We start from the raw sequence: 144,179 nt of genomic DNA on the forward strand, positions 1-144,179 counted from the left end.
GAGAAGAAAAGGGTGAAGGCATCAGTGCCGTCTGCAACCTCCTCTGTCAACCATGCAGAGAACCCTGCAAAGAGCCACATCATAAATGGAGTATCTTATTCTGCCCTAATCTAATTTCTCCATTCCTCTCGGCTTTACTGTAAAATGAAAAGATCATCTAACTCTGTATGTGTGTGTGTCTGTGTGTGTGTGTAGACGAGACACAGTGAAACAACAGAGACCGAGCCAAGGAGATCGTTAGCGGAGAACTGAGAGTGAGGAAGAGAGCGTGTGTTTTCCATGGAACAGATGTTAGAGGAGTGTCACTCACTCGTACGGGGACCCCTCTTGCTGTAGCACCCTCAGAGCCATAACACAACCTCCCATCGTCCTCTGACACACAAATCTCCACTCACACATGTCCACATGCTGGGATTTTGAGTGGCAGTTTCGCTGTTGCTCTCGCATGCCGGGGGGGGTCATCACCTTTTCCATCTGTTCCTGATTGGCCCCCCGATGTGGAAAGTAGTCGCCTTACAAAGTCCTGTCCCCTGAACACAAAAAAGGAAGAAAAAAAACCTGAGGTAGAAATCATTTTTTGAATTTTTTAACCTTTTGAGGCAATTTAAAGTCTCCGAACGAAAATGTAAAACATTATAATGCAGAAACTCTACTTTGACATGAGCCAGAAGAGCTTACCCAGTGCAGGGGGAAAGCCTGCCCGAGTGGACATCAGAAACAGTCTGAATTTGAAGAAATGGAAGGAGCAAGTAGAGATAATCTGTCACCTGTCCCTTGCACGAGTGTAGTTTGAATCTCACAAATGATAGCAAGTGTCTACAGAACAACAGAGCGAGTCCATCATCACTTTGACGAAACCAGAATTCTGTAATGCTAGATATTTTGCACATAGGTTAGAAGTTACGTGTTTCATTGTATGTGATCATCTATTTTGCACCACATTCTTGCAGCAGTTATAAAAAATCTAAAGGACATCAGGCTACAGTGCTATAAATCTATCAGGTATACAGCAACTCTTCTGAAACTAAATGTGAAGTTGTGGAAACAAGTTCTGTTTTCAGCTAAATAATAAAACCTATCTGATGGCATTACACTAAGAATATATATCACCCTAAAAATATCAAAAGGAATTTATTGCAATTGGAATATCAGTTGGATATGGAGGATGTCTACATTTTGTATTTACTTCCGAAGAAGTATCCCTTCAGGACAATGATGAACTTTTAATCTGATTCAGTGGCTTTTCATTTGGCTGATAAATATTAATGCCCAACTGTCTTGTTTATTGCCAGCTTCCCTTTGTAAGAAGAGCATTTAAAACTGTTAGAAGTGGTCTCGATTTCATATAATGCAGAAGTATTTATGATAGAATAATTGCTAGTACCAAAAAACTGTAATCTGAGAATTGTTAGGTGTTTGTTTTTCTTCAACAGACTCATGTTGCACACAGATTTAGAAATAACAAATTATTGCTTCTTATTAATTGATTAGGTAACATGTTGTTGTTTTGTATTCACTCAAATATAGCTGATGATTTTTATATATTGATTCATGGTTTTTAGATTTCTGCCCTCACGCAGAGACTGCTTTTCCTTCATTTTATGGATTTCGTTCTCGTTCTGATCTCACAAGTCAGACTTCGGGTCAATACTGCAACCCGATAGGACCACACAGTCTGGTCCCTAAACCCCAGTAGGCTCCTACCTCCACTGTCACAGCATTACTGACAAATTATTCACCTTCGCAGTACAGTCACAGGGAATGATGGGGGCGGAAGAAAAAAAAAAGAGCAGACACGTTGATGAGGTTAAATTAAGCATGGTAATGCCTCTTTCCCATATCAGATTTGCAGCTGGCGTATGTTTTAGAGATAAGAATTGTAGACTGCTGTCTGTGTTAAATGGCTGGGTAACCTTTAGTAGTTCCAAGAGCCATAACAAAACAATCTCAATGCAACAAGTGTTTTGTTAAAGGTCTAGCTTTTAGTTTGTTGGCATCTACCTGGAACTGTTGTTGAAGTGCAGTGTGCTCTAAGTTTCAGTTCCTAGATCTGTATTATTAGAAGCCACTGATTCTAGTTACTGTTAGTACCTTTAACACAGTTTCCTGGAAGACTGAAACAAGACTGTGGCCTGTCTATGTGTTTCTCTCTTAATATTTTGGAGGTTTAGTATTTCTCAAACAACCCCGATTCCCAACACCATCAAAAAAATGACTCGGTTCAGATACATATTTAACACACAGCGGCAGGAAATGTGGAAGAAAAGAAAAAACAGCTTAAAACAGTAAGAGTTCGTTTTATCTACAGTGAAAATCTCCCGCAGATGTGTCCGCATTTATCAAACTGACTGATCTCCTCTGCTCGCCTGTACATCCTGCTGCGCTGCCATTGTGTTTCTGCTCTAAGACTTGGGAAACAGACGCAGAGAGGCTTTTGGGAGGATTATTATGGGTTGAAGGAAAAACGGGCTGGTGGATGGAGAGAACTCACTAAAGTGGTGGGAGGTGAGTGGTTGGACGGAAGCTGAAATGGGCTTTGTGTTAATCCAAGCAGGATGGGAGGATGGAGAAGATGAGCCGAGGTCTGTCTGCTTCCCTCAATTTAAATGACTGTATATGTATGTGTGTATAATAAAGGATCATCGAAGGTCGCACCGTTATAACAGCGTTAAGATTCACACATATACAGAAATTTGGTGACGCCTTCCTTTTACTAAGCTTTCTTTTAAAACCTCCCGTATTAGGATTAGAATTTGGTTTAAATAAATAAAAATGAAAAAGAAAATATTGCAGAAAAAGAAAGGAGCAAAACAAAAGCTATCTGGTTTCACATTGCAGTGAAAGGAGAGCCACTGCTGAGGAAAATGACACCAGTCAATCTGAGAAGACTTATTTGTGAGCTATGATAAAAAGCAAGACTCGCATGCACAAATACATTTTCCTGAGGCATTTTGTGGCTCCTCCTTAGTAGTTTATTCCCAATCTGCTGTGCTAATAGAGTCAGAAAATGAATTTACTCCCAGTCACCAAAGCAGTTTTTAATAAAAGGCAAATTCCCTCTCTGCGAGAGTTATTGCCAGCAGTGTCCTTACCACCTCAGAGACCAGCAATTATACCCTAATGGCATTACGCCGTCTCGCTAACAGTTATTAGCATTAAAACTTCCCATACAATATATGCAAAGTTATTATTTGCAATTCTTGAAATAAACAAATACATTGATGTAATTTATGTATGTGTTATAGAGAAAATTCATATTATGCACAAGTTCTCCAAAGAAATAAAAGTTAAATATGAGGAAAGTGAGAACTCTACATGGTCAGAAACATGAAGCTGATTTATTTTAACCAATCTAATTTGCTTTAAATTAAACCCTTAACCCCTTGCCCATGTATTAACTGACTGTATAAATGGATTACAGTGTGTTAAAGCACCTACGCTGTGTTGGTCACTGCTGGAAACGGGCATTTTACTGTGTAAATAAATGATTTAATGCATTGAAACTTTTCCCTTAATTCACCCTGAGAAACTTCACAAAAAACTAAGGTTATGCAAAGGAAATTAGATGATTTCATTTTCCGTGCCTTGAGAGAAAAAAGCACCAGCTGTCGTATTTGTAGGAGTTAATAAATGTCATGGCCAGAAACTGAAGTTTATGCCCATGACCGGTGTACACACCCTGAGTGAAGCTGCTGTACGGCTGCAGAGAATATACTGTGCTTACTGTACTCTCAGGCCTTCCTGATGAACGTTATGCTCACTCTGAAAACTCTGTTGACTACTAAACAAGCTAGTTGCATTTTCACCTCTGTATTTTACGTAGAAAGATTTTGTGACTATTTAAAATACCTCATGCATTTGTATAATATATGTTTACTACACCTCTTATTACATGATGATCTAAAGCACCTCGATCCTAATGGTTTCATGTCTGAAAAAAATATTTTTCAAGCTTCTGTAATCATGTTGTGGGATATAAATAACATTTTTAAAAGTGGTAAATATTTAATTTGGCAAGTTCTTTATTATACTAGATACACATTACACTTTTCCAACTATTAATGAGCCATTTGAGAATTGCTTAAATAAATTAATTAATCTTGCGTGTATTAAATTCACCTACAGTGCATGATGTCATCCTTCCAATATTTAAATACAAAGTAAAAATGTATATGTCAGAACTACACACGCCTCACATATTTCAAACAAGGAAACACTCCAATCACTAATCTAATAAATACAACCTGCAATAAATCACTAATTATTTACAGAAGAGCCCTTTAACAGCTTTGGACTGTGCATCTCTCGGACCCACAGGTCCCCATTCTCCATACCCTCTGCGCTAATGCAGCACTAATGCAGTGAATGGGGGGCTTGTTTTTATTAGCCAGTGTCCCACTGTTTGGATAATCTCTCGATTTACCAAAGCCCCTCGTTGACAGCCCTCCTCGTTGAGTCCCGAGCCCCTGCAGGTGTCCAAACACCAGCTAATGGAGCCAGCACGCTCTTTAGGCAGAGAGATATATGGACTCCATTTTGTCAATGTAAGATTTTTCTCTGCTGGGCAGCATATGTGTCAAAGTCCCAGATTTATCATGGAGATAGCTTTGGCAACTCTCGTTCTGGCACAGACTCAGAAAGACACCATGTTAAATAAAATAATGTGCAAAAATAGGACACTCAAATGCTTCCGGCGAGTTCTTCTCCCACGCTAGCTGTCCAGCAATCAACACATGTCAAACATAATAGGCATCAGTTGTACTGTGTTTATAAATGCCATGTGACTACATATCTCAGCCAAAGAAGAAAACAAGAGCATCACTGCCACGTTACCTTTGATTCCACAGGAAATACACAACCTAAACCGCTGATGGTATTAAAGTGGGATTTGAACATTTGTTTATGGCGATTTCATCATGTCAGAAAAGCCCAAATAGAAATATTTAGCTGTAAATTTCTTTTTTTTTTGGTACTTTTTCCAATGACAGAGGAGTTGAAAGAGGTTTAAAGTCTTATAAACAGAAGGAAAAATGTTGCTTCAGGGAGTCTAAAAGATATGCAAGAGCTTTGTAGAATAATAACTTTTTTTTTTAGTTCATCTTTTTAGGAATGCGCACTAGGCTTCTATAATTTTTTTGCCACAGGTTGAACCTCCATCTATTAAATTCCACGAAGGCATTGAAAACGATCATTTTGATCTCGATTAATATTTCCTACTCTCGTATTTGCAGAGCAGCAGCAACAGGGAATGCAATAAGAGAGTTGTGTATATGATGGTTTTTCATGTCAACCCATCAGAATGGATGATGACTTCACACCAAGCCGGGTAGGGTGATGACGGGATAGACCCTAATGTAGACAGCCATAAACACAGCAAGCCATCTCTAATCCTGAGAGGCTCCTTTGTGTACCTCACACTGCACAAACTGTTTTGATGAATCTCCCGACCCCTGACCCTGCGATGACGGATGACGCTCTGAGGGGAAATGTAACCAGAAGGCAGCAGATCACCCCGGCCATCCTGTTTGGGAAATGAAATGCACTGTTGCTTCATCATCCAGAGTTTTTACTCTACACGCTGTGGAGAGAGACATGAATGCAGTATAGATTTAGTCTCGCTTGCATTAACGTGAATTACAATTGTTGTAATTTACAGGATAACTCACTTTTTTCCATTCTGTTTACATTTATATAAACTGTATCTTGAATATTTTACTCAAATTATTTACTTGACGTAACCGAACGGGCTGAAAAATGCACTTCAGAATAAAAACCGATCCGGTTCGGTATTGAAGTGGTTTAACATCTGGGGCCCAGACACAATCACTTGTCATGAAGTCTAAACTACATTTCTACCACATCATACAAAGGCTCCCACAGGATTAAACTGTGCATCAGTCATAGCTTTTTAAGCTCAGTATTATCGATGACATGTTGACAATAGCTAATAACAGCTTAATAAATGTCATTACATTGAAAGAGTATATGTTGAAATAGGTAACTTGTGTAATTTGTCCTGTTTGTGATTTGTCTTTCCAAATCAAATTATTATTAGTTTTAAATTACGAAATAATGCTTTGATGATTATTTGCGAGAGTAATATTTATGCGTTTTAGATGCAGATTAAACAGAATGAACTGTACTGTTCTTCGCGGACGTGAAAATCAACACAAGGGCACAGTTAACACACACACAGTGCACAAATCCACAAACACACACACAGGTCATGTCTCCTTGCACAGAGCCTGTTTGTAAGAGCAGCGCATTTGTGAACCTGACAGTGGAAAATCTGAGCTGCTCCTTCAGCCTCCGTTTGGTCTTGGCGTTTTGATTTGTTTGACAGGGAAGAAAATTATAACAGCAGGGGGAAAGAAATATGAAAATATGACTGGTAATACTTTCAAAACACAGATTTTTTCCCTGCTGTCTTCACAGAATCCATAGTGGGAGTCTGCATGTGTCTGTGTGCTTGGACCGTTTGGGCTTGTACTCTCCTCTTGTGTTTGTATGCTTGTTTACATATACCGTGCATGTGCGCACACATGTGCGCACTTCAGGATGCAACGCTACAACAATGAATCATCTTTACTGATGACATGGTACGCTAATCGTTTGTCTATATATTGCAGGTTTGTTTCCATATCTCAAGGGTTTCTTGCGGTCTCCTCAACATTTCTCTGACTCGATTCCATGATCTTCATTTCATTCATGTATTTATTTATCCAGTTTGCTTTATTGCTTTGATTCTCTGAGCCCGGGGTTATTTTGTTTTAATGAACGCGTTATACTTCTCCTTTGTTAGACTCAGTAACTGAACTTTTCAGAGTAAACTTTTCTCATTGTAGCTGATGGTTCAGTTGAGGAGAGCAAACAGACTGTTCTTTGATTATTCATAAATATGGCATATTCACCAAGAAAATGACCCAGGGAGTAAACTCTGAGAAAATTACACCACAAAGAGAAAAAAAGTCGACTTTGTCAGCGTAACATCTTTGCATCCTGATTTCAGACCATGTTCCTCCACTGTTTATATTGCTAAACATTATTACTTTTCACTTTGGGAAAACACCTCATGCTGCCAAAACAACACTTTACGCTACTGTTGACCTCTTGACCCTTCAGCCTTATCCTAACCACAGCCACGTTCCCACTCTCTAATAAACTCAGCAGCCACTTAAATACAGCCATGCCTGAAAAACTGCATAATAATATTTTCTATTGATTATTAATGTAACTCTACAACTTAGTGTGCCACAGTTGAAGCTGTTGATAAGACAGAAAGCTGAATATTGTTTTAGGGTAAAATGAGAAGAGCTACGGTTTAGCTGTGTTTGTGTTTAAATCCAGACTAATCACTCATCAGCTCCTGTGTATGTGCTACAGCTACTGTGCACATAACAACTCACCTCCCCAGAGAATGCAAAATACCGCCATCATCAAAAATCTGTCTAATTGGCTTCCACCATTAATACAATGGCCACTGTCACCAACCAGTAGCAGACGAAATGTAATTTTGCTATTTGCTGAGGTAAAACTGCTGCCCTGTTTCAAAGTACATCTTTTTTTGATACAAAAGTGTTCAGTATATATATATTTTTTCAAGTCGACCTGTTGTTTTTGCCCTTACGGTGTATTTCACACACTTACTGAGTGGACCTAATCCTTATTGGATGAGGCATGCAGCATAGCTAATATATCAGACAAGCTTGTGGTGCAGCAAGTCGCACAGATTAAATGACTTCAGTGTTTGGGTTGCGAGGGCTGAGTGTTGGTCATCGGTCCATGCCAGAAATGAACCTAAATCATTCAGAGGCAAAAAACAGACACAGAAAACACTGATGCTATTGTGCGGTGTGTGCAAACCTAGTAAAGCTGTTAGTGAAGTGGAGAAAGGCAGTAAGGAAAGAAGAGGAAGACAGATGAAGCAACTGAAAAAGCAGAGACTAAAAAGTGAAGAAGGAAAAAAGTGATAATTAAATGAAAACAAAGGAGGTGTGAACTTAATCCAAGAAAGACAAAGAAGGACATAAATGATAGAAGAAGAACAGGATAAAAAGAGAAACAGGGGGAAAGTGAGGGAGTTTTAGGAGAATCAATGCAGCGTCTCTCCACTGGGACCGAGCTAACAGCACAGCAGACCGTGGATCTCAGGTGTCCAGTCGATGGCTGATGCATTAGGCTGCTGATACCCGCCGCTTTGGGTTCAAACACACATTTTCTTAATACAACATGAGCCCATTTCCCCCCCTCATTAATCATGTAACCTGATTAGGGCTAGAGGTCTGGCCCGTACTGAACCCTTCTCCACTCGCCGCCTTTCATTTTGTCAGGCACACACGTGAGAATATACATGTGTGTTTATGCAGAGATATTAACCCATGGTTTCCCATATGTTTAAAGGAGGACGTGTCAGTGCAATCAAACTAAAGCTTATGCATATGTCTTTATATACTCACACAGTTCTATACATAAGGTTTAGTAAACTGGGACTGTTGCCTTTGTTGCTGTATTTACCGAAATGATCCTTTCAAATAGACATTTATTTAGCAATGATCCATCTGTATCAAAAATCAGTATTAAAAGTATAATAATTTCTTCTTAAAACAGCTGGAGAATATCATTTTTAGTAAAGTTTTATCAAACTTGAGCAAACTATTGGTTACATCAGTGAGGAGCAATTTTCAGAAAAGTTAATTATACTTTTCCTAATTCTTTTGTGCTATTTTGTAAAGTAGGACAAAGTATCATCACATAGATACACTAAACATTGAACTGGGGTGAGACAGCACTGGGAGGCTATAGGAGAGTGGGGAAAAATGTTCCATACTTTTATAAAAACAAGTAGACCTAAGAGTGTTATGATTATGACTAATTTAAACCGCGCATCAGGGTGAAGAGTGTGAAAGATAGGCTGACAGATAGAGTTAAACCTAATACCAATGAACTGAATGCCTCTCTGGTATTCATCAACATATGACCGGTCTAATCATTGATTGGCTCAGGTTCATTGCCATGCAGTAGAAGTGAACTGTGACAGATAACCCAACGCACTTTAATTCTAGAGAAGGGTCACATAATGGTGTTCTGTGATTTGGCCCACATAACCTAAAACCAAAGCTAATTTTTCCCCTTTTTTTCATTTTCTTATAAAGATCCATAAGACATGTATTTAGCGACAGTAAATATTCGCACGATTCTTATTCTTTCGCCTTGCTCACCTAATGTTTGTTGTGTCGTGTTCTTACCAAGTCAGATGCTCGCAAATACAGAGACTGTTTGGGGAAAAGCTACCAGACCTTCATTTTTATTTGATTCAAGTATGCACACAAGCAACAGTCACTGGGCTGTTCATGTAGATTCTTTTTTTCCCCACCTTGACTACTTCAGATGAAAAGATATGTCAGATGTTCCATAACTGCTTTTGATTGCTGTACAGTTTGTCCACTTAAACTTTCTTTGACTTCAGCTTGTTTATAGACACATCAAATTAACACACACACACACGCACTTACACATATATTTACCACTGTATATCGGGCAGGACTCAGTGTAGAGTTCATTTTCTTCTGCCTACTTACACTTCTTCTGCCAGAAGCTCCTGTTTGTATAAATTCTGATTAAACTGTGTATTTAAATATTTAAAGACAAAAACATTTTGATTTCATTTTTCTTCATTTATCCCATCCCAAAGTATTATCAAAGTATAGTGTTTTATTATGTGTGTGTACTTTCAAAAGTCCTTCACTCAGTTACCATTAACATTTAAAGATTTGTTTTACAACTCATGATTTTACATACATTATACATATGATTTGCATATATATCAGAAGCGTCAGAAGCTAAACAGTTTGGATAAGTGGATTAAGATTGCCTGTTCACCGCACCTAAATGAATGGCATTGCAAATCGTGTGTGCACATGTAGGTCTGTATAACCTCCTAGATTAATGACTTACGGCGCTAAGTTTAAGGTAAATAGACCGTTACTTATCTAGTTCCTTTCAGCTTTATTTGAGGACTCAAAGCACTTTCTTATTATAATCCTCATTCACCTATTCACACACACATTCATTTTTTTCTGCGTATAAGCACTTTTAACTCGCTTGTGAGCCACAGCCACATTATGGAGGCACTGAATGTATTAGCTGTCTCCAACACTGCTACTGTGTTTTTGGACTGTGTAAAGTTAATGTATTAACATCCACTCAGTTTATAGACAAAAAAGACTTTATCTATGAAACCTAAAATAGTTTATTAATTTATTAATATTTCATGTCCAAAATTACATTTTACAGCTGGAATATGAAAACCTGAGAATTATGATTTTTTTTAAAGGTATAAATAATTTAAGAGTAGAAAGAAGGTATAACTGTAATATAATTATTGCAAATATGTTTACCAACAAATAAGTACAATTACATTTATTTTAACACTCTCAAAAATCAAACAAGTATATTTTTTAGCACTCAATAATAAACATCACTTTTATGTGACTAAATTAACTTTCACGACAGTCGTTTTTGGATTTCTGGCTGTTACCAGATTCTCTATTGAAGGTACAAATTTTGTGATTGATGGTACTGTGATTAGTTTCTCACTTTAGATTAAATAAATATATATATATCTTAATGATAATAACAATAATCAGAAGCTGGGATTTAAATTGCAACTTCTCTTTAGTGTCTGATTCCATTCAGAAAAACACTTTCAGGAAAGGGCTTTTTGAGGCCTGGAAGGACTTTCTTAAGTTTGAGTTTCTTAAGGAAAGTAAGGATAACATCAAGTTTGTTCTAAGAGAGGAAACACCATAGACTCATTTGATGTTTTTACTTTGCTACCAGGGTGACATAGTTGCATCGATGACTACAGGAGTATCCATCTAACTAAAACACTCCAAATCAGAAATCACAAGATCTAGATCATAAGGTATTGTAATCTACCCACAAGTACTCAAAATTTGTCAAATAGGACCAATGAGATCGTGCAGTAAGCAAATATTTTTAGTTTTAATACAAGAAAATGCTAAAAAAAAAAATTAGTAACCCTTACAATCCACTGTACACTTAAAGACTGTGAATTAATTATACTTCTATAGCTAAATGTCTGTTTTTCTATTCCTCCATTTAGAGGTGCTTGAAAATGCCAATAAAATATAAATCTTTCTGATAACACTTCCCTGGTTAAAACCCTGATAAACGATCAGTGTCCGCTGCTTTTTTATCTTAATTATAATCACACCAGCATCATCTTGGTGAAGTAGCAGCGATCTACCAGTCTTAGTGTGAGTGCACAGGAAGCTTCATCAGTAACAGAAAAATAAAAGCATAACATGCTTTTATTTTTATGCTTTTTAACATGTCTCTCTGCAGGTGTATGTTTGTGTGCTGACAGAGCTGGAGGGTAATAGAAGACCAGGTCAGTCTGGGTTTACATCCCTGAAACACTGCCACAGATACCCCCACTGCGTCTGTCACTCAGCTTATGCACACATAAACCTGGACAGTAACATACAAACACACATGTGTACATGAAAACGTGAAGAATTTTAAGTGTGCAATGAGTATAGTCGGTAAAAACAAAATATTTATCAGAAAATTGTTTTGGACTATAAATTACTTTAAAAAACTTTAAATGAATTTAACCTTTTCTAACTTAACAGCTTTACTGAGTTTGCTGATTTTTATTAATAACTTGTGGTCTCTTTGAGAAGTTGATACACTTTGAAATCCCATGAAATTCATATCCATAGATATATGATCTGTGTAAAATAAACAATGTAGACAATGTTTATTTTAGAAGACGTATTATCATGTAAATTGCCTAACTTATTTGTTATTGTGAAGTATGTCTTTTTCTTAGCCAAAAAATTTATTTCACCAAAAATTGCTCGCACAACCTGTTTTATTACAAGAAATTACAGTCCACATTTTCATTCAAAAGAAGATTAAATTTAAAAAAAAAGTTTATTAACATGTTATTCTCAGATATATTCATGAAATCTTTTCAACAATGTTACAACTTTAAAACTAAAAGAGTAACCAGAATACCACAGTTTTGTTACTTAAGATTACCAACCTACATTTCTACAGTGCTATTATGAAGTTCTCTCTCTCCAAGCATTCCTAGAGAAACTCTATCACCATAACCCCTCCTCATGTCAAGTAGATCTTCCATTTTACTCTATAAGAGATCGATCAAACATTTAGCATTTTTGGTATTTTATCATATTCTCTTTAAGATAGATAAACAGAAGATGGATGGATGGATGGATGGATGGATGGATGGATCTTCAAAGATCACATCCCAATTCTCAAAGATTACATATGAACGATATACAGACAAGGCCACATTACACAGTATTTTTGGACAGTCTCTAAGTTATAGCTTTGGGACTGTTTTAGTGAGACTGACCAATGATTATTGCTAAGCATTATATTTTGCATGCAATGCAAGAGGTTCAATTATTATCTCTCAAACAAATATATGCAGGTAGCACTCCTAAAATTTACTGTCTCAGTGAAATAAAAAGTAATGCTCTGTCTTAAATTGCTCTTTTTCTGTATCTGCATGTTTTCACTGTGACCTTCGTAAACGCTTTCCTGATGTGTTTGAGTGGCAACAGGCTAAGCAGGTTATTCTAGTTATTCTACTGCTCAGAAACGCATTTAAGGTACTCCTGGGGGATCATGAAATGTTCCCAGCCCAGACAAGGTATATAATCTCTCCAGCAGGTTCTGGATCTACTTTCAGGTAAAGGGAAGCAACCAGGATGCATCCAAACCAGATGCACAACCTTTCCTTTAAACACGGAATAGCAGCAGCTCTACTTCTAGCTCCTCACTCGATCTCTAAGGCTGAGCCCAGCCACCCTAGAGAAGAAACTCAGGCACTTGTGTGAATTTTTTGGTTATTGCCCATATCTCATGAACATATGCAAGGGTAGGAAAATAGGTGAACCAGTAAAATGAAAGTTTGTTGCCGACACCATATAAATTTGCCAGTCAATACAACATTCACTCCATATAGAGAATTATATTGTGGTTGTTTGCCGATGAGTGTGCAGTTTCACGCTTGGGTCCACCCCTCGCTCATCACATCCATTTTCAAAATACCAAAATGGCGCTGGGCTTGTTATGGAGCTTCACAAAAATGTCTCGGTGGCTAAGTCCATCTTTTATACTATCTATAGTTACAAACGTTGGTGCGGTCTCATATATCATATGTTGACATCAAGTAACTTCCTCATGAAACAAGAACTGCTTTCATTGCTATGCTGATGACACACAACTAAATCCACCAGCAGTCTGATATGCTTAGAGCTATGTAACAGACACCAAATGTTGATTGCCTTGAAACTCATAAAGCTCACAGATGCATCACTAGATTTGTCAGAATTTAATCCTGAATTTGATAACCTGGTTCCTCCATTAAGTCTAATGGAGTAAAGACAGGGCAGAAAATTTAAATCTGCGATATGTGTATGCCGGAGAGTTATCATTCAGTTAACACAATGCCAGAGATTCAAGACACCCATCTGAACAAATGCATTGGATGCACTTATGGTAAACTCTTTATTATGTTCTACTTGTATGTGCAAACATACATGTAGCACTCTAGCGCAAAAAAGGATACATTTGGCTCCTTCCTTACTTTCCTACATTCCTAAATGGTTGTCACACCAGATGGATTTGCATGTTTTATTTGTCCTTCTGGACACAACCCTCCTATTAATTGACCTTAGGACTGGCACTAGTAGTACACCAGCATGAGGGAAAATCAGGTGATAAAGAAAGCAAAAAGCCATCAGCCATCAACCGTCCTGACCACATTTTGTCATGTGAGTTCAGGTTGCTGCTACCTTGCACCACAGTGTAGAACCAATAGATACTGAAAACCTTTCAGACAGGTTATTTTAGATTTAGATTATTTTTCTATGATTACTGATTTTAAAACACTTGATCTTGAATTTGATCTTGTTATTCTATTTATTTATTTAATTTTAATTTTAGTTTGTTTTTTTTTTACCTCATTGATCTGTGCCTCGACACACAACAGTGTTTGTGATTAGTGTTTGAAGACTTTAAGTTGTGCGAGTTTGTGAGGGGAACTGGCTTTGTGGCTTCTCCTGATCCAGGGATCTTTCAATGGAAGGTAAATGTGTTAATCAGGGCAGATACGCTAAAGATACTGAGTCTATAGTTTAAAATAAACAACAACAATTTATCACAGTACAATGTAAGTTGACAAAAAAGTGTTTCCTTGTTGCGGAAACTGGTTATTTCCTCACCAAAAAGAAATGCATATATATATAGATGTATATCATTAGTCCATCAGTAATGAAAGCACCACTACACACTGCATGCATACTGCGCTAACCCAGAGCCTTCATCTAATGAGGCCCCATGGTCTCCAGATCAATAAAGTGTTAAGAGGCCCTTTGAAAATAACACTGTAGTGTTAAGTTGGTCTGTCAAGCATACAATCCACAAGCTGGGCAGCAGCACTTCAACTTAAGAGCTGCCATCTTGTTAACATGGATTTACTCATCACTAGTTTCAAATGGACTATGGGCATTGCCCAACCTTCTACTCGCATAGCATAGTAAATAGTAATGTACACACGCAAATGGAGATAATTATGCACGAATCTTAATTACTGTCACGAACCTTTAGTTGTATAAATAACTATTTGGCAGAAACTACAGATCACTGAAAGTGAATAATGGTGCTTGTGATTTAAACCACATACCGACACAGAGGTGGCCCATAACAATGGTGTAATTTTACATACTATGGTATCTCTGGCCTAAAATAATACTTGCTTTGGACACAAATGTTTAAGACGGAACGGTTGACAGTACATTAAAATGTGTAATATAAATTTAAGAAAACAATAACACGCTGAAAAATGCAGAATGGAAATCACCCTCTTTTATTGACTGAACTGGACCTCCTTTCCCACCTTCACCATAGCCAACTCCATCTTTCCAAAGAGTCACTGTTAGCCTCACTGTGTCTCCCACCCACAGCCTAGCAACACACATACACACACAACGTAAGTTTGAGGGCGAGCTAGCGAATTCCTGAGGGCTATCCGGTTTCGGGTTGCCTTGGCAACCAAGCACGGAGGCAGATCCATTAATCATTGAGAGCAGTTCACTCCAGAGTGGAGGTCAGACTGATTGCTGTGGATTGGGTATCATCCCAAAACACACATACACGCATACACACACACACACACACACTTACACACATACACATGGACCTTGATTTAAATTAGAAAAGCTTGGTCTTCCAACCCTAAACCACACACATGAAAAAGACACACCTATATACAGTATTAGTATTAGAATGCAAACACAAACCTAATATACAGCTAAAACTGTCAGGGAAGCAATTCCATACTGTATCCTTGAATTTTTTTCTTCCTTGGCCCTCTTTCCTAAAAGACTCGACATACAAACTCACACGTACACGCACAAAACAATCACTCCCTCCAGTGTTGTCTAGGCATCAAGACGGTGGCGTCCATCGTGGTGTCATGTGACGTGGTTACATGGAGCCGAGTGGATTAAGAGATTGGAGCGCCACATTTATTTTTCAGGGACTCGGCTGAAACATTAGACCTGCACAGGTGTCTAGGAAAACTGAGAGAGCAAAGACAGAGAGAGAGAAAGAGAGAGAGAGAGAGAGAGAAGCATAGAGAGGAGTGGAAAGACACAAAAAGGAGCAGAGGAGAAAAAGCAACATAAAGACACTTTTTACCACTAAATATCATATTTATGTGTCCACATCTTCTATTCTGTTTTCATAAACCTATGTTTTCTAGTAGTATCTTGTAGTAAACTGTTTTTTATACATTATTATAAATCCACTGTATTGGGGATGCAACAAACAACGGAAGGGATAGCACGCATCAGTACTTCAGTATATTGCAAAAGCTCAGCTGTTTTTCTCATTAGCATTAAATAGTAGTTGAAACACTGGACAAAGGTATTGGTCCACCTACACATCACAATTACAGGACCTGGTCAGCGATAGAAATCCATGCCATGAAGCTGCTAGCAAGGAGATTTTGTGCTGACGTTAATGCCAGAGGAGGTTTGGAGTTCTGCAGTTACTGAGTCTGCAAAATGTTGGCAACTTTAACGCACTATGCGCTTCAGCACTCGGTGACCCCGCTCTGTAACTTTACATGATCTGCTCCTCGTGGCTGTGGTTCCCAAACACTTCAACTTTGCAATAATATCCCTTACAACCGATCATGGGATATGCAGGAGAGAAGACATTTGAATGGCTGCATTCCATGCTTGAATTCAGTGAGCTTTGCACAACAACCTATTTTTTCACTTTTATATACTTGTCCACATATGTCCTGTGAACACTTTAGTATGTAGGTAATGTCACAAAAATGTGGAAAATGCAAAATATATGTTTAAATAGTTTGCCTTTCCTTGCACTGTTGTTTTAACTCACTTTCTTGTAAAACAGAGATGCAAATGCCAAAGTAAAGAAATAAGAATGTAGACAGAGAAATGCATTTTCCAGTTTGTTCAGTCTAGGTTTCATTTATTCTCTTCACCAATTGAATGCATCTGCTACCAATCAATTTTACTGAGTAACCTCTATTAAAGGCCAACTATCACTATATTGCAAATACTACAGGCACAGATGGTCAGCGGTGTGCCCATGATCACACAATACATAGACCTCATGCTATTTTATTCACTCACTCACACACACTATCTCCAATGCAGTTTGTCCAGTGAGATTTATGGTGTCCTGGGAAACGTGATGTAGACGGCTACAAATCAGCATGACTATGAAATAGAGAGCCACATGAACACATACACACACACACATATTCAAGTGCACACACCAAATCTAAGCACATTTGTGTCACACACAGAAACGCAGGCACAGCCGTGACTCATGTGAGCACGCATACACTTTCAAACATACACATAGACACACACACATAGGCACGAGCACATGAACACATGAAATATAGGTACAGCCACTGCACCACTGAACCGACTCCCAAAGGTGCCCACTAAATTTACTGGCTCCTCTAGCCACTTCAAAAGCTCTCCATAACTTAGAGGCCAGACGATTTTATTGTTTCATGGAAGAAAGGACGGTGAAAAAAAAGAAGCAAAGGAGAGCGAAGGAGTGAAAGATAGATGTACTGGGAAAAAATTAAATCCTCCTTTGTTTCAGACAATTAAAATTCCTCTGGTTCTAAGTCATGTGGACCCACAAATACAGAACATACATGTTGCCACACCCTTACACATTTACGCCAAAGCAAAAATTTGTTAATTCCATCCTTAATGTCTTTAACTCTTCATCAGTAATGCACATATGCACACATGGAATGGCTGTAGCTCAGGCGGTAGTGCAGGTCACCTACTAATCAGACAGTTGGTGGTTCGTTCCCTATCTGCTCCAGTGCATGCCAAATATCCTTGAACAAGATGCTAACCCCAAATTGCTCTCTGATGGACGAATGTGTGTGAATGTTTGTTAGAAAGAGCTTAGAAGGAAAGTAAATGAGGCAAGTTGACTATGAGAACCAGTCCATTTAGCAATAGAAGACTGAGCATTTTTACATTTTAATTCTCCCCTTTTCCATCTGTACCTGTCTCCATCTTTTTTTCTGCACGTGAACCTCCCTGTGAGTTACGATCAGTGAAGCCAGTTAGACCTAATGATGTAGACACTCCAGGTTATGGGGCAAAGAGCTGGTAGCAGAACTTGTTAATGGCCATTTTAGTAGTAACACTTGCCTTGCGGCACTGCACTAATGATAAGCAAAGGTGATAAGTGGTTGAGTGATCCTGCCATAGGCCTCATTTAAGAATTCAAATCAGTTAATAACGTGGTCGCTATAAAGTGATTTAAGTTTGTTTTTTTTAATAGTTGAAGTTACAGCAACAATTAGGGTTTATAGCGGTATGGAAAAACATCTTACTGAAGTGATGACAGGGCTTGTGCATGGAAATTGCATGGTTTTGTGTCTGGTTTTGATTTGTGCTCAAATGTCAGCTCTACTGCTAAAAAGTCACAGCATGTGTCATTTGCACTTCATCTTCTTTACATAGTTCTTGTTCCATAACATTTATCAGTAATCAAACACTTTTGCTATTCAGCCATGTCAACTGTAAACCCTCGATGCACACACTCACAGTATTGGGTAAGATGAGACTTTGTATTTAGCAAACTGAGCTTCCTGGCAGGTGGTCCACCAAATGTTATCTTTTTAACCTGTGTGCTCGTACATGCACATGCAACACACAAGAGCCTATTTGCTAAATGAGCACAGGTGATCACAAAAGGATAAGGAGGCCTCTGACAGAAGGACAAGGATTTACTCACTAAATCAGCCCAAACAGAACAAAGACACGAAACAGGGAGATCATATTGAAGTTGCACTGAAATATACTAGAGCTCTTCGTGCATGCTCTTCCAATACTTGCTAATTGCATTGCTTCTAAGCAACTTTATATGCACGTGTTTATCTTTCCGTGTGTGCAACCCATGTCGAATAATAGACTAGTACCATCTGCTGCATGATGGCTGAGGCAAAATTCTCAGCATGCAGTTGGTGGTCCCAGCTTTAGCCACCCCACAGATTATCTATCAGTGTTTGCATCTCCATGTATATATGTGTGTATTTCTGTGTGTGTTTAGCTGCTTCACGTATGCATGTGTTCTTCTGTGCACACTGCAGCCCACCAAGTCAGAACACCCAGATGGAATGAGGGATCAAATTCTTGATTAAAAATGGCAGAGGGAGTTCTGAATTTTTCTGTGTGTGTCTGTGTGCCTCGTGTGCCGTGTGCATATGCTGTGTGACACATATACCCTCTCCCACATGTTTTGTACCTGCTCACACACTGAGTTAGGTAAAGTTGATAAATTCCAGATATCCTTGCCGCCCTCTCACAAACTCAGCTTTGCGTCGATGGAAATAGAAATGCGGACTTATTCTATGCAATTAACCTTTAATTAAGCAGGAAAGGCAGCAAAGAGCCACAGAGGAACAATACACTGTCTGTTCATTTATTGGAGTGTTACGGCCCCAGAGTCTCACCCAATACTCAATAGAGCATGTTCAAATTAGGAAATAATTCCTGCTTATGAGCTTTATGGAGGCTTGCCAAAAAAAATGATCAGCATTCGTCATGAAAGCTGTTAAATACAGTAAACACGACTTTGCTTAAAATATCTTTTTCATATGGCTTGATGAAACACATAGTAAATAAAACAGTTAGCCTTTTAAAAATAATATTTTTGTCCTTCTAGTATAGCTAATGGTGATATTATATCCAATAACTGACCAGCTGCCACATCAAAGACAAATTAAAAAAAGAGAGATACAGAAGAAATCCTAAATTGAAATTGATGTAAAATTCCACAGCAGCAAAGGTGGAAAGTAGTACAGCTTTCAGAGTATGTAATGTAATGATGAACTTGCCTGTGTAAACGCTCTGCCCATGTGTGATCTATTTTTGAGACAGAGCCTTACAAATCAAATTAAGTATGCCAGAGACACCTCATGCTTTCCCTTTTTCTGGATTTCTTCAAAATCAACTGGTCTCTGATCTGAAAGCTGATCTGAAGCATTGAAACTGGACTTTTTACAGCAGGTAGCAAGGAGAGATGATTTGCTCTTTTCCTGTCAGATATATCTTTGCCCTGTACTGCCCCGCAGATCACTGCACACACTCCTTTGACTATTTATGGCAGCAGTTAACTCTCAGTGCTCTGGTAAAGAGCTTCAGCAGCAGGTGAAGTCAAAGATATTGCAGAGAACCATATCCCGGGCCTGACACGATACTACAACGCATAAACTCACGCAGATGAAAAATTGCAGCGAGCAAACTCACCAGGGTTAAAGATTAAAATGTGTGTTTTTGTGTGTGTTTTAGAGCTAGTAGTGTGATACCAGATTGATTCCAGACTGGTGTTTCTGTGGTTTTTGGAAAGGTAATACCCTCTGCCCTCTTTTTGCTGTAGCGCTGCTGTTGCACAGCCTCTATCCATTCAGCTGATGGATGTCGCCCAAGAGACTCGCAAACGAAGTGCAACCTGCAACATCAGGAGAGAAGATGCCACAAAAGAAGAGGGAAGAAGGTAAAAGAGGACAAAGGAAGAACAGAAACGAGATCTCAAGTCAACAAAACATAGTGTTATTAAGACGGTGCAATCATCCACTTCTGTAGCGCTCTATTCTACTTTATTCTATTCTGTTCTTTTTGTGAGACACAGCTTAGTGTCCATTTTCTCTTCCTCATTCCAACAGAAGGATTGATCCCTCAGGCCAGAGACCGTTTCAAAATGGGCTTTATTATAGCACACTGTTTCTTTTGATTACAGGAAGGTCTCACTTTACCCCACCACTCCATAGCTGTGTGTATTGTATTACCCACTGTTCTGCCCATGCATGTGTGTCAATATACATGTGTATGCAGATATGTAGTGCTTTTTATTTGGGCTCCAGATTAAGGCCTCTTATTGCCTGGGTTCTGCTGCATGAGTCATTTATTTCAACGTAATATTTAGAGCAGTTTTTACCTCGCATGGTTAAAAAACATGTCCTGTTTGATGTCAAGCTTGCCCTTGTATTGATTTATTTCCAATTATTTCCAAGTAATCACACCTTTGCTCTGTTTTGACTCTCTGACCACGTGCTGGATTTGTGTTGGGCTTAAAAAAGCATTTCAGGCTGATTAATGATATATACAGTATTTAGAAATATCCTTTATTTTTAAATACACGACCACGCTGGTTTATCTAAAAAAGCAGTAAGCAAAGCACGTAAAGTAAGAGGTCCAAAAGTGGTCATAAAAGACGCTGAACATCTTTCATATCCATTTCCAAATGGATATCACAACCACATTTGGAAAGAATAACTAAGAAGTTTCGAATAGAGTTGCATAGTGTTTAATAAATTGAATCTGACTGGCCAATAAAATCCTGCCGTCTGCTCAGAAGGGGTCATTAAAAGGTCAAGGGCCTAGCCCCTGATCCAGACAGACAGCCTCGATTCCGTGTTTTCCGCAAAACACAAATGGGTGAAATTCATACTTCAGCAATGTCAACTTCCCTCTGCAGCGCTGTCACTTACAGCACAGGCCTTGGAGAGCACAGAGAGCGAGTGAGAGAGAGAAGATATATCCTGTATCATTTCCTGTTCTGCCAAGCTATGTCTTTCTGACCTTGTTCATGATATGCCTCCACACTTCTCAGTATACTCCTTCCTGGCGCTTTTATATGTGAATCTGTCTCTCTGTCTGTCTGTCTATCTTTCTTGCTGATCTGCTTTTTGTCTGTCTGTCTGCGTCTTGCTCTTGACTCTACCTGTTTCTCCCTCTACCTTCCTGTCTCTCTTCGTCTACACACGGCTTGCAGCTGGCAATATAAGGTGCTCACTGCAGGACGAGGAGGGTATATTTGCTTCTTTTCATTCCAGGCATCACGCCAGATGCCGCCTCTCCCTCTACACCCATTTTTGACCACATGGTCAAGAGGGAGTGTTTTCTGTTGCTTTTGGACTGCACTTTCAAAAAGCCTTTCCCTCGCCCTGTCTGTCTTCCCTACACGTCTGACGAAAACTCAGACTCCTTTTTTCCAACCAGAAGTGCTAGTTCTGGCATCGTGAGCAGCTCTCTGCAACCCCAACCCCAACGTGCTTGCACACACACACACACATGCGTACGCTAACCACACCTCAAGCCCTTCACTAAAACACCAAATATCTAATTTTTCGAGCAGGAGCATGGAGGAGAGAGATGGAAAAAAAAGAGATACAGCATATTTATGAAAACAAACTGGACTGACGCTTTGACAAGTGCAGTTTAGATTGTGGGTATATACCAACAAGAAAGGTGAGAAGCAGGTAAATGTAAACGTTCATTACATTACCATCGACTGCTGGGCCTCTGATGTACGATCCCAGCTTTCTTAAAAGCTCTCCTCTGACCAAAGTCTAGCTTCTTCTAATTCCACCCAGAGCTCTGGGAATTTATTAAATTACCTAAAATGATCACATAAGAAAAAGAGCTTTAGAATTTGCTGAGGTGCACAGGATAAGCTTTCAGACCTATCTACAGAATCTCTTTAATTCACCAAAAGTGTGTGTGTTTTAAAATGTCAAAGTGCCTCAGTGCAGCTTCTTTTTTGCTGAGTCCATTAAAATTTCCCACATCCTTCTTTTACAAAACACAAAAATTGTTCGATGTTGATGGAGTTAGCCAGTGTACACAGAGGTACTCACTCTGGGAATAATTTATTCATTTTTATGTCTTTCAAATTCCTTCTTTTTGTAATACTTATAGGTAGATTTATTATAGTCATTACAGAATTATTATACGTGTATTTCTTTGACTTTGCTACAATATAACAAAATTTATTAAATAACAATAAACCGGTGCAATAATTTGTAAACAATTTCAAGCCTTTACACAATTAAATGTAGTATAAAGACAATATAAAAAAGTTTAAAAATGTTAATGTTGAATTTGACATCTGCATGTTTTGCACTGTTTTCTCCCATTTCTTCTTTAAATAACACTGTAAGAGCTGTTAAAATGTTTGTGATTTTTTTTAAATTGCAAACAGCCTGATGCAACATTTCAGTCGCTCAACAGTTTATCATCTCCTCCTTTGTCATCTGTTTTCATAATGCACAAATCATTTTCAATGGGGTACAATTCTGGACCAGTTTAGGCAGACCAGTTTAGCATTTGGACCTTTTCCTACTGGGCCATGCTGCTGTAATATATTTAGAATCAGCATTGTCTTGTTAAAATAAACCAGATCTTCTCTCAGTGATATATTGCTCCAGAACCTGTTTATAATCCTCAGCATTAATGGCGCCTTCGTAGATGTGCAGGTTACCTATGCCATGAGCATTAATGCACCCTCATACCATTACAGAGTCTGGCTTTTTAAATTGTGTGCTAATAACAAGCCAGATGGTTCTTCTCTCCATGTTAGTCTGGAGGATGAGGTGTCTAGAAAAGAATTTTGATTCATAAGACCACAGGACAGTTTCCACTCTGCCTCAGTCCATGCAAAATAAGTTTGGGCCCAGAGAATGCAGCAATGTTTCTGGATCTTGTTTGTACCAGTTTAGTTTCGTCTTTGTATGATAGAGTTTTGGCTTACATTTGTGGATGCAGAAATAAACTGTATTCACTGACAGTGGTTTTTAAAACAGGTCCTGAGCCTATGCAATAATTTCCACTGTAGTCTGTTTCAAATACAATGGTGCCTGAGGGCCATGCAGCCATTCTGTATTAGTTTTCAGCTTGTATAGAGTCTTCTCTGGGATAACAATACTTTAATGATAATATTTACTGATAATGATAAAATCACAAAAATCTGAATGTTGACTTTGTGAATTCTTACAGTCTCCCAAAAAGTGGTAATCCTTCCACATCTTTGGTTTTAAGAGACTCCACTTCTCTAATATTTTCTGTTGTTGTCATCATTAAATTAATGATTATATCCTTGCCTTTTAAAGAAAAACATTTCTCAGTTTCAGCATTTAATATTTTGTATTTCTACTGTTTAAAATTGAAATATAGGGCTTAAATAATTTTATAGCCTTTTCCCATCTAGTTTTCCAAACAACTTTGTAAATAATTATCAATATATATATTTAAGAATTGAGACAAATCCTTTGAATAATTGATTTTGTATTTGCTTGTTGCTTTAATGAAATCTGACTTTGATAATTTAGCTTAATGAGTATCTTTCACCATTATAAGACCTGTTATAAGCATGGAGACATCAACCAGACAGCTGCAGATGCACGCTCAAACTCACACACATGCACACACACACACACACACACACACACACACACACACACACACACACACACACACACACACACACACACACACAGAGGACTGTGTTAATGAGAGTGTACTCTCCTTCTGTTTCACTCTTTCTCACCCCATCAGGGAATATAAAGTTTAACAAGCGTTTTGCTATCAGTGACCCTGAGGAGGAAATGCACTCACCACCGAGAAATACTACTAATTACCCCAAACTCCGTGGGTGTCTCTGCTGCTGTGAGTTTTGCATGTGTGTGCAAGAAGAAAGCTTCAAGAAAGTTTCAAACAGGGTTTGTGTAGTAGGAGGTGGTGTTTTAGTGTGTGTGTGTGTGTGGTGGTGGTGGGGGGGGTTAGGTAGTAGTTAGGTTTTAGATGGGTAGGTGGAGGCTAATTTATGTCAGCACTATAGCAAGCTCCAAGATTTATTGATGGTAAAGCAATACAGGGAGATCTGCTTCTTCAAAAATGCTCTGCAGCTCCCTCCTGCTCTACACACATAACTTAATGCCCTCCACCTTCCACCTCCCACCTCCTATTATACAACATGTCTGTCTTTCACACCGAAGCCGACTGTAATTGTAGAGGCCGTACTGTTGCTGTGCTGACGCAAAGGACATATGGTCCTGAAAGAAACCATTAGAAGTATTGGGGGGTGGTGCTTGAATTCTGTCTCAGTCTTACACTCACTCACGCACACACAGAGATGCACACGATTCCAGTGCACATGACCCATTCCATGTTTTCCCCATCCATATAAAATGACAGAATTCTTTAAATTTGTGGTGAGATTAGAGCAAAAAAAGTTGTCCTTTGGAGGTAAAGGGAATTTACCAGCTGAGACTGGACAATAATTTGCAAATGGGAGAGGTGGGAGTATTAACACAAGGAAGGAAATGCCCTGTAAATTTTTGGGAGTGATGTCTGTTTCTCAGTATCAAAACTCCATGGGTGTATTTTTTGTACTTCTCTATAACATTTATACTGTTATTTATGTGCAGACTTTAGAAGGGTAGATATGTGTTGGTATGCCATTTACAACCGTTTGTTTCATGACTTTGAGTCAGAGTAAGATGTTTGAGTTTCTGAATTCTTAAAGACTTTAACATTTTGTCGTTCGTTATCACGTCCAGCCTGAATGGAAACACTTTGAAATGACCTTAATTCCTAAATTGGTAAATTCATAATTAAACTTTATTTAATAGTTGTTACTGTTAACAAATAATGAAGTGATAATAATTTTATCAACTAGTTATTAGAGTGTTACAAAGTTGTTACTTGTGTTTACATCTGTAAAAAGACGTTTGGGGTGAATCGCATGTAGATTGTTGTTTATTTTTTAATTTCCCTCATTTTTGTTTACTTTCACTCGAGGTTCCGTGAGGTTTTGAGACCACGTTTGGTTAGGCGTAGGAAAAGATTGTGATTTGGATAAAAATACTGTCAACGGGAAATAACACTAGTCTGGCTATTGCCATGTTGCAGAACCAACGCTAAATTACAGGCAGTACTGGCAGTATTTGAAGCTCTAGGTATGAGAACTGGCTCACTGATCAGTAATGAAATATCTGCTATTAAATGGTAATAACATGTGGTAATCATTAAAAAGGCATAACTGAGAATATAAAATGTTGATACTAGTAAAGTGTATTTGTTATAGCTGTGGTAATAAAACATTATAATTCATAAATTATTATTGTATTACACAAACTGATGATATAGATAAACATGCATTATAAACTAATTATATAAATATTAATATTTATACCTTCATTGTTTAAAAAAAAAAGAAGCAAAATAAAAATTTATTAAAGTACAATTAACTATTATTTGGACTTTATAAGCAGAGGTTATCATCAAGTGTTACCTCAAAAGGTATTCCTGTTAGCTATAATAGCTTGGACACATGTGTCCATGGGTATCTCTTCTGTTGATGTCAAGCAGAAGGAACTTCAAAGTCATGTTCTAGTATGTTCAGTATTTTTATATGCAGGCCTGGGTTCTCTCCCAGTCGAGGTCGTTTCAAAAGAGCTGAAGGCTTATAAAAGCCATGTTAGGGTTATTATGTACATCCTATCTGCCTCAGCCTTCACTGACCCACGCACACACACACAAACTGTGTGTACGTGTTTTTGTGTGTGTGTGGTCATTAGGCAGAGCTACAGTGGAATCCGTTTACTCTCATAATTTTTGCTGTTCGTTTTTGTGAGCCTGAGAGGAGGAACGAACATCCTGAGTTTATTGGCCATTAGAGAGCTCTAGATGTGTGTGTGCATGTAAGATTGTGTTGGTGTGTTGAAGTGTGTGTGTGTGTGTGTGTGTGTGTGTGTGTGTGTGTGTGTGTGTGTGTGTGTGTGTGTGTGTGTGTGTGTGTGTGTGTGTGTGTGTGTGTCAGGAGAGCCAGTTTGTTTGGCTAAGTGAGGCAATTTTGGTCTTTAAGTATCTCATGTCACTTCCCCTGAAACAGGGGCAAGTGATACAAGTGCTCCATTCTTAGCATCACAACACACACAACCACTTGCATGGACACTTACACACATTTCACTCACACTATTCGGGCACCATTTTGATTGGAATATTTGATCTTGGACATTATTTTCAGACTGTAAATTTGTATTTCAATAATGCTCTTGAAACTACTCTAAGTAGTAAAACAAAAAGCAATTTGTGATTTTACAATATGAGGCTTTAGCCCTCTAGAGTTATTTACTTTATGTATGAGCTTCTAATTATTTTTCTTCTGCTACAGTTGGGTCACATACTCTTCTTTTGTGTGCATGCCCTTGTCTTTCAAAGCCTAATGTAAGCAAATTAAAAGGACTTATGACTGATGTAATTGAAAACAAAGCACTTGATCCCCAAAACAGATTCACTGACATGCTTAGAAAAAAACCTATAAACCTCAAACATGTGCTCCAGTACATCACTGAAGGAAATGTACGTATGCCTGTCAAATGCAGCATAATTCCTTAAAGTCCAGTAAGATGTTACCTGATTGGCTCTTCAGGGTGGTCCTCTGATTAACCCGACTAGCTGGGAAGCAGACGGCTTTGATCTATGATTGGAGAGGTCACTCTCTGAGGTCAGCCAGCGTCCGCAGTGAATCTTAGGAGGCCAGTGATGAAGTTTTTGAGGAGCAGCTTTCCAAAATGAGACGTGACACCTAATTTCACATAAAAAAGAAAGAAAAAAAGTTAGCAGCATGCATGAGAGTGAACTCATACTGACTTGCATTGAAGTTAACAGCTCACCGCGGTCCTTGACTTAAAAAATCAGTTTCTTCATGCAATCAGATGTTTTTTGACAAGCTTTAAAATGAACACCCTTTTAAATTAGATGGATGATTGGGTGATATAGCGTGTGTGAAATCCTTACATATTGTTATGTTTATGGCAAATACGATATGTGATCAAACTAATGTTTAGTGGAATCACCTGTGCTCCAAACTGCATGATGTATGTTTGCTACAGTATTCTCACAGCAATGTGTGAAATTATTTGGACAAGTGACTTGTGCTGAGCAACAATATGGCATAATAATGTAGCCATGAACTACATCCCCAAAGATTGAAACCAAAAACGGAAAAAGTTGATTGCAAGGTTAGTCTGCACTTAGACTGACAGTCAGTCGATCACCTTCAACACATCATTTTATAGCTCTGATTTCCTCTTGTTTATTTTTGTCAGTTTTATTGGTTTTTAAATCAGTGTTTAGCAAAAACAAGGCATTTGTAGGCCTTTCATTTTTTCTGAAATAATAACAGTACACACAAATCAATTAGTTATTATTATTTTCCAACTTGGTAAAATAGCTTTAGGTTGGATATCAGTCTGTAAATTAGTATCACACACTCTCTTAATCTATCCTTTCTGTGTCGTTGCTTTTTCCTTCCCCACTGCTTCTTTGTCACTGCTGTAACTTTTCATCCCCTCTGTTGAGTCAGAGGAAGATGAACTCTGAGCAGCTGTGTTACTCCCTGCCTAAGTGAGTTATGGCAAGCTGCTGTCCTCTTGGCTTTTATTGATAATATTACACTGGCTGATGTAAATATGACTCCGCCTCCACCCTCTGTCATCCTAATGCAAACCTGGAGCTCGCATCTGTGCTTGTGTGTGCGTGTGCGAGGTGAATGAATTTAACGTCTGCTCGTCTGTAACGGGCGAACGAGTAAGGAAGTCAGGCCCCAGTTCACTGTGTATCAGTGTTTGTGTACAAGTGTTTGTGTGAGTGTGTGTGTCGCAATCGCTTCCTGACCCCAGGACACTCCTTCCCCAGGTAGAAGCACAACGTCAGGCTTCATGCAGTTCGCCGGAAATATCGAGCTGAGACTCGACATGATAAACAGCACAGTGCATTGAGCTGGCTAAAAGAATATCCTGCCTTCATGCGTGTATATATTTTTTATCTGTCCATGCTGGGCTGCTGTGACTTCCCGCAGTGCTGTAAATAATATGTCTTTTCACAGGTGGATGTCTCCATGCGATGCACACTCGGGAACAGGACTGGATTTTACTGCCGCATGTGATTTTATAGCTGTCATTTCTCTTTATTCCTTTTTTTTTTTTTTTGAATTAGACATTCATCATTGTTGCTCTAGAAAAACAAATGTGAAAATGATCAAAGTGCACTAAAACACAACTGCAAGAGAAGACACGCACGTTTGAGACACCAGCTGCATGGCATGCACTCATTAGGTTTTTGCTGCCCTGACCTCAAGGTGTAAATTCTACATTAATGCCTCGTCTATTAGTTAAACCAAACTCTGAAAGACACACACATCCTTTACATCCACGCACACACACCAGCACGCATGTCACACATACATGTGCATATTCAGAAAAGCACACGGAGAGCCGTGCAGCAGCTGTCCACCACCCACACACTCCAACCATGCCACCGCCTCTCCACACACACACCAACACAATCAAGCCCACTGTACCACATTCACTGCATTCTACCATTCCTCTTACACAGACAGGCAGGAAGCAAATGTGTCATTTATTAGAGCCTGTTTCCAATCTGTGCTGATGATGAATATCTCCGATCTCCCCATGCTGCTCCTGAATATTCTGAGACAAAGGCCTCTTATGAAATTATACTGTCATTAGGATGACTGCTCTGATTAGATATTGAGACTGGATTAGCCATCTGCTTGGCTCTTTGGCAGAGGAATGATTTGATCTGAAATAATTACCATTTATTCCTTCATGAGAACACACAGAAGGTTTTAGTTTCAAAACACGATAGGCCATGTTTATCTTGAGCGGCAAAGAATTTCCTCGTGTGGAGGAATTCTTTAAAATGGGGTCCTGTGCTGTTTATATATCCTGTTTAAACTTTAACTGGATTTTTAAGGTGAATGTAAAAGGCGCACTTTCAACTACTTCTCAGATCTTAATTATTCAGAGATATTTTTATGATTTTCACAAAAATATTTAGCCTGCCATGCATATTAAGGAAACGAGACAGCACACTGTTTTGAACCCTTATAACCAAGTTTAAATTTTAGATTTTTAATACTTCTTACAGTAAAAGCTTGTTTCCGTACGACAGGCAGCATTGAGGAATGGAGATTGACGGGTATCAGTAGTTGCCACTGTGGAATGGACATATGTAGCAATTTATCACTTGTCTCTCAGCACATGCGTGGGTGGCCCCACAGCGGGTATTATTGCAATTTAGGAGCAATTGACAGTAATCCCCCTCTTGCTTATGTGAAAGCTCATCATCCCTTCACCGTCCAGCAGCCGCACATCTTCACTAGAACGGACCTCCAGAGCTGATATACGTCGTAGCTCGTGTTCTGTATCATTATCTGCTCGTCTCGCTCTTTATCGGGGTGGTCTGTAGAGGCATGTCAGAGAATAATACACTCAATGAAAAAATCGTGCAGATCCACTAATGGCAACTTAGTTGTACGTGTACTTAAGTCATGAGCTCTACTGTATTAACGGGAAACCATTAATAATAAGAATAAGCAACCTGATCATGAAATCCTAAATAGCTTCACAGTAGGTTGGTGTATAGCAAACTCAAATACAGTAATGGCCTCTTTTCTCCTCTGAGCTACGGAAGAATTTACCTAAAGTTTGATTTTGGGGCAAATCTAAAAATACTGCAGTGGCTTATGGTGGCAAAAAGAGTTGACACAAAATAAACTCTCAGTTCAGCGGGCAGTTCCCTCACCTCCGAGAAATCACTAAAGAACAAGATACTTAAATAAGTTTTGTGTGAGTGGCAGTTGGAGTCAGATTCAGTTAGCGAGTAGTGAGCGTCTGAGCTAACTCAGCCTGCTGCTCGGCCGCGCTGTATTTACTGCTTTGTTGTTTTTTCATCCAGGAAGTATGAAGTGTGGCTACTATATAGAAATCAGGGTGAGAAGGTCACAGTGACGTTGGCCTCAAAACACAGAACAGGAAGAACAGGAAGCTCTTCATCTAGCCGTAATTTCGGTAAGGCTGCAGATAATACAGGGAATGTAAAACTGTGTGTTTAGAAATATATATTTCCAAATGAACATTTAAGTCGAAAGATTATGTAAAGAAATGGCTTTAATCTGATCTAGTCCCACACAGCTATAGCCCCTAAACACAGTACAATATTCTAAGACTGTGATTTTTGCAGAATTGCAAATGCCATTAAAAAACATCTTTAGCAGATTATAGACTTAAAGGAGCTGAAAAGTTTATGGTCCAGGGAGAAAATACATATGAAGATCATTCAGAATATAAGTCTTTGCTTTTAGTACCTATATCGTATGCACCGATTCAAGAGACATTTTTGAACTGAGAAATATAATAATGTTACAGCTGTGCAAATCCAGATTTAATTTGAACTAAAGTTTTAGAAAGTAAGACGTTGAATTAGGGGCATAAACAGGAACACTATAAGCAATATTGTGTAATGATGTATGAGGCAGTTCCTCAGCTTAGGCCCCATCTTTTCTTTTCTTTCCTTTTTTCTTTTGTTTTGAATAGCTGCGGTTTCCATATGCTCCGATTGACTATAATTGTTAGTTTCCTGGACGAAGGTTTGCAGGCATTTAATGTACCCCGCAGGCAGAATTAAAAAGCTATCTCGAAATCTAATGCTTCCATATAAAAACAAATGAGTGGCACACTGTGCACACTTCTATTTACAAAGTAAACACTTGCCTTCATCTCCACAATATCTCATGTTATCCTCAATAGCGAGCAGAATGCAACAAAAGGTTTGATGGATGGCTTGGATCATAGTCCGAGAAGTCATTTAGATGATGAAAGTAGACACATTTTAATGGGCTTTTTTGGAGGATTCAGATTTACTGAATGCATGAAAAAAAGATAATAAAAAAAACTACACTGCAAAGACAAGGCAACAGCACCACAATGTTATCCAAAGGCTACGCTTCGCTTTCTGGGGTGATATGACCAGTGATGACACCATGAATAAGTCCCCAGATGAGGTTTGTGTTTTGTGAAAACAACAACCAGATGTCTGAGAGAATTTATCTGTCTTTGTGCATGTTTGCATTCTTATTATCATTATCCATGGTTACAGCATTGCTCTTGGGAATGTTGTTATGATTATTTAGCACATCACTTTGGTTCAAAATGAAATATCTCAGTCACTGAATTGCCAACTTTTTTGCATTTGTTACAGCTATCCATGGTGTCGAGAAGGTGAAACTGACTTGACTTTGGGTATTTCTCTGTCTGTCTCTTACAGATTTGGCATGTAGAGATAAAAGTCTCAAGGTATACTGGATAGATTTCCATGAAACTTGGCAGATTTACTGTGCCCAGAGGATAAGTCCTATTGACTTTGCTTATCTTTCGAATCTTTAGAAGGAAATGAACAGGTGTGGCTAAGGACCTTAAAAATAGCCCCATTCATTTTAGGTAACCCAGCACTTGTGTTTTTTGTGACTTATTTGAAATCTCAATGAAATTAAGTACTTTTTGAAATAAAATGTATTCTCAAGTTGTGCATTTCCTACAACAAATGTTAAAATACAAACTGTGAAAATTACGGGCTATTGAGTGGCACCAGATTGTATAAGATTATTAGCATTAATCCTGCTAAACAAGACAATGATGGATTTGCTTCTTCGAGAATGTTGCAATGCTAGCATTAGCATTTAGTATCTAAGCGCACATACAACTGAGGTTTGTAGAAAAAATTAAATAAGTAAACTTTTCAAGCCAGTGTATCAGAACACAGTTAAACAAAGCACCAATCACATTAAAAAGTCATTGTCTGTCATCTCCATGCAATAAAATACACAGTGTAGTGTGATATAACAAGACATTTCTCTCTGGTACAGTATCAGTACAACCACTGACTCTATCATGGAAGTATTTACTGCCCATATGGCCAGTGACATGGGGTCAGGCCTTGTGTTTCAACTAAAACCACGAAGTGCTGTAAAAAACCCTACATACAGGAATGGATACAAATTCAAGCATTAGCGCGTTGCTAATTACTCCAGTTGCTTTTAATAAATTCTTTCCTGACATACGAGTTCCAGCACTGAAAAAAAGGAAGAATGTTGCATGAGGAAAAAACATTAAGGAAATCCTGCAGACTTTCGCCATAAGTAGAAAATACAATTGTAAGAACTCAAAGATTCACACAGGAATCTTACAGTCTCCCAGGTTCAACCCAAAGAGAAAACTCAGTTTATGAATTCACATATTTTCTTGAACAAAAATAGAAACCTGGCCATCCAAGCTATCTTTACTGAAAGACTTAACAAGCAGACAGGACTGTAAAACCTGCAGAGAGCTATAGAGATTTCTGTGGGTAATTTGAAATGTTGTTTTGTGTGTTACTGCTTCCAGTTTCCAAAATAAGCTCTGACCTTCTTCACACTGAAATAACATTTGTGGTATCACATTCAAGTCCCCTTTATATTTATTTTAGGGGTGGAGCAAAATCTTCCCTCCTATTTCTTGGCAAAAGAGGTATTTTGTGTTCTGCTGCAAATATTACATGATCAGAAGCATTTGGTTATCATGATCCAATTATACCGCCCAGCATTCTGTCTACTTTGATGCAGAGCAGACCAAAGTTTATCTGATCCTACATATTGGTCCCATGGTAGTTTCTTAGTTGCTTGGTGTAACAAAATACTGCAAAGGAGCGAGTTAATTTCTTGCTAGGTTTGCAATTTATTGTTAACAACCAGCATCACAAGATGCACCAACTATGCATGAAAGTTCATATCAACTGTAGGTTTTAAGATTAAACAAAAAGTTTACTCTAAAAAGGTTTTTTTTATTAGTCTTATCCAATGTAGGCAAAATAAAAATAAGAAAAGAAATAAAATCCTTACTTCATAGTAATGCCTTTAAAAGACGAGGCTGCATACTTTGCCCTATTTTCCAAATTATGTATGATGATAACTATTAGTTCCACACAGGAGCGTGTTTGCAGTCATTTAAAACAAGCCCACAGCGCTGATATAAATCAGTGTATGTATGAAGCTGGTATACCTGCATGCCTGCACACTGCCAGTTTGACAAGAAACAGATCTGAGGGGATTTCACCATAAAGGCAGGGAACCATGAAATATCTGAGAAGTGCTGGAACCGCTCTCCTCTCCAAATTATAGCCAAATACAGTCTTATTGGTTGAGGGGAAAAGCCTTGGCAGTGCATAAAGAGCTCAGTGTGTGGCTGAAGTGACCATGCAACTCCTGAAAATAAACAGGAATCAAATGGAGTGATTGATCGAATAAATTACTTTCAGCAGCAACCAACTCTCTCTCTCTCTCACACACACACACACACACACAGACACACACAAAACAGATGCACATATATAATCTCTGTTAACCAGCTTTGCAGAAAAACGCACACTTGTAGCGATTTGCTCCAGTATTCAGACCAGCTCCAGTTTTGGTATAGGCATGTTACAGAGCAGTGTGGTGGTGGTGAGGGGACAGTGGGGTGTTAGGTGATTAATATGGTACATTAAACTGTATGAGGCACAGAATGATTTTAATTGTAGGAATTTTTGTTTTGTTTTGTTTTGTTTTGTTTTGTTTTGTTTTGTTTTGTTTTGTTTTGTTTTGTTTTGTTTTTCACGAACTATCTTGCCTGGTAGCTGGTCCATATACTTATCTGTCGCGTACGACCTCTTGATTATTTTATGTGAGATCCAGGAGGGATCCAACTGACAATATGGCAGACTTGTTGAATACTCAAAGCATTTTTAGCCCATGGTTGATTACAATAATACCTTGATGTCTCAAAAGCTTTTACAACCTAAACAAAGCAAAATAATTAAGACCGAATCTTTTACTTTTAGTTAAAATTTATAGTTATTTATACTGCTGTCATACTAAATTCATAGAGGCCTACTATAGCTTGGGCTTCAAGTAAAACAAGAAGGTGCTTGAGAAAATCTTTCCTATTTGATTTTGTTTATGCTGCTATGAGTGTGTGCACTCTGTGATGAATATCAACTGAAGGTGATGCTTAACTCACCTTTTAACTGCCAGTTAAATTGCCAGGCCCGTATAGTGTAGAGAGGGCCTGAAATGTAAACCGTCCAATCTGATGAACCTGCCAACCGGTCAGAGCCTTTCATGAGATGAACACAGGAACCCCACACAAGCAAATTCACCCACCCCTCTCCGCCCCGCCCCTCAATGACGACCCCCTCCTTGTTGCTTGCATGTGTGGTTTAGTGAAATCTCCTCCTTGTGCTATAGGATAGCCCTAGCCTCTAGGGTAACAAGATAGATGTAAACAACCAATTATTGGATAGGCCCTCATTCACATCCCCTTAACCAGTATAGACACAGAGGTTCTGGCTTTAATAATTTCTTTCCCTCTATCTAACATTTGGATGTCTTTCCCAAAAAACTGATACTTATCAAGCTTGTGTTGTGCTCGTCTCAGGTCAGTGTATTCAGCAGCAGTCTTACCCAATCCAAGCCACATCCTATTCCTGTATACGTTAACACAGTCTATACAACACATGCACACATACATCTTGCAATAATCAGCTCAATTAGAGGAGGTCGTGGTGGAGAGTGGCTGAGGTGAGCAGTGGGAGGCTGTGAAAATAGGGGGTTGGCTATTAGGAGAAATATGATCTCTATTCATCAGCAGCTGTAATAATTACCATTTCAGAAACAGATCCTTCTGATCAAACTGATCCCTGGAAACAAGTGGTTTACAAACACTGTCAAGAGCCAGACATCGGACCCCTGTCACTGCCGATATATAGACAAAGATCTGACCTGGCCAATCCCACTGCGATGAAGATACTTTGTATATGCAGTCATATTGTCAGTGCTTGTTTAACTCTACTCTGATTTGGCTATGGACATTTCTAATCGTTAACCTATCAAATGCACAGCGAATGAGATGTAACAGGCATTTTAAAAAATAACAAATATCAGTGTGAGCAGGAGCATGTCAAAAACACAAGTGGGACAGTAAGATTATCTGAAAGAATTTTATGTCAAAGGTCTGGTACCATGTAAACTTATTTTGACAGAGACGTGAAATTAGACTGAATACCTGTAAGAAGGTGATCACATGAGAGTAACACAAAGACTTATGATAAACTGAACTGAACAGGTGCTCACATGTAGCCTCAGACCTTATTCTCGTTAAATCTTCAGTGCTGAAGTTTAAGCTGAGATCAAGACAAAAAAGCGAGAGAAAGAGAAAATAAAAAGAGTTCAGTAGGGAGCATCATCAGTCTGTAAGGACAAACGAACAAATTATTTAGCCTCATCACAAATATTTGAGTGTACAGAGTAACTTCTTTGGATTGCTGCCGGTGTAATCGCAGCAGCACATTCGCCACTGGGAGAACCTCGATCATCAAACTCGATTACGAGGCGTTTGGGTGTTTGCGTTAGATGAGTTGAGATGATAAGCTTTATCTGAAATCGGTTTAAAATTTCATATCAGTCAAATTTTGTTTTACAGGCCTCACAATGATTTTTATTAATAGTCTGAATTAAAAGCGCAAGCGCAGGGTGAAGTTAAAAAAAAATATATAAATATAATTATAATTTAAATATAATATATGTAAACTATTATTATTATTATTATTATTATTATTATTATTATTATTATTACACGTTTAAATTGCCCTTTTAATTTTCTCACTATCCAGGCGAGCCAGGTCGGTGCCGGTCCCCTGACGATTACCGTCAGTCAGCCTAATGCCGTAATACTCTGAGAACTGGGCTTCAGGCGAAACCAAAGTCAATTTATTAAACTGAGGGAGGACACAGGGCGGAAACAGGAATGAGGTTTCTCTTACAGGAGCCTTCGTCTGTGGTGATGAACCAATTTCACAATTACACTATTCATTTAATAATTTATTAATTTAATTTTAAAAAAGAGAAAAAAACAGAAAAACAGCAGCGGCTGCGATGCCTCACTGCCTTAGCGAGAAATATTGACAATGGATTGGATGGATGGTGGACTGTGGATTGGGTAACTTACTTAAATGATTTCGACCGACAATACCACTTTAATTTTACATGCCTGAGATTTGAGGTAGCTGCTGTAATTTATTTGCAACCTTTCCAAAATTCTAAAATTCAAGTAGGCCTATGACGAAACTGCTCCTATTAAATCATGTTAACAGCAACAACAACATCTAATAATAATAATAATAATAATAATAATAATAATAATAATAATAATAATAATAATAATAATAATTCTGTACACTTCATACCATTATTTCACAGCCGTCAGCACCTCGTTTCTTTCTGGAATCTCTCCAAGCTTTTTAGTTCTGCACTGATAATATATGATGAGAACATGATGATGAGCGTGTGTGTGTGTGTGTGTGTGTGTGTGTGTGTGCGTGTGTGTGTGTGTGTGTGTGTGAAGTGATGTGACACCGAGGGTGGGTGTACCTGACAATCGTATCTCTAATGAAGCGGTCCCATGGTGAGGCGATAGAAATCTACCAACTGGTCAATCTTTGGTTCAGCAGTCAGTAACACGCACGCATGCCCTCGAGTACCTGAGTCCAACTAGAAACCTGAGTTTTTGCGCACAAGTTTGGCTGCTCCCGGTTTCTTTTAGGTCGTCCTATCATATATATAAATACCTCACATCACTCACTTCTCCTCAGTTAACTATAAAACCTCCTCTCATTTTACCCTTAAACACCTTTCACTTTCACATAAGCTCCCCTCCTTACAGCCATACTCTCAAAAAAAATGTAATCGTCATATTAAAATGATTACTTAGGTCTTGTCTTCAGATCTCATATGTCAGTCCTTGAGATAATTTACTCGCTGATGCGCTAAACCTCGTGAGTCAGATGACAGAAATACGGACGAAAATATTTGTCTCACCGGTGTGCTGATTGAAGCCGTTTTTCTTCTTCGCTGTCGCCTGCCAGACTTTCCTTCTTCTCCGCTCTTTGTCCCGCACACTCCACTGCGCACACGACCACCTTATTTCCCCATGAAGCGGCTGCACACCTTGAGATTGTTTGCCTATCTGTGCGCTCCTGCAGCTGCTTCCTCGCCACTCATTTAGATATTCATAATCTTTGTCATCACATGCATAATCCACTTCAGCTCAACACATACTTCGCAAAAAAATTATAAGATTTCTTTAGTTGCTATTAATATAGAAATGTCATGTTTATTTAGGTCTAAAACTGATACGACGTATTTGAGAGTATGACTAGACAAAGTCTGCTTGTAAAACAAATAACTTTTTAAACTTTATTCTAACGTATTTTTGTTATTTTAAATACCTCTCTATAGAATTCCGGTTTGTGAATATTATAATTAACAAATCGGGTGATGGTTCACTGCACTCCTACATCAGCACCTTAGAGTTTAAGTCTCGTTTCAATCCTCGGGAGCAGAAATAGTCTGACTCACTTTTGGTCATATTTATATTTTTTCGTTTACTAGAAGAAAAATATACTTTATAAAGAAGTGGCAGCATTTTTTTTTCAAACCCGTGTAACAATCTGTCACTTGTTGACAGTTATTTCACGTCTTTGGAATAATGAAGACACTAACTTTAAAGTTCCAAGCATTAAGGAGATCTTGATTGATTTGTGAGAGCTGCCAGGGACATGAAGACAAACTGCACCAGGCTCCGTGCACTCTGGCGCCATCCTTCCCCGGGCTGTGGGATCAACGCCGCTCTACTCATCCACGCTCCTCACAGCTTTACGCTCTTTGGCTGCCTGAGGTGTCTGTCAACGTGAAGGGGAAGAAAAAAGTGTTTTAGAAGGAAAAATCTGAGCAATTCTTCTATTGGTAGGCGGGCTGGTCGTGAAGGGAACAATCAGGTTGATTTTGCTAGGGAGCCACCTCAAAGCATATCGGGTTACTTTGAGTGACAGGGTAACCATGGCAAATAATTTGACTAAGGCTATTGTCTTATCCTCACCATCCGTGGGTCAGATAACCGACCAATCAGAGTTCATATAATCGCTTGTCTTGCCAGCTTAGAATAATATTATTAAAACGAGCCAGCGAGCCCGGTCTCCGGGAGTAGTTTATGTTGAAACGGCATAGAAAAGGTGGAGGACGGTGGAAGGAGTAGCAACTTTCTTTCTTAGCAACTTTATGGAGAATAGTCGCCTGGGGTTTCGCATGGCTGAACGGACTTGAGCTTATTCCATAATACGCAGTTGGACTTTGCCTAACCTTGGGCACTTTTACGTTTTAGGTAACTCTTTTGGGGACTTTTTGACGCGTATGGACTTAATGCGTTTTGATTTAATGAGACACTGAGAGGAGAGACGTGGAAGTAAGGTACAATATAATCTGTATTGGTTTACTTGTCGCCATGTCCATGCTTCCGACGTTTGGTTTTACGCAAGAACAAGTGGCTTGTGTCTGCGAAGTCCTCCAGCAAGGGGGGAACATCGAGCGTCTTGGGCGCTTTCTGTGGTCCCTCCCGGCGTGCGAGCACCTCCACAAAAATGAGAGTGTTCTCAAAGCGAAAGCCGTAGTTGCTTTTCATCGGGGGAACTTCCGAGAGCTCTACAAGATCCTGGAGAGCCACCAGTTTTCGCCGCACAACCACCCGAAGCTGCAACAGCTGTGGCTCAAAGCGCACTACATCGAGGCAGAGAAGCTGAGAGGCCGTCCGCTCGGCGCCGTAGGGAAGTACCGCGTCCGGAGAAAGTTCCCCCTGCCCCGCTCTATCTGGGACGGAGAGGAGACGAGCTATTGCTTTAAAGAGAAGAGCAGGAGTATCCTCCGAGAGTGGTACACGCACAACCCTTATCCATCCCCACGGGAGAAAAGAGAGCTGGCCGAGGCCACGGGACTCACGACCACGCAAGTCAGCAACTGGTTCAAAAACCGACGGCAGAGAGATCGAGCGGCTGAGGCAAAGGAAAGGTAGGAGTATATTTACTTCTTAAAACAGACGCTAATCTCAGATTAGATTATCTTATTTTTTTTTTTTATCATTGTCACATCAAGTAAAACATAGGAGGTAGTTCCAAACTGTTGCTGAGTCACGGACTGCCACTGCTGACTCTGTACGCAAAAATAAATTTCTGACCTACATCTGGAAATGTATTTGACTTAGATAGCATGGACATATTCTCAGATCTTATTCAATCGCCACAAACTAAAGTTGCACTGTGTGTATTTCTGTGATAACTGTATAAGCCCCTATTAAAAGTTGAAACGCACGAAATGAAAGACGTGTTGTCAGGTAAATTACAAGGTTATAAAAGTTGCTTTTACCCCACTTTTATGTTTTAGTAACCACACTGATTATAACGTGAAACTTGACTTTCACGTTAAGATCAGAGAAGAAATATATGCAGACTACTGTGAATTACAGACACTGGATGAACACATAGTATATGCAAGGAAACATATCAGAACACGTATGAAAGATGTTTTGCGGTGTAATTGATGTGGCTTGTTGTCTGGCCTTCATATCAGCCAGGCTGACATTTCATTATGAGTCGTTTGCCCATTTCAGAGTTTGGAAATTATACAGTCAGGCATGTAGAGAGGTGTGGGAGATGTGTTTTTGTCAGGTGTTCACTGGGTCGGTGTCTTCTTTCACCCCCTGGCCACTAATTCGGGCTTAAAGCTCCACGTAAATCATGTCTTCCCACTGAGAAAAGCCTCACAGCAAACCTATGAACTATGCCATACGCAGTACGCACGCGTTTCAGAATGATTAGGCCTGTCATTTATTTAGAGCTGTGGACAAGCTCTCCTCGAGTGGCCGAGGACTTGCTCAGTTTGAGCTTCTCCACAGGTCACTATGGTTAAATTAACTTGCTCTAAAAGTTTCATGCAAGTTCAGTAGTCAGATGGATTTATTATCTTCCAGTCACTCTCTACTACTATTTAACATAGCGCTTCTGTAGTGAATTGAGCCTCTAATTATTTTTGCTGGCTGAGTGATTGCATCTGGGCACACGTGCCTCAACGTATTCTCGTGTGAACATTAATAAATAACCAGACTAAGAACTGATACATTAATGAGATTATTATGGCTGTTGTAAATGTGTCACAACCCAATAAATATTCTAGTAAACACAACAGAATTGTGTGTGCCACTTTAATTCAAGTGTGTGTTCATGTTCATATTTTTAATGCAATCTTAAACATGTTAGGCTACAATTAGCTGGTGTCTTTGTTCCTGTAGATTTTACTCCGAGATATGAAAATTTCAGTTAACCTAAATCTGCCTGGTTATTATGCACTTTTTCGCAGTGTTGTAATTCCGCATTTGTACCAAACTGATGTGTGACTTTGGTTTCTGTTCGCAGAGAAAACAACGAGAACTCCAACGGCAACAGTCACAACCCATTGACTTCTTCTATTAATGGAAATAAAACTATTTTGGGGAGCTCGGACGACGATAAAACACCTTCTGGGACTCCGGATCATACGTCTCCGAGTCCGGCTCAGCTCCTCGGCGCAAACCCCGGTTTACCGTCCCTGCATGGCCTTGCGCCCCCGCCGGGACCCAGCGCAATCCCGGTACCCAGCGGCCCAGACTCGATGCACCATCACCACTCATTGCATCATGACACCATACTGAACCCTATGTCTTCTAATCTAGTGGACCTCGGCTCTTAAAAGCCGTCACTGAAGGGAGACGGAGAGCGCCATTTTTTGGGGAAAATAATTTACGAGGTGGTGTGAGTTAAGCTTCAAGCACTTGCGGCACGGTGCAAGGCAGACATACTGGAACACTGCGAAAACAGCCACCGTAACAAATCATTTAGTCTCATATTCAACCTTTAAAATCTTTTTCAACAAGTGGAGAGGGGAAAACCTGCCAGTGAGCGCAACACCTCCTCTTATCCCCAAACTGAACGAGCCCTTGTTTTGGGGATTTTCTAGAATCAAGAGTTCAGAGCAGAGCACTTAAGAACTTTCCAAATATACTTACCAGGACCCTACCGAACTCCCCCCCCCCCCCCCCCCCCCCCCTTAATTCGCTTGAGGAAAATATAATTTGGAAAAAGTAAGTAAAAGTAGTAGTTTTTTGAGATGGCTTGTTTTGCTGCAGGGCTGGGGATAAAACATTGATAAAAAGAAAGAACAGAAGAAAAGAAGGAAGAAAGAAAGAAAACTTTACCGGAATGTAAAAACGTAATATGTTATATTGTTGAAAACAATAACAATAAAGTGTCTTAATTCTTGTTACTATTAGCCTACAGTTGTTATTTTAGGGGTTTAGATTAACCTTTATCACCAGACTCTATGGGCACAAAGTTAAGGGTACCCATCGCCTTTCTGTTTACATGGGGTTTTTAAAGAGAGCCATAAACGGTTATTTTTGTTTGTTTGTTTGTTTGTTTGTTTGTTTGTTTGGGGGAGGTTGGGCTGATGGAGTATGCCAGTTAAACGTGTCTCATAGGGGCCGTGATAAGATAAAATATTCTAACCCCTTGATATTATTGTTATAATTATTTGCATTTTAATTTGGGGAGAGACTGCATGTAAACTCTGCGATAAATGATGAAACATAAAAAGATTCACCTATAGTTTCATATACCCTTTACAATAAAAAAAAAAACAAAACACGTGGAATAAAGTCGAGAATTTCTTTGATTCTGAATGATTCTTGACATTTCCTTGGCATTTTTTTGTCTCTTACGGGTCACCTCCTTATAATATTATAAAACCATATAAGCTGGAAGACAAAATATATAAAACTTTAGGAAACATTTGTTAGAGAATCTGCAGGTAAACGTCGATATTTACGGTGTTACAGAAGTATTGCTTGAACGATAGTATTTAGGATTTATGATAATTTGTAGTTTCAGTTCAGGATACTTAGACATTTTTCCCTCCAGCTCATTTATGTAATTTTAAATGCAGAACAACACATAAACCATGTATTCAGCCTTATTTCCTCTGGCTTTTTAAATGTGCTCTAAGCCACCACTTCCCAACGTTAGGAAAATGATCAGATAGCATTACTGAAAATCAAAAGCTGTTAGCCTCTGACACATATATCTCCTGCAAGAAAGGGGATATTGTGTTCTATGTGTGGGCAGACTGTCGGGTCGATATCCCGGGATTATCTCTCTTCTAATCATAAACGCTGCGAGGGAACCTTAATGGGGGAAAATGCAAAGCGGCATCTGTTGCTTCCCACGGTTGCAGTTTTAAAAAACAGATAGATAGGTAGATAGGTAGATTTTTCAATTTTAAGGACATGAGGTCAAAGTTCATCCAAGTGATTATTGCCGATTTTTTGTTTCTTTTTAAGAAAAGCTCCGCACGCAGTCCAATGTTTTGTAAAAACATCACTCGAAGCATGTGGCATGTGGCCATGGCAGGCAAAGCTGGGCGAAATTTAGACGTGCTTCTCCAACTGGGAACCCTGACGTTCGAGTGATGACACCTTATCTTTCTGCGCTCAGTCCGGGAGAACAAAAGTACCGTAGTGTTTGGAGTAGGAAAAAAACAGAACTGGAAACGACCGCTGAAAGAAGACACTTTGTTTGAACAGCTTCAGCCGCGCAACACCTCCAGCCTCCCTCCCGCCCCCTCCTCCCCTCTGCTGCCTGATCAGTTCGTGCAGAATAAACCTAAAAAAAACATCTTTTCTGCCTTTCATATTTCCATCATAAGGCTTTAGTACCTCCCCTATTTCAGGTTTCGACAGGCTGGCGCGTGCTGTGTATTTTCTGGTGTCTTCTGTATCTTCATATCAGAATATAACAGCAGCTTATAGTTTCATAATTTTCTTACATATTGCGTGTTTATATTGATAAATGTTACACATTATGCCTGATATACTATAATATTATTTTACAATATTACTCGCATTTTAAAAACAAAAACGATGCCAGCCTATAGTTCACAGTTAAGTGGGTGTTTTGGTTCACACGTTAATGGGTTGCAAACATTTTTTTTTATTTGAAAAAAGGGCGAAACACTCTTTTATTCGTTAATAAGTTATCCTGTAGACCCAGGTGGCTCTAATGGGAGTGCAAATATGAGAAGTGCTCTCAGAGACTGCGCGAACTGTCTGTAAATGTGAAATATCGGTCACAGCTTCCTGGGAACAGCTTGCTGCGCCTGAAGGTCAATTACATATTCAACACAAAGCCCACAGGTTGTAATTAACAAGGATTTAAGTACACATGGGTCTATTCACAACAAGCCCAAAACAGCGGCTTTTGAGGAGACATAACACTGAATGTTTGGCCTTTCACCAAACCAACCCTACAACCCTACAAAGAGCTGTGATTTTCGTCTCCTCGTTCTTTCACTCTCTTGTTTCCCATAAGGCTTGAAATGTGAACTTGAACTGGTATTATGAGTGCGCCATGTGTGCCCGGGAAGTGGAGGCTATTAAACTTTTTTTTTTGTTGTTTGGATGGGGTTTTATTTTTAACAGAAGATGAAAAATCTGCCAGCATTGAAGAACACGCCTGTAACGAGGCGCACTGACGTGATTCTGCTAGGCTGGCTTATGGGGGTAAAGACCCACCAAAGCAACAGATGAGGGAGGAAAAACTGTTCGACAGATGTATCTTGTCCTGGTTTCTTCATCTGTAGGGTATTTAATCGCCTGCCAATTCACAATGTAAACAACACCGTAAAATAGAAGCGAATGCCATTTTGCCCCAAGACCAAAATTCTGAAACAATCAGGAGAGAATGCTGAGTCCTGGCCTCGTAAAGATCACATCCATGCAATTTCACAGCAAAAGGCATGTACTAAGCAGAGCTGTTCTGACCTGAGATCAGTTTTAGCTGTTATTATTGCATCTCCGCACTGTCATTAGCGCAAAAGGCATTTTACACACGCGTTTTGCCCGATTTAGTGAATGGTAGGGTGGTGATTTTTATTCATTCTGTTTGTTTTTCTTGATTAAAACAAGAAGCAAAAAACAGAAAAGCCAAAATACGGACTCTTTGGTGTTTAAAACCGCAGACTTTGTATTAAACATTAAATACTTAGTAGCGATTATTTATTTATTATAATCATTGTTTATATGTTTATATATTTTTGAACTCTTTTCCACAACTTTCACTAACTGTGCGATATAAAACAGCATTTTTTTTCAATTTTCGAATGAAACAGTCTGATTTGAAAGTTTCTCAGCTGTTAAACTGAAATTGAAAAAGTTATTTTCTCTTTTTAAAAATTGATTTATCAGCTCTGCATTCGAGCCGTCCTTTACTCATAATATCACAAAAACAAGTAACGGCGCAAAAAACAACGCGTTACCCTATTAATCAATAAGCACTGATTGTTATTGATGCTGTCACACTCTTTAAAGTACCTAAGAGTTTCATTAAAAATATATCATCTCCACGTGTAGATTTTTATGTTTATCTATTATTTTATAGCGCAGATTAGGAGGATACATTTCCATTACAATTTCAGCAATCTGAGAAGAAGCGCTGTCGTCATTTAGGACTTTAAGTGACGATTTCTTTCAAAATTCATCATCGACTGAGATTTTGTAATGAAATATCCTTCAGATAAACACGCGATAAAGATGTTCTGCTCGTGTATTAGCAAACTATTGAGAAGATAAAACCGCTGAATTATTATTGTATGAGTTATAATTAAATACTGCGAAAATGTATTTTGTTACTATAAAAAACAACCGAAGCTTTAAGATTTAGATTTTTGTTCTGCATTTCTGTCTCTTCTATGTGGATGTGTTAACCCAACCTATTTAATCCACATACTTCACCAAATCTGAATATAAAAGGTTTCTTTCAATACACATTTAATCCGGAACCTTTTGTTAAGTGATGTTAACACACTTAATAGAAATGTCAGCTACAGAAACGGTGGTTATAATGTGACACGTTATTGGCCCCAGTGGGGAAATTCTCTTTTCACTTAGACCCCCTTCAGGGAGGTCAGAGGTCAAACTTTTATGGCAGCGGCCTCAGAGCTGGAAGGGATTCACTTTTGTTGCTCAAGGAAACTTCAGCAGAGCAGACAGGCTTAGACTCAGGTCCTCTGAGTCATGAGCACTTTTAAAATGACCCTCAAAAAAATTCCGGACAAAATGTGCAGCAAATGATGACAATTTGAAAGGTTTTGTGTGATATGAGGAAGACAAAATACAGAACTAATATATTGAAACAAAGGATCCCATTAATGTAACCAGTTAATAATTCACCCCACTTGTTGACTGCAACGGTTCGTAGCTGTCCTAACAAGTGTGTTAGACAGCTGGGTTTTACATTACTGATACACTGCCACTGTAATGTGGAGTCTAAATCAGACAGCAGAAAGAAATATCAATTGCATACACAATTACATCTTTCTTCTAATATGCACAGAAACAAGAAAAAAAAAGTTAAATCTTTATTTGAGCATCCATATGTTTTGAATGAAGTTATAATCATTAAAAGTTATTATTACATTTTGCATACAGGTCTGAATTCTTTTCAGAGTCTAGTCTTTTTGATTGAGTTTAGTATATATATTTTTAGTGGATACATAGTGTACACCATATGGTTCACATCTAACAAGTAAATGATCCCTTTATTGATCCTGAGGAGACACAAATCCCTCGGTGGTTACATCAGGAAGGACATCCTAAGTAAAAATCTGTCAAATAAAATATACTGCACTACCTGCTGAGGTGGCTCTTTCTGAATAGGACAAGAGCCGAAAGTAACTTTACTGGATCTAAACTGTCAGACTCAGTTAATAGTTAGAGAAGAGGACATACTCTTCCCTCTCTTCTTGTTATAGATAACGTCAGACTGTTCATCAGTGCACACAAAAGAGTCACGTGGAATGGGAAGAACATATTTCAGAATGAAATTCCTCTTTCATAATCTGAAAGCCACCATTAAAAAATGAATGCAAACATGTGTCAATGTCAGGAAGAGGAGAAGCTGGGAAAAAAATTGAAAAATAGAAACATTATCCTTCACCTTTGATAAGTTTTACCAAACGATTTTGTGTTTTTAAGTATCAATATAATGCATGGCCTGAATATTATTTGTATGCATTTAAAAATGATATGGATGTCAACATAAATCATTCCCAAAGAAATCTTTGTTATTTTATGAAAATATTTTTAAATTGTGTAACTGGTATTATATTTAAAATAAATCTCCAATGTTTTATCAATGAGGGAAGTTTTGGCCTTCTTTTAACTATATCATTGATATTGACAGAATCTGAGATACTTACTGGCATAAATATTTTTTTAGAATACTTGCCCAGGTCGGACACAGAGATTAAAGTTCATCGTCAGTGTGGTGGTGGTTTGTATAAAAAACGTCCTCCTTCTTCATTCCTTACCCAAAATAAACATGGCTAGTTGCAACAAAATCAAAATGCAAAGATTCTAACTATTTCTGATGTTGGTAATGATTAATATGTAGGAGCATCTGCGGGGAAAAAATGCAATACATATTTGGGATTATAATTAGTTTGGCTGAATACATTATTTTGTGTTGTGAAACTATCTATAACTTCTAACTGAAAAGTTAGAAAAGTTATACTGAAAAGCATATTAGGACTTTGGAATAAATGCTGAATACTGAATAAATACTAGTACAAAAAAACCCATCAACATTGATAGAGTGAGACCATTTGATATACTTTGTTTTAGAATGCATCTTTATGTTTTGTTTAGCTATTTGTCTCTTTTAGCTTACAGCACTTTGAGCTCAATCGCAGTGTTAACATTATTGATGAACCCATTGATTTCACCTTCTCCTCAGCCATTATGCATTTTTGGTGTATCAGGTGTGTCCCATAAAACAGGATAAAACTGTAGGGGGTCTGGGGAGTGAGGAGGAGGAGGGGGACGGCGGGGAGCGCGGTGTAGAGTTACGGTCAAAAACGAGAAAGAGAGAGACATGGCGAGGGGAGTACGAGCATTAATGCACTCCCTGTGTGCTGGACGCGTACTGTTACAAAACACACGCTCTCACACACACATAAGCACACTGCGGGTGCCTTTTGCTCAAGTAAAAGGTCACCTGGCAGACCGAGTCCTGACTTCCATCCTGAGACCTGAGACAAGGAGAGGCATATCAGGAAATAAAGTTCGGTTAGAGTAAACCACTACACTTTTTCACTTCAGTAACACACAATTAAACGGTACAAAGTGAAAACAGGAACACTATACCTTAAATCCCCTTTTCAGCACTTCCAAAAGATATACAGTACAATGGGTTTTAAAGCACTACAGGATTCCTGTTTTATGTAGATTTCTAAGAAAGCATAAGGGCAATATTTCACTATTTTGTTGATTATTGTGCAATTATACACGAGTCACCACTAATGCATTAAGTAATATGTCATAAACCAGTTATGCACAGAGGACATGATTTAAAGAGTTGGTTTGAAAACTAAAAGAACTTATTTTAGGAGGTTTCAGTCTCTTTGTTTCACTGAGACAGAGGAAACGGTTGTAGTACTAATGTATATGAGTGTGTACACTACAGGGTTAAAGAAGGCTCACCTGGGCTTTTTGCCCCTACTGTAAATTCCAAGATAGAGGACAGACACAGGCTATTCTGATCGCATTAGGTTCACTCCGATAGCTTTTCCAGCTATTGTCACTTGACACCATTCCATTAAATCTGTCCAGCTAAAAGATTAACAGCACCATTCTTTATGCTTTCACTGGGTGTTCACTCTGAACGCCAAAGGGCAGGTTAAATCATGCACAAGATTTTCATAGTGTGCTGTGTTTTACGTTCAGCCTATCTAGCCTTTTTACTTGATGTTATATCAGCTAGCAGTGCATGGTGACACAGATAAATTATAGTAAAACAAGATCATTAATCACAGCCCAGCTTTTCTGTTTTGTTAGTAGCAACCAGCTTGTATTATGATCAAACCTGTGTGTGTCTTTTTTAGTCCAGTAATAAATAAATGGTACTTTTATTCATTATTCATTTAAATTTAAAATACATTTACATTTGTGAGATGAGAACTTCTTTGGGTAGATGCAGGCTATACTGCCGAGTCCGTTTTAGATAGCCGTTCTTATCATTATGATGCACATGATCACTAAATTTTAATGGTACAAAGTTGAAGACTTTCTTATACATTGCTTTGTTTACTTTATGTAACTGTTATGAATGGCCAAGACATCAGTATAGGACAAATTCTGCATATTATTCTAGTGTATTCGGTCTCATCTGACAGCTAACCGTAAGACAACTACCATACTGAGAGAACTTTGTATCAACTTAAATAAATGATCTGACCTCGGTAGCTTTGAACTTTACCAGCATGAATGTGGGTTGCACATATCATAAGATAATCTGGCTGACAAGATAGTCTGGCACTCTCTCCAATTTTTAAAAGTAAAAATTATTGCTAGTTTTCTTTTTGTTGGTGTATTTTAACAGAATTTTGTACATTGCCCAATTTGCTGTAATTTGAATCATGTTTTCCTGAATATTGCACAGAAAAGGATGACACAAAAATGAGCGAGTGAAAGAAGTGAAGATGGGTCTTGACACGGGAACAATGTTATGCTTTGTTCAAAAAACTATTTGTTGCTTTAAGGGATTAAAGGTTGTGCAACTTATTCATATCCTGCTCAGAGTCTGTCTGTTCCAAGTCAGGAGCAGGAACTTCCTTCTAATTTCGATCAGTCAGTATTAGTGTTGATTGTGCACGCTAGACCTGTATGTCTAAGTGTGTACAGTGCAGGTTTGTCTGTTTCCAATGAAACACAGTAACGGGTTCAACCTGCCAGACTGTTGACTCACCTTACAGTATGCATGAACATGCTTTGATGTTGGCACTGTGCAGAAATATGAAGGTACTTTTCAGAAACTGCTAAAAACAATTTGCATATGTGTAATGGTGCACAGTACATTATAGCATGTAATTTGCAGGTTATAGTTTTAATATTAGTTTAACGATTACACTTTGGCTACTTTCCGTGCTCTTACTTCATATCATTTCTGTAAATGTAACCACAAACTTAAGCATGGTTACAAACAAAAGAGAAACAAGAAAAAACAAAAGACAGCTTGTTGCTTCTGATATGCTTTCCATGCACCAGAGAAGGAGAGCTTCTCAAATTTTCACTAAAACACTCATTGCCACGGATTCACTCAACTCAGTACTGTGCAGATTTGTAGGAAGAGTAACAAAACCTCAGAACAGAAGTGATGAAGGATAACTATTTGGCTCTCTTCAAAATTTAGGGGAAACGACTGGAGCAAAAGGCCTGGAAATCATGGCCACTGCTGCCACCTAGCGATCAGTATGTGTAACCGCATACTGATCAACATAATAGACCATAAAACCAGTGCGCAACCTGGATACTCCAGCAGATGGGCTGAAGCGCAATAAGCAGGTAAAAGCATAACAGAAAAATGAGGAGTACTGGGTACTCCTGACAAAGTATAAAAATAAATAATAATAGATATTAATAATAACTAACAGTTAGGTGAAAACTGTGAAAACAATGACACGTCTTCATCAAGGTCGACAGGTGAAATCATTCATCCACCCAACTGTGTTTGCACAGAGTAGGAAAAGTAAGTATCGTTTGCCCTCTTTTGCATAACTGTCAAACACACAGGAAACCAAAAGTTGCATGAGCAAACATTAAGACAAACATGAGTAAGACAGCATCAATGACCAACAGTAGTTTTACAATGATACCTGTAGTTAACTACACAATTCAATAATATGTTTGTTTGTTTTTTTTACTAAGCCTATTTATTTGTGGCTATATTGAACTTTTTTTAAATACATGTTCAAGCATGCTATGCAGCTAATATGTAACTAGAGCCCAAGCCCAAGTTTACTTTTAGGTTAAGTTAAACAGATTGAGCTCATGGGCGTGGTGTCTTACTGCTGCACAGAGATACACTGTTTTGTGATAACTTAGAGTTATTTTGAAACATGGGCAATGTGATGCTTCACAATGACAGGCACATTTTGACTGGTAGAACAAAGGTTTTCTGTACAAAAAACAGAGGAAGACATAGAACTACAGCTTTCTGATTCTCTATCTAGCCTTCCCCTTGTTTCTCATCTCTCCACTCTCTTCCCCATCTGCCCAGTTCTTCCTAATAACTTACACTAGACTGGTACCCGAGCTGTGGACTCATCTTGTTGTGATTTTTTCCCTCACCCACAGCAGTGGCAGCTGCTTGAAGTCGTTTTTGCTTTGTTGCCGTTAACTTGCTGCTTGATTAGCTCCTCCGCTGCACATCAAACGTCCCTGGGTTTCAGCCAAAGCAATTTTGTAGTGCGAAATGCAGAAAACATGCCACGGGTATAATTTCACTACACAATAAGAGGTAGACGTAGATGGGGGGTATGTGTCAGTGACCTTAAAGCTTCTGTATACATCATTTGTAATTTATTGCACACTTGACTTGACACACACACACGTGTAACTACTGGAATGGATCTGGAAGCCATGAATGCCATTAGCAGCTTGAATAGACCGCAAGAAATGCTGCATGTGCTTTAAAGTAAATGCATAAAGTTCGATGGTGGAAAGTTTTACATGTGATACATTTTTAGTGAAAGTATGCTGGATCATTTAATACCTTTTGTTTCCATCCCATGGTTTATCTACAATTGTCATCTCATGAATAAAAGGAGCGAGCTCATGATGACACCTTGTGGTTAAAGTTGGCATCTCGTAGCAATTCATTTTCTGCATAATGACTCATATCCATACAACAGCTAATCTGGAGCATCTCATTCCTATCTTATTCCCACAGGTCCATTTAAAGCCAAACCAGGAAAGGGAAACAGGACATCCTACTGTAGATATTACCATGTGATTACATGGTACATGGATGCCAATTAACAATTGCAGCAACGGCCATAAACTTGGCTTTATGAGGTCACAAACTGACTCTAATATTGCTATTTGCAAAATATATTGATTGAACCCATCCTGCCAATACATTAACGCCCATAATAAAATCTGGTTTCATGGCAATTTGATTTTAAGATTAAAAAAAAAAAATACACTTTCACTTCCTTACACGCAACCAAAGGAAAGAACAGTTTATGTGACAACATCAACATATAACACTTTAAATGTTTTCGAAAGTATTTTTCCTGTTTGTTCGTTTTTGTCAGGGGTATGATAGTCAGCTGAATGGAAATCTGACTGCTACAAGACATGCGCCAGTGTTGCATGCTGAAGTAGGAAAGATCATGCAGCTGCCTTATAAAGCTATTCCCAGGCAAAGAATCCTTCCGGGCAACTTCATGAATGTTCCCAGTAATGCAAATGGAAGCAGTTTAGAGTTTTCACTCCACTTAACAAGAATGTTTTTTCTGGTGGAAGAATCACTAGATGGCAGTATAACATAATGAGACAGCTAGCAAGTATATAAAGTTGCAAGACGCTGATGCACTCATAGAAGATGGTGTGTGTATATATTTTTTTTTCTCACTCATTTACATTTGAATGAATGAATGAATGAATGAATGAATGAATGAATGTGAGGAAGTGCTATCTTAATCCCAGAGCAAACACTATCAAACATCTTACTCATCTCTCCTCCCTGGGGGGTAACCAATATGCTAGAGAGGATTACATCAGGGAAATCAGAAGAGTGCACATTTGCGCATCACCCACTGACACTGTCACACCAAGAACAGACACCACTGGGTTAAGCCAATTGACCATTTACATGGCTCTCAGCCTCTCCCTTTGACCTCACTCGATTTTCTCTAACTGTTCACGTTCAGTTCTGATGCTGTTTGCAAATGTGTGTGTGCATGTGCGTGTGTGTGTGTGTGTGTGTGTGTGTGTGTGTGTGTGTGTGTGTGTGTGTGTGTGTGTGTGTGTGTGTGTGTGTGTGTGTGTGTGTGTGTGTGTGTGTGTGTGCATAAAAGCAGACAGAGAGAAGATACGGAAACTAAAGGTAAATATTTGATGATGGAGTAAAGAAGAGAGCATATTGCTATGTCTGTTGACAGATCGATACCCAGTCAGTTTAAATAGTTTTTTGAATGAATGATTTTGGTTCATTCTTTAGCTGAACCAAAATCACTGAACTTCCTTAAAAATGTGAACTTGTGAAGGGTTTTTGCTGTTTCGAACTGTAACTGCTCCTGCTTCATCCACCTCCACAGACATACATTAGGTCTCTGAGCTCTGAACACTTGGCCATGTTTTCTTTCTCCTCTCTGTCTCTTATGGGAGCTATGCAGCTGCTGTTGCTTGATGAACTGGACTGAGTGAAGGGAGTGCAGAGGACAAGGCCGGTGTATGCATCAATAATGCATGTGTTTTGGAGGCCACCTCAGGACAGAGGCCATTTTTTAAAAAGGGCGCTTTAAAGGTGCTCCACAACCGAGTCATGTACAGGAACTTATTAAAAATAGAAAAAGTGGTCGAACAAAACAGCCAGCTTCAGCTGAGGGCCTCTACCACATGAGCCAGTTATTAACAAGCAAGGTTCATGTTACACGAACATCTTAACTAAATGCTCTCTTAGATGATAAACTGTGAAGGATACATTTGAAACAGGAATTTAAATGAAATTTCTTTTCTTCTTTTTTGTTTTTGTTTGCAGATGCTTAATCTCCCCCCCCCTCCCCCCTCAAGAGCATCTGTACCAAGTAAAACCTTTCAGCTGGAATCCTAATGTGTGTTACAGAAGGTGGAGAGTGTAAAATGAAAGTATACATGCAGTCATGCAGTATGTAGTTATATTATTTGAATACAGAATGTAGTTTTGTTTGTTTGCCTAAATTTATGTATGTTACATTTTTTTTATCCACATTTCAATTAATAATCTATGGACTCTCTGATATAGACAAAGTACATGCTCTTAAAAGGTAAATTTAAAGTCGACTGATCCAAAGTGCATTTTTTACCTCCAGGCTCAATTTGCTAATATGTCTATAAATGTTGGATGTATCTCCATCTAACTGGTTGAACTATAAATCAACTCTAGTGACCCCAGATAAAGGTTGCTTATACACTCACGTCAACTTGAAATCCAGCCGAAACCGCTTTAGGATATATGAGTGAGTGCAAAATGGGAAAGTGATCGCTTATGGCATGCAACATGGTGGGATGCGCTTCTCCTCTTGCAAGGATTTAATGGCAGATTCAGGCCTGGTTGCCGTAAGCATTTCACTGTCCATTTACAGTGAACCCTTCTCTGTTGCATACTTTCTGTCCCCCCTCCCCACCTCCTGCTCTCCACAATAGGGGAGTTAAACTCTAAAAGGCCTCGCTCCAGCGGACACCATTATTCTCCCCTCTGTGTGACCATCACTACCAGTTCCCCTATTTCTCACAGACTGGTCAGTCATTTGGCTCCTTGCCAGTCTCTGTAAAATTCTGGGTATCAGTTTTGAAAAATTAACTAGGGATTGGTGATTCCATTACAGTCCCTGGCATCCGAATCCTTGAGCATTAAATGCAGTGTTCCAACATTGTTTGACTTTCATGCTATTAAACTTTAAAGACTGCATCCTGTACAGTGTATATACACTATGTGTGGGGATGATGTGACTTCACTGGCCTGCAGGGATGTTCATGCCTACCATGACATCAACTAGAGAACAAGGAAGGTGCACTGATGGGGCAGTTTGCCTTTCTGATGTATACTGATAATAAAATTGTTGTAACAAGAGACATCTTGTTACAACAAGTCCTTGGAACTCTGGTGGCTTTAATACAAACTTGGACAATCAAAGATTCCAACACAACATTTACATCAACAATTAAGACATAAAGCACTGCAGCAGTTGTGATAAACTTTGTTTAAATTCAAGAGAACCTTGACTTTTGGTGCCTTTTTTCTTCTTCTTTGGAGGTGCTTGACAAAAAGGTACCGTAACCAAAGCTTGGGGTTATTTTTTTTTATTATTCCACACGATTCCTCTAGATGGCAGTCAAGGAACACGTTTGGCCCTCCGCTCAGCTCTTCCTGGCCACCGCTTTCCACTCACAGTATGGACTTTTCCTCTGGTCGGCTGTTTGAGAGGGGGTCGTTGGCATCCAGGGTAAACCTTTCCAAAGCTTTGTAAATGGAGGTTAAATTGATAAGGACACCCAGCCATCAGTCAATCCCCGACCTTTTGTTTGGTACATGGGCACAAAAAGGAGGCGTGTCACCGGGCAAGCTTTACTAAAGCTGATGCTTTTATCGTGTTTCACATATTAGTCACATATGCTAATCATTTATTGCTCAATATATATTTGCATAACTATAGCCTCTTGTGAGCTGATGTCTCTGTTTCAAAAACAGATATAGGTTATATAGGACACGGCATAGTCGGGTCAGCGTTACCATTTTATTATTTTAGCTTTATTTCGTCAGAAATACCCCCAAACACTTTGAGCTCATCAGAGTAGACCCAGCATCTTTAACTTAGATATCAGCTTTTAGATATACAGTGTCCCTTTGACTAAATTGCTTTCTCGTCATTGCTGATTTTGGAGCACTAAACAAAAACACATGCCAGAATTGTTTTTGTTTTGATTAGCTTTTGAGAGATGTGCGTCAAAAAGACAACCCGTTTAGTTTAGCCTATGATGTAAAGTGCCTTGTGTGGCATTAGGCCGAAATAGAACCTCGTTTACGGCTAAAGGGGACAGATATTTTTTTCATGCATTGCCATCCCAAAACCTTAGTGGTTAAAGAAAAGGTTGGGAGTGTCGGCCTATGAGGTGTCTAAGCACAGCGGAACCGGGTGTCTGTGTCCAGGTTCATTCAGTGCTTTCAGCGGCCGACCAGTGGGCAGGAGTTCCAGCTGACAGACAATAGCCTTCAGCATCAGACCAGGGAACAATCACCAATTCATGGAAGGAAAGGGGTGGGGGGGAGTAAAGAGGGATGTGTCACCGAAATGTACCAAGACCGGGAGTACATACGGGAGGGAGTGTGTTTCAAGTTTCTTGCGAAAAAAACTAAAACTAAAAATCCAGTATTATCATTATTATGATTTTAACCAAGCACGAATGAGGGGCAATTTAACCCTTCGGTATGCTGAAAGACAAAATAAACCAACTCACCCCCTCTTTAATTTGTGGCACATGATGTGTATAATGTCTGTACGTTCACGGCGCATTTCCCATTGCACGCATCAGTGCCGTGTGGTACCGTGCCATGCTAAGAAGGCCTGAGAACGGCGGTAGAAAACACAGGTGCTGGGGCTCCATTTAAGCTGCTCAGCCCTCTGTCCACTCGGTGTGCACAAGCCGAGAGATCACAGCCTGCACCCAGCGCCCCCACTCCAACACGCACATACAAACAGCTCCATACGTGCCGGGCGTATGTACACGCGCGAGAGGAGTGGGGTGGGGGGCTCATATTCGCTTGAGTAAGCTAGATTTGGGTTGCTTTCATGTTATGCTTGTTTTAAAAAGATGAGGCTTGTGCTATAGAAGTCCACACTAATAAGCATTAGACTGGAGTATTTCTTGACACCCTCTCGCCTCACATGCAATCTCACTCCTCCCAACCTGACTGTGAAAGAGAGAGTATGAGCCCATCTGCCCCTCAGTAGCCTTCAAATTTAAAAAAAAAAAAAGAAAAGAAAAGAAAGAAGGGGGTGGGGGGACCTTTTATCATTGCTTCTACCTTGTGTGACCTCCAATTTACAATTTAATGCTCAAAAACTTTTTTCCTTTTAATGTTGCTCTCAATTAAAAAGTGTGTGCGTGTAATAAATGACTTGCATGAAGGAAACTCTGTGTGTGTGTGTGTGTGTGTGTGTGTGTGTGTGTGTGTGTGTGTGTGTGTGTGTGTGTGTGTAATGAGGTTTGGGGGGTCGATCAGTTTGCAACAAGCAGCAGGTGCATGGCGCCGGCATTAGTGAAATCAGCACAATTTACACACCTCGTGCACAGACGCATTTTACACCATATCAAAATGTCTCGTCAGACCTGCCTGCTTTTAACCACGCAAAATTATAAAACCATCGATCTCATTCACCTATAACCTAATATCAATACAACTGAATTAGCTGTGTTTTTTTTTTTAATTACTTCTTATCTATCATAACACATTTGTTGATGCTTACATGTATAGGTATTTCTTGTAATCTGTCTATTAAAATGTTTGGAAGGATAGTTGTGTTGAACTGTGATGGTAAGGTGAAAAAACAACGTGCAATCAATGCAGACTCAAAGCATTTGGCCTTTGCAGAGATGGCTAATTGCAGCTAATATTTCACATAAAGCCCCGGAAAAACAGAGAACAGTAGTTCCCAGTCAAAAACACTGAATGGCAGGTCACGGTCATACAACTATAAATTACCACTCGGTCAAGAGGAATGCTGGGAGCCCTGCTTCTTACCTACTGAAGAAAGGAGGCACAGAAAGTTTAGTCCAAAGGCCCCGTTCATTCCTGCACTGACAGCCGTGCGGCTGAGGCTATAGGAAAACTGGTGCTCTTTGGCTGCTGCATGAATACACACCAATAGAAAAGTTGTGTTCAGTTAACCGGTGAAATCCGAGAAAAAACGGGGCAGGGCAAGTATTTCTCACCGCCAACTCCGGTCTAATAGCCCCCTCCTTCCTCTGGTCCCCTATAGTTGCGTTGACAGTGTCTGCGTTAACTTCTTTGTACACGATGTTATAGTTGAGAACGAAGGGAAAGTTCAACTCTGACCTCTAAGCGGATCATCGCGACGCAAACAACCATCAGTTCAAACACGAATCAATTGTATTTTTTTCAGAAGAGAACCCGCTTTGCTTTTCTCCCTGTAAAGGCACTTCAAATCTGGAAGCGATCAAAAAATAATCGTCTTTACGTTGTCGACGTTCATGCCAATCTTTTCTATTTCCTTTTTTTTTGACAGACGCGGTATTTTTCCCCACATAAATGCAAATCGACTCCAGGAAGTGAAAAGAAAGGGTGAAAAAACATGTGAATCTCCATTGTTGCCGCACTTGTCTCACATTCTCGTTTACTCTCATGTAAGTATCACACACAGAGATTACTCCTCGCTAAGTTCTTTTGTCTTGTGATCCATATTTGAGTTGACAGATCACGAACAAGAGCTCCCCCACTGTTAATGACCCCAGTGAGCAACAGATAGACTCGCACTTCCAGATCTTTTTTTTTTCTTTTTTTCCTGCCGCTCCTCTGGCCTACATATGTTTGCAGCTAGAACAATTCTGTATCTGTTTACATGGCTCTCATTTACATCGTTTAACATGCTCTAATGGAAAACTCACTGAGATTTAATTAATATTGACTTGTTTGTCTGTTGCTCCTATAACACTATACCGTTCAATTACGATGATAGGTCTCTAACACACGATTTGCTGGAGTATTTACTGCAAAGCCTTATAAATATTCTCGTGGTGATTAAAACTGCAAATATAAGGGCTACGAAGGAGTGTAACTGGCGACTGTAAAGTTTGCATCCTTAGCTCACTTCAAAAAAAGAAAAAGAAAGAAAGAAAAAAAACACTACTTCAAAAAACGCTTGTATTTCTTTTTAAGTAAGTTAAGTTTATGTGCATAAAACAGCGTTTTCCAGGGCCGTGGGTTTAATGAACGTAATGTTGCGCAAATGAAGCCCATTCATCGCTTGTTTTATATTCATGTGTCCCTATCTGTGGCTCCATCTCTCAGATACAGCCCTAATCCTCGTGTCCTCTTTTGCCGATAAAAATGCTCTTCAGTTTACGATTAATTTAATCTCAATCATAGCCGGGACTTGTCGCAGCCAATAAAACTTGTGGAGTGCGTAAATGGAGAGGCGGGGGGTGCGTGATAAGGTCTGGTGGAGCGGCGGTGCCATGTCCCCACGGTGCTCTTGATAGGGCCTATCTGTCTCTTGCAGGCCGGTTTAAGAACCGGAATGGGTTTAAAATATGATACAGATTTACTTCATCTACGATCGACTGCCAGTGAGTGCGGCTGGAGATGCTTTGTTTTAGCCAAGCGGGGAGCTGAGCCTTGCGTTTGTGTGCGTCATGTCCTCGGTTACTTCAGGATCACAGACCTATTGAGTCGAATGGCGGAGGCTTTTGACACTACACTTGTTTTAGGTCCTGCTTGGTTTCTGTCTGGTGGGGACTTTTGCATGTAGATAGCTTTATGTGGTCACTTCATCCAGTGACCTGATTACATTTACTCAGTGTGTAAAAAAACAAACAAACAAAAAAAAACCCATAACATAGCCCATAACTTTTTTCAAGCCAAATTTCACATTTAGTGGAGAGAATTTCAACAACAAATATCTAAAAAAACTGCTTTTATGTTTTTTTACAATCCCCCTGTCATTGCTTTTCTAAATAAAGTCATTAGAAAAACACGTTGAAGTAGTTCCATTGGGGGCGTTTTGTGGTGTCTTGGTCTGTATTCAAAATTTAAATACCTCCTCACATTTTCCGTGGGCACACTCATGATCATTTGTATATAGGCTTTCACTTTTTCTTTTTCTTTTCTTTATTTCTTTTTCTTTCTTTCTTTCTTTCTTTCTTTCTTTCTTTCTTTCTTTCTTTCTTTTTTTTTTTTTTTTTTTTACAAAAAAAGTCATAAAAAAAGAAAAATAAAATATCCTGGTAGTGATCTGCGAATCATCTGTAACACCACAGGTAATAGCGGGTGCTGGAAACAGGAAACTTTAGTTCTCTTATTAAAATCAGAGAGAAATCTGCCATGATTAAATAAATGGAAGTTTACACTGCTGGAGTCCTCTTTGCAGGTTTTATGCCAGTGTTCAGTTTCTGAAAGTCCTGCGGTTTCTCCTACCAAACAGTGGCTACTGTCCTACTTTCTGTTACTAAAGACACCACCGCAGCACTCACAGACTCGATTCGTATCACAGAGTTGCGTGTAGCACATTTACATGTGGAGAGCCCGAGCGCTGCTTCTAGGAAACAAATCTCTGAGAAAGTGTTTCCACCAAAACTGCAGTTCGTGCAACAGTGTCCTGTGGCAAATCTGCTCTAGTCTGCAGAATAATTGGTTGGGGATTTGGATGCAAAGGGACTGCAGGAGAGAAAGCCTTTTTTTGGAGGGGGAAATGGTTCTCGTCCGAGGAAGAAAAGCTCTTTTCAGGGGCCACAATGGGAGATTGGGACAGGGGAGGAGTCCCATCGTGATTAGCCCATTTAATGGCGCGTTTACTTAATTTCTGTATTCACTAGCAACGGTAAACAAAAGGGGAAATGGCACTCACATTTTTAAGTGCTGCATGACGTTGACATTTGCCAGAATTTGGAGAATGAGGCAGTCATATAGGCGATTTTGCCTGCATCATATACGTTTGAGCCAGGGGTGTAATCATAAAATAAAGCAGACGTCTTCTTTTGGAAAATAAAATTACAAACTTAAAACTGAATTACAGCGTTGTGCCGCTTTTGTCGCTGCACACGACCAAGCTGTCTACGCCAAGACGATACATATAATGAAATCCTGAGTTAACACTGTACTTGAAATGAAATCAAAATAATTTTAGGTGAGACCAGCCCCCTGACTGCATAACCTGCTCCGAGGCTGGATAAGCCACGATGAGCATTAATGCTTCCACAATCCAATAATGATCCAATATGAACATGTGTTTAGCCACTTATCACTGTCCTTATCCGTAATCGGATGGAAATACAGACATCAGCATGCAAAGAGGTATAGCAAAATGAATAGTGCGTTTGATCTTTAGAGTCGTAACTACAAGACACATAATAACTACGCGATGAAAGGGAAATGACATTGGCAAATGCAAATAAGCGCTCAGAGTGACCCCGGTGGACGGAAGAGTATATATATGTTTTTGGTTTTGTTTCTGTTTTTTTTTGCCATTAACAACCCACCAAAAATCAAAGAAAACCAACAAAAACGCCTACAGCACTTCAGTTTTAAGTTTTGACAAATATTTTATGTAGGAACACCAAGTCAAGAAAAGTGAGGAAGGGATAGAAAAGAGGATGACACGGGGGAGAGCAATAATTATGTACAAGCATATTTCTACACGTATATTACAGACCGGGAGAATGATCGCATTATTTGAGATATACATAATTCAATATAAAATTTCGAAAATAAAATTCTGATACAGTCATAAACGGTTCTGTTCGACATTTTTTGACCATGTACCCCACAGGCAGTGACAGAAGTGTATTAAAAAAAGGTGCTTACGACTTAAAATGATTGTCTGATGAACACAAAGTAAAAACAGGATTGCATCTTGTCTGCATGGCGGCTGCTTCACCGTCATATCATCATCATCACTTGGACTAGAACCGGAGATGGGAAAAGGTGCGACGAAAACACCAAGACGATCTGTTTTATTCCCTCTGATCGATGTTCCTGATGGAAAATCTTGCATTCAGGATTATTTCCCTGATTACAAAATCAAAAATAAAATAAAATAAAAAAAAAAAAACCCATCATGCAAGTAGTCTAGTAGTATGGTGGTGGTGGTGGTGTGGGGGGATGAAGAGGAGGGGGAGGCGTGGGTCCTTTGAAAGCGCTTTTTAATAATAAAAAAACAAAACAAAAACAAAAAAAAAAAAAAACCGACGTGCTTTTAACTCTTTTTATTTTAATATTTATATCAATCGGTCCTTTTTTCATCCGCGATATTTCATAGTCTTTTTTCTTCCTCTCAGGTCCATTTTCCCTGTAAATATTTCTCTTTTTGTTTGTTTTTGTGTTTTTTTTCTCCGTATCATACATCGCACTCCGAGTCACTGGATGTGACGGACAGGATGGACGTCCCAGTATCAACTCTCTCTGTCATACTGGAAACGCTGGTGGTGGGACTTGCCGCGGTTGAAGGCGACTCTGCCGAGCTGTGAGGGGTGAGACCGGCCTCTGAGAGGGACCTCATACCGGCTGGTCCTATTGCTTGGTGTTGGAGCCTGGAGAAGAAAAGAAACGAGGAGGGGGAAAAAGAGAAAAAATGAGAGAAATGGCAATTAGACCTGAGAATGTCCCCCTTCCCCTCCTCCTCCTGCAAAATAGGGGTTCAAACTCGCCTTTCTTTCCCCCTGCCGGCCCCAGGCATGCATGCGTGCTTTTATCAAATAGCCAGCTTTCAGGGGACAAAACACATCACTATTTAGACTACCAAACGTTGGATGAAATGTACTAGGGCTGTGTTGTTGTTGTTGTTGTTGTTGTTTTTTAACTTAATTATTTTTTCTTCGTCCTAGTCAACACTCTGGAATATAACTGATCCATGTTGCCAGTGCAGGAAAGCTTCAAATCCAACTTGCTGTCTTTGATATGAGCAGTTTGAAGACATTTTCCATTTGGAAATCTATGTTACTGCTCTGAGTTTGTTCAGCGTTTATTATTATTTCTTCATTCTGCACACGTGTATTCATGCTCATCAACAGGACTTTGCACGTCTAAAACCCCCAAATAATTCTATATCATTGTTTAAAATAAAATATGGGTATTCTCACAACGACAAACTGCCGTGAGCCTTTGGCACAGATGTGTTTTAGTCTGATGGCAGGGGACGTGTATGAATGAGTGACGTCGAGATCCAGGTTACTCCAATCATCCTAAATGTTTATCTCCAATCCACTCATGATAATAACTCCATCGCGTGGGGATAATGTCAGCCTGGAAATATATCTATTCATTTAGCAAAAATATTAGAGTACTGTTCATATGGCTTAGTGCTCTCCAAAGTATTTTCTAATCAATTATGGCATTTCAGTGGAATGATACCACACTCAATGTTATGAATACAGCCCATGTCTTCAGATGTTTTTCTCTACGCATGCTCAGATATCAATAATATCGTTATTATCCTTTGAGATAATCGTTGTGTTCAACAACACTAAGCAACATTTGATGTTAAAACGCTTAATGCTTGCATTAAGAACTTCAATTGGTCAATACACATAAATAAATAAATACATTTACTAAATTTAACAATTTAATATGTGTTTAAATGTAAAGATAAGACGATTTAACTTTAGAATAATTATTTAGAAAAAAAAAACTAAACATTGTCCTGTTTTTATTTCAGCTGATTGAAATAATTCACTAGGTTGTTTACAATTTTACAAGCGAAATAGTTGTAAAATTAAACAAATCCTGCAGCGGATGGTTTTTCTAAATATAAATTCAATAATCTTCATGTGTTGCAAGAATACTTCCCCTCTTGTAAAAATATAAACAAGGTGTTTCTGTTTAAAAAGAACTCGGCTCAATTATCTCTTATCAAGATTGACAACAAATGTAGTTTGTGTTTGTATTATTTTATTAGTCAGTTTTTTTTTAATTCCAAACTTTAGATTAATTGTATTTTTCATTCTTAAATACAATTTGCATTCAATTTAAAATACATTAAAAATGATCAATCTGCGAAAAATGTTTAAAAGCTAATTTTTAATAATAATAGTGAAGTTTTTATGCTTAGGAGAACTCTGGAGATCTACAAAAGGAATATTTTCGACGTTTATCCGGGTTTGATAACAAAATGTCGCCGCAGCGCAGTGCCTCCACCTGACAGCCAGACTTATCTTTTTCCTAGACAGTCTCCAATCGCAATATAAAGCTTTAAAAAGCTCGCATTTTCTTTTGAATGTGCATTAAAGACAAACTTGTGTGCATACTCGTGTTTCGACGGCACACAGAAAAGTCACTAACCTGTTTTTGGCAGCCGCAGCTCTGTCTCTTTGCCTCCGGTTTTTAAACCAGTTTCCGACCTGTGTGGGAGTGAGTCCAGTGGCTTGAGCCAATTCCCTTTTCTTGCTGGGATTTGGATATGGGTCCTGAAGGTACCACTCCCTCAACAGGCTCCGTGTCCGCTCTTTGAAACAGTGCGTCTTCTGCTCGCCGTCCCAGATGGTCCGAGGCAGCGGAAACTTCTTCCGTACCCGGTACTTATCGACAGGTCCGAGGGGACGACCGCGGAGCTTCTCGGCCTCCTGGTAGTGAGCTTCCAGCCACATGGCCTGCAGTTTGCCATGAGAGTCCTTGGTGAACTTGTGGTTCTCCAGGATGTGGTAGAGGTCTCTGAAATTCCCGGTGTGGAACGCCACCACGGCCCGAGCGCGCAGGATGGACTCATGCTTGTTGATCGCCTCGCACGCTCCCGGAGCCACAGGCAAGGACCAGAGGAAGCGGCCCAGCCGTTCGATGTCCCCGGTCTCTTCCAGCGTCTCACAGACGCTTGCCACCTGCTCCGGGGAAAAGTTGAGGGTCGGTAGTTGAAACATGGACAAGTCTTCTGGAGACCTGGTGGTGGGAGCGCTGTTCGCCAGGAGCAGAGGGCGATCAGCGAAGTTTGGCAGGAAGAAATGGGAGGGATAAAGCTCTAAAGGGGATCTGAAAACCATGGAAATGACCTGAGAGAGAAAGAAAATTATCGAGAAAAAGGGAAAAACCGAAAAATACGGCAAGTAAAAAAGATTGAATGATTCAATGGCTATCGCCTAATGACACCAGCCTCATAATATCTCCCCCCTAAATCCGCCGTTGAGTGTAGCATTGAAACATTTTGTTTCCCTTTTCTATTGGTCTTCTTGGTGTCGTTGTAGCGTTGTCATGGCAGCCCTGCCAATCACTGTCAAGCGTGCCAATCATTAGCCAGTACGTAGCGCGAGGCTTTCACCACTTGTGCAGCATGCACGGGGGGTTATCAGAGTCTCCGATCTCCACAGCAACCCTCCCACCGCATCGCGCGCATCAGGCACAAGCCAATGCTCGCCTATCTGCTGAATGGAATGAGCAATTAGAGGGTGGAATATTATTGCGATCTTAACGAGGCTCGTTAAAGCTAAAGAAGATATGTAGACTGGAGATGCTTAGCAGAGACGGGAAGGGAGGGAGGGAGGCAGAGGGAGCTTTAAATGGGTGACAAATGGACAACCAATGACTGCAACTCGGGAATACACGTTTTGAATAGAAGCGAGTCAATTTGCACATTGTTTTTGTATAGTTTTTCCTGTAGTAGCTACTTTTTAGAATCTTTTGATCATTCCATTCATTTTTGTGCGACGGAAATGAAAGCGTTAGTCTTCTGGGTTACATTTTCCTTTTCATAGATACAAGTAATCGCTTTACATTATTTTTTGTTTTGAAAAAACAAAAAAATATGGTGTAGTCCCTTAAGCCTTTGAGGGTTTTTGTCTTTTGTTTCTGTTTTTTGTTTGTTTTTTGCCCTGGATCCGTCGATGGTTTAAAAAACTGCATGTTTGCAATTTTATGACATAATCCGCGCATGACTTTACTCGGCCTAGCTGTTCTGTGTGGTCACTTTGTGATGGGTGGGTACTTGTCCGGGGGTATACTGCAGTGATGCCGCTCCCCCTCCTGCTGTCCCCGGCCCTGCCTCTGGGACGCTGGGTGCAGTCCTGGCCCCCTGCCCGTTGCCTTCTCTCCAACCAACAGAATTTATTGTTACAAATTAATATCGACGCGCAGCATTGTGTTGATTGAACAAAGATCACGGCATTGTAGTGGGAAAACTAATTTGCCAGTGGCATCGCCCTTTTAACAGTTTATCGCGTTTTTTATGGCCCGGCCCTCTAATTAAAACTATTAGGCTAGTATTGGAATTACAATCAAATGGCAACATGAAAGCTTCTTGGGGACATAAAAGCTATTTCATTTCTTTGATCTTGTGGCAAGGACATGATCAATGTCCACTTTCAGTCATAGGACTCGGCTTATAGTGGTAGTAGTGGTAGCCACGGCGGTGTGATTTTCATGTTTATGGCTAAATCGGCTTCATATTTAGACAGAGCTTATAGGGTGTTAAAATAGTGTGAATTCAGTCTAACACGAACAGTGCTCACATTGTGAAAGAGCCGTATGCAGGGCATAGAATCTAGACTTCGCTTAATCCACCCTCAGCAAAGCTGACATAATGATCCTAAGCCGCCTTTCTACAAAATCATTCAGGAATTCAAAACGTTCCCTTTCCTCTCTCCGAGTTGCACATTCTCCCGGCTGACCAACGACTTCAAGCTTGGAGGGACAGTGAGTACCTCAGTGTGCATGTATAGTCAGTGCTGCCTGTTTATGTCCACCACAAACCTTACCTGACGCGCTTAAACAACGTGATTGCCGCCGAGCAATTAGCCAATACTGGCGCACTAAAACGCGTTTTAGGTAAAGCGGTGCTTTAACTCGTGCGAACATGTGCGTGCAGGAGTGGGCTGCGAGTGTCTGTGTCTGGAGGTGTATGTGATGCAGAGTGGGCGTTGTGATGATCTTGCAGCAGGGTCAGGCGTTTGGTTCGTGTGTTACTTCTGGAGTTTGCGCGCGTGTTTGTGCGTGTGGGGGCAGGGTAGAGTATGGGATCAAACCTGCCCACTGCTGTCCTATACGAACCTCAGGAGGACTAATTCCAAGTGGCACTTGAATTGGTCCCGTTGGAAAGCTCTGTGGACTGGAAGTAAAGGCTGGTATTTTCATGCTGGTGTTAAAACTAACCTCCTAGCCTATACCCCCTCCTCTTTCTCTTTCTCTCTCACACACATATACACACATGCATGACCCCAACATGAAGTTGAGAGTGCGGGCTTAGCAGCATTTCTCCAAATATGCAAAGCCTCCTACCTGACCGGGTTCCTGGTGTACCAATTTAGCTGATCACCATTCAACCCAAGGCTGCAGGTATTATGTAGCATTATGTTTTGGAGGAGCCTTGTTTGGGAGTAGCCCTCGCAGGCAATTCGGAAATCACTCTTAGAAAAGACTAGAGGTGAAATGTAAAACCTGAATGGGGATTGAGGGAGAAAAGCCACTGGTAATTCACATTCTTTTACATGGCTTTTGTTTACGTTAAGCATGTAATTAACACCTCCCAAACAAGTTTATTCACCTGCCGTAATTGTGTGTTTATCCGAGAGCTTGCTGAATGTTCCTAGCAGCGGGGTACGAGAGCTCTGAATGCACATTGAGCATTTAGCGTCTTCTCCGTTTACTTACAGCCTAAACCTCCAAACAAGACAACACAAACAGCATTTTGCATGCTAAAAACTGGAAATATGCTGGTCAAGCAGGAACAGGCGTCCGTGTCTGTTAAGCAGCAGGATCTCGCTTCCCATTCCTTTTGGCTGAGCGTTAAATGGAATGTCAAACTTTGTGTAGAAAAGTTTTGTATAAATAAAACAAGTTACTACTGTGTTTTTTTAAGTTCTTAATATAATAGGGTAATACTGTTCATTGACCAAGATATGTTAGTCTTATCGGAACATATTGCGTCTAAAAGTGCTCGTTAATCTCCATTAAGTAGTTCTTTTTCTTTTTCTGTCTGTTCCAATAAGGGGAGCAAATAAACAAAGCTGATGTTACGTCACGTTTGGGAGTGAGAGAGGGAGAAGGGGACCGGATGAGAGAAAGAAAGAAAAGGTGTTGACTGTAAAAGGTAAGGGGGAAAGAGAAGGCACGAAAGAAAGGGTCTTGTTTTATTTTTTGCTCCCTCGTTGACCCCGGTTTGGCAGAAGCTTCCCAGAAAAGGCAGCACACCCCTCCCTGGCAAACACAGGAGAGGCACATGTGCCTACTGCTCCATCCTGGATTCATCTCAACATTACACAGACACATTGGAGAAATGACTGGTACGTACAAAAAAAAAGGTTTTCTCCTTTGCTTTTCTCTTAGAACAAGGAAGTCTAGTTTCTGCTAAATTTATTTTCGCACGCGTCAGAGGATGCATTTATTATTATCCTGCCAACAGAGAAATGCAATTTTATTTTAATCACGTGGAAACTCAACGCTTGTGTTTTTCTCTCAGAATATTTGGAATTACCTTTCCCCCCCACCTTGCTCGTTCTTGTCTCCTGCAGGGCTGTAAGCTGGCTCCAGTCCACGAGCGGTCACCATTTGAGCTTGGAAGCTGACGTTGGAGATGGCACCGCTTCACGGTTATTTCACTGGTCAGTTTGTCCAAAAGTAGGATGGAAATCGAGCTGCAACGTCTGTAAGTTCCGTCTGCGACGTTGTCGACTCGTTATTTTTGCGGACAATTAATTTATTTAAACAAAAATATGGAATTAAACATAAAAAAAACCTTAACAGACCTTGATATGAGGCTAATCTATCATTTAGATCAGAAAAGTTACATTTGGTGTTATCTGACTTTTCTCTCACCGAGAATCGGGGAGATCTGTTTTTGCAGAGCAGATGTGTGATGCTGTCGGGACGGGCGCACAATCGCCTCCATCCCTTTGCTGGCTAGTCCAGGGTACGGAGTCGCTGCTTTCTCCCCACACTGTAAAAAGTGTCAGTCTAAAGGTGTCATTTAATGTAGCACTGAGTTTTAAAAATAAGGGGTTATTTTTGGGGAAATGAATGGCTCTATCATACATTTGGGAGAAGGATGTAGAAGGAGACATCTCGATCTGATATAACTTTGTCTGCCTCTGTTTAAAGTTTCTCGTGAAAATTTTGAGTTAGTACAAGAAATGCAGAAATCCGCTTTCTTTAGAAATATTATACCACTTTCTTTTTTTAAAAAAAAAATGCTATGAATAAAATTTGTGCCACTGGAATATATATATATATTTTTTTTTTTTTTTTTTTTACCGCATATGAGGAAATTTTTATGAAATGAAAACAAATTGGATATTTTTTGCAGTGCAAAAATACGATTAACGCATATAGTCAGCAGCTTTAACAACTGCATTCTATTTTTTAAAAGCATTAAAAAAAAAAAAATTAGACCTGCATATGTGACGCTGTTACGATTTGGTTCATTCCATAGTGAACTCAAGCGCCAAAACAATTAAGTCGGTTGCAATATCTTAAAACAGCCACTCAATAACAACTTGTGATCACGTAAGCAATAGGCAAAACCTCTGTTTACGTTTGCAGATGCATGCACGACGCACAATAGTGTCTAAATTTAAACTTAAAGAAACAGAAAAACGCCATGATTGAATTTAAAACATTTTTTCACCGCAAATGTCACTGATCTGTAAACGTGGCTCCAACTTTAATAGTAAAGCTTTTACAAAAGTTTTAACATCTCTCTCTCTCCCTCTCTCTCTCTCTCCCTCCTTTCTTTTATTGTTTTTATTGTGTGGTCTCATTAGGGGGACTTCCTGGCAGGGCTGGGAGCTTGTATCGGAGCTGTCCAATCAGTGTATTTACACGGGTTGTTAGCGACAGTTAATGAGGGCTCCTCCCCGGGCCGGTAGAGAAAGGCGCCTCAACATTAAGATTTACCTTGTGTCAACTCGTTACTTCTAATGAACCTCCATGCAAAAGCCTCCTCGTTCTCAATGGAGCCGTGCGCCCGGATCTTGTGTGTGAGACCCTGGAAGAGTGGAGCTGCAAGCCGGCCTCCCTCTCCCCCACCTCCTTTTCTTCCGCTCACTCAGGGAGTGTTGCTTTTTCTCTGCAGGCCCGGTTCTATGATGCATGCATGCAGTGTGTATGTGCGTGTGTACATGTTTGTGTGTGGGTACATATAGCCTCCTCTTCATGGAATATGGCGTTAGGAATCCAAATGTTTTCATTATATATTTAAATTTGTGCAAAAAGGCTTTTCTCCATGTAGATTAACACATATTGGACTACAGCATAAAATTATACATAAGCTATATATTTATTTAAAACGTGTTTAATCGATAAAGAAAAAAAAACAGTCATTAGAAGTGTGTTCTGAGACAAGACAGAGGCGTAAGAGGGTGTTTGTGTTTGCGTGCACGTATCACAAACCATATGTCTTCTATTGTTTGGTGAATGAGGCTTGACATGTCAGCTTATTGCCCCTGCAGAAGTAAGTTCATTTATAATCACCCTCCATCCTCACGAGAGCACCGAGGACAGATCGGGCTCTGGCCCCTCTGTCCACCCCTCGTCTGGCCCCTAGTGAGGCTTGTTGAGCCGCATCAGCAACACATCACTGCCCCTCAATTCAGGTACAAACTAGAGGAGTTTGGCAGCTCCCTGAAGTGGACTCCCCTCTTGCTCTTCTAGACCACAGAGACACCACTTAAAAATCAATTAGACTCGTCTAGTCTCTCCCTCCTCGCCAGTCATTATTAAAAAAGAGAGAGAGAGAAAGAAGAAGAAAAAACAGGTGGGAACACCAAATTTTAGGAAGGACTAAAACCAAAATCCAACTTTTGATTCTTCGTTTGCGAAGGAAAATTTGCATTTGTACCCTCTAGCTTTGAGAAGTGGTTATCTGACAGACTGTAAGATAAAATAAACAGAAAAGTAAAGTAAAATATGTTTGCACACGATAATGTACACTTTGTTTTGCCAAATCTACATCCACCAGCAGCCAGCAGGTGATAAAGTGGCCCAAACTATATTCTCACGGTTGTTGGCACTTTGTCACCTGCTGGTAAAAGTGACAGAAAACAGTTTGATTTCCATATCTGTTATAAAGGGAAAAGAAGGTTTTTAAGTAATGTCATTACTTACACAATCCCTTTCTTCATACCGTCAACAACGTATTTAATGCGCATTTTCTCATAGCGCCCTTTCCAGCAGCGGTTTAACCGCTCAGGCGCCTGGTCCTCCGTGTTACAGATGTTCAGCAATATGACACAGAGCAGCAACGCTGGAGGAGGCCTCGTGTTCACTCTTCCAGGTGGATAGGCTGATTTGGAGACAGAGACACAGAGAAATAAATATAATGGCTGCATATCGAATGCATTGCCCCAAGCGCTACATATGATGCTCACCTTGCCTTGTACGTTTTCCTATTTTTTTTAAACAGCTGAACAATTTTTTAAAGCAAAGCAACCCCTACTCTCACAGCACTCTTATCTCCCAGCACCGAACCCCTGAAGAATCTTCATTAATCTGCATGTGTAGATCTCAAATTGTATTCGGTCCTGTATAGAGCTAACAGTATAACCAGATTGATACTTTAAAAAATATGTACAGAATTACATTTAAAAAAAAATCTGACTGTTTTGGATTTGCCTGTCTAGGCTGATTAAGCGCTCAGTCTCTGAGATGCAGATAGGAGTTGCGGAGATGGCCCTTTAGCCCGGTGTCACAGGAGCTGACAAGCTGTAATTACTGTGGCTGACAGGTCGCTCTCAAAGCTTACTAATGTGAGAGATGTGGATACCACAGACAGCATGCACACAGTCGAGGCTACTCAACACTTTGGCCACGTAGTGCCTTTTTAACCCCTGTTCAGATGCTGCTGGGCTGGCCACATGCTCCGCAGATGACCTTTTCCATTTTAACATTTCAGTAATGAAATAGCCACTTATTTGCGAGCTAGTGATATGGCAGTAGAGATGTGAATGAGAAAAAAATACACATAAGACGGGTGAAAAGTTCTTTAACTTTCATGCAGTTGTTTTGTTTTCAATTAAGTTACATTGATTTGACAACTATAGCTATGTAGCACTCCTAAAGAAGAATATTTTACACCCAAATACATGATCGTTTGAAGATATTATGTAATGATGCAGCTTTCACCTCCAGCCCCCAGTTAATTTTTCATTGACGTAATACAGGTAAACTCAGTACATCCATAACAGAAAGTTTAAATACTCACATACTGAACACGTGGTACTTTAGCTTTAATACTTTCATTTTGTGCTGTTTTTTTTTTTTAATTAATCCTTCGTTTTAGAGGGAAATCGTGCCTGTTTTATGTTTTTATGTTTTACTTCCACAGCAGTTATACAGCAATAAAATCCCTTACATCAGTGATAAGCGTAATCTAAATAACTGCAGTATTACTTTTGATAGTTAAATCATTGTGCTAAAACTTCTTTTCCACTTTTACAGAATAAAACTGTAACCACACGATTTTTTACTCAGTGAAGTACAGTTACATTGTGGCTGCTTGAGAGCCTGGTTAGGGTTCTTTATCTATTTTATAAGACAAGCTTTATAAATACAGATAGGTGACATATTAAAGGAAAAACGTGAACTCTTGACCCTTCGGTGAGGGGACTGGCAGCTCTGGTATGCTGTGGGGTGCGCTTTACTGGCACGATCTGGTTCCACTTGTCCCCTTAGAGGGAACATTTGCAGTATATTAATACAGAGTTGTTTTGAGTGAACACTTTTATCTTTATGACACAGTTCTGTCTTTTGATGCAAGTGGACCATTCCAGAATGATGATGCCCCCATCCAAAGTTTATGAGAGCTCCCTGGATGGGTTGCAGAGTATGAAAATCATATGAATCATATGCAGTTGCTTTCACAGGCATCAACTGACAAAACATCAAATGAGCAAAGAACTTTTGGAAGAACTGTGGCCCGTCCTTCCAGTGACTTTAGACTTTAGATGTCAAGAACCTGAAATTGTTCTGGCAGCACATCGTGGTTTAACAATCTAAATTTTGTATTTAACTTTAACCTGTCATCTACCTACATTGCATTCCACAGTATAAGATGCTGGATTTTGCCATACGTTTAACCAGTATGCAGTGCTCCAGTACATGCAGTTGCTGCCTCTCTCACAATAGAATAGCCCTTCATCATCAACAAAACCTACAGAGCCTAATTTCCTCAGTGGATAAATACTCTAATTAATGCTTCAGTTTGTAATAGAGTAATGTAAGAAATCTATAGATCCAGACTGAGTAATCCACCCTCCCCTTTCGCGTGACTATGTGAAGGTCACAGTCACCGTTTAATCCATATTTCCGTGTCACATGCTGATTGTTTGGATGATTGTGTGATAGCGAAGCATGCACCTAGCATCTTTCTCGCTCACATTTTAATTTGAATTTATAACTTGTTAAACTAAATTTTCCATTTTCCATGAATTCTTTTACAGTTTAGGAGAACGATGATCTTCGTGTCAAGCTCACCTGTAGAACAATGAACACATATCCTGTTTCCCTTGGACTGTCATAGGTTTTTGTGTTTTGTGTGGAGTTTGTTTGAATGTTTATTGTGACTGAGCTTGCACTTGGTTCGGTTTCTGAGGGTTTTTTTGTTGTTGTTTTTTAAATATCTAGATACATTTCCCGTTTATTCTTAATCTCTTGTTAGGATCAAATAACATGTTAATATCCTTTGCCTTTTTCCGTTGTTTCAAATTGGCTTCCTTAGCTTGCGGCATAATTTGGTTTACTCGCTCTCCCTCTCTCTCTCCCCTGTCCTCTCCTCTCCTTGACTGCAGCTTTTGACATTACTCCTCTCGATTGCCCGTTTACCCCCAAGTCAAGTTTGAGGTAGGCATGAAGTGTAAAAGAGGTGGGCCATGTCATATCCGCTCAGTGTGCATGGGATTGTCTGCTTCCACGGCTGTAATTATTGTTGGGGAGAACAATTCATGCACAGAGTGCCCGGGCAAGCAGGAAGGTAGCATATCAGAGAAAGAACAGTCTCAAAGTTGGCTCATGAAGGTTTTTTTCCTCGGCAGAAGTAGAAATATGGGTTGGTTTTATGTGAGGCACAATCGCATTTAGAAGTTTACCTACTTTGCTTGTATATTTGGTTAGATTTGGCTTGCATTAAAATCATTTAGCCTACTATAGCGTTTACTTTGCTTGACTTTAAGGGATTTTGTGAAAGTAATCTAAGGGTACTCTCCCACTTGGACTCCACTTCAAGGATATTAATATTAATGTGAAATAACTACTTTAACAACACAGCTGCTTTGACAGCCCCGGGTGCATATTAAAGTTTATTTAAATGAATTAAACAAATAAAAAGTCTCAGAGAAACAGACTTGCCTTATATAAGTTCATGATAAGGCTACTAGACGACTCTTAAATATAATTATTTCACTTGGAGAACATAAATCGTCCAAAATATTTATCCCGAAGTAACTTATATTTATGCAAAGTCTAGTTTATTTATTTTTTGGCCACTCAGCCTTTGAAGAAGTTTAATGCAATACCCAGTGGACAAAACTGCAGCTACATGGTGTTTTAAGTTACCTGCATTCATCCGAGTGTGCAGGGGGAAAGAAGAAAAGAAGTTGCTGAACTATTTACCTAATTGTTCCCGAAACTTAGCTACATAAATCTATTGCTAGGCAACAGATTAGGCGTAGGTGTAGTGACTTTTGTTTTTACACAGTCTCAGGTGTGTGTTTATCGAATACGTCACCGTAGCAGCCAATCAGAAACGGGGAACGGAACTAACAGTCCTATAACTAGATATTAGTTTACAAGATAATAACGGAGGGATGCTGCGACCGATGAGCCGGTTACTCACGGGTGAACAGAGCCAGTCCAATCTGATTTGTGTAGGCTACCCATCTCCATTTGACTCCCAGGATCAATAGCTGATGTCTGAGAGCTAGGGGGGAGAAAGGAAAGGAAAGGAAAGGAAAGGAAAGGAAAGGAAAGGAAAGGAAAGGAAAGGAAAGGAAAGGAAAGGAAATGTGCAACAGGTTAAATAGAAAATGAACATTATTAGACACACAACTTCTATCATACCGTTAATAAATAATCTCATCAATATTTTATTTTCTCAATTTGTATTTTTTACTTTTCAGCCTGTCATTAAAATTAGTTTAACTTATTAATGCTCAAATACATTATTATTATTATTATTATTATTATTATTATTATTATTATTATTATTATTATTATTATTATTATTATTATTATTATCATCATCATCATCATCATTATTATTATTATTATTATTATTATTATTATTATTATTATTATTATTATTATTATTATTATTATTATTATTTCCTATCGTGTGTGTGGGGAGTATATTTTGCCTCCACACAAGGCTGATTGGCTTTTGCAGTATCAGTAGTTTGTATCAGGTTAGTGGGCTGTGCACTCAGCCAGTCCTTACTACTGAAACCATAATATTTTCATGCACTGGGCTCATACACACGCTGCTGAAATCAGTGGAGCCTGCATATGACCTGCAATCTTTTCTGTGCAGCTTACTTGCGCATATACAAAAACCCTGAAGTGATACCCAGGCCACAAAGCGACAGTCACCGCAAGTATTGTAATAGCACATACATACTAACCTAAACCGAACAAAACAAACGTGACCTATATCCGCCTTCCTATATGGCGCATTGAGATATTTCAGCGTTTTTGTTGTTGTTCATTCATTATTCAGGTTTAGATTATTATGGATGGCAGATGTCAGAGCGTGATGGAGATGTTTATGTTTGACTGATTTAAGAAGCCATTATCCCGCCCGCTTATCAAACATTCATGTGTGGCAGCTGTAGTTGTGGATCTGCCCTCCGTCGTGTCTCCTGTGGCCGCTTCATTTCTCTTCTTAAGCAACCACGACCTTTCCACTCAGTTAACCTATTATCTTTTAACATTTAGAGGCAGCTTTACTCCATCAGAAGAAGAAATAATCTAAAAGCATTAGACACAGACTATATATCAGAGAAAAAGAAATATGTGTGAAAAAATATACATCTAGCAGAAAAGAACCTAACCCTTTATGGCACAGCCATGTAGAAGAAAACACTATAGATTGAAATTGCGAGCTCGACACAGTAGCGTATCAGCTGGCCTTTCAGCAGATAGGATAAAGCTGTCTAACGTCCAATAGACTGTAAGTGTCGCAAAACAACGTGTGATAAACTCGGAATAGCACAAAAACAGTAAGTAAAAATGCGCAACAGAACGTCTTAATATTATATAGTCCAAATTAGATGAATATTCAATTTACAATTGCTTAAAGTTATTGATACTTTGCCCATAATTAGTCTTTACAGCTAATGACAGATTTGTAAACATCCTAATGAAACAGTCTGGCAGTATGCAGAGCAATTAATTCTGACGGGAGTCATCAAAGGCGTCACTATTTTATTGCTTTAATGCGACTTTTAGTTGTTAAGCAAAATAAGATCCAAACGAGCTTTTTTCTTTGCAGGAAATTCACTCAGATAAGTTCACACTGGGGCACTAGTACAGCACGCTCATAACGAGCCTTAACTTAGATTGATTGGATTGGGAAATAGTGACGCATTTCTTTTTGATAAATTTCTTGTTATGCAGCAATAATATCGAGATTATAATGAGGTTTGAGACAGGCTATTTGCGTTATCATACAATTTAAAATTAGACGTTAAGAAAAGAAAAGAAAAGAACAGAAAAAAGAAAAGAAAAGAAGAAAGGTTTTTCCAAATTTCAGAACGGGTTGTTCTTGTTTTGTTTGTTTTTTACTCAAAGTTGATTTTACCCATTAAATCCACCATCAAATGAGATAAAAAGAGATTTAACTTTAAGTTTAATATTAGCCAAAAGAGAGAAAAAATTTTTTTTAAGAAATCCTTTTGCTTCAGCCTAATATTTTCTCTCCCTGTCGGCTGAGGCTGCACAGACCATCCAGCGTCCGCACTTTGTAATTGCCCTGTGAACACGGTAGTTTTCATTCTTTTGACCCTTCCATGAACAGCACGCCGCCGCCCTCGCTTGCTCCCCTCCACCCCATCCAAACAGATCCACACAATGCTGCGTGTGCGTGCGCGCTCTGCGGTATGTGGGCTAAATGTCGTGCAGAGGTAATGGGAAGTAGTCGGACGGTAGGGTCGCGAGTTCACGGCGGGGTTAAAGAGACCCGTCCGTGGCTCCTGTTTGCTTTTTTTCCACAACTCCGCTTCCTTCCTACAGGAGGATGTGTCCAGTGTGCCACCGTCCTCACCTCGCAACAACCCCGTCACTGCACAGACCGTGTTTGTTTTTCTGCGTTTATTAAATCTTCCCCCGGCAGGAAAACGACCAGTATCACCACGTCACTGGGTGCTGGTGAGTTTAGCACTTTGCATCCCTCCTCTGCTCCCTGAGAACGCTTTTGTGTTTGGACTTGTGAAGTCTCGCGTCTATTTATATCCCCACATGCAGGCTGTCTGTTCAACCCTTTTTTCCCTTCAGTTTATCATATTTCTTCAAGATTTTTTCAAGGTTTTTTTTGTTCCAGAATCACAGCTGACACATTTTAAAATAAAATAAAATAAAAAACAAAAAACTTTTATTGTACACCAATAATCAGATTAATAATAACAAACAGTAAAGGACAACTTCAGCTGTTTCACCCAATAAAGAGGTCCCCATGCACCCTTTGTACTTTATTTAAAAACATTTGATCATTAATAAATTTTGTCATCAAAAACGACAGCGACCTCCCTCATAATGAACAAAACAGTCTCCCACCTATGCCCCTTATCAAGGTTTTTTCTTTTTCTTTTTGATGAATCCGGAGCATAAACCATATTTAAGCAGCATGACAATGATGTAAGTTGTAAAAGAGAAAAAAAGAGCAGAGATTATTATTATCTCATTAAGGATAACTGCCTGCAGGTCCGCTGGGTTATCCGCCATTTTAATTGCCGCTGCATCATTATTCAGGCCTTTAACCATTTTATAGGGTTTTCCTCTAATGAAATGAGGATGTGTGCATTATGGAAATTGCATCTCTATATGATGTAGATTATTCTCTTGAGAAACCACGTAAAATATTAATCATTGAAGCCGTGTATGATAAAATTTCCTCCTCTATTGTATTTGCCATTCTAGCTCTCTCTGTTCTTGTGTGTCTTCTGTCTCTGCAGGTGGCAGGTAGGTGCTATTTCAGCTTACTTTACAGCTTCTTTTTCTAGTTTGTGAAGTTTAACAAGGGGGATCTGAATTGAAAATAGTTTTTTTTATACAAGAGAATGAAAATATTTAATGTCCATATTGAAAAAGTTTTTTCTTTTGCAGTTAGTTTTCGATTACAGCTTTGTTAATAAAACAACAATAAAAACGTGTTTTAAAACTATTTTGGTGTCACATTTGCTTTAAATAATTGATTTATACATGGTTTGGGAAACTAGCAGGGTACAAAAAAGACATGTACACATGGAAAATACTATCACATGATCAACAATATTTTTACTATGTAAAGAAATGGAAACTAACCTTGTCCCTTTATAATAGAATACAGTTGAATGTAGAGTAAATCTAATTTACTGTAACACATTAAAAGACATTAATACAACATTTATAATTACTCTTTACAAACCAAAGTAAAGGTAGTTTAATCCTTGTGTTCATATACTATGAATTTTCAGCTGCACATATTGCTAAAAAAAACATGTAGTCAATAATTTCACATAGAGGATAACCCGTGAGATTAAATATGTAAAAACATACACTAACAAAGAGAACAGCTACATATAGATGAATCTAAAAAGCAAAATAAATAAACAAATGCATAAAACTGCTCATATACCCTTTTTTAGGGGAAGAAAAGATGGTGGGATAAAAAGATGGACAACAAAGGGGTTAATAGAGAAATGGGATAAAAGAGAAAATACTTAAGAAATAGAGAGACTGTAAGAAGAGAAAGAGCTGAGAAGTCATATATCCTCAAAGCAGGGGATTGAGATTCATCTGACAGAAACAAGACAAAAACAGAAGGAGAGACCAACAGAGGTACAGTGGGGTTTTGCATTGGCATGGAGAGGGTCTGTTTTGTTGTTACCTTCCCTCTGTTTTTCTCTTTCTCTGTGTCTCTCATCCTCTCTCTTTCGCTTTGTGTTCATATAGAGACATCTATACTGGAGACAGGAGAGTGAGAGAGAGAGAGAATTTGGTCGTCTGCCTATCTCCTCCTCACCATGGCGCCCCTGAGACCAAGCAAGCAAGGAGAGTACACATACACACACACACTTTTACCCGCCGCTGAGGAGAACAGCTTGGCTCTGTGTTACACTGAAAACCCCACTTTCCCTCAGTCAGACAGACAGGTAGACAGCTGGGTGTTACACTAAATCCTCTCCCCCATGTGTTCCCCCTAACACTGGCTCTGCTCTTTCTGTCACTTCTCTGTGTCTGCTCCTTTCTTTATCTCATGGCTCGTGCTTTAAAGCAGAAGAAAAGAGTCAGCCCTGGAAAAAAATAAAACTATGACATGATTGTAAGATGTGGAGTAGTTTATGAATAGTTTAGAGGAGATGTCAGGGTTTAAAATGAAAGGATTAGTCAATGGAAACAGCCATTTATGAAGCACTGAAAATAAAACATAGTGTCTCCCACAGAAGTGTTATCTGTCCCTTCTCTTGTCTCTCTCTCTCTACCCTGACCCCAAGTTCGCTTCTTCTAAGCACCACTTCACCCTAAGCCTACATTTTGTGTGCGTGTGTGTGTTTGTGCTGAGAGCTTTTTGATTTCTTGTGTATGTGTGTGACAGAGAAAGGGAGATGAGATAGGATGATGGTCAGGCTTGGCCTACTGACTCATCCACAGAGAGAACTGTGTTAATACAGGAATGAAGCCATCACACACTTGCACACACACACACACACACATAGACAGCCTCTTCCCATCAGTCTTTTGTTGCACTTGCCAGTGATGATGATCTCACCACATAGCAGGACTGAGCCTCAATAGTCATCCAGTTTGTCAGTATGGCAGACAGACAGGCAGCCAGTCAATATGGCCGTCAGTCATGCAGCCAGGCAGTCAGTCAGTAAGCAACAGCTAATTATCAAAATTGTAAGTTATTCAGGCACTTAGGTGGGGAGTTAGATATCAAATGAGATAATGTAATCTCAGCCAGCTGACTGTATTTGAGTGTCATTACGTCAGCCTTAAAATTTGTTTTCTCTTTAGAAGAAAACTGACATCATACACAACAGAAAGACAGAAGAAAGAGGCACAAACTCATCTCTGTCATCAAACTCTGTGTTTGAATTTCCTGCCCAAGGCTCAGATTGAAATCCTAATAAGCATGCCAGGTCAACAAAAAAGTCCTGAGAACTGGAGCGTTCAAGTTCAGGCAAGATCTTTAAAAAATCTATCCCCACTTTCATTTCCATCGGGATCAACTGTAGGAGACCGTTTATAAAGTTTCCCCTCCAAACAGACTTTGAGGCTGCAGATGATTTGATTGTTCTAACAAAGAAGAAGAAAACAGAACTTGTAAAATTAACAATGGCACTGCATCTCTGAAAATCCCCACATGGTAATAGACCCAAAACAGTTTTTTTTTTGGTGTAGCTCTTACTGTATTTGCACTCTTTAGCTCTCATGTCATGCAATAGTAGTGTGTTAACTGTTCCTACAAAACATGCAGATGCAGCATTTAGTTGCACTGCATACAACTAACATGCATTTCCAACCGGCTGATGTTCATTCACCAAACAAACACTTTATAATTTGCTTCGTTGCACGCTTAATTTTCTATGTAAAATGTCTTAAAATGTATTGCATTGCCATTCGTATTTGGCTGTTTTATGGGTTATGCAACTTGCCTTTGTATAAGACATGTCCCATATGAATAATCATTTGTATTCTTTGCCTTCACTGTATTCAAATCTGAGCTTTGTTATGTTTCTTTAGTTAAAAATAAAAATATATTATAAAATTGTATCTACTCGTTTTGTTACTAGTTATGCCCCCCTGACACCTCTCAGGCACCATAAAGTATTCTCAGTATGTCAGCCATCGGCTAAAACCAGCATTTGTTATTTTCAACCAGGGAAATTCAGTTCCTGAAAAACATAAAAGTTCCTTCCTTTTTTTTTTTAATCCAAAGCTTTAAAATGGTGTGTATTAAAGAAAAGAAACAGTCTCCATTGTTGGCATCTGTAAAAAGACACTCTGAACACACCATAGAAATCTGTAAAAGAGAATAATGTGGTCTAATCGATTGTTTACCCGATAAAAGCCTTGTTGTTACTTATCTAACAGTACCTGGCTGATTGAGTTTCACTTCCCTCAGGCTTTCCCATAACTCTAGTCTGAGAAAAAGAAAGTGCAGACTAAAATAAAAAAAGGCTTATTTATTAATTTATTCCGTTATTTTAAATGAGAGTCAGAGTTGATATGCAAGTGGTGTACCTGATGAGCATGAACAAAACAGAGAGCTGGAGTTGGAATATTCTAAGAACAACTGTATCCGTTGTTGTGCTAATCCTAAATGAAATATGTATTCAGTAAAAGGATTAGGGCGTCCAGTGTCATAAAAGAAACCACTTACCAGCACCAAAGGTAATTTGTAACCTTAGCAACTGCTTGGTGGAAATGAATGGGGGATTAGGATTGGCTGCAGCCAGCGTTGTCCTCATGCAGTCAAAACAACCTACACACATTTGCGCGCACACACCGTATTTGTTCATACTAAAGTCAAGCATAAAGCGCTTGTGCATGCACAGAAAAGTTGTGCATGGAGACAAAATGAGGTTTCATACTTAATATAAAACTTCAAATGAGAGCAAGGAAAATAAGGATTGCACATGGAAGAGAAACAGGAAAAAGAAGCACAAATAAGAAAGCTGAACCTGTTGCTTCTAGTTTTTAATCACAGAAGAACTCGAAGCAACAGGTAAAAGGTTAGTCAGCAGCCTCACAATGATAAGCTGCCAACTGACAGCAATTAGTGTGCTTTACCTTTATTGATTTCACCGACACATTCAAGGTGGCTGAGTGTGTTTATCCCGTCTTGTTGTTTGACAGTTCTCAGGAAGCAGAGGCCTCAACTGTACTTGCAGGTTCTCACATTACACTTAATGATGCCAGCTCTCGCTTGAACAGACAAGGGTGAGTGTGTGCCTGTGCTTGTATATGTATGTGCGTACACACAGAGAAAGAGAAAAGCAGACAGAAATAAATACATTGCAAAATACGTCAATAAGAAGAAGGATGCACAGGTGAAAAGACACACGCAGATGAGGAGATAAGTCCAACGACGAGAGAGAAAAGATGGAACGAGAAAGCGAGAGGGATTAAGTTCTAAATAGCCACTTCTGTCTGGTTCCCCCACCTTGTTGGAGACATCTCAAATAGCTAATTGCTTAATCATGTGGAAGTGACAAAAGCCCAACCTTGTTCTCATCTGTTCTCTTTCTCCCTGCCTTAATCCCTCTATCGTTTTGTGCCGTGCCTTGCCGTGCATATGTGCATTTGTTTGTCCCCTGACTTTATCTGTCTCTCACTCAATGTGACTCATCATTTTCCTTTGCTCACCTCACCTTCTTACTTTCTGTCACTCCCTCGGTAAGTCTAGGGAAGCTATTAAAACGGTGGCAAATGGCTTCTCGGGTGACATTTGCTGACATTCAAGGAAGTGCATTTATCAGTGTACTATAGTTCACCTTGGTGAATGAAATCCATTTGTGCTGCTGAGATGGCCTGGTGGCCCCTCTCTCTCTCTCTCTGTCTCTCTCTCTCTCACTCTCTCTCTCTCTCCCTCTCTCTCCATCCCTGTCCCTAAATGGATGCCCAGTGTACAGGGAAATGGCAAGGTGGCGCGCGGCTTCACAGCTGCTCTCAAATGTCATGCTGGAGAAAAAATCTTTAATGGGCTAAGTGTAGCCTTTCCAGCCCTAACTTGTCAGGTAATCAGAAATCTCTCTCTCACTCTCCCCGTCTCTTTCTTCACCCACCTTTTCCTTGTTCCTAAGCTCCCCAGGGCCATGACACACCACTAATTACCTGTTATACCAATCGGAGAGTGGGATGGCATGAAAGAGGAAGACTGCTTTTAAGACGGAAGGATATCACATCTTCCTTCTCATTGCCTTCACTCAGACAGGCTGCATATTTTTAGCTTGGTTATGTTTTTTGTTTTTTTCACTTTTATCAAGCCAGGTCATAACTCTTTGGCACTAGAGTCATCTGAATCATGACACCTCCTTTTATAAGTGGCTGATTTTCATGTAAGTGAGAGGATTTCTTTCACTATAGCTGCAGGAACCTGCATCTTCCTCTTGCCAAATGTCAGTGTTTCTTTCGGGAGGGTTTACATTATGACATGGCAAGACAAAACACATAAATTTCCGTGTAAACAAATTTCCAGCTACCTTGTATCTGCTTGAACCATGACCAAATGCTTTCAGACCGCTCAGTATAAGTAGATAAGCAGACACTGTGTGAAATGAAATAGAATCCTAAAAAACAAGTAAAATATATAAAATTTAATGCTTGCTTAAAACAGCGCTAATATTTTCATATCAACAATGGATCCAGCGGCTACATGTAAACCACACACTTGCAGTGAACGACAACTATTATTATTAGTTCTGACAAGCCTTTCAGCACCTTTCTGCTTTTTTTTTTTTTAAAACTGACTCGCATCACCTTCACTTACAGGCAAAATCATAAAAGCGCTACATAAGTCAACACATAACTTCTTAACAGCATTTTTTTTAGATAAAGATCCAGACATTTGTTACAGGAAACAGTGAATGTTGAATTTACATTTGCCACAAACATACTTTAAGTCACCCTGAATGCTTGTGATGGTCATATTTGCCATTTAAGCATAATGCAAAAAGTTTGATCATGCATGATCATACCAACCAAGCTACAAGCTAGTATAGACATCTCAAGTTAGGATTTATTCAATTTATGTACAATTTGTCTCAGTGAGACAAATTTAACTTCTATAATTTATATGTTTAGTAATACCATTTACAGTTAAAATTCTTGTTATAAAAGTAAAAGTTTTAACATTTGCTTTTAATATGTAAAAAACAAACAAACCGAGCCTAAAGTAAATAAATGGAAGTTTACATTCTGGCTCCAGATACATGACAAACATGGATGTGAAGCAGACATATATCTCTGCCAGAGATTTCCATTTCTCCCCGTGGGTGTCAGGTGATTGACAGTAAGCAGTCTCGTGTGGAGCCCACATAAAAACACACACACAGCAATACAACACAAGCACTACACATAAGAGAATTTAGGCTTTTTTGAATGGTTTCCTGTGCTATTGTTACTAATTCATCTTAAATGGCTTACTGAATTACTTGATATAAAAGAGTTAAAATAAAGTTATCTTAGGAAGAAAAACTATGGCATGGCCATAAGAATTAAGTGTTACTAGTTAGTGTGGATAAACCTTTTGTTGGAAAGCCTGTAGAGGAACTAGAAAGGTAGTCAAATTAATGTTAGAAAGATAAGGCAGGCGAGCTGAAGCAGGAAGTATAGTAAAATATAATGTTTATCAACTGAGAAGAACACTGTTATCATATTGTCAGGGGTGGATGTTCTCTGTTTTTTGGTCTCCATTGTGATGGATTTTTTTTTTTTTTTTTTAGAAAAATAGCATCATTTTTTATGACACATTCTCTCTTTGTCGACAAGCTTCACACTCATGTCACACTGCATTGTTTACGTGCATATTGTGATTAAAATGCTAATGCCTGGTGAGGTGCTGCACTCCATAGTGGCTTGTAGCTGGACAATAGCTCAGGTCAGTGTGGTGAGACAGGAAGGGGAAGGTTGATTGAGGATGAGGTGCGGCCCCAATCAACCAAACTCCTCCACACCCGCACATATGCACAAGCACATACTCATAAACATGCGCACACACGAGCATGTTCACATAGACATGGAAAATAACTGAGCATGAATGGAATTGGTTACCAGCACGCACAGCCATCGCTTACCCGCTGGCATCTGAGCATATGCGTGCACGCTCACATGCAAAAAGTTCATTCAGTAGCAGGGTGTAATGTTATTTTCCTCTAGGCAAACTGTTAGGAACAAGCAGCAGAAGGAAGAGCTGAGGGATATATGACACAAATGGAGACATGAAGAAATACAGAGTGACAGGAGGAGGGTGTTCTCCAAGAAAGGAGCAAGAGGCACTGATTTTTGGGTTTCACAATTTTAAATATTCAAGATTATTTCTATAGTATTTCTAAATAAATAAATTGAATGGTTGAGGTATACATTTTTCCGCCTGCATATTTCACAACATAAACCAAGAGATACTCAGTCTGAGTTAAATTTTGGCAGTCATAAAACATCCTTTTAAAGTGGAAACTCAGTAGCTACAGAGCCTTGTTTTCTAAAATGTAGTTTAAATCTAGTCTTTCTAGCAATTGATTGCTTTGCTTGAAATTTGTATCAAAGAAGTACAGTGGAGTAGATTTTCTTGTGGTGCCCACAGGACTAAAAAAATTGAAAAATCAACCATAAAGGGTCTTTTCAGAATCCGTCTGGCTAAACAACAGTTTTGGAAAATGCTGGAACTGAAGGAATATTCCTTATGAATTCTCTGCATGGTTAAATGCCTTCAGTTAAGAGAGGAAGTATGCTCTTTTGTACTTTCAGTGACCTAAATTTCAAATGTTATTTCTATTTTAAAGAGGGAAGTAGTTTTCTGTGACATATGTGATTTATAATTTATATCCCCGTTGTCATTACCTCATTGTCGAAGCTAAACTCCTGTAGACCACACGTTGTACTCCATGTATTCCCACTTCACAAAGAACAAAACACAGGCCTTAAGAAAAATCTTGCATCATTTTTTTCACTGTTCAACTTTAACTCACATTAAATCAACATGGAAATCTATTTGCACAGAATGCATTCACCCTTTCAAAATCACACATTTCTGCACCAAGTCCATTCTCACGCAGATCTAAATTAAACACAAACACACAGCCTCCATAGTCTTCAGGCTGCTGGTACTTATTGTTGTTTTCAATTCTGCCGTTGAGCTGAATAAGTAAAGATTTCTGTCAGCTCTGGTCTGCCGCTTTTCCAGAGGACCGGACCTTTTAAAAGTCCGTCTCCACATTCTGGCCTTTCATAGTGCTTGGCCTCTTTATTGATAAGCAGGTTTTCTATTCAGGGAAACATGGACTGCCACACAAAGACTTGAGAACAGGGAATGACCTTTGGGGTCACACATCATTTGAGAAAAATAATTCAATTTTCGCTGCTTGGCTATATACAGATGCAGGTCTTGCACTGCTGATGTGTTGCACAACGGCAAGATGAGGCAAAACACAGGCACAACTTTATCTCTCTTCCCGGCTTCACTCTCACTGGTTTCTGTCTCTCCTGCCTCCCTTTGGGTGGCAGAAATGGGGGTCTCTTACTGTGCGGCATGATGCTGTCAGGGATTCATCTCCTCGCCGCAGAGTGAGACCTGTCTCTCAAAGCCTTGTGTGCGTGTGTGTTTGTGTGCATGCAGAACTATTAGCCTAGCCCAGCAGCTCCAAGAAAGGACACAAAATATCTTGTTCGCACCTTTCCCCAGACAGCCTGTCCATGAAGTGCTTTTCTGTGTTAGAATCTGGGATGCGTGCATGTGTGTGTGCATATGTGAGCATGCCCCCTGCAGACTTTGCTATGCTACCGACAGTGAGTTGACGTGAACATGACTGAGTGCGCGTCTCAGTTATGATAGGGGAGTCCTGTCTGCTAAAACCACCTCTCCGTCCACTCAGGAGAAACAATGATATTTATGTCAGTGGACCGTTGTCATGCTCTTATTGCACGGATTCTCTTTTCTGCAGTTTTGTTCATCAGATTAACCTATAAAAAAAAAGAAGAAAAAAAAAAGATTTACCAAAAATCAACATTTTTAAAAACAAAAAGTAATCCTAAAACTACAATTAATTTATGAATAATGAATGTATCTTAGCTCAGTTTTAGAATATTTAATATGCCCTAGTTCTTACGTGCTTACCACCATTAACTTTTAATTTTTTAAAATGTTGGATTAATAAATTATATAGTATGCTGCCCTTTCTTTTGCAGATAATTAAGACATTAATAGCACTTTTTTTTCTAAGCAAAGCAGTGTTGCTGCTATAGTTTTTTTTTAACAACGTAAATGTTTATGATGAATATATTTGAAACCAGTTCACTGGAAGTGTATCTCATTTGGTGCTTTTCATCAACTTCTGCTTCTGAGGCCTACTTCAAAAATGTTTCTTTTTTGCACTGTTTACAGGCACATTACAAGAACTGCAGTTTTTAATTCTTATTCTAATGCACTGGTCACAAATATGGGTTTAGCTCAGAAAGATTAGCATGATTAGCATTTTCATGGTCATATTTAGTCAAACCAAAGGCAGCAATTATAATTTCCCCATAATAGGCAAACTAGGAATAGTTGACTCACTTAATATTTCTAGAGGTTGCTCAGTTGCACAGTTATGGGCAGCAAACATACACCCAAGCCCGCACAAGACTCCACACACAGAGAGAAATGATCAAGTACCTCCTTCTTAATGAGAAAAAAGCCTATCTGCTGTGAGATTTGGTAATTATTAAATATTAGAGGGTACTTTGCCTCAGAGTTCTTCTGCAGTTGATGGGGCCATGGTGATAAGTTGCAGTGCCACACTAATAGTGCCATCCACCAACACGACACTTCAAAGAGGCTGGGAGTGGCAGCCATGACACTTTGAGGCTCCGCAGAGGAGGCCGTGCTGTAATCATAATTGTTTCTAGATCAAGAAGTCCATAATTAATTTGCCTGTCTTGAAGTTCGGCAAAGAGGAATAATAGCTGCTGGTAAAGCGGAGTGAGTGTGCATGTGGGGGCATTGTGGGAATGAGTAATAGCAAAAACTGCAGAAGAAGCACTAAGGACATAAAAGTGAAATAAAAAAATGTGCCGTGGCGTTTAGATGTTTAACTGTGCGCTGTCTGTCCATAACAGAGGCGGAGGTGGTGTGTGCGTGTTTGTATTGTATTTGTGTGTCTTAACGCCATCCCATTGTGATGGATTTGACATGCCATAACGACGACAGTTTGTCCAACAGCTTCACGCCACTTAATAGTTCTACTCCAGCGGTATTTAATGCAAGGGGCCCTGGCTTTTTAAAAACTATTTAAAAGAATGCACACAAATCACAGTGTGCAGAAAATGACCGTCTTAATGAAAACAGTGTTCCCTCAACACTGCCCCGCAGGAGGTCCAGGACCTGAGGGACTACTTGGGAATTCAGGGACCACAGGGTGCAGAATAATGGCCATGAAACCTTGACTGCAGAGTGTGCACTTGTTATGCAAAAAGGCAGGACTGGTACCCTAAGGGCTGAGATGGGAGGGCAGAAACATACATACATAAACATAGGGAGGAGACAGCTGTTCCTTAATAATCTCCGGTAAATAGTGCCTGAGGTAATTAAGGTGCCCAGTAGGAAGAGAAAACACAAACCCTTTTAGCAAGCTTTGGCTTTGGAAAGTTGCTTTAACAAACAAGTTTAGAGATCCAGAAGAAAATTTACATTTACTGTCAATTGTTATTTGTTAAAATAAGATTTTTACATTTTCATACATTTGTCCAGCAAAAAAGACGTTGCAGTCGTGACATCTGTGAATGGGAAAAGCACACATAACTTGATCTGTGACTTTGACATCTCTACCTAACAGCATTCAGTGCTCACGCAACCGTTAAGGCCTCAAGCAGCTAATTTCACAGATACTTTGGTATAATTACTGTTCATATATAATTATAATTAATTTATATTTAGACAAAATATTTCTTTAATGTTTTTCCTGCTCATGGTGCTTGCTAAATATATAACCTCATCACGGAAATGAATATATTACGGAGGTTTATGACAATTCAACACGGTGACTTTCTATGTCTGTGTATGTGTGTGTGTGTGTGTGTGAGAGAGAGTTTGTGCGCACAAATGGATTATGTTTTACAAGCACTTAAAAAATAATAAACAAAGATTGCTGCCAACAGCATGCAACCATGAAGGTGATGATGATAGTGATGATGGTGACAGATTTGATGATAAGACAACAGCCGTCACTGATGATGACTATGATGACAGTGATGCCTCCTTAGTGAGTGAGTGTGTCTGAGTCTGTGTGTATGAGTGTGTGAGTGTGTGAACTTGACTTATTCTCTTCAGCCTCAGATTTGGATTCCAGAGCAAAGAGGTGTGTTGCTAATCTTTGCAAGAATGTCAGGTGTGTGCGTATGCGTGTTTGTGAGCGTTGATTACACCCTCCTCTCCAGCACAGAGAGCCGACATTTCTCAAGTGTGTGTAATTATAGTGAGCCCACAGCCTTCTAAGCATCCTGTCAATCCGAATCAGAAAGAACGCACACATGTACACATGCACACAAACACACAAAAACTATTGTGTTTTGAGACTGTGCTTTCGAGTGTGTGTAATTAGCCTGTATGTGTATGCATGTACGTTTATCTTCCTTAACACGCTTATCGGTGCATCTGATTTTAGCCCTGCTACTCTATGCCCAGTGCGAAAATTTGGCTCCAGAGATTGTCTACATGTCTGCGCAGATCCTGCTCCTGGCTTCTCCTGTCACTTGATGGCAAGACTCTGGTTTTAGACACACACATCCAAACACACAGACTGACAGTTAGGTGCTAAACAAAGGGTATACCGATTACCCTTTTAGCTTATAGCTCAATTATGGTCTCAATGAGTATCTAGGCCCCAAGGCCAAAACCGTCAAAATGCCCTGCTGCCTGTGAATTCAAGTGTTGGAAAGAAAGGTGTATTCACCAACCACCTGTCAACAGTGTCACACTGGAGTTTTCTGTTAACCCTGGATTAGGTTCAGTGACAAAGGTTGCTGAACTTCATTCTCAACATTTTTGTGTAACAAAAAAAAAAAAGGAATTTGGCAGCAGAAAAAATACACACTTACTGGAAACATGATACTATTTCCACACTGTCTTTGGAGCCCTGAATGGCACGGTCCACTACTAATTCATGCATATTGTCGCTGCAATTTTGTTAAATATGGAAGAAAGTGCTGAGCTGGTTGTAACACTAAAAATGGTAAATGGCCTGCATTTGTATAGCGCTTTTCTAGTCCTTAAGGACCCCAAAGCGCTTTACACTACATTCAGTCATTCACCCATTCACTCACACACTGGGGATGGATGGCAAGCTACATTGTAGCCACAGCTGCCCTGGGGCGCACTGACAGAGGCGAGGCTGCCGGACACAGGCGCCACCGGGCCCTCTGACCACCACCAGTAGGCAAATATGGGGTTAGTATCTTGCCCAAGGATATGTGGCATGCAGCCAGGAGGCAGCCTGGGATCGAACCACCGACCTTCTGATTAGTGGCTGACCTGCTCTGCCACCTGAGCTACAGCCACCCAGCAGGAGCGAAAAAACTGATAACCTATCAGTGTTTAACTGAGAAAAATACGGAAAATTATGGAATACTTAGATCTGTCAAATGAAATGCATATACCTCTAAAATGTCTCATTTTGCAAAAATTAGCAGTCAAATAAAAAGTATGGCACTGTGGTGGTTAGTCACCTCATAGCAAGAAAGTCCTAGGTTTGAATCCAGTCTTGAGTCTTTCTGTGTTGAGTGTGCATGTTTTCCCCATGTCTGCGTGGGTTCTCAACAGGTTCTCTGGCTTCCTCCAACATGGGGCTATTTTTAGATATCCTCTTTTAAACATTTGGTGTAAGATGACAAGCATTGTTTGTTGGTTTTTGTCTGCTTTGCAGTCTCTACTCCATTCCTTTATGATGTTTCATGTGTTAAGCATATTCATGATGGAAACCCCAGCGGCTGCTTGAGTTTCCTCACCTCACTTTCTCCCTCTTCCTATGAATTTAACAGAGAGATAGCAAGAGGAGGGTGGCAGAGACAGATAGAGTGGGAGAGAGTTAGCAGAGGATAGCGAGAGAGACATGGTAAATTACATTGTCAATTCAAATCCTGCCACTAATGCATCTCATTGAGTCTGTGTCGCTGTCATCCCGGATGCTCAGTTATCTGTGTCACTGCAGCCAGCAATGGAAGGCTGCCATGTTAACAGCCCAGTGAAAAACCAGCGCAAAGTTTAGCTAGCCAACACGCCCTGAGCCAGGACGAGAGAGGAGAGACGGCAGAGATGAAGTAAACGTGCTAGCCATGAAAAATTCATCTTCCCTACATGAGTGTGTGTGTGTGCCTGCAGAGCTGTATCAGTTTAATTACAGCTAGTGCCCCGGCCTCCATTCCGACACGGCCTCTTTCCTGCGTGAATTAAAATATCCCTGTAACTTCTCTCTCACACACTACACACACGTAATTGACATGCACACACTCAGAAGTGCCAGTGCTACACATGCAGACTACCCTGTTGTAGCTACCCCCCCACCCTCACTAACCAGGCCCCCTCCCCAGTATCCCTCCCCCAGCCCCCGTCCCCATTCCTCGTCCTCAAAACTATTTGAAAATCAATTATCTCAACAAACCAGCTGTAAGGAGTGGGTGCCAGCCACTTACTCCTGAAGTGAATAACTTATTTGAAATTCATTATTGTGTTGAGCGGTGCGACGGGGCCCTCCAAGACTGTGTTTCCCCATTCCTATCTCACCCACTCCCTACTACTGTGCTGGACTGATCTTTTTTTTTCTTCTGTCACAGTCCCTCTTGCCTTCCTCCTGTCAAGCAATTTTAACCAGCTGAGCGCTATGGACATAAGCAGACAGCGATTCACACACATACACATGCAGAGCTCCCTTGATTGGTTCATCTCATTTATTTATCACATGCAAATCATGGGATGCCTAGAAATTGACTTTTTTCTCCTGCCTGCATCTACAGGCATGAATACGGATGTTGGGACCAAAGCAAGGTTGAAAAGGGAGGGCGAGCATATTCTCTATTTAGTTTTCTTTATTCATTAACATTTGTGACCTTATTGATATTATTGTAATACCAATGTATTAGATTGTCTATATTGCCACTCCTACTGTTATGGAGTTGTTTTTCTTTTCTCATTTGGCCCTAATCATGCAATATTTTAGACAATACTACTCTTCTAATAGGAAGATTGATGATGACAACACCCAAGTTCACAAATCAACATCCACATTGAAACAATTTCCTGAATTTTGCATAGAATTTGATCTCAACCATACAACAAAAATCGGTGTTTGTGGTAAATAATTCTCTTTGCATTGTGTATAAAATCGACACAAGCTGTGCGTTATGGTTCAGCAGCTATAACTCTTTAATGCTGTATTCTGATCATCATTAGTACTGTGAGAAAACAAACAAACAAACAAACAATCCTGCTGCCTCTCATTTACTTCAATTAAGTTTATGTGTTGACGCAGTTGGGTTGACGCTGAGGTCTCAAAAACAAAAGTTATTGCTTGTCTGGTGAAATAATTGAACTTGGCTGAAAATCTGCCACAATGCAAACTCAAACCATGGCCATGCAAACAATCCTGGTAGAAAAGACCACTAATGGTTCAATTACTCAAACAAGCCTACTGAGATCATATCTTTGTGTCTCACTGCGCTATTATGTGCCGACGTATTATTTTACATACTTCAGTTTTGGACTGAACACTCGGTAATGCTCTTGGGAGTGGGAACAAATCCCTGCAGCCAGTTTCCAAACTCTTGCAAAATACCATCTCAGTAGACAGGTAGAAGTAGAAGGTAATACCCACAGTTTAGAGTATTGCCATACTTCTAGATGATACTACAAGTGCTTCTGCCAGTAAAAAAAAGGCAAAGAAAGAAAAATGCTATTTCCTACATTCTTTTTCATCCTGTGAGAACCTTGAAAACAACAACAACAACAACAACAACAACAACAGATATGTACTTGCCAAAAAGCACTGCAGAGCACAATTAGAGTAAAATGAGTGTGTATGCAGGGCAGCTGCTCTTTTGGTAATTAAACCTTTTGTTGAAGGTTAAAAACTAATTTGACAGGGATGCTCATAAGTTACATTTTCTGAAAACAAGCCGTGTAAAAGTTTAAAGAAAAGAAATGATCTTTTCTTTTTGCTTTGTGAGAATAAGAATCACACACAGAGACAGACTAGTGGTATGGCAAGGACATTAGTACTATAGCAGGCTGAGAGAAATCTGTGCAGAAGTGAGTAAATGTAGCACCAAAATTTCCTGTAATCTTTCTTTCTTTCTTTTTTCTTTCTTTCCTTTTCTGTGTCTTGTCTGTCCTTCTCTTGCCTACTGTGTATGACCCTCTTACGCACTCCATATACCTCGATGGAGGGAGCGAAAGTAAGTGAGTGTGACAAGGCTGTCATGTATGTTCCCGCAAAGGCCAGCAAAGGCCAGTGCAGAGACAGGAGGTGTCATATCCTTACATCTCTCTCTGTTTCTGCCACCAGCTGGACTCTCCTTCTCTCTCCTTTTCTGTCACACTCTATCTCTCTCCCATCCTTTTCTGTCCTCTCTGTCTCGCCTCACTTCCTGTGTTACATTCTCACTGTCACACTTCTCAACTTCTCAGCTCTTTACCACTACAGATCTCGGTTAATCCTTCTACTCTTTCTCAGAATGCCTGTATAAGTCTTGTAAAAGAAAAAAAAAACTTTCAGAGTTGTCATTTCTGTTTTCAGGTCATTTTTGTAAAAGTGTACCTACGTCTACACAGAATTATGTAAATATTTAATAAATATACATTTTAATATAAAGTATTTATATATTATCCTTCCTTTTCTTTTGAATAGCAAGCAACAAGGCAGCTAAACTCTTCCATAAGGACAGTTAGAATTAATGATCATGGAGAAGTTTAGAGGTAACAGAAATTATTTGTTATGACAGCAAGTTTTTATATTAGAGAAAAATGTCAGCTGATTGCAGCCAAAAACAATAAGAAAAGATATTAATTTTAGTAAATAGACATTTTTTAGTCTTACTGTATGCACCCACGCAGCACATTTATATGGTACATATAGTTCTTCGTCTATCAGTATCTCATCCAGATTCATGCTGTCCCACAGCTTAGTGTGGGTATACAGTTACTATATCTGTAAAGGGTTTGGGGTGAAACGAGGATGGCAGCAGTCCAGCTCCAATAGTGACTTTAGTTCTCTGTCAGTCTATAGAGTACATGATGTGATCAGCCACAGTACACATGAGTGGCCAATTATGTTTTTTTCTTTCAGAGATTAAAAGGATGCAGCTAGAAGCTGTTATGCAGGTTTGTACAGACAGCTGTATTTTTATAATAGAAAAGTGTCATTCTGTCAGGTGTTTGAGATTGACATCTAACAAACTTGCTGAAGTATATGCTCTCATACACAACCCTGACAAAGAAGAGGGTCTTTCTGTTACTTCACAGTATTTCTGCCCCCCAAAAATAACTTAAAAACACATTTAAGCAGAAAAATAACACTTTACTGGTAAAGGGTGGTCACTCGATCAGATTTTATGATCAACACCTATTGTAACTGTTTCTGACTCGCTCTGCTTCAGATGTTCAATTGTGTCTTTTCTTTCCTTTTTTTTCAAATGTTTCTCAATGTTAAAGAAACTGTAACAACTCTAGCTGAAACGCGTGAATATATATCCATGTGCACGTGCAAGCGTGTGCTCTCAGGTATATTTTTGTATACGCGTGCAAACACTGGTGCCGAACACACAAATGAGAACACCTACTGTAAATGCGTACGTGTGTGACACCTGCCTCGGGGCTGCAGCAAATCGGTCAGCTGAGCCATCAAAGTAGAAACGGGGTCAAATTGGCTTTTCAACCGCTCTTAATCTTCCAGTCATTTGTAAAACCCGCATGCCCACGAGGCAACTCTATTCTGCAACTCACAGCAAATAGATAATTTCATCACCTGACGACCACACAAATATCCAAAAGGACGCAGAATGAAATTGTGTGTGTGTGTGTGTGTGTGTGTTTGTGTGTGCGTGTTCTAGTTTGTGGAAGTGTCAGTCTCCGTATGTGGCATTAGCTGCTCAACTGGCAGTGTGTGTGCATGTGTGATTTGTGTTTGACCATATTCGCATACCCTTTTGAATGGGGTTTGTTTGCATTGGGAGTGAGCGAGGGAGAGTCACAATCAATGCCAAAACCATTATGGGACACACTTTAAGTAGAGCAGCCCCATTTTAGCAATTTGGCAGTAGCCGAGGCCCACATATGGAATTATTTGATCAATACCCTTGTAGCTTGATAGAGAGGAGTAAATTATATGATCAATGTTGTGTACAATGTCAGCATCTCCTCACATTGAGAGTTTCTATTTGTATGTGTGATTCCCTCTGTGTGTGTGAACGAGCGTTTGTGTGCAGGCATACCAATACACGTGTAAGTACAGATATGTAATTCCTGAATGCTATTGTCCATACATTGTTGGCGTGCTGCTGCACCATTTACTTTCTCACTTATTGGTATAAAAGGCTTGTTTCCTGAGGCTCTTTTTATATTTCTTTCTCCCTTTCTGGGCATGATATGCTCTCTTTGAGAGTGGAAACAGAGAGGGATATCAAATGGCAGAGATGAAAATAGAATGAATGGGGAGTAGGGGAGACGGGCTAAATTATTGATGTGTATCATAGTGCCTATGAACACACAACATACTGAGCCATCTTCTTGGCTATTCACCTCAAATAACACTATCACTCCACCAACAAGTACATCTCTCACCCGAACATGTATAATACATTTGTGTATAATACATGCCTACGCACATATTCATATCACTAACAATGACACACATGAGCATGCATAAAAAAGACTATTGGGGTTATGGCTGCAGAAAGAGCCTTCTCAGAGGTATCTCATGCGCTGAAGTGGCTCATGTATAGGGGGTGACATCTTATGCACAAATATACAAAAGGACATACACACACCTCTATTCTGAGTCAGTGTCTGTCTCTGTGGATGAGATCACTACCCCAACTGTCACTATGAAATGCTTCCTGTGTGTGTATGTCTGACCATGAGTGGCATACATCAGCGCGAAGCGATACCTCTCCTCATTGTAGGTTCATGGTCGTGTACATGTCACAGAACTCACAGAGAGACAGAGAGAGACAGCCTGATAGCCTGGCAAAGCGACCTCGGTTTGAGTCTGATTTGTTTTTGTTTTTTTCCATCTCTGTCTGTCTCTCTCCTGTCACATGGTAAAAGTTGAACTGTCGGGGGAATGATAAGCAAACGACACGAGGAGGCTGGGGCTGGGAGAGAGAGTGCTGGGTGGGTGGGTGGGTGGATGGATGGAGGTAGGGACAGAAGAAGCAGTGAGGTGGGGGTGTGGGGGGACACAAAGGAGAGGCTGTCACACTCACTTAGATGCTGAAATATTAAAGTGAGCAGTCAGGTTGTAATTTTCCTGAGAAAGCTGAGGGAAGAGGGGGGATAAGTGAAGCGAAAGAAGGAGGGAGGCGGGGGGACAAGTGATAGAGATGCAGAGAGAGGAAAGGTATCACCGCTGATCTCTCTTTCCTCTCTTTTTGGAAAAGACACGGGCACACATTTAATACTGCTACTTTAATTAGCTTGGCTTTTTACGGGCTGTCTCTCTCAGCTCCTCTTCTCCAAAAGATGTGAATAATTCAGCAGAAATGGTGTACCGCTGCCTCAAAAAGACAGCAGGCCAACTGATGTGCAATGTATCTGTGGGAAGTACAGGGAGAGAGTGAGGACAGAAGCGATAGTCTTCGGATCTGACAGTAGGCATTGCCAGTCAAAAACCTCAAGAGTTTTCGTTCCATTCCAGCACACCATACACCACAGCTTGTGGCAGTCATCTCCACATATACTGTGGTTAGTTAGCTAATTTTTTGTTTGTGTGGAATGTTGGATATTTGGTCCACCCTGCACAGGACAACAAAACACTTCTCTAAATTAAAGTGACATTTAAAGTTAAATCATTTAAATTTTCATTGCTGTTTTGCTCGCAAATGTGCACACAGCTTGTATGTGGTTACATGTGAGTGTTTACTTCTCTGCGTAATAGACCTCATGCCTGTAAGCATCTTTCAGTGTTTGAGTATCTGGGTGTATGTGCTGGTGTGCATGTATGTCAGACACTGCTTAGCTCACCAGCTGGGGTTATTGAGGATGATATGGCAGGACACTGCAGGTTGATGGGTTTGGTGGTAAGTGAGGAAAGACAAGGCAATGAGAGAAGTAGTGATACAGTTTTTCTCACGTATCATCATATTGATATAGTATTATCTCTCGGTATGTGTGTGTATTTGCCATGACAGCCCGTCAGCTTGCACCGTAACTTCCCAAACCACTCCTGTCTCAGGCTCCCCAGCGAAGCAGCATCGCTGTCTGGATGTGTACTCTCAGTGACTGAGGGAACTGCTGTGTGCTTAGTGGCCCAGACAAGGTGAGGGTTTCTGTGCCAGGCTGAGGTCGGCTGTCCCCTGTGTCAGCCCTGGAGGTTTCTCTGCTGCTGCTGGAGGGAGACAAGAGAGGACTGAGACACTTTCTGTCTCACACTCATGCACAAAATGATATAAACACTAGTCTGCCTCAAGTCATCTTTCAGCTTTTGAAAAAGTTTTAATGAGTTGAAAATACCCTTCCCACCCCCACCCCCATGCTGCCCCCTTTCTATCTTTGCCTTTGTCTCCCCTTTGTGTGCCTTGTCTCCATTCCAATCATAACTCGCTTCAGCGATTGCTGAGTAACGTCTGAAATAGAATCGACATGGCAGCCTGAGTCAGCCAGGACAGCGAGCCGAACACAGATTAGTCATCCTGGTGAGGTGCTTTTGTCCAGGGACGATGACAGATCTATGAAATGAACGGGAGAGTGATGCACCAAGGGTGTCTGCCTGTCTCAACTAGGATTACAGATACTCCTGAGTGTGTGTGACCATGGCTATGTACGTGGGTCTATGTCATGCTCTATAAAAAGACATGACTATACAGTTTAATCTCAAATTTAAAGGGTTTTAGAGTAATTCTGCTGTCTGTAGCTTTTCAAAGGGAGCTGGACACATCTGCAAGAATCTAAAACAGTTTGCGATATAATGTCTAGAAATAGCTGGTCAGAGGATGTAAGGTATAAAAGAGAAGAGATCATATTCTTGTAATTATTTGTTTGCTTGTGTGTTTCATGACTTCTTTTCTGTTTGCTACAAGCTGGACAACAACTTGTGTCACAGTTGTGAGAGCTGTTTTGTAGCTTCCCAATCAAACACGATCCGCTACCACTAATCTTGTTTGTGACTAGATCGCTCACCATAATCCTTTCCACAACAAATAGGCTTCCCCAACACACAGTGAAACCGACCCCCAGCTAGGTTGGGAACGGCTCTCGCTATCCTGTGGATTTAGAACCACTGAAAATCTGTCAACAAAAGTTGCTTCCTTTAGCTGACTCCTACAACTTTGCCAAAAAAGGAGCTTCACAAGATCAGCTCTACATCTATCATCCACTGTTATCTTTCATTATGAAGCATTTATAACACAATCTGTGATGTCTACCATCACATTACTTTAAGTACGTGAAGCTACAAAAACACATTAATTCTTCCCTCAGGGGAATGGAAAATAAGCTGTTGTTATGAGCTTTTTTGTTATTCTTTATTTTGAAATGAAAACTAATTACCAGAGCTATATCACAAATAAATGTATTTAGTGAAAAAGCAGTAAACAAACTCACATTAGAACTAGAAATCAGCTACTTCTGCTATTTAATATTATTAAATTATTGAGTTCTATTTTGAGATAACTAAATTGTGTTATGAAGGCCCTTTATTTGTGATTTTGTGTAGGGTTTCTTTAGTAGAGGGAACAATAAGCCTCATTTGTTAACAGTTTGTACACATGAAATCTGTGCATAAAACATGCGTACAAATGCTTCATGCAGTGATTTATTAAGATTTTTGTACCTGAATTTGTTCGTACTTTATAAAGAAGTCTAGAACTCTGACCATGTGTACAAACAGTCGTAGGCCTGGCTTAAAAAATAAAATAAAAATAGAAAAAATAAACATGGAACAAAATTACAATTTAATTAAAAAAATAACTTAACATTAAAGTTGAGCTCCATTTGAAGAAAATTAAACATATTTAAATATTTCTTGTCTCATCTTATCTTAAACTGTCTCATCTTTCAATAAATTACTTCTATCATTGCTGAATTTCATCACTTACCGCCTAATTTCTTGGTACTATCCCACGAATGTCATAGAATCAAAACAAAAGTTTCTCATCTTCCTGTGCTCTACCTGTTTTCTGCTAATCCATTTCTTTTTTTAAAATATCAACTTTTATTTTACTTGAGCCACAGTGAGTGTACCAGGAGGAGATGGAATTCAGATTCGGTTATTTCAGCTGTGCCTTACCTGACTTCCTCTTTGGACAAGATTCTTTCAGTTCCTTCAGTCAGGCTTTTCTCTTGCAACACTGTCACTACTTTCTCCACTTCATCTAGAAGTAAATCTGTTTTCCTATATGGCAAAATGGGGATGTGGCAGTATGCCAGTGACAGTAGATTGCATGCAATAGTACACAGTGGTAAGAACAAAATAGGTTGGTTGCATATTTTAAAAATCTGATGGTAGTTTTGCACATGAATAGGCAGAGCTTTTCTTGTGCACATTAGCCATGAGGCCAAATTTAAGTTTAAAATTTTGAATTCTACGCAAACTCAAACTTACACAGGGTATCTTATTCCACCAGTTTTATATTTTGTACACCAACAACAAATAAGAATTTTTTGTCCAACTTTTTATTTCTTATGGATTTCTTATGAGAATATTTTAAAGGAACTTCAGATAATAATAAATGGAAATCTGGCCTATCAGGCTGGTTACACTATTTTAAAAAATGATTATATGACAGCTACACTGGTACTGTGTTTTAAATATAAAATAGGTTAATATTTAATGATGAGCGAGCTTATAATGATAATGCACAAGTTAAATCACTCTGCTTGCCTTGCTGCCATTCATCTATTCAGACACTCACACATTTGCGCAGTACTTCTATCTCACTCATAAGCTAGAATGATTTTCTGTCCCACAGACTCACCAAAAAAGGCTGTGACACTAAACAGATCGACTATCCTGCCTGTACAGGTAAGGTTTGTGGAGTCGATACCAATTTTCATTTTCATTTTGTACTCATTTCAACTTAACGTGAAGTTCTTTAGGTTTTTCTTTGTATTGATTTTGTTATTAGTTTTATTTCCAATATTTTTTTTATTTTATTGTTGAGTATTTTTAAATCTCTTGTACTTTCCTTTTGTTTTGCATTGATTTTAATTCCAGTTTTTTAAGTTGTATGTTAACTTTTGTGAAGCACTTTTGCGTGTGGATAACAGCTATATGCATAAAAAATATTGCTTGTTTGCTTCTTTTCGGAAAATAAAATACTGATACAAACAGAATAAATATATTTGTAAAAGCTTTATTTGTTTTAAAACTCCTGATAATGTACAGTAGAAGTAACAACATGTTTATATAACTGAACAGGTTGTAAAGCTGCTTGTTGGACAGTTTCCCATGGAAAACAGATGGCCTCAGCGTTGCTGTTAGTGTTGACAATAAAAATTTCCCGGCTGATTTAAGAAGTGAGCCAGTCTGTTTTAATGACACACACGCACACACGCACACACACACGCACACACGTGCACTTGCAGAACCTTGTCCCCCTGTAACCTGATTCGAGGAGGTGTATGTGAGTGGACAACTGATTAAATCAACTTTCATTTCTAATTCTCCTCAGACCTCCAGGGTTATCCTGTTGTATCACCACTGAGGTAGAAGTAGAGGGCGTGTGGCGGAAGGGCTATAGGATGACAAAAAGCAGGAGATGGAAATAACAAGATATACATGTAACGTATCACAAACAGAGCATGATGAGGAGCTTCAGTCACGATAGAGGTTGTCTTTATTTTCCTTTATAATGTTGTCTTTCTTCACTGTCACTCTTTTGCTGAAGGTCACGCAGCTCATGTCTGTGTTCCTTTGGTTGTGGCTTCAGGAATGAAAGCCGACTGAGTGTAGGAGATGAATTATGAATCTTAATATATACATAAACCTTTGATGTGTTGTTAGTTTGTGCTGCTCTGCTGTAGAGCTGGGCATTCTCTTAAAAGCCTCAGCATTCAGATCGCTTCAGTCCTACGGACTTGTAGGTCAGCAAAAACTATTTAAATGCCAAGACACTTTGGAGGATTCACACTGTTTTACATTGGGGTATAGAGTAAGGTCACTAAAAGCAAACAGTACTGTTTTCACAACAGGAGCCTCTGTTGAAGCTTGTTGAGTGGGATGCCAGTCAAAGCTGATGTAGGTGTATGCAGGATTTGCACAGTCAGTGAGTTTACAGGCAATGTCATATTTCTGATTCTTATAACAGCAAAGAAATGCTCATTACTCAGCTTCATTTACATTTGCAAATGTGTTTTTATATACATTTGGTTGTAACAAAACTGGATTACTTAAAACACTTTATAACTGTCACTGTTGTTTAGTCTTATCTTGTGAATGATCCATAAATCACAAAGCGATCTAACTTCTGGGTTAGAGAAATTTTAGATTAGTTAGTTTAGTGTAGTTATTATCATCAGGCATCTTACAGAGTTTGCAGAAAATATGAACTGGAAGACCATAAGGACGTCACTAACTCAGGACCTTTTCTGGCCCTTTATTTAGAGATAAAGCAAAAAGCGAGAGCATACAAAACGTTTGATTAAATCTGTCTTTGTTGAAAAGGCAGTTTACCCATATACCTATATACCTGCACAAACATGGAAGGTGTGTCGGTCAAAGTCACCGTTTAAGCCAGAAGCAATCTGTCTGATTAAAACCTGTCTCATAACCTGGATGCTCATGTTTTCTTTGACTTCTTTTTTAACTCTGCAGCTTTCAAAAATGACTGGGAATGGTGATCAAAATCAAGAACAGGAACATTTTAAATTAATCAAAATTATTTTTGTAACAATTTAGCAGCAGTTTGATAAAGTTACTAGCATAAAAGTTGCACTATTAATAACAAAACCTGTTTCACTTTTTCAAGTTTAAAGTACAACTTAAGGCAATTATTGTGTTTTAGCACTACAGATATTAAACTGAACTGATTTCTTTTTCTGTTGTCTGTTTAATATATTTATTTAGGTAAAGGAGGAAAACATCGTTTGACATGGTGAAGAATCTTAGTCACAAACCAAGCAATTACAATCAAAGAACCACTAACAGAGCAGATTAATATTTTCTCCCTTGTTTTGGTTTCACTTTATTTTGGTGTTACTCTACAGAAACAAACCAAAAATTAAAAACAAACAGTAGCATACATACATACTGTCCCCAAAGATAATTAACTATTTTAAAAAGGGATGGATACCATGAAATTGGGGTTATGATGAACTAAAGTAGATCAGGAATGGGTGCCATGACCAAGAACTTTTGGGATTTTCATAGGAGAAAATAAATGATCTTATCAAGTTTAAGAGAAAACATTACATTGTGGAGCGATTGAGTGTGGGAGGGAGGAATTGTGTACGTCTAAGCTTGAGATTCTTCTTCAAAATGTTATCAAAGTGTCAAAATTTACAAGTGGACCCATCAAGATATAGTTAAAGTAAAATTGTAGCTCTAATATGCCATCTGTTCAAATCCATACTAAAGTTACCACCAAGCTGACTGTGGCCAAGAAAAAGAAAAACGGTTTTGGAGTTTTAACAGTAAAAAATGTAATCAAAAAACTATTTGAAGGAACCTATAGGAACCTATAGTTTCAAATAGACTCTGACTATGTATGGAAAATTAATTCACTGCACAATACTCTTACATACATAAATGTAGTCTAGCAAATCCTAGGCTGAATGACAGGCGAGGCACGGGGGAGGTGAGTTTTTATAAGCAACCAATTTTATCAGATGTGCACTTCTCCTCCATCTATCCTGCATTAGTCCTTTTCTCCTTCCCCTTCCGCCCCTCTATCCTCCACCTCCTCCTCGCCCCCTCCTCCCTTTTCATTGTGGACGGGGGTAAAATATCAGTATTGTTTACGGTGAAGATTAGGGCAGAATTGGGCAGAAGGCGGTTGTTCTGTGACGATGGAGATAAGATAGTGGATGATGGTGTGTGTGTGTGTCTTTGTGAATGCAGTTGGGTGTGTATGCCACGCAACCACGCCTTATCTCAGAGGCAGGAGAAGCAGACATATGAAGTTGTTCATTGTAATTACCAGTGGCAAGTGTAGATTTCATAGGGAGATTTAGGGGAGAGTGTGACAGAATAAAAGCAAAGGGAGAGAAAAGGAAATAAAAGGTGAGAAAAAAGAGAAAGAGGGAAGTTTCAGAATGCAAGTGGACAGTCACAAAAAAAGCACAAATGCCATCATGTACACACCTCACTTTCTTTTGTACTGTCTGCACATCATTCCCAGTATTTTACCACTCTCATCTGCGATATCTTAATGCCGCCATATCTTAACGACCTTTTGTAAGTCTAACATCTTAGCCACTGTTCTAATAATCAGCTTCTCATGACTCATCCCCATCTTTCCTCTGTTATTCAATCAGTGATCTTTTCTCTCGCTACCCGTCTATTGCTCTCCACTGTAATTATCAGACTGGATGAGAATGTCAGGTGCAGTCAACCAGATATTTATCTTGAAATGGTAAATCAATTCAGTTTCTGCTGAAAGTTATTTAATTTTTTAAAGGTTCTTAAAACTTAACATATCTTTACATATATGAACACAATGTTGTTGCTTTAAAGCTTATGAGAAACACTTTAGCCATGTAGAAACATTTTTAAAGTTTTGGTATTACATATTTTGCAGTTTCAATCTGTAAATACATCATCAGGTTTCAAATGTAAAAAATCATTGCAAAGGTTGCTTAAAGGCTGGTTGATTTGCAGTGAGTAACATTTTTATTTATATTTACTAATAAATAAAACAGCTAAATGCAAATAAACCGGAATTTAAAATTTTAAATGGGCTTTTTAGTCTTTTCTTACAGAATCTACATTAAATCTAAAAAGATAAAGTTAAAATTTTCAGAGCCAGCATCCTTCATGATTCATCAAAGTTTCCCAACTTGTTCCTGAGCTGCCAGCTAAGCAGTGAGTGAACTATTCATAACTCAAAGACAAGGAGTTGCACTTAAATCTAGCCTCAGGCTCACAAGCTAGTTTGTAGCCTAAAGCCCCTATGCTCATTTGCTCATTGTGCATTTCTTTGTAGCTTAAAGTTAGCTATTAATGGAGACTGCAGGTGGCAGTTGTATAGGTAACCCTCTAATTTATTTACCACTGTGTCATATGCCAGTGTTATGGTTTACTCACTGGTCAGTTCTTCAGTCAGTTACCTTAAAGTTATGATAAGAGTAACTTGGGATCTTTGGGCTTTGTGATGCTTCACCTGTATTTGCTGCAAGTCACTGAATTTCATTGACATTTTATGATGAGCTGCTTGCTGCATTGCTGCTAGTCTCTGCCCGTGTGGACACACCTTCTCCCATGAAAGATTACTCTTTCCGCCTTATGGATCAAAATGATAAAGTCCCACCAAATGCAAATGGAAAAGGTGCAATAGCTTGAAATTCTCCATCTTTCATCGTTAAATCTGACTTTCACAAGTACATCAATATTAGACACATCCTCCAGCTTTAATTAATTTCCCATATTTCACTTCTCTTCCCATAAATTGCGTAATGCTGAAGAAAACACAGGCAGTCTTAGTCTACGTCTGCCTTTTGCAGTAAATGTCACACAGAAAAATAATGGCAGTTGATTGTATGCAGTGATAAAGGTCATGGGATCTCTGAAGTTATTATGCCCCCCCCCCCCCCTCCCCCCATCGACTACTATAATTCAAGTACTATAATTCAGATTATAAATAATCTCTGAATTTATATGTTCCACATCAAGCCAAAGGTCTTCTCTTCTCTGCCATTCAGTGTAGAAAGTGCAAGTCATGATGATCTTTGAGATCTCTTAATATTGTCCATTGACATTATGACAGTAATGACAGTAGTTTTAGTGCATTTCAACATTTCTTTTCACTGTTTTGTTGGTATTTTACACATTTGAGGCAAAGTTCTTAGTGTATTTTATTGATAGTTGCTTCTTCTCAAAGAATAAAGTTGTTTCTAAAGTTAAAAGACAAATAGCAATAGGAAAAATGTGTTTTAGTTTTTTAAAACTTTTTACATGTGTTATTTATCAATATTTTTTCACATTTATTCTACAGAAGATTATAAGTAATAACAATAACAATAATAAATAACAATAATAATAATAAAGTTAAAGTTTTTTCTCTTTCTCTGAGCTTGATGCAACACAAACAATATTACACTGTGAGAGAAATGCCAAAAAATGACATCTGAAAAAACTCAGCACATCAAACTAAAAATATCATCCCTGCCTAACATTTCCACGGAGAAGTAAAACATGGCTCTGATTCTAATATTTCTCATTCTTTCCCAATATACACTCACTAACTTTTTCAACTGCTTATTACCAGAAATATCTGATGCGTTTAGATATGTAGACACAGTAGAGACACAGTGTCTGAAGCTCAAACTGAGCAACAGAATGGGGAAGAAAGCTGACTTAAATTACTTTGAACGTGGAATTGTCTAATTATTTTTAAAAAAAACTGCTGATCTATTGTGATTTTCTCCAAACAATCATCTCTACAGTTTACTGAGATACAAATAGAAAATATCAAGTGACTGGCAGGTCTTTAGACAAAATGCATTGTTGACATGAGAGGTCAGAGGAGACTGACCAGACTGCTTCAACAGACATTCAAATAGCTACTTGTAACAACCAAGGTATCCAGAGGAGCATTTCCGAATACATGACCTGATGTGGAAGCTTGGAGCTGATGGTTGACAGTAGCATGAGATGAGATCATCTTAAACTGATTTCTAGAGTATGGTAATGTGTAGCCTCGATAGCCACCAGAGCTCAATCTAATAAAGTATCTGTAGGATGGGGTGCAATGGGAGATTGGGCATTGTGAATACGTAGCTGACAAATCTGCAGCAACTGTGACATTGTCATGCAACCAACAGTGAAAGCTGGCAGAAAATCTGTTATGGACTCCTTACCATCTTAAAAGAAAATGTATATGATTTAAAAAAAGTGCTTTCATTTTGCTCAACACATTGGTAACATCGGATGAAACTGTTTGTCATTCTAAAGTAAAATGTTGGAAAAATATATGAAATTGAAAAAAAGTATATGCATGAAAAGTATTTAAGGATAAGTAACATTTCCTACATTGATAAAACATTTTATTTTAGACAAAGTGGCTGTTTAGTCGGAAGTTGCTAATGTGTTAGCTACAACAGTATGTAACTTACAGGCGGACACACACACTCACACACACAGCAGACACAGTTTACCACTCAGTTCCTCATTAGCCCTACCCAAAGACATGCTAATGTTAAGCTAACATAACAAAGGCATTTAAACCTAACTACTGCTTGGCAGGTGTGTTTGGTTTTCTCTTTCTGTGTGTGTGTGTGTGTGTGTGTGTGTGTGTGTGTGTGTCTGTGTGTGTGTGTGTGTGTGTGTGTGTGTGTGTGTGTGTGTGTGTAGCCTGAGGTTTCTTTGAGGACATCCTTACCTGAGGGAGAATTTAAGCATTTTCGCAGCTGATCGAGCAGCGCTGTGCAAACTGACAGTGTTTTGAAGAGGGTGAAGGGTAGAGCAGAAGGAAATTAATTCATCGCTTGAACTGAACTTATTCAGAATTGTATCACCAGTAATCAAGCTAATTCTGATGCTTGGGAGTGTTGGGGAATGTTTGACATTATTTTTATCAATACTATCTCAATATGGCTTTTTGTAGTTCTCCATAAATAATTACATTTAAAGGCTCAATGTAGTTTCTCGACTCCTTAGGAAAGGCTACAAGCTTCAGCTTAAGGTCAAATTCCTTTAATAAATCATGGTTGAGTGGCGGTGTAGCTTTGCTGACTTTGTAATGGTATATAAGGTCTGAAAAAATACTTTAGACTGAATTCAAATGGTTAGCAAAAGCACAGAAAAACACATGAAAGGCTATTGCAGCAGCTTGAAAGTTTGAATTAAGTGTACACAAAAAGTAAATCTCCTTATTGAACCTTTTCTTTGATTAACTAGTGGAAGAGCCATTTGTTATATGACTTGAATATTTTAATCGCATACCAGTTTTTAATTTAGGTTTTCAGGACGTCTTTGTAATATGAAACACCTATACACAGAGATGCTTCAAAGCCATACTCAGACCCTAAAACTCACTAACCTTAATAAATATAGAATAAGATATAACAGCATTTAGTTCATTTGCAAAATAAATAAATAATACATTTTTTCTTGTGCCATTGAGAGAGATGACAGCACTATGTGCCTTAGAAAAAGACATAGACCTGAAGAAAAACGTAACTCCAACCATATATAAGTAGGGTGGTTAATAATTCATCTACAGTTTTCAAGGTTGGAAATTTATGATCGTACAAAAAGAACTGAAAGAATTGCAAAGATGCTGGAAATACAGCAGCAAACTATTCCTTTCACAGGATGATGTGACATTATTACTGTAAAGTGCTGCTTTGATGTCACCGCAGGAATGTCATCATTTCTTCGCCCTGAGAGATGCATCCCTGCCTTTGTGACCGTGTAATAGAAAGAGTTGAGGTCCACAGTCTTGTTAAGAATTGATAATATTTTGCTAAGAAGTGGAAAATGAAAGTCATTGTGTGCAGGCTATCAGTCAATAGGGCTTTGTGTTGTCCTCTCTCGTCCTCTCACCACCTTGACGCTGGAGCACAGTGTGTGTTTTTGTGCATGCCTGTGTAAAGCAACCTTGTCGTGTGGGGAGGAAAAAAAGAAAAAGCCCAGTCAAACTTTTGCTCACTCTCTTTTGCTGTTTCACACTCACTCATTCATACTTACTTTCAATGTGGCTACTATGTGAATTTCTGAAATGTAGCTCTTTGAATACTGAGGTCAAACACATTAACATAATAATATTGTTGGGAAAGCAGCAAGACTGACTGCATTTGTGACACAGGAATGTTACTGAAAGTGTACACTATGATGCCCATAGGAAGAAAAAAAAAGATTAAGGACATATGAAAAACAAAAGATAGTAATATCGTCATAATATTTAGAAAATTAAAATAAGGAAATGTTAAAATCAAAAGATAAAGAAGCAGAACTGTGATGGAAATATATCAAATAGACTTGTAGTCAGTAAACTGATGATCGTTACAAACGTTGAACCTCTACCAAAGATGGAAGAGGTGATTGCATAAAAAACTGGAACATGGCTGGATGTGTATTTGCACATTTCTAATATGTTATGGTATTTCCTTCAAGAAAATTATTTGGTTTAATCACAAAAATGCATGCATTGTCCTGATCCTCTACAGTAGGTTAATAATATATTTGGTTAGAAATGTATTAGGTTTGCAAAAACCCAAAGGCACACTTGATTTAAATCTTACAGCAAGTTTTACAAGTTGTGCTCTGACCATGTGCATGTGTGCATCAACTCAACAACAGCAACAGCAATACATTTCTGTTCTGGATCATCACTGGCGATAGGAGCTGGATCTCCTCAAAGGTAACACTGGGGTTTTCAGCAGAAGAGTCCATAATGTGCAAGCCCAATGGCAGCACATCAAGTAGGGACTGTGAGCAAGAGCACACTTGTTGTTTCTTTCATTGTTTCACAGAGTTGTGTACCATAAATTTGTCCCACGGGGTCCAGTGTAGTTTTACTGTAATCCTCTCAGATGCTTAAAAAAGGACATTTAGGAGAAATTATCTTGATTTGCTTGCCTGATTTGGCTCCCTGTTGAAAGGTTGATGGTTCAAAAATAAAGCATCTCTGCCATTCATCTCCTTGTTTTGACCTTTTCTTCTAGTCACCAAAAATAAATGCAAAACTTATTTTTCAGTGGCTTAAGTGAGAGTTAAGAAACTGTGTTTTCTTTTTCTTTTCTTTATTTTTTGTGGTTTGCACAATGATTTTCTCAAAGAATAGTTTTGTTTTTTTAAAATCATGCTTAAAATTTTCAGTTTTGTAGAAATTACATTTTTAGTGGACAGTGCTGAGTCCTTATGAGGTCCTTGTCCTTGTTATACAACAGACAAAAATCTAACACAACCACAACACGTTCTTGTCAAAAATAAACAGCTTTCTTTTACGCTTGTGTACAAATAACAAATTCTGTTATTTTTCTTGCTGTGAAAGAAAGAGGGAGAGATAAATAATTATAAAGAAAAAAGTGTCAACTGCAGGATTAGTGATTCCAGGATGGAGCAGCATTAATGTTTTTGCTGTTATTCTGTTTGCTTCCCTTCTTCTCCGTCATTTACGGGGTGGTAATGCTGCGTTCATCTATCATTCATCAGTGCTGACTATATGATCCGGATCACAAGATCTACATTTAGCTCCACTCATACTTGCCCACCCCTGCCTCAAGGTCCGCCTTTCTGCTTCTTCTCTGTCGCTGTTGATATCTTCCATCTTTCTTTTTAATCAGTCAAATTGTATCAGCTTTTATCTTTGCCCTTAAGTCTCACGCAACATTTCCCATTTTTTCAAATTCTCTCTGACATATCTTAAAAAAGGTTTCCTTGATTTTCTTGTTCTCTTCTCTCTTTCTGTTTCTCTTACATTCACACAGGCAAACCCTCAATCACCTCCAGGTCTTTTTTCTTCCAGTGACTTTGAATAAAGCAGACGAGGTGAATAAACTCGAGGGCTCAAAGACAAACTATTGACACTCCAACCGGGGACATTCCCAAAGGCAGCAGTTCATTTGACACTCAGCCAATCAGCTTTTTGCTTCTGCATGACTGACAGAGGTGGTGTCTAATTACACAGGAATGTTTAGAAGCACCTAGATAATCCTCTAAATGCCTATCCAAAACTAAAACTCCTCACTTTGGATAACAACAAGAACAAGCCATTGTATTTCTAGCAGTGCTGGACTGAGGAGGGGAAATCCCCACTCAGCTTAGACAAATTAAGGATATTTTATGTTGTGGAGAAATCTCAACGTAAATGTGCCTGGCTGTCCAGACATGTTCTGAAAAACAAAAAAAGGTCAGAGGTGTGACATTCAGGAGTGTTACTCTTGTTCCCATCCTTGAACAGCTGACTATGAATAGTAGATCAATAATCATTAGAATTGGAGATGGGCCCAATAGACCACTAATGTGTGATGTTTAAGAGTTTGTATCAAAGCAACACTTCTATGGGAGTTTGACTAGAGGATATCAATGCCAGCAGGCATTTTGAATCAGTGTTTTAAATGTCTGGATCATAGAGCTGATATGGCTTTACTTAGAGAAATGCATTAATAGTCACCAAGTGGATTTTTAATGGTCTAATATGTTTACTTTGTGCCCTTAAGGAGGCGTACACACAGGGACAGATTAAGACTGACATGGTGAACCAGAGACGGTGGAGTGTCAATGACATTTTGTTGACCTGTTTCGTAGTGGGAAGGTAACAAGCTAAACTAACCTGAGGTGAGAAGTTTGAGTTGAGAGTTTGACGCAGCAAACAATAGGAGGGAAGATTGACAGTAGTAAACGTATAAGCGTGTTACGTATGCAGCTGCAGCCTGAAGTATCGAGTGATGAGCTGTCAACAGCAAAACGTTGCATGACAAGCAAATCTTGAAATCTGTGGACAGGGAGTTGCATAATTTCTTTAGTCAATACTAGTGCTGTGCGATACTGCTAATATTGGTATCAATCCAATACCAACACCAATATTTTAACCTATAAAGGAAGTTTAGGGAGGGGAGACCAGTGTGTCATGATTTATGAGGTGAATCATCATAATTTTAAAAAAGTCTGAACACATTTTAATGACCATGTGACCATGACCACTCACTGTGATTTTTACTTTTCATATTAATTAGTTAATACAAAAAAAACCCCAAACTTTGCAGCTTTGAATGCATTTTGAAACTGGGCTTTTTGGAGTGTAAATGTGCCGGTCTCTTTGACTCATCTTCTGTTGTTTAATGTGACATAGACTATAAATATAATATATATGTGAAAGTCAAAAAAAGGTTTTATTATTTCTAACTGTGCTTGTTTGTGGTATATTTTTCAATTTAAAAAAATAACATTTTTAACACAATTTAGTGAACTATATGCTGAACTTAGAGGATAGACAAAAAATATTCTTCCTATCGTCCTAGCATTGATTCCAATACTAATATTAGATACTAATACAATACTAATACTAGTATTGATACCAGTGTTGGTACCCACCTCCCTCTAATCAACCCACATTTCCTTTCAACAACTGAGTCTGCGCATCTCAAAGTGTTTATTGTTTAATTTTTAATTAATATATTTATACTATTGTATGTTTATCAGTCACCATCTACTATGACCATTATGGGTGTTCCACTTTCATTATTGCTATTGCATTTAAGAAGATAACATCATATTTTATTTGAAGGTAATGGTCCATGATTAACTATTTATTTATATCAGTTCTCTACGCCAAAAACAGTTACAACCGATCGATGGTATTCCAGCTGCTAGCCTCGCTGTTCAGATTCAAGTTCAGATTCAGATAACTTTATTGGTCATAAAAAAGGGCAATTTGTTTGCAGCTTACCCACACAACATACTCACGCAATCAAACTTACACAACCTACAGTCTTTAGACACTAATCACAAACACTGTTGCATGTCAACAAACAATTAGGTCGAGGGAAAAAAGTGATAATCTTTGGATTTTTGCACTGATGCAATTGGAAATTTGCATTTTACATCTTGTCAACCATGTGAAATGAAAAGACAAAGGGAAAATGAAAAAAGAAACAAACCCCTTCCACCCATTATTTTATAAGTATTTTTCAGTCTTTATCATGAATGTGGCTTCTTTCCTCTGTGGTGTTGCCATCATATTTCACCAGAATCTGCATAGCTTGAGGATTTGTGGTAACTTGCAGTTTTCCCCATTCAGCAGAGGCAGCAAAAGCCTGTGACAGGTTAACCTGCACTTGACTCATGATGACAGCTTTCCCTACATTATTCACACCCATTGGATAAAAGCCAGACTTCAAAACATGTTTGTCTGGAAAGTTTGACGTTTGACAACCAGAGCCAATCAAAATGTGCGAGACAGTCTCATTGTGTAGTCTCATTTAAAACTCTCCTACATAAAGACACCTGGTCACCCTACTCATTACAGAAACTATGCTAATACCACATGAAAACCATCATTGGTCCTTGAATTTTGGACATTATTCAGCATGGTTAACACAACAGTGACTGAAACTAGTACAGATTTTCTGCACGAACATTCACGTGTCTCTGGAATCTGGTGTGAATTTCAGGTCAGTTTGCCTAGCTGAGATGAATTAAGGCCAGCAAATTATTCAGGTACAAATATCAACAACAAAACAATCAAGCTTCAAATGCAGCAATTTACAGTGTGACAAATGTGTGATGAAAACCACAAGCACAATTATTCTTCCACTGAGCAAACACAGTGGTCAGTCTCCTTGACAACAGTGCAGAAGTGCAGTAACTGGAACCAGTGAATTATTTTAAGGCTTTAGTGGCTTCTTTTTGGTAGCTGGTTTTACATGGCAGCTAATGGGTTGCTTACATCCACTTTAGTGAGCCTAACCGTGTATTTCTGAATCATAGATTAAACAAACAGTCCCCAGACTGCAGGCTCTGTCATCACTTTATGTTGTCTTGGTAATGCAATGAAGACAATGGGGGAGCAGAATGGTGGGTCGAGCAGTTTTAGTGGTAAAGCTGCCCAAGTGTATTGTGTGGCTGTCAAACCAGACTTGAGCTAGATGTGACCTGATTTGCCTATGTTAATACCACATGGCATTTCAAAATTAGCAAGGTGGACACATGGGACTCTAGCCACTGTTTGGCTTGCTTAATGGTACTGAACTAGTAGGCCTACTTCTGTCTTGGTGCATGTATGTATGTGTGTGATGTCTCTGCAGTTGTGTGGCAAATAGAGCCCACAAGAATCTGTCCATGCTCTGCATTTCACTGTGTGATGTTGTTTATTATACTGTGTTTACACAGTGCACTAAACAGAATAACCCAGAACATTAGAATACGAGAGGGACATGAACCTGTGTTTGAATGACAAGGATGTCTAAAAGAAAGGAAACAGGAAGATATATGAGGTGTGAGGGGAGTTATAATGAAAAAGAGTGAAAAAAGACAATTAAAAGGCAATATGCAAAGAACAAAGGGAGGATATTAGGATAAAGAACAAGGAAGCAATTGACAGCAAACTAGGAAGTGTATCCTAACTTGTCTCTCCTGCGCTAATGGAAGATTCATGTTCACAAGGTCATCGATCACCTATGGGAGATGGGTTCAGAGTAGTAGGTGTGTTCAGGGAGCAAAGATGTGTGGAAGAGTGAGGTTAAAGACGAACGAGGGTATAAGAGAGTAACAGAGATGTTTCAGAGTGGAAGAAAAAAAAAAAACTTTGTGAAAGAGATGCAACAGGAATTATTTAAATGCATTTTGATGCAATACAAATGTGTTCATTTAGATCATCTGTCATTATCTGACACCTGACACATTTGACACCTAATAATTCTGTAATCAAACAATTAAGCCTCTGGAAATCGATACAGTTCAGCTAGACTGTCAGCTAGAGATTATTACCAGTAGTTAAAATTGTTACAAAGTAAACATCTTGAACAGCTCAATTTTCCAGCAAGTTGAACTTCCCTTTGGCATCTCAGCCAAAAACCTCAAGGTCTGTCTAAGTGGATATTTGGTAAAAGAAAAGGAGAAGAAGAAGAAGTTTCAAGCAGAATAATCTCTCACAGAGAGGCCTTGGAGGCTCAGTGTGTTCATGGGCTGTTAGAAAGTAAAAGATACTGAGAACAATATATGCATTTCACGGTTGGCAGTTGTTTTATTTAAAATTAATGTTGTCTTGGTGTTTAAATTTAACAGGTTTAATTCCCCAGTCATCAATCTCATTTTATTTTTTATATTTTAGTTGTCGTGATGATTGCTAAAATCCTTCACATTTCTGTGTTTTTATTCTTTGGTCATAACATCTTGTCCTGTTCGTTATTAAACTGCTGTCAGCTTGTCAGTTATTGTTGGCTTCCACCTCTGCATCTTTTATGCAACTTTGAATTCATTTAACATGATTTTAATCACTGGTTAAACTCTTGTGCAAGCCAGCGTGTAGCTTTCAAGGACTGCAAATTTTGTACAAAACCATCAAGGATAATAACCAATCAATGTTGAACTATAAAAACACAAACAAACACACATATCTGAATCAATGTTTGAAACTATTTCAGTCCATTGTCTGTTTATAAAGAAGCTAGCACGCTGCTTACACACAGGAAGAAAACATATTTTTTGATGCTCCAAGGTCGTAATGAAATTTTGTTTGGAGTTGAAAACATATCACAAAGAGGTAAATTGCTGAACACAGCAGCCTTGCCCATGTCCACCTACAGCCTTACACACGTGCACACATGCACATGCACACAACACAAATAAACTCTAATAGCCCTTTACTGAATAAGATTTGCTCCTTGGTAGCAGATGAATGACACACACTGACAGCTAGACACACACTCCCTCCTCTTTTTTGCAGCCTTCCTACTGATCATCACACACTTGGTTGGGTCAGGAGAAAGCTGGTGTGTGTGCGTGCTTGAGTGTGTCCATATTATGACACGAGTGCTTATCTAAGCATGTGTGATTTAACGTATTATATGCCCACTCTGTTATTGGTGTGTGCGCGTGTGAATGTGTGTTTTACTTGCACTTGACTAGCCATCTATGTGAAATGAGTGCAAATGTGCTGCTGAGGTGTGAGTGTGTCTGGATGCATTCTGCCTGTATGCTCTGCCAGTCTCGCTGCTTGTTGTGTGTGTATGTGTGTCCTTGGTTGGTCTTACAAGTGCCGGGGCAGCAAGCTTGTGTACACTGGTGAGGGAGTGAGAGAAAGAGAAAGAAACAGTGAGAAAGCAAGAAAGACAGAGAGTGGGGGGTCTCTGGGGGTTAATGGTGCTACATGATTATGGTCCGTTGTAGGTCAACCTGTTGTTCTCTTCCCCTCTCTCTCTTCCCCTCTCTGTCTCTCTCTGCCTTTCCTTCTTTTCCTCCCTCTCCCTGCCTTGCACCTGCCTACTCCGCCCCGGCATTGTGCCGCTGTGAAAACGTTTAACCGATGGTGAATGAGCCAGCCAACCCCCTCCCTCCCTCCTTTGCCATTCCCTTCACTTCTAGAGAACTAGCAGGGGAGGGAGTAGGTGGGAGGCAGGATATGGAGAGATAGAGAGAATAGGGCAGGGGGGCAACAAAGGGCACATTCTCCCCTCCCCTGCATACTTTGCCCCACTTCATTCTGGCCCAGCCCAGAGAAGAGGGCTTTGTTTCCGGGACAAGGCAGAAATATGGCTGATCACACCGCTCTTCCAAGTGAGCATCACAATATGGAAAGAAGGGTTGAAGGGTGGAGAGGAGAGGAGCAGGATCCCAGGAATGCTGTAGTGAGGGGTTGGAAGCTATAAAAGTGATGTTTCCTGCTTGACAGGTCAAAAAATAATAATAACCTAAATCATATGCTATGACGCTCCCATGGGCTCAGACAGGGGAACAGGTTGACTTCAACCTAGCTACCTTCAGACTTCAGACTTTGAGCCAAAAAATGCTTAAATATGACCCTGCCCTGGTATCACTGGGGGCATGACTTCAGTACTTCCTCAGACTCAAAAACAGTAGATATAGTATTTATATATATATTTTAAATACACACAAATACAAGACTAGCATATTTATGGCCTGAACAGTAACATAATTTTTACCAGTATGTCCTACAATTAATTGACATGACTCCATGTTATTTACTCTTAGTGATAAAAAAAAATTGTATCATTTTATTTGAATAATGTGCACTCCACATCTGACTTTATCAAGTTCCTATGAAATTCCGCCAAGAAAAACCCTGTATTAACTGGTATTTTCTTCATATTGCTCCCCATTTTAGTCCTCCTGCTTCCTTTGCAGTACACAAACTACTGCTGGGAAAGGTGTTGAGAGCATTTTGTTTTTCTATCTCTGCTTCTTTTCACATGTGAGTGATAAACTCTCGTTATCTCGTACTTTTCTCCCAATATACAGGTAGTCAGCTGACCAATCGTGAGGGGAGTTGAAAGTCATCCTTATTGGCTTCTCACTTGTTCAAATCCACATCAAAGTTGCAGATTCTGCTACAAGGAAATAAATCCCAAATCTTTGAAGTGATAGACAGTGCTTTCTACATACCTACCACTACCTATTAAATATTTTAAAAAACAGTCTCTTAACAGTATAACTAACTTACCTTGGAAATGCAGACAGCTACCTGTAGCTCAAGCAGATACATTTGTAAGAAAGTCTTGTGTCATTTAAACACATAACTCATAATAAACTCTAATAAATTAGAATCTATTATTATAAGTTCAGTGGAAAACTGAGTAAATTAAGTTTTCCCTCCACTTTAAGTCATATAATTATTATTTCACCACTCTTTTTTTAACACATTATAAAGGTCAGGGTGTGAGCTTAAGTCCTAAAGAGTGATGTAATATGGAGCATTATATTTGCACTTATTAAGCATACTTATTAAGTATTCCATCATCTTGACATAAAAAAAAACTATAGTTGTGATGGCTTGAAGTGCCTCGGTAGTTTAGATCATTCTTGTCTCACTAACTCTGAAATTTCCTCAGGTCTGATAAACGGCATTGTTATTCACTTTAAAAGTCAGATGAATGCTTTAACTTGGGAGGCCCTATTCATGGAAGAGCTGGCGTATTTTGTGTGCTCTAATATGTTGCCATACAACATTCATATTTGCTCAAGCCATGCTGCTACCTTTCATGCTTCATCAAGATTTCTGCAAAACTGAAAAGTTTGGTAAAACTGAAAATGAAAAGATGTCAATTTGGTTTCTGAGGCGAATTAAAGCTGAGGCGGGTTATGTTTTGACTGTTCACTATCAGCTCTTGGCTCATTATTGTAGGCAAGTGTATTTCAAAACATAGTTTTCTGCCAGACCTTCCAAGCGTTCATACCAACAGTTCTCTGATATGGAAGAGGCAAAAAAAAAGGCCACATAATTTCACTACTGTATTCATTTTGCATTAAACAAGCCACATTCATTCAAGACATTTTCAGTCTGTCTCTCTCACACAAATATCCTCCGAGATACACACATGCGAACATATCCATAGAGCGGGGCTGAAAAAACAATTACAGTTTCTCATTAAGACACTCCTAATCCCTTTATGCAAAACACAGTTACACAAGTACACACAATGAGAGAATGAGAGAATGAGGGATATGAGAAAAGAGGAGAGACAGTGAAGAAAAAAAATGTAGCGCAAATGCGAGGAGAATAATTACATATATCATGAAGCTGTCCCTTTTATTTCGGATGTCACTTCTGATGTCACTGGCCGGCTTTGGCGCTAATTTGAATTCAGACCTTTATCAGTCGCCGGCAGCAGATTTTGAGTGACAGCGCCACCAAACGCCTCTCGCCAGCCGTCCTATTGATTTCTCTAAATCCCCAACAATAGCATTTGCATGCTTGTTTCTGTTATAATACAGATATGCCGTTTCGGAAATTAAAGAGCGGCAGGCAGACCAGAGGTAACTAATTGTGTGCCTGTGTAATGAGTGCAGTTTCAATTTGATATAACCCACAGCTTTTCCCCTCGCAGGCCCGCGCTAAGTACTTTCAAGTCTTTGTGGGGAAATAATTGATTTTTTGTGCTTTGGGCACAGGGAAAACTATTATGATCTTTTTGAATAATGGCAGCAGGAGAAAAGGCACGTTGAACGATTTAAATTGGTATTAGAGGAGAGGAAGGAAGGAAAGGAGGGCTTGGTGACGGGAGGAGGACTGATAGCATTGCGAAGTCCTGGATTTGACTGACAGTCTGCAAATGGCTACCAGTATGTTGATTACTCATTCTCTTAAGGTGGAAGTGGGGCAGTGTGTGGAGTCGCTATGGCAGTGAGTAAAGCCACATTGAGCCTGACTGGTGGATTGCTGGCTTGAGGAAAGGAGAATATGGAGGGATGGTGAGAGGAGGACAGTCAGGGTGGTCTAGCTGGCTGTCCATGCCAGGGGTCTGTTAGTGGGCCAAAACAGTGGGTGAATGAACAAGTACACAGGGTGGGGTTGGCATGTTGTCATATAGCTTCAGGCTTCTCTCACTCCTTCTGTGTGTGTGTGTGTGTGTGTGTGTGTGTGTGTGTGTGTGCGTGTGTGTGTGTGCGTGCGTGTGTGTGTCCTTGGTTGGTCTTACAAGTGTACAGGATGGTGAAAATAAAAGTCAGTGTGCAAAGTCATTGAAAATGCAGCACTCTCTTGAGGATGGTTTTAAACCTGCGCGCATGTGTTTGTGTCTGTCGATGCATTGCAGCATGTGTCTGCGAGTGAATGTATTTGCACCACATGCCAACTAGTCTGATTTATTTGAGGGAAATGTGATTATTCGGGATATCAGTGAGCCAAGCTGTCTTGCTCTCTCATGACTGAAAAAATCCTTTTTTTGTCTTCTATCCCTGCTCTCTCTCTCTCCTCTCCGGAGGCTTTGTTTCTTTTGTAACAAAAGCAGGGTTTCTTAGTTAATTCGGCATGTTCTAATTTCACACTCTTAATTGTACGCAGAGATAAACAGGTTTTTTCCATTGTGGACGAAGGTGGTGATGGGAGCAGGAGCGGGGGGCTACCAGCTTTACACTTCTATTGTCGTTTTACACGGCGGAGGGCAACAACCATGCCATGTTCTCTTGTCCTTTGAAGCCCACTGGTTCCCCATTAAAATTACAGGGACCATTTTCAATGACATTATCCAATACTCAAGGCTTCTGAGTGACAGTTGAGTAGAAAGGAAGAGGAGAAGACAGCTTTGGGAAGAGACACTGTCACACAGCAATCTTGTGAAGCAGACGCAGCAACATCAAATAGGAGAGCATGTGCAAAGCGCTCACATATGTTTCCCCGTAACACATCATAGACATGTTAGGCAGTCAGACACCAGGTTGCATTATTGGAGGAGCACATTTCAAAGTGGCTCAAGTATTTTTCACAGTGAGACCACAGGGAGCATTATGGGGCAAGTGCTTTTTAATCAAAATGTAAACATAAATATTGTACTGTACTGTATGCTTTTAATTGTAATCTATTTGAATAGTTTCTAAAGTTTTTGAATGTTTTAAGTTCTAAGTCTATAATGAAAAGATGCATGAATATTTATCTTAAAACTCAAATTTTGCAACAAAATAAATGAAAACAATTATTTATATTGTTACTTACCTGTGTGATTGACCTCACTCTGTAAATAAAACAAAAAAAACAATAAATAAATGACAGAAAAAAATAAAAGCCTAACAGAATAATTGTCACAGCTGAACTGTTGGTGTGAAAAGCAAACACTGGGTTGAATTCAAAACATATCTCTAATTACTACTGTTGTCAGCTCTTTGAAAGAATGAACCTGCTGAGTATTGATTTTTTTTGATCTGTGAGGTTGTCTGTGCAAATACACTGTGTCTTTCCCTTTCATTAATACCAATATCATGCCTGAACATGGAGAAAAAAGGCAGTTGAGGAAGAAGTGGACTGGAGGGAAATTACAGGGAGACGTTGGGCACAGAAGCTGCAGCGCTTGCGCGCAGGTTGCTGCGCTTTGCCCTGTCGCATCTCCTGTCAATACAGCCCAGATGTGATGGCTTAATACTGTTAGCGCAGGCTTAGCAGGGTGTGGTGTGACACTGTGAGCGTGTGTCCTTTGGATGTGTGTGCAAGAGGTCAAGCCATGCAAACAGAAAGGCAGTGTGTGCGCTGAATGCCCCCCGGCCACTCTGTCTATCTCCCAAGTCAACACACACATTCAAACAAGGCGAGGCCCTTTTGTGCCAGTCACACTGTTTCTTGTGACCTTCTATGTGCACGCTGGTCTAAGAACCAACATAAACCAAAACCCAAAAATTATCTTTATCTTATTTACAATAAATTCACAGGGTAAATGCCACTAAAAATAATTATTATGTAACATTGATTGCAAATAATAGTGCAAATGTACTTTGCATTTCTGTTATTTTTCATACATTTAAGCACTGATAGAAACTACAATAATGTGAGAATTGTATGCTCATAAACTGCAGAGCTTTTGTCAGCCACAGTGTTTGTGACCATTAGCTGTGTTAGAAAATTGTGGGTTTTTTTCACTTTATGGTAATTTCAAATGAACTGACACTTAAAGGCAAAGTTTTTCTGATGATTGACTCAAACCACTGAGACGACAGTTTGATTTTCTCTCATTTAAGACGCAGTCGAGCATTATTACATTAAGTAAATGTCTCAAAATTGTTACATAAAATACCTGTCATGATTAGAAAAGTTTTTCCAGGAACAAATTTGCTTTTTGTTTTTTTTATAATATTAATAATAATAATAATAACTTATTTTCTAAACAACAATCTTTTCTCTTTTAAAATCTGTCCAGGTAATGCCAATATTGGTTTGACGTGCATATATCATCACTATGTCATGACATCAGTGCAAACACTTTGCGCATGGTTTGCAATACTCCCAGAGTGTGCGGTGCAAAATAACTGTCTTCAGCACACACACACACACGGACACACACACAAAATGCTTAGAGCACTTGGCCTCTCTATCCTCTTTTTCTCTATCACTCACTTCTCAACATCTTTCCACAAGTCTCCCCATTTGTCCCCCTCTTTCCAATTGAACCTCCTCATACTCATTCCGACTCCCTTTTCCCTCTCTCACTCTCTCTCAGGGAAGCGGCATTGGTTAATTTAGTTGGTCATAACTAATAGCAGCTAATCTGCAGGCGGGAGTCTGCCGAGGATATTGGACAGTGTCGAGGTTAATCGCAGCCCGCCCGGTTAGCCAAGGCAGACAAGGGGAGGAGGGTGGATGAGGAAGAGGTGGATGAGGAGGAGGAGGGCTTAATTCCACCGAAGGCAAATGGCATGCCGGTTTTTATCTGGGCCCCTGATAAGGGAGCGCTAATACACCGAGGAGAATGGATGCTCAAGGGCCGGGTTCCTCTTATCAGCAAACTTTACAACAGGAGCCCCGGACTAACGGCGCAACCCCCACACCGTGCACAATAAGCACCTCATTTCACCTCTCAAGCAGAACTATCGCCACACCACCACCCACTACCCACCCGCCCCTCTCGTATGCCTGCATGCACATACACACTTACACGAACATTCGCCGCATCCTCTCCACTTCACTTTTGCTTGTCCCCAACCCCGCCCACCGCCACCATCTCCACCTCCCCTAACCTCCTCCACTGCCACCATCCCATCAAGCCGCAGAACACACACATTTACGTGGACACGCACACTTGCACACGCACTTACATACACGCTGCTTCCCTCCATGTCTCTCTGCAGCCCAGAGCAGGCAGCCACCAGGAATGGGGGAGTATTATGAGCGTGGGCTAATTGGAAGATCACTCTAATGCATTAAGAGATAAAATAGTTTGGCTGCGGGCCTAGAGGCAGGATCAGAACAACATTGGAGGAAGCTATCTGGCCCTGTCACACATTCGCAGATTTCCATACTAACGCAGAGAGAGCAATTACCCCAAACACAGAGCTCTGTTGGCGCTACAACACTCTCTCTGCCAGTACCACGGCCCCAGGAAATTAGAGGAGGTGTGTGTGTGAGTGTCTCTGTGAATAAGCTTCGGCAAGGGAGGAAATTGGCTTAGTGTTTTTTGATTGTGTATTTGTTTTTCTGGCTAAAAGAGGCAGGAATTGGCTTTAGGATAAGTTTAGGTTTTACAGGGTGGCCCTGGGTGTGTCGTGAAAAGTGGGAAAGAGAGGGAGAGAAACACATCCACCAAAACAAAGATATTAAGACAGTAGGCTAATCAACATGGCTAATAGGGAAACAGGCATCTGCTTGCTTACACCCTGTCTGTGTTGTTTTTCACATGCTAATCACTGTTTGTTATCACCAGCAGTGGGAGGTGTGCGTATTTGTGTGTGAGTGTGAGTGTGTATTTTGCTGATTTCTCTGTCTGCTGCTCTTTGACAATATCATCCTCTGTGTTCTTTGCTTTTTAAAATGAGGTCCATTCTGCTCAAACTGACTGTTGTGACTATTTTTGCAAATATTTTGTTCATTTGTAGTTGTTTTGAAGTAAATGCTTTAAATTTAACTCGTTCAGGAACAACAGCTTTTGTCGCTGGTATTAAAATCAAGAGGATAGCCAGCCAAGAAACTTGCAACATGAAAAAATAAATGACATTTAAATATCTATTCAAAAAGTTTCTGATAAATTTAGTGTAGCTGAAATTATATTTGCTTACACTAGAAACTCAGAACTACTTCACCTAGCAAGCAAATTCTTTTGGATCACATCCCACTGGCTCTTATAGGCCTTGGTATTTCTATACCTCTGTGGCACCTGTAGACCTGACTAGCAGGTGTAACAGGTAGGTACTCCCTGTTGAAGTCTGTCTGGCAGGGTTTGTTCAGATTGTGCCTGTGCTGGCATTCGCCTGTGGGCAGAAACAAGGACTCCCCTGACTCTCTTCAACTAAATGGATAACAGGTCACGGCTGGAAAGAGAAGGTGCTTACGGTCAGAGCGATTTCATACCTTGACTGAGACGAGGCCACTTAGCCAACAAGGCACACACTTGCATGCAGACACACAGAGACGTCTTTGTAGATCCTCGCTGTAGGGTGGGGCAGACAACAGCCCTTAGCGTCCTCAACCATTGTTGCCTATGATTTGCCGTTAAATCCAATTTATCGCTGTTATGGAAATGTATCTCTACCCTAAGGCACGTAAGGCTGGGTTTCTTCCATACAACCTCTCAATTTATCCATGCCTCATCCCCTTGTAGATTTGCTACCGTGGCACAGCTTACATTAATGTAACAGCCTAGGGATACATTGTATTATAATGCCTACATTTTACTGTATTTCTTTAAAGTATTTATTATCGATAAGAATTAGTATGCAGCACTTTTGTCAGCAAGCCACCTGACAAAAGTGGCTGAAAAAAACTATAATTAAAAATAAATAAATAAAAGTACTTTCTGAAGACAATTAGTTCAGTTACACCATAATAAATTTGTATTGTTTACAAAAAATTATAGCATATAACTACAGAGTTTGGGTTTTAGTCATCCAGATGTTGAGGGAGTAAATGGGATTATATAACATTTACAAAATATTTACACCCCTCAACAGAATTACTGTCCTCTTTCTCATAGATAAGCTACACACCTTACTCTGAGCTTTAACTAAAGCTATCTCCTGCCAAAAACAAGAATAATCCCCAAGAAAACTGGAAGGGACTCTGATTCTGCTGAAAAACGCTGAATTCTCTAAATGCCATTTTTCAATGCAGTGCACAACGCAAAGGAAATTCAATTCACATCCATTGTATTGGGGTGACAGTAGAAATGTCAGAGACGGATATCTCAAAACCAGGGCAAAGACAAGCACAACTGTTTTGCACAGACCGATACCACTAAAGGTAACAGAGAAAATGTGTTTTGTATAATGTGGGCAAATTGAGCCTTCGAATACAGATGAGTTAAAGGGGCCATAGGTTAAATGGTCCTAGCGCTCCATTTACTTTTATGCCACTTCTCATGCTTTTGTCTAAAAAGGCTAGATAAGTCCCAAACAATCTCATACAAAAATGAAGGTAAAATATTCAAACATACACACACTTGCTCTTTCCAGAAATTGGACAGATAGGCGTGCGGTGTCATGTGGAATGGTGTTTGGGGTTTTTTCCTTCTATCACCTGTGCAGTTTGCTAATTGCTCACAGAGTGATATGTAACAACTAGAGCAACTCCTGTTGTAGTTTTCATTTCACCGGGGGATAAACAAAGGCTCACTTTGTAGTCATGGGGTGGTGCTCTGTGTGTGCTACATTAGTGTGTGTCACCGGGCACATACACATGCAGCAGGTTTGAGTGCATAGCCCGAATGTGTGTCGGTAGATGCTGAGGTGTATGATGAGATGCATCATAAGACAATAAGTATTCATTATCACACGCACAAGGCACTTGGCACTTGGGTTGTTTTCTGCTATGCAAGGAGATTGGTTCCAGGTGTCAGTGAGAGGCAGCGAACGGCAGTCAGGCCAAGATATCTGAGATAGCTGCTGTCTGAGCAGAGGATTTCAAAGTGTTAGGATACGCTGCTACACTTCTAATACTCCATCTGTCTGTCTGGTTCACACACACTCGCACATGGATACGTAGACACACGCACATAAGATCAATATAGACTGGAATGATGACACTGAGATGCTCAATGTGAGGCCAAGAGCTTTTTCCGTCTGTCTGTTTTTTCTCCACACTCTCCTTTCCTCTCCTCTCTTCGCCAAACAGTCCATAGTGGAGCATTGTGTCATCTCTACTTGTTTCCTCCACTGCTTCCTCCCCCATTCCCTCTAACTCTGCTCTCCAGCCGAACCCTCCCTCTTCATCTTCCCCGTGAAACAATTGGCAGATGTAACATTTAATTACGGCTGTATCTCCTCAGGCACTGTCGAGGCAAAGCGAACCTAACGCCACTCAGAGCAAAGGAGGAGTTGCATTACAATTTGCTGTGAAGTGATTTATTCGCCGAGCAAGGTGGGAAGGAGGAGGGGGAGGGGGTGAGAACCAAATAGGAAAGGTAATTTCTCAATACTCGCTGCAAAAAGGTCAAATGCTTTTTAATGACTGTGTTTTCTGATAATGCAGAATGAAGTATGGCGGTGGCTACAGTGATGGCAGCGCTGCTGTGGGGGAAGCGGGCCAGACAATAATAAAGTTGCAGATTGATATCACATTGCAACGTTTTAATGGAGTCTTGTGGCTGAGGACTTCATTTGCAACAGGGTTTAGCCCACGCCTCGCCACGACTGTCACCGTGTGTGATTTCTCTATTCCAGACAGGGGCCTGTCGTTGTTGTTTGCCATCAACGCGAGCCAATTTTAAAAGAGCAAATGAAGTGTGGCCTATTAAATGTTGCCATTCACACAGTCATCGGGGGTTACTGAATGGTGATTAAAACAAGAGAGAGAGAAGATATGACTATGTGCGCAAACTGAAGAAAAAAAAGCCACACAGTTCTGTTAGCCGCTATGTGTGGAGGGCAGTGAGGAGACAGAACAGGGAAGTGAATAAAAAGAGAACTGATAAGGACAGAGGAGGTGGAGTTAATTAATGAAGACGCGACAGCCATACAGTAGCCACAGAAAAGACATCTTGTCTATTACAAGAGTCAAACTAATTTAGATTCTGAGGCTCTTAAGGAAAGGTCAAATATTTTTAGCACTTTTTACAGCCTTCTCAACGTACTCCTGAATTCCTCAAACCACGTCTGCATTAAAAACATCTAATAACAATTCATTTTGTATTTGCTTTAAAAAATAAAAGAAACTTGATAGCTTGAAGCTTTCATTTTAAAAGCTTAGACAGTAGACAATTTTAGACAATTTGTATACATTAGGAAGGTAAGGGTTTGATTTACCTGTATGAAGAAAAAGGATGGTCCCCAGATTGCAATGTTTCAGTACAAGCCACATTTTAACCATTTAAAGCAAACTGTACATGAGTTAATAGGTGTTTGTTTGTTTTTTTTCTTTTTTCTTTTGATTTGTTAGGACAGCTTAATTTTCTGGAGATTAGCTGGTGCACAATAGATTTTAAAAGGCAGCTATTTCGAAATTGACTTCACAAGCTAAAATATGGTATGCATGACTGTATAGCCACATGGAGTTGCACAAACACTAATGCTATGTATGCACAAAAGCAGCCTTTTAAAATTGATGGTTTTAATTATAGCTTTGCCTATATGCGGCAGTACAGGCCATGCAGTGTATTTGTAGTGAATGTGGCTTCAAGTCCCCCTACCGCCCCCAATCATCTACACCAAAGTCCTGTTTTGAAAATTACATAATTCTCCTTATTAATGAGCACGAATTGTACTCGACAATTAGAGATGGGTGGAAAATGTTAAGTTGGGTGTAGAGAGAAATGCTTCCAATTACACGGCGACACGGGGCCTTGTACCTTCCCAGCCTCCACCGCTGGTAATTAAATCCACAAGCTTCTTAACGAGGCAGCCATGAAATAAGAGTTGAAGGGTTAATGCGACTATCATTTCTCCCCGCAGAACGACTCCATGAGGCGCACACTCACATTAGCATAAATATTTTTTTAAAGAAAAAAAAACCTGTAACTTTTGCATTTGTGTGGAAAATAAATTGCATTATCATCACCTGTTTAAAATGGCAAATCACTAAAATGACAACCATTTTTTCAGTAAAGTATACAGTAGAATCAGTAAACGCTTATCACGTAGTGTTTTTATTCTCTCTGTTACCTCTAAATGGTGAGCTTTCCCGATTATTTAATTGTTGCTGGTATTATTTGCTAGGTTTTCCCCTCTCTTCCGTTTAAGTAGCTGCAATATGCTAGCCTTAACTCTGACAATTGCTGAGCAAAATTATGCCACCGAGGAACAATACAAGGCAGGGAGTCTGTTGAGTTGATTAGGGAGCTGCTGCTGCCCCTCTGTGTCTGGCTGCGGAGAGAATAGACAGTCACTGCAAGGCCACCCTTTTAATTTCGACGTGTGGTTAAAAATAAAAACACACTGACAAAGAGGTTGTGGGCATAAATGCGAACGGACTAAAAATTAGTTTGTAACATGAGACCCAATCACCAAGCACAGTCATTACGTTGCCTTTGTACTGTATAGGCCCCTGGCTAACGTGTAGGTATAACTACCACATGTAAAGCTGCACAAGTCTATTACTCTGTTGCGCACAATAATGGGGGCTGCTTCTGTTCTTTACCAGTGAATGTCAGGGCATAATTTAGACTTGTAGGCTTTGGCATTTGTGCAGAAACCCGCTTTTTCTTGTATTATTATTTTATTTCGCAGCCCGATGACATCTGAGCGAACACGGTCTTGGCTATTTGATAATTTTGTTAACTTTTCACCTTCGTTCAATATCCTGTCATACTGCTGAAGGCTGTGCTTGCCTTGTGCCATTATCAGCAGCCGCCCGTGACTTATTGTAATGGTTCCCTTCAATCACGGGAGGATGTATTTGAATTCATAATAGCGGCGGGATCTGCGTCTAATCTTTCAGCTTGAGCGGGGGGCGCGCACAGAGTCGCAGTGTGCGGTCACCCGCACTAATGGAGGTAGCGTCTCACTGTGAGAAGGCACCGACAACAGCGCTGCCAAGATGCGCGCAAGAGTGTATAAAAAGATCAATCTCAGTGCGTCATTTGTTTAAAAAAATAATTTTTCTATCTTTAAAGTTAAATCAGTTGGATAATAGGTTGTGATTACAACTGGTTTAGGGGATTTTCAACATATGATCGTCATTTATAAACTAGTAAAGCGTTTTAATGTCACATTTTGAGAGGGAAACTGGTAAAATCATTTGAAAGGGACACTAGATGTTTAAAAAAAATGCGATTTAGTAATATATTTTCCTGGGAGCGCTATTATGGATATGCACGATGCATTTTCCCTTTAGGCACCATGAGCTAATTTTTCTAACATTTTTCATTTAAACGTACACATTTTCACTCCATCACATAGGGTGTGTGCTGGCACCTAAAGATAGTTGCATAATCCGCTGACACAATGACTTTCTCATTATTATGTTTGGCCCCTAATCCTCAGCTTGAGGAGAGGTCATATCAGCCAAATTCTCCGGTCGCGGCCTTTTACGCTGTGCCTCCAATTATTGATACCTTATTCCAATAGGCGATGGGTTTCATTTGTATTTCATTCAGCGTAGAATGACCTGAAAATGTGTCAAAGAGCTGACATTGTTAAAAACCAACGATGTGGGGAAACCTCATCACAGCACCGGCCTCGCAGCCTCTCTCGTCCAATAATTAAAACTGTTAAAATATCAATGTCCCGCGAGAAATGAGCACACTTCGCCTCAAAAGTGGGCCACAGACATAAAAGATATATGAGGCTGTTCTGTTATAATTCAGTGAAAGAAACGGAGTATGTTCATGGTAATGTAATTTAAGGTATTGGTGCTTTCTAATTTCAGTGGTCCTGAATATATCCCCGGTATTCGACCTGCATTGAAAATGACCTTCTTTGGCACAGTCGCACTGCCTTTATTTTATTTTATTTTGCAGCACTCAATTCAGTGTAATCTAAAAGTGCAAGTAGGGAAATGTTACATTACACATAACCTGCTAGATGGTTTAATATCGGCGTGTTTTATTAAGAAAGACCCGCGGTAAAGTATCCCTATCTCACCACACGCACACGCACCACGCACACAGGCACGCAGACCTCTTATTACACTGTATGGATTCATTACCTTTGTTTGTTTAGTCGACCTGTAAACAGTGAGGGCTGATCTGGTATCTGTAGCTTGCAGCTTTGCCCAGGCCAGACACAAACACATTCCTTTTAATGAGGCTACGGAATTGCCTGCACAGTCCTCCACTCCAGATCATTAATATTGTATTGTTCATATCATGAACTCCTAGGTTACACCGAGCATGCATTTTTCATTGCGATAATCCTTAATTATTTTTATGCACCCTTAATCTTTCATATAGTTTCAGTGTTTTGCTTAAATATTTAATGGCATGATGATGCGTCTTGTCTTTCAGTACTCGGCTTTCTCAGACGAGAAGGGAGATGGAGAAGAGGTGGTGCAGGGAAGGGGGAGAGAGAGGGAGAGAGAGAGATGAGAAAATGGATTTTAACGCCTCTCCCAATATAAGCCTCCTCGGCACTGTCTGGTTGAGTGACTAGGCCTCCAGTGGAGACGCTGTTTTAATTCACATCAACACTGACCTCATTCAAAATAATCCTCTCTGCCTTAATCGCTTTTTATTCTGGAGCTGAAACTCATTTGTACATATTTAACTGCAGGAGAAAATAGATGACACACAAAAAGGGGGGAAAACTTTAAATAACGTACATGTTAATTTTTTAATTCTTACAAATGATACCATTATTATTATTATTTGTAGTAGTAGTACTATAATTATTATTATTGTAGTTGTTGTTGTTGTTGGTATTCTTATTATTTGTGTTTCCATGTAAAAGCCAGCCTATTTGACTGCAACCGCTAATTTAGTTAATATCACTGTATTAATGATGAAAACTGGAAATTCCAAGACAGTTCATTCAAAATATTCAAATGTGTTTTCCTCTTTCATTCGAGCCTGTGCTCATCTCAAACACTGAAATGTATTGCATAAGATAAAACTGTAATTCACATATATGAAAGGGATGCAACAGCATAATCAGATTTCTTAAGTATTTTAGCTCAATCACCAGCATAAACTATATATAGTTGAATTATTTGAAATGAAAGTAATTTTTCTGGGTCAAAGGTCAACCTGCAAACCAGATCACTGGTTTGTAGGCTGCTTACAGTTGTGGTGAGTGAGGTATCAATGTTCCCTTGGCTTAAAACTCCTACACCTGAGTGGCAGATGGGCAGAGTTGTTGCTGGTTCAAAGGTCCAGACTTGAATGTGTTTATCTCCACACCTTGCATGGGGGAAGTGTATTTTAATTCAAGCATCAAGCTCAGGAATCCATTAATCCCATCTACTGATATGATAGGAATCAAGATGAGAATCTGCACCAACACCATTAGCGGTAATGTTACTGTAATAATACCTATAGTTTTGTTGTTGTCTCTGTTTACTATTATATATAATATACATATATATATATATATATATATATATATATATATATATATATATATATATATATATATATATATATATATATAAAAATAAGTATTTCCTTTTATTAGCTAAATTTGTTGTACTAAAAGCAGCTGCTAAGGTGACATTCAATGCTATTTCCCTTATCTCGCCATTTTATTTAAATATAAGGCAAACTTTTAAATAATATCTAAAATTCTGTCTTATATCTTTTTAAAAAAAAATAGTAACAAAAACAACAAAATAAAGAGAAAGGAAGGAAAAAAGAGGGCTGCTATGTTTTTGCGCAAAGTGAAACGTAAGTCCGCGTCTGTGGTCAGTGAATGCACATTTCCTCCCATCTCCCTCTTCACCTCTGTCCCCTCCTCCACCTCTGCAGTTCTTTCCTCTCCACACCTGTCTTATTGTACTGAGGAGACACTTTTATCCCTTCTTCCTGATTCACTTATGCGCTGCTTTCACTGCACTTAACTCTCATGGTGATATTTGAGACCACCCAGGTTCTAACTGTATTGGCCTCTGGGTCGTGTTTGGCTTAAGATCTCCACTACAAAATTAAATTACAGTGTGACTGTTGGTATGTAGGTAAACCACCACTATTACATAATGTTACACATTGACATGTTTTGCTGTCCTTCAAACAGTCAAGGATTTTATGCTGAATGAATTTCGCATTTTGGAATGTAAAGTGATGTTTGCATGTGGTAATGTAAAATAGCGAGGCAGTTGTACGCATCAATCCTATTTGTTGCTTTGAAAATGTGTTCCAGTTTTACAAGGGTTATTCAAACCTCCACAATCCTTAGTTAAGATAGTCTTCTATTAATAACGTCTACATACAGCCTAACAAGGATGCAAGAGCATCAGCAAGAAGGACAACCATTCATCCAAGGACCCAGGACCCCTGATCTCCATGTAGTATGCCCTGCCATGAAAGGCTCTTCTTGGGTCCTCACTGAGCATTTTAGTAGGCCTAGATGAGCTGCGCGTATAGTGTATAGTGTTAAGGCAGGAGTATAAGAGGAAGCTGGGTTCATCATCTTGGAGAAAGAATGTATAATAAAATGCACTCATAGGAAGCAAGAAGAGGTGGAGCAGAAAAGCACAAGGATGGGAGGAAGAAAAGAGTGTCTTCACTGCTAATTAGCCAACTAGCATGGGCCATTCCTTGAAGAATACCATGATGGTGAGGGCTAAGACACTCACTACACACACTCTGAAGACCTGAGTTGTGTTGTGTGGGGGGTATAGCATCTTCTGAGTGTTAGGTAATTGGAGCGTTGTACCTCTAGAGAAAACTACTGATTTCATAGGAAGTGCTAACAGGACCTTTGTGTGCCATGTTTCCCTTTTCCAGGGAGCCAGAGGGGCCAGACACAGAGAGAGCTATGGGTCTATAGTGGGAACAGACCCAGCCATACCTGAGTAGAGCCAGCCACAGCGGTAATGAACCTCTTCACATGGCCGTTCACCCAAAAGAAAAAGAGGTGGATAAAGAAAGGAGGAATGAGAAAGAGGAGGGGTGCAGCCTAATTTTGCAGCTACAGAATAGCAGGTGGAACAAAAGGTCTAGCTTGAGGAGCAGAGGTGGGGGTAGGGGCTGGGGGGGCTTTATTAGTGGTATTCTCCTGCCCCATTTACACCATCTCTCTCCTCGGCAATGGAGCACTTATCACAAGTGTACCCATCCAGCTCACCAATAGAAACAAGCAAACGCTATCCGTCAATGTTTACCATTAAGGATCTGTCATTTGCAGATCCACCATATGTGGCAGATTAATGGGACACAGGCCTCTCTCTCCCTCTCTCTCTAGTGTACACCTAACACACCGTGTGGCCAAACTCAATGTTATTCTGAGAAGAAGAGAATGAAAACAAGCCATGGAGAATGAAAACAAGTGAAGAGAAAGAGGAGGAAAAATGATGGGGTCAGCTCGAGGGTAACACAAGCAGATTTTGGTGAGATTTAGATCAATGTTGAACTCAGATTTTTACTTCAGCTGTTAAGATGAAAACTGCAGGAAGTGAAATTTTACAAATACAGTACTGTACAAAAGGCTTGAGCCGCCCCTCATTTCTTTACATTTTTTGCCAGGAAAATGGGACATATGTGTAGTGAATCATCTAACCAGGTGCAAATATACATGGAAATACAGAACATAAGATAAAAACAGAGCTTATACATTTCTAACGATGCGGTTGAAAATCAATGTCCACCCCTCTTTGACAGACCAAACCCTCTTAGGAATAGTTCTCCAGACGTCTTGAGACATTCCAGAGTTTGCCACTGTATGTTTTCTATCCAGGTATGCTTTTACAGAATTGGCAGTGTGTTTTAGATCATTGTCAAACTGAATATCAAAACCATTGCCTATCAGACACTTTCCAGATGCCATTGCATGTGGGATGTGGTATTTTTCATAGATCCAAAGACATGGGAACAAATTATGCATTTTTGCAACAAGCTGCTTGTAACAAATTCTAAAGATACAATTTAAACTTGGTTCTTTGCTAAGTTGTCTGTTGTGTTTTGACACAACACATCCCTTTGAGTTAGATGTGGTTTTTTTTATGCTTGAACAATTCATAGGTCAGCGTTAAGTGTCTTAACAAAAATTCCTCTGAAAACAGTAATGCTCAAGGACTGGACTGAAAATGAGTGTAAAGCTGAAGAACATTTTTAAATGCCTTCAGAAAGCCTTTAGAACTACTGCTACTACTTTAAAATTTGCAAGAAATTCTTGCTCTTTGGGAGCAAAATATAAAAACATTGAGGAGTGCTGAAGACTTTTGCACAGAACTTTAGTTGGCAGTGAGTGCTATGTTAGTCTGAGCTAAATGCAACATTAGCTTTAACTAATAACCTTCAAGACCTAGCTACTCAGCTAGCTAATAGGACTTCTTGCCTTGCTAAACATACATTATAGAAGTAATATAAACCTCAGTTTGTTTATCATACTGCTGTAGCTTAACATGTGTGTACTCATGACTGTGAACTGAATGCACTCAAACTCTCAGATACAAATGATGACCCCAGACTTAGTTCCAGAATGTAAGGGATCTAAAGGTTACTGTCGACAATTTTGTGGAGAGATAAGGATCATAAGTTCTTACAAATGATACACAGCGAATGAAATGCAAGTAAATTTAAATTGCCTTAAAACTATGCTTGAGTTTTTTATTTTTAAATGCACTGTACTGTAGTGACTGATGCCTCATTCCAGCTCTCTGGCCTTACACCATACCACGGTACCCTACTATGGTTCAGCCTCACACAGCAACTGCATCTGATCATTAGTGTCCACAATTCGTGGGCATTACACATCTCTTAACTAACTCCTTCTTGCTATAATCACCAATAACTTTTTAATACACTGAACAAATGTCACAGAAATCATAAGATTTTATTTAATCACAAGATTTTAAACATGGCCCTTTCCTTCATAAATAGAAGACAAATGGATGAGGACTGCTTTTTGGAGTTTTAATGCAATAAATAAGACAGTTAAATTGTTCAGGATAACTGAGGTAAGGATCAGCTATCTAATTTGTTATCTATTTTCATGTAGGCATGAAACTTCACAACACTTCATGTGTGCATTACCGATGACATCAGGATGAGGAGCAGGATGGAATCACTGCAGTGTTGTATCACTCAATTCATTCTTTTGATTTTGCTTTGTGGTCATCTCACCACACTGGTTTCATAATATAGTATTTCAAACTTTTTGTGATACAGCCTAGAATAAGTACCTTGTGTTTGCTTGAGAACCATTAGGGAAGGCCTGCCAATCTTGCATCATTTGCAGGAGATACCGAACTGAAGTATGCAGTCATTGTTGCTGTTCCATGTGGGGATGAAGGACTTATCTGTGCTGCTGAACAGCTGTTCAAGGTTTGCACCTTTGTGTGGCCTGTCTAATTGCAGGCTGTCCTCTGGTTCCTGGAGCAGATTTATAAGGTGTACATTTCTGGACTCAAAGTTGTAGTAGAGGCTGGAACAGATCCAGCAGGTAATTCTCCAGCTCTTAATGACTTCACTGCTCTATTTGTAGCTCACTTGCATTTGTCACCTAACAACTGTCAGTGACAGAGAAGCATTAGATGTGCAAAAACAGTCATGGGCCGGCCGATGGCAGTTGTCCAGTGCAACAGTATTGGTGTCAAAATTCTATTTAGTTGAATTTCTTCACACATATTCAAATTTTTACACTTGTTGGATTGCTGGAAAAAAACAACATAAATGACCCTGCAAGGAAGGAAGATAGAGCTTATTTAAATCCCAGACACATCATTACGTGGGTCAATCTAATGTCAGCTATTTTCAGCAATGTTTGTTGATAACCTAACATGATAAAATTGAATTAGGGGGGGGGGATTTATATATTTGGATGATAATAAAATGTTAGACGCGTATTTTAAATTATAAAATGTAGTAAAAAAATATGTATGTTAAAAATATTGGAAGAATTTTTTATTTTAAATATATGACTGTTTTCATGTGATTCCATATGACATTTTTAACACAGTAATGTATCAGTGTGTCATTATAAGAAGCTCACATACTGTGTCAGTTTTTACACAATCGCTGTGTTTGAATATCTAACAGAAAAGTTGTGTTAATACTGTCGACATAGTAGCTGTGTTAAAAATAACCTGAAATGTGTAGGCCTTATATTGACACAATGATGTGCCAACAACCTTTACTGAAATTAACACATTTTTTGTAAAGTGTAAAAGAGTGTAAAAGAAAAATGTGGAAATTAAGTAAAGCAAAAACTTTTTTCCTTGTTATTCAAAATATAGGTTATTTAAAACCACAGATCAAACCGTTGATGCCTTGTATTGACATTCTTCCTAATTATATAATATTATTTCCCATCTTCGATGAAGGCCAGTTTTTGTTTTGTTCTTTTTTTTCGGGGGGGGAGGGGGGGGGGCTGTTTTTTCTTTGTTTTTTTTTTTTAAAAAAATATGGCCTTCATTAAGTTAGTCTGTTGCAAAAATACATTTTTATCCTACCAATGATTTTATGGTAGAAAATTTACTGTCAAAATGTGATTCAAATGTGTTCTTAAATTATGTGTTTCAAGGTGCTTAATTTACATATAAAGATCGTTGCTTTGGTAAGAGTTTGGTAAGAGACCGTAATCTTTCACTGACCTTAACAAACTCCTGTAAGTGCCAATAACAAGCTGCTGTTACATGTGCACGAGTATATATTGAAAATGTAATCTGAATGGAAACATTGCAATATTCCAATCCATTTTTTATGAAGCCCAGGTGGCTTTACCTTATTTTGTTTTTGCAAACTAGTATTGTTTAAAGTTAGGTAGGAAGCCAGCCATTGTAGCTGAGAGTCAGCGAAGCAGTCAGTCTCCAAACAGGAATAGGCATTAGGCAAAAGAGAGAGCAACTATTTTTTTTAATCCCAAAGTGGTCTTTGGTTTAAAATACCCAAATAGACATAACTGCTTCACCTTTTCAGTTAATTTACTTATGATTTAGGTTAAAATGTTAAAGTAAGTCACGCTCTGTAACAAACATAGCACAGAAAATAACACACACACACACACACACACACACACACACACAAAAAAAAACAAAGAAACAACACACATAAATTAAAACAAATCTGAGAAGATTCTCATTTAGTCAAAATGAAAAGCCTGAGTGGGAAGAAAATTACACAAAAGAGTAATTTTTCCATTGTTCACATTGTCTCAAATTAAGAAAAAGTACAGACGTTGAAATGAATGAAAGGAACTACCTTAAAACAAACACGTTTATTAAGTTGTTTTACTTTGTGTTCGACAGTTCTGCCTCAAAATAGAAATTTAAAAGAAAGACTTGAAAACGGGAAGGAACATGTGTAATACATTTTTTCATTCTTGAGAAACTCAACAGCTTCACTTTGTCAGACTATAGAATTTTTAACATGTTCATATTGTCCAGATTTTTGCAATTTTGGAGACATTTAAGTCATCCTAAGCGACTTCCTTAATGTCACCTTTTTATGCACTCTAACCCCTTCAGCCCTGCACACACTCATGCACACACACTGTAGTTAATGCGAAGCAGTCAAGCTGTCCCTGAGACACTGACTTCTTTTCTCCAGACTACACACTGGACATCATTGTCATCACACTGGACTGAATGGTGACCTACTGCCAAAGAAGAGGAAGGGGAAGAGAGGGGAGACAGAGCGAGGGTGACACTCTGGTGGTCCTGACTCCCCATTTCTTTCTCCAGCTCTTTCTCCTTCTCTGTTGGACAAACATCTCCACACTGTGGTCCATCTGTCTGTGTGGCTCTCTTCACCCTCGAGGCTATTTTTGCCCATTCAGCAGGGTCTTATAAGTAAGTGCGTGAACAAGGAGGGTGGAGGTGGGGGACGGAAGGAGGGGAGGGCAGACAAATAATTTGGGTTCTCCCCTTTTTGTTGTGCTCTTCCTCTGAGCAACACAAAACAACACAAAAGAGAAAGTTCTGTTCCTTTTCCTGACCCCCTTCCTCTCACTTGTAACCCCTCAGAAACACACATACTCACACATTTACAGAAAAGGTCTTTTAACTATGACTTAGTAAACCCATGTTACCCATGGATGAGAAACCACAAGGTCTGAATGCGTCTGAGGGACAAAAACCTCCCCTCAAATTAGCCTACACGGAGAAAAAGAAGGATAGAAACAGATAGAGACTAAGATAAAAAGAATGTTGTGTTAAAAAGGGGGAAAAGACATAAAGGTGAGTGCTATAGGAGTAGGACAGGAGTGGCTAATGTGCTCCAAACGTTATCACTTATTTCCAAAAGGTAGGTAGAGAGAAACAAGGAAAAATATACTAGAGGGGAGGAAAGAGGGAGGTAATAAAGAGGAGAGGCCAGATTTCCTAGAAGTTATCCCTCATTTCCGTTGTGCTTTTGTGCCCCAGTGGCCTCCCTTGGAGGGGCTCTGATGGCTATTGTTGGTTTTAGACTGGCAGCGAGGAAAGGAGATGAGAAAAAAATTGGGTTTGAAATTAGGGTGTACTTGACTGGAACCCACCTTTTAAAAAAGGTAAAATTTATATTGATAATGAAGCGCTGGGTGTGCTTCATGTTTAGTTGTGCACATTTTGATTATCTGACAAAATAATTTAAATCTTTTTTCATGAAATTACTCAAAATAGTGGAATGACTTAGGGGGTAGTGAACAGATGTGTTCATTTCAATAGGGGGGGGGGGGGGGGGGTGAAGGCGTACAAATGTTTCTTGGGAGATACTTTACCTTTTCATTGTGTCAGACAGACATAACATTATATCTGTACAATTATTTGGCAGGTGTCAAATGTTACAAATTCATCACTTTTTACCTTTTTCAACTGTAATTCCATAAGAAAATAAAGCCAAAAGATGTCAAATGCTGGCAAGCTTCAAAGTAAAGCAATATAAAAAAGCTAAAGATGTCCTTGTACCATCTGATGTGATCAAATCAGTATGAAAGCAGCCTATCATCTATATTTCATACCATTTGAAGTCCAAAGCCAGCCAGTGCACTTCCAGCAACTCCATTTACAGGTGTGAGAAAAGTGCAGTTTTCGAGAACAGGAGGAGGGCATCTGCATCTTATTGTTCTACTGTATATATCATGTACAGTAGGGTGCTATGGAAAGAGCACGATAAACTATACTGAAATGTCATAGCAATCAAATGACTGTCAAATGTGTAATTCGACAGCTGACTGGGTTGCTAGATGGTCCGATACATACTGTAGTGGATGGAAAGGTTGGATGTCATAGGGAGAAATACTGGGTAAATGCAGGTTCAGAGAGTAAATGACTCAGAAAAAGAACAGGGGCCACATGTAGATCGATCTGTGAAATATGCAATCAAGTAAATAAAACAGACTGAAAAAAATGGCACAGATTGTACACTTCCCTATAGGCTGCAAGACAGACAAAAGGCCAAACAGTGGTACAGTGCAGATGGAAAGACAGGTTTGTGTCACAGAGAGCTGATGGACAGGTTTGACTGACAGGCAGACAGACAGGTCTGTGGCAGCCCAGTCAGTCCCATTATGGCGCAGGGGTGTTCCCTCTACAGTTGAAGCTGTCACTCCTCTATCGCTCAAATGACAAGCCACTCTTGCCGGGGACGCGCTGCAACGGGCTGAGAAAGCATGTCATCTTTTTCTTTTCTTCCCCCTCTCGGCGATGTCTCGCTCGATAAAGGAGCAGCCAGAAGAACAATAGGAACGACGGACTAGAAAAGGACAGAGAAAGACAGAGAGATGGGGGAGAGGGCGAGCGGGAGAGAGCGAGATGGGGCGTTTTGACATCTGAATTACATTTCTATCGCCTCAGACATGAGAGAAGAATGGAGGAAAAAAGAAAGATGGGAGGAGGGTGGGAGGTGGGACGGCAAACCATCACTTAGATGTTTATTTTAACTTCACTGTATTTGGCTGGCATCTAAAAAACTCAAACCTCGGTGCATGTGACATGAGCTCTTTGAATAAGGCTGCAGGGAAAGAGCTCACAGAAAAGTGATATTCGTGTTATTTGACAAGTGTAACAAATGTAGGGGGAATTTGTGTTGGAAGCTGTTTTTCAAGAATCACTAACTTCTGGAGTTTCTCACATTGCGGTCTGCAAATACCACACATGAGGCCTGACAAAGGGACACTGCAATCTGACAAAGATGACAGCAGACTCTAAAGACTGTCGCTCAAAGACGACTGAGAAGAGATAACTGACACCACCTGCATGTACAGCGAGATTTTTCCTTTTATGAGTGCCACTTAGGAGGCCACTTTTTGTAGCACAAAAATGTTTCTTCTTCATATCAAGTACTACATTAACGTCAGCTGTGGTTCATGCGGTGCAAGAGAACAACAAAAGCCAAGGGGGTAAAGAATAAGCCTTCATCTATTCACTAATTTGGAAGATCCCCCCCCTCTTTTCTCCATCTTATTATCCCATTACAAGCTTTTCCCTCATACTTTTAACTTGTCACCCATGTATACTTGTGTGTGTAGGAAGGAGTGTTGTTGTGCACATGTAAATGTGTGTGTGTGTGTCTGTGTGTGAGTGTGTGTGTGTGACACCCAGCCCTCTATAACCTCATTAGAATCTTTCAGGTCCCGCTGTGCGCCCATCCACACACACTCACACTGCTTTGATTTCTCAAAGTCTAAAGATGTCAATCACCTGCCTCCCCAAGTCAGAGCAGGGGAATTCATACACACAGGCACACATGAATGCCCGTGCACACCCCTGAGCATGCATATACACATGCATAAACTATCCATCAACGTCCTCCTCCCACTCCCCTCCATCTCTATCTTGCTCTCCCTCGTCACTCCCCCTCAGCCATTCCACTATTTGAGAGTAATTTCATGTGCCAGCGTGGTGCATAATACACTTTTAATGGACAACTAATTCTCTGCCATTACTTCGTCAACATGATTACGGGATCTGCCGCTCGCAATCCTGAGGAGTTGGGCCCAGGCTTTTTAAATATACACAAGACATTAATGTGTCTCTATTCAGCTTTACATCAGGGGATGTCAGCCATTTACATAATGCTGCCATTGAGGTCTGTGACAGCCTCTCTCTCTCTCTCTCACTGCCTCGTTTACTCTCTCTCTTGCCCTAGCTCTATTTTCCGACATGATTTCTTTCCACAAAGGGCCTCAGAGCACTGCCTTTTCCCTTCTGCCGCTCTCTCTCTCTACGATTCTATGAATGCTTGCACTTTCCGCCAATGTCATGGAATAGAGGGTAGAGAGATGGAGTGAGAATGAGAGCAAGAGAGAGTGAGAGAGAGGGGAGTAGGGATTAGGAGAGGTAGGTTTTTCTAAAGGGCTGTGAATGGGGAAAGTTGCCTTTCCATCACCTGTACAAAGACAGGATATCAGAGGATAAAAAGGGATGAGTGTATAATTTGACCACTTAAACGGCTAGTTCATTAGGCCTGTCAGGATAGCACTTCTCTGCCTGTCAGGAGGCATGGCAGATATGCAAATCTGTTCTCTGTAGAAGACATTCTGCTTTTGGTTTCTGTTTTTTAGGGATAATACACAGCACAAACGGCTATGCAATAATACAAGTAAACCCAACTAAATCCGAATTTTTGCGGAGGTATGGTTTGTTTTGTGGCTTTTTAAAAGATGGCAATCAAGGTTGTGTATACATTATCTATCCATCCATCCATCTGCCTTTTGAGCCAGCCAAATATACATATATAAAGGTTACTGTTCTATCCAATCTATACTATACAAATCTATGCAAATTCATTAAAAAAAAAAACGTAATTTTTTTTTATTTTGCAAAATTCTACTGAAGGTTATTAATAATACATTGCATTTGCACACAATCACAATGGCCCGGTGACATAGGAAGCATATTCTCTTTGCTGGCAGGAAGTTCAGGGAGTGTTTGAAGTTGGACAGTGGACATAATAAAAACCTTTATCCGGTTTAGGAAGATTTGGGTACCTTTTGGCCTCGGGACACAACCTTGCGTGCAGTGTTTGTACAGTGAGGTTTCCAGCTTAATCAAAGCCACCAAGGTTGTTATTGTCTCCGCAGGGACATTTCCTATTGAGCTGTGTTTGATGTATGAGAGCAGGCCACTATTGGCCACTGGGGCCAAATATAGGAAGTTGTCTTTTATGTTGTCAGACGCCATTTTGTCAGGTCGCGGCTGGTTTATGGGTCTCTCAGGAGCAATGGGACTTTAACAGACGTTTATTAGTGTATGGTGTCCACAGATCTAAACTGAGGGCAGCAAGTGTTTGACTAAGGCTTTGTAAGTGTTCAAGAAGAATGCATGCTGTTCTCAATAGATTTAATAGATTTATGATGATTCATTTCTTTATGCATATAATAAATCAATTCAACCTTTTATCTTTGTTTAATTTTAACAAAACATGTGGTATAGTGAAGCTGAATAAAATAAAAACTAGACAACAACTAAAAAATACATTACTTTTAAATGCATATAGGTTACGAAGCTTTGCATTTAAAAAAAAATACTAAGTTAGATGCCATTATTAACCGAAGTATCATATAACTTGTTTTCCGGCGTGTACAATGCATACTTGACATGAACAAGCAAGCTCTTTGACCAAAAGTGATAAAACCGTATGAGAATGTTGGAGGTAGCGATGTAGTCTGAGCCGTAATTGCCTCTAATGGAAAGACATATAATAGCAAGAGAGTAGGAAGGCCATATACCAGCTGAAGAGTGAGAGTACTCTTCTTTAGAAAATGGATGAAAAAGCCTTAGCAAAAGACTGTGTGCGTGTGTTTGTGTGTGTGTACTGTTGAGCTTGCTGCATTGTCTACCATAAGGTGGGTTACGTGCGTGTCCAGATGTCCAAAGATTTGTGTGTTTGTGTGTATGTGTGCGCGCGTGCACGCGTGTGGTATTAAGCCTGGTCTGGTCTGTAATTTGTCACTACTGCCACCATTAAAAGGCTGTTCTGCACTCACTATGGAACCATGCACACACTTGTAGTAGGACAAAAAAGGAGAAAACATAAGGACAAAGGACAAAGAAGGCTAAGTCTATACCTGCAGCTCTGTAGGGCTACACTTCATTCTGATTTGAATTAAGTGAAAACATCCTGATATTTACCAGATTCATAGTGGTCACCCTAGTCACTGTTTTTGTTAGCACGCTAAATGCGCATATTTTAAAACATTGGTTTGTACAATTTGTTCTTTTGCAGTTTTTGGACTTTCCATGATAATACAACTCATCCTCATCTTGAGGGTAATTCATCCAATAGTGTCAAGACGTGTAGTTTTTTTGTTTTTTAAAACTAAGAATATTCAACAAATTTGGCTACTAGATAAAAAGTCAGGTGATAATGGAAGCGTGAGCAACCATTTATTCAGTTCTGATCAGGACCGACATCCTGATTGAGGCTGGCTAAGGTGACGATAACAGCCCCTTTATCTCTGCTCTGTATACATCTTGAGTTCAGCAAACAGGTTAAATAAATTAGTGGTTGAGATCCATTTTAAAGTGTGAAGATTGAAGGCGAATCTTTGGGCCCTCAACTATAAAGGTAAAGCTTCTGAAGAACGAGACCTTTGCTTGAAAAAGTGACAATTACAGCACTTTTCAGCGGCACCCGCGTGAAATACTAATTGGTGAAATTCTGATATAAAAATTCCTCCTCTCAAAATGAATTTTACAGTGTGATTGCTCATATAATATTGTTTTGACTTCCAAAGCTCAGCATCGGCATCTCAGGTTTTAGATAGTGACAGGTAAAAACACATGCTATATATGATAACAGACATTTCAATGAATAGCTGAACAGTGCCATTAGAGAGGTGAGGGGTGTAAAGCTATGCAAATCACAGAGCAATAGAAAGATGATATTGCTATTACCAGGTGTTGACACATGAGATTGCATTTACATTTTCATCCAATGGAAACCTAAACACAGACTGTTGTTTGTGAGAGTTAGCCACAAGTCGTGAATACCAAAACAGTAATCAGTATGTAGAATAACTTTGGGAAATTGCATTGTAAAACATGAAAACTCCAACATCTTACTCTTTCTCATCACTTTTTGTTTCTCTTTTCATTCCTTCTCAAGCCTTTTGCTTCTGACGCTCATCCTTCACTTCCTCCCGCTTTTTACCCAACCCACTCTCAGTCTCTGGAGCTTGAATAGGTTGTCGGCAAGAGACTTCTCTGTGTTTGTGTTTCGTGTTGTCAATGGCAATGGCGTTATCAATTAGTGCAGCAGTGGGAGCCCAATTAACAGCATCAAACAGCTAATTAATAGAGCAGTGTGAGTTAGCAGCACACAACAGAAAGCTGCATGACTCTAAGCTAGCGAAGCCATGTTATAACATGAGTACGCTGCAGGGGACGCGGGGCTATACAGTAACACTCGTGTGCACAGACACACTTTCTACACATGTGGTCACAGATGTTTCAAAACAGTTACTATATATACCTATAAAAATACGAGTAAAGAGGTGGATAAACATGGCCATTTACCCAACACCCAGCAAACACAAAACAGTAATAGATTGCTGATGTTTATGCATAAATACTCAGAGACGTGGAAACCTACCAATTAATATCACTAAGTTATTAGAGACACAAGTATGTTAAACAGTATAAAAAGCATAATATTAAACTGCATAGCTACAGATAATGTTACTTTAAGGCTCAATTAACTGAAATCAGCTTCTTAGTGATATGTTGTCTGAACATACAGTATTACACGGACAATTAGAGACACAAGATGGAAATAAGACTGCAAACATAATCTTTTACTGCGACTTTTTTGAAGTATTACTACATTGTTAGCCGTGATTTAAATAGCTGTTCTAGCTAACATAGTACTGGGTTCTCCAGTCACTACTATATATTATACTGTTGTCTGTTGAATCCAGACAACAAGTCGACGATTAAAGAGGAACCACTCATTGAGTTCATTTTTGTTACTAAAGTAAAAACAAAATGTGAAATAAAAACTGATACATGATCAATTAAATGTCAAAAAAAGGTTATCTGTCAAGAATCATAATAATGAAGTGATGTAAATGTAGCTCCTCTGATCAACATGTCAGGCACAACAATGAAACGATCTGCCTGCTATTGGCTCATGCCTCCAAATCAGCTCTGATAAGAGTACTAACACATCTGGGGGTGACTCATGAGGCCTGACTCCGGGATGCTGGATGAAGTACCTTTGGGTACTGTAGAAATGTGACCCCCAAAGATAAAAACTGTTGTACATCACAGATGTATTAGGAATTTTAAAGGTAGTTGGTTCAAAGGTCTGTTCCTCAAACTGTTTCTGAGCAGTTTTTGCAATGTGTCTGCGTTAGTGAGGCCACTGTCCTCAGGGAATTCTCTTCCCATTGAGTAGATGTTATGCTCGGTCTGCAACAGTTTTTAAATGGCATGTGTAAAAGCAACATCCATGTATCTGATTATTATATTGCCAAATAAACAATTGGATTAGTGGTGTTTTTAATCGATATGTGAAAAGCTTATATCCAGTCCCGGCTGATTCAAAAAAACTGAAGAGGTCTACGTCTGCATCATTTCTCCAAAGACATAAGTGGGTAAATGTTGGCACTGTTGTTTCCTATCAAGGCTCACTGGCAGGCACAGCAAAGCTGCATGGGAATCAGGCCAGCAACTGCAACAAGTAAAGTGCTCAGTTTTTGTCTCAGCAGCTGGGCACTTGTTTCAATCAGCTGGCACCAAAGGGCACAAACTGCTCTACAGGCAAATGGCAGTATTACATGGCTTAGATCCTGGTGAGACTGGGCTTAATACTAAGTTAACAGTTGCACAGGTAATCATAGATGCAATATGACACATGCATGTACACAAAGCAAGACAATAAAATGCATAAAAAGAGGAACATAATATATGTATATACACATGCAGGGCAACAGTAAGCTGACTCCTCTGAATTTTGCCAATATTTTGGGGGGTTCCAATATTTTTAGTACATACTTAGCTCAATCCATTGAAGCCAATAACAAAGAGAGAACTTGAGGCTAGTAGTCTCTTGACAGATGACAGTGTGCCAGGGCCACAGGCTAGACTCAAGCTGAAACAGAGGATTCTCCCTCTGCAGGATAAACCCAGGCCATAACAATGACACTTAGAGTCTAAACTCATTGGCTGGAGAAGTGGCTGCACTTATAGTGTTTCAGGGACAAGAGCACAGACACATACACAAACACACTCTTTTTTCACAAACATTTATAGGCAGGACTGCACTGGAATTTATAAGATAAGAACTTTGACAGGGACCACCTACCCTACTTTTACTTTATTCTTTATTACCTAAAGAGCAAAATTCTGCATTTGAGAAATGCTCATCCTCTCTCTGTTTCTCTCTCTCACTGACACACACACACACACACAGACACACACATTCTCTCAATCACTCACAGGAGGTTGTGGTTATGGCTTAGGGAACACTCCAGCTCTATTCAATCAAACAGAGTACTAGGACTGAATCAGCTAAAGGTTAATTGCACCAATGTCCTTGTGCACATATGGACGGGAAATGCGAGTGTGTGTTTGTAAGAGTGTATCTGTTGAAACCCTTACCCAATTGCCGTATTGAAGCAAAATGCCTTTTTGTCGCAGAAGGATTAGTGTAGAAATAATCTATGTACATTTCCCCCTAAGGAGGCAGACAAGAGGGCTACTGGAGTATTTACCTCCCCCAAACAGAATGACCAGAAAATTGTTTGGAACAGGTGCATGCCACCCTGACTGTGGGAAAAGTGACTGATTAAACTGCGGTTTTGCATTCTGTCAAATGCTTAATCTAATTTTCTGTTTACTGATTTATGGTATGGAAGAGAATCACAATCGTTTTTTTCTTCTCCACATCATCTTTTCCTGAGATTCCCAATTATTACCTCATCGTCTTAAAATTGCGCAAATGGGTATGCTTTCATGTGTGCAAGGAAAATTCAAATAAAACTAGTAAAGGAAGCAGCATTTAAACCTAATTCAGAGTTAATAGTGATGTCTTTTAGAGAATACATGTTTACGATTAGGTTATTTTAAGCTATATTAAGTTTTTCAAAGTAGATTTATCAGACTGCATGTAGTTACAAAAAAGGATTATTTTAAGGATGATCTATCTGCATGGGGCAAAAGTGTAACAGCAATTTTGCTGTTATGGCCAGGATATGCCCTCATACCTGGGGCTTCTAACAATGATTATATCTGTGTGGTTGAATTGGACCTTCGTTTTAAGCTGAATTTTGCAGTGCTGGTTTGTGAGGTGGGGGGCCTAAGAGTCAATGGCAGAGTGCCGGGCTGCGGCCTCATTGACCTTCAAAGCAGAGACGAGGGCCCTCTCCATCCCGCCAGCACCACTTGTGGCAGGAAGAGAGGCTCGTTGACTGGCCCCTAATGGCCCCATGGCCC

General features: G+C 39.5%; 3 protein-coding genes and 1 long non-coding RNA gene across 4 annotated transcripts in view; 1 reads left to right on the forward strand and 3 right to left on the reverse strand.

Moving 5' to 3' along the window:
* Positions 1-463: 463 nt before the first annotated feature.
* LOC118453725 (uncharacterized) lies at positions 464-37,355 on the reverse strand. The gene is made up of 3 exons (XR_004843421.2): positions 37,174-37,355; positions 26,838-27,009; positions 464-530 (listed from the first exon to the last, which is right to left on the reverse strand). It is a non-coding gene; the product is annotated as an uncharacterized LOC118453725 (long non-coding RNA).
* A 689-nt stretch (positions 37,356-38,044) lies between these two features.
* On the forward strand, positions 38,045-41,247 carry six2a (SIX homeobox 2a). Its single transcript, XM_006783610.3, has 2 exons — positions 38,045-39,195; positions 40,596-41,247. The coding sequence occupies exons 1-2, from the start codon at positions 38,636-38,638 to the stop codon at positions 40,906-40,908; spliced, it is 873 nt and encodes a 290-aa protein (XP_006783673.1). The 5' UTR covers positions 38,045-38,635; the 3' UTR covers positions 40,909-41,247.
* An 18,821-nt stretch (positions 41,248-60,068) lies between these two features.
* six3a (SIX homeobox 3a) lies at positions 60,069-63,751 on the reverse strand. The gene is made up of 2 exons (XM_006783611.3): positions 62,823-63,751; positions 60,069-61,075 (listed from the first exon to the last, which is right to left on the reverse strand). The coding sequence occupies exons 1-2, from the start codon at positions 63,512-63,514 to the stop codon at positions 60,883-60,885; spliced, it is 885 nt and encodes a 294-aa protein (XP_006783674.1). The 5' UTR covers positions 63,515-63,751; the 3' UTR covers positions 60,069-60,882.
* A 54,064-nt stretch (positions 63,752-117,815) lies between these two features.
* camkmt (calmodulin-lysine N-methyltransferase) overlaps positions 117,816-144,179 on the reverse strand; it is a 141,689-nt gene continuing 115,325 nt past the window's right edge. Inside the window, exon 12 of the mRNA XM_087850096.1 lies at positions 117,816-117,834. The gene's annotated coding sequence lies outside the window, so the exon portion shown is untranslated. The remainder of the gene's footprint in view (positions 117,835-144,179) is intronic.

Source organism: Neolamprologus brichardi, chromosome 13 (assembly GCF_056152115.1).
Source record: "Neolamprologus brichardi isolate AB-2024 chromosome 13, ASM5615211v1, whole genome shotgun sequence".
Taxonomy (NCBI): Eukaryota; Metazoa; Chordata; class Actinopteri; order Cichliformes; family Cichlidae; genus Neolamprologus; species Neolamprologus brichardi.

What these genes read in the sequence shown, in the direction of transcription:
- six2a (XM_006783610.3), top strand. Translation starts at nt 38,636, where the DNA reads ATGTCCATGCTTCCGACGTTTGGTTTTACGCAAGAACAAGTGGCTTGT. An exon ending in GCGGCTGAGGCAAAGGAAAG is followed by an intron (nt 39,196 to 40,595) that starts GTAGGAGTATAT and finishes TTCTGTTCGCAG; the next exon opens with AGAAAACAACGAGAACTCCA.
- six3a (XM_006783611.3), bottom strand. Translation starts at nt 63,514, where the DNA reads ATGGTTTTCAGATCCCCTTTAGAGCTTTATCCCTCCCATTTCTTCCTG. An exon ending in GCTGCGGCTGCCAAAAACAG is followed by an intron (nt 61,076 to 62,822) that starts GTTAGTGACTTT and finishes TTTCTTCTCCAG; the next exon opens with GCTCCAACACCAAGCAATAG.